General features: G+C 34.6%; 9 protein-coding genes across 13 annotated transcripts in view; 4 read left to right on the plus strand and 5 right to left on the minus strand.

The window, feature by feature from the left end:
- Window positions 1-2,234, minus strand: part of LOC128176310 (calpain-9-like) — a 12,849-nt gene extending 10,615 nt beyond the window's left edge. Inside the window, exon 1 of the mRNA XM_052842563.1 lies at window positions 1,754-2,234. Within this exon, the coding sequence (XP_052698523.1) occupies window positions 1,754-2,143 (390 nt within the window). The 5' untranslated portion in view covers window positions 2,144-2,234. The remainder of the gene's footprint in view (window positions 1-1,753) is intronic.
- Window positions 2,235-4,940: 2,706 nt separating this feature from the next.
- On the minus strand, window positions 4,941-6,436 carry LOC128177445 (transcription factor JunB-like). The gene is made up of 4 exons (XM_052844156.1): window positions 6,395-6,436; window positions 5,754-6,035; window positions 5,549-5,656; window positions 4,941-5,439 (listed from the first exon to the last, which is right to left on the minus strand). Exons 2-4 carry the CDS (start codon window positions 5,997-5,999, stop codon window positions 5,296-5,298), a joined length of 498 nt encoding a protein of 165 aa, XP_052700116.1. The 5' UTR covers window positions 6,000-6,035; window positions 6,395-6,436; the 3' UTR covers window positions 4,941-5,295.
- A 2,713-nt stretch (window positions 6,437-9,149) lies between these two features.
- LOC128178231 (GRIP and coiled-coil domain-containing protein 1-like) lies at window positions 9,150-15,414 on the minus strand. The gene is made up of 10 exons (XM_052845291.1): window positions 15,279-15,414; window positions 14,902-15,004; window positions 14,245-14,432; window positions 13,766-13,906; window positions 13,105-13,194; window positions 12,703-12,831; window positions 12,026-12,220; window positions 11,554-11,926; window positions 11,164-11,294; window positions 9,150-10,664 (listed from the first exon to the last, which is right to left on the minus strand). The coding sequence occupies exons 2-10, from the start codon at window positions 14,984-14,986 to the stop codon at window positions 9,861-9,863; spliced, it is 2,136 nt and encodes a 711-aa protein (XP_052701251.1). The 5' UTR covers window positions 14,987-15,004; window positions 15,279-15,414; the 3' UTR covers window positions 9,150-9,860.
- A 200-nt stretch (window positions 15,415-15,614) lies between these two features.
- On the plus strand, window positions 15,615-27,396 carry LOC128178173 (ESF1 homolog). 3 transcript variants are annotated; one of them, XM_052845213.1, is made up of 15 exons: window positions 15,615-15,701; window positions 16,049-16,609; window positions 16,840-16,978; window positions 17,426-17,524; window positions 17,764-17,933; window positions 18,239-18,374; window positions 18,544-18,703; window positions 20,000-20,111; window positions 20,710-20,857; window positions 21,150-21,314; window positions 22,879-23,009; window positions 23,299-23,431; window positions 23,770-23,840; window positions 24,417-24,548; window positions 24,980-27,396. In XM_052845213.1, the coding sequence occupies exons 2-15, from the start codon at window positions 16,055-16,057 to the stop codon at window positions 25,289-25,291; spliced, it is 2,463 nt and encodes an 820-aa protein (XP_052701173.1). In that variant the 5' UTR covers window positions 15,615-15,701; window positions 16,049-16,054; the 3' UTR covers window positions 25,292-27,396. The 3 variants fall into 3 exon arrangements, with proteins under 3 accessions (XP_052701173.1, XP_052701175.1, XP_052701174.1); XM_052845215.1 differs by having other exon boundaries at window positions 16,840-16,966; XM_052845214.1 differs by having other exon boundaries at window positions 15,691-15,711.
- Window positions 27,397-33,883: 6,487 nt separating this feature from the next.
- On the plus strand, window positions 33,884-62,465 carry LOC128176056 (hypoxia-inducible factor 1-alpha-like). Of its 3 annotated transcripts, none has more exons than XM_052842090.1 (15): window positions 33,885-34,041; window positions 42,316-42,515; window positions 43,645-43,775; window positions 48,403-48,597; window positions 50,081-50,271; window positions 50,775-50,881; window positions 53,209-53,356; window positions 53,882-54,048; window positions 54,463-54,543; window positions 55,090-55,205; window positions 55,368-55,493; window positions 57,328-57,443; window positions 57,754-57,980; window positions 59,052-59,146; window positions 60,486-62,465. In XM_052842090.1, the coding sequence occupies exons 1-15, from the start codon at window positions 34,019-34,021 to the stop codon at window positions 60,654-60,656; spliced, it is 2,094 nt and encodes a 697-aa protein (XP_052698050.1). In that variant the 5' UTR covers window positions 33,885-34,018; the 3' UTR covers window positions 60,657-62,465. The 3 variants fall into 3 exon arrangements, with proteins under 3 accessions (XP_052698052.1, XP_052698050.1, XP_052698051.1); XM_052842091.1 differs by lacking the exon at window positions 33,885-34,041 and adding an exon at window positions 38,786-38,933; XM_052842092.1 differs by lacking the exon at window positions 59,052-59,146 and having other exon boundaries at window positions 33,884-34,041.
- Window positions 62,466-65,210: 2,745 nt separating this feature from the next.
- On the plus strand, window positions 65,211-77,411 carry LOC128178196 (arginase, hepatic-like). Its single transcript, XM_052845246.1, has 8 exons — window positions 65,211-65,304; window positions 72,987-73,072; window positions 75,496-75,678; window positions 75,819-76,084; window positions 76,185-76,241; window positions 76,324-76,428; window positions 76,622-76,758; window positions 76,844-77,411. The coding sequence occupies exons 1-8, from the start codon at window positions 65,226-65,228 to the stop codon at window positions 77,035-77,037; spliced, it is 1,107 nt and encodes a 368-aa protein (XP_052701206.1). The 5' UTR covers window positions 65,211-65,225; the 3' UTR covers window positions 77,038-77,411.
- A 5,175-nt stretch (window positions 77,412-82,586) lies between these two features.
- On the minus strand, window positions 82,587-100,709 carry LOC128178837 (nuclear pore complex protein Nup133-like). Its single transcript, XM_052846208.1, has 34 exons — window positions 100,509-100,709; window positions 98,880-99,001; window positions 98,624-98,727; window positions 98,122-98,346; window positions 97,758-97,823; window positions 97,507-97,617; window positions 97,181-97,294; window positions 96,891-96,950; window positions 96,731-96,792; window positions 96,438-96,505; window positions 96,146-96,225; window positions 95,874-95,976; window positions 95,304-95,360; window positions 94,981-95,062; window positions 94,392-94,434; window positions 94,193-94,297; window positions 93,321-93,462; window positions 92,926-93,035; window positions 92,534-92,640; window positions 92,178-92,280; window positions 91,947-92,066; window positions 89,326-89,469; window positions 88,598-88,811; window positions 88,338-88,471; window positions 87,708-87,747; window positions 87,494-87,618; window positions 87,313-87,372; window positions 86,188-86,263; window positions 84,700-84,761; window positions 84,291-84,347; window positions 84,023-84,103; window positions 83,482-83,549; window positions 83,198-83,283; window positions 82,587-83,095 (listed from the first exon to the last, which is right to left on the minus strand). The coding sequence occupies exons 1-34, from the start codon at window positions 100,643-100,645 to the stop codon at window positions 82,962-82,964; spliced, it is 3,402 nt and encodes a 1,133-aa protein (XP_052702168.1). The 5' UTR covers window positions 100,646-100,709; the 3' UTR covers window positions 82,587-82,961.
- An 81-nt stretch (window positions 100,710-100,790) lies between these two features.
- LOC128178838 (two pore calcium channel protein 1-like) lies at window positions 100,791-118,465 on the plus strand. The gene is made up of 19 exons (XM_052846209.1): window positions 100,791-101,340; window positions 101,836-101,918; window positions 102,057-102,177; window positions 102,363-102,491; window positions 108,694-108,816; window positions 108,905-109,023; window positions 109,313-109,414; window positions 109,818-109,944; window positions 110,476-110,677; window positions 111,178-111,322; window positions 111,893-112,057; window positions 112,778-112,842; window positions 113,038-113,119; window positions 113,332-113,401; window positions 113,771-113,987; window positions 114,816-114,906; window positions 115,379-115,495; window positions 117,290-117,453; window positions 117,648-118,465. Exons 1-19 carry the CDS (start codon window positions 101,098-101,100, stop codon window positions 117,782-117,784), a joined length of 2,502 nt encoding a protein of 833 aa, XP_052702169.1. The 5' UTR covers window positions 100,791-101,097; the 3' UTR covers window positions 117,785-118,465.
- A 791-nt stretch (window positions 118,466-119,256) lies between these two features.
- Window positions 119,257-123,878, minus strand: LOC128178839 (uncharacterized). The gene is made up of 5 exons (XM_052846210.1): window positions 123,648-123,878; window positions 122,127-122,314; window positions 121,807-121,941; window positions 121,411-121,516; window positions 119,257-121,304 (listed from the first exon to the last, which is right to left on the minus strand). The coding sequence occupies exons 1-5, from the start codon at window positions 123,744-123,746 to the stop codon at window positions 121,170-121,172; spliced, it is 663 nt and encodes a 220-aa protein (XP_052702170.1). The 5' UTR covers window positions 123,747-123,878; the 3' UTR covers window positions 119,257-121,169.
- Window positions 123,879-128,480: the final 4,602 nt, after the last annotated feature.

Below are 128,480 nucleotides of genomic sequence, written 5' to 3' on the forward strand. Positions count from 1 at the left end.
ATATTGTGTTTATCAAATGATTCATATGTTAATAGAATAATATTTTCCCATCCTTTCTATCTCTTGATATCCCAATACTACAATCATCACACATTTTGGTTTCTCTTAAATAAATGACAGATAAATACTGTTAACTGTGAGGGTTGGTGCATTGCTATTTCTGTCAAATTACATCATATCCCACAACGTTTGCTGATTTTGCACAAAATGATTTAAACTCGAAAATGCTAACAGGCGTATGGACATATTGGTCAATGGAGAGAAGGATGCCATTCCATTATGTAACCCATCAAAGTGCTGGAAAACATACAATGATTCGATCTGTTAAATTATTTAAATATTGAGAATTTCAAGCTTTCTTGGTCCACTCCCCTTTTCTAAACCTTCTTGTAAAAGGTGTTAGAGTTGCCCCATATGGTTTATGTATACTGTCCATTCACTGTCAAAGACTCAGGTATACAGGTGAGGACAGGTGTACAGCTACAAACCTGATTACAATCAGTGCTGACAGGTAGAATGGCCTGAGAAAATACCTACACAACAACAGGTACAATATACAGGTAATACACAGGTAGGTGGTTGGTACAAAACACAGGTGATATCAGATTAGATCATCTTACATTTTGATGTACCTCTACAAAAAAAGACTTTCATTTGCATTGCCATGACTTCATCCATGTACTGAATTTTCCTGCTTGAAAATATAAGTACATGTACACTGAATAGTAGCTTTGCACTAAGTACTGTCACATGTTTGTGTGATCTTATGAGAAGCAGAGCTATTGGGCACCTCCATGCACCTCCATGCAATTACTTATTATGCAGTCTTTCAATCATAAAGCATATTTACAGAAAAAAAACTCACACCTTTTTTCCCTTAGAATAATTGATATGAGTTAAAGATTCAATGATGTATGCATGATATTTAAATAAGCAAAGCCTGAAATCTATTGCTCTTTGACCACTCACTAATGTCTGAGTTATTTTAACAGATTACATAAACTATGGTTAAAACCCGTTTTACCTGGGTATAGATTATATTGGATAATTTTAGATTCCAACTTTTTAAGAAGTATGTACATTTTTTTTATATTCCACTAGCATGTGTGCACTATGTTCAGAGTTGGAATACTACAATATATGGTTGTAATCGAAACTCACAGGAATGCAAGGGTTCCCTAAGCTCATTGACAGAAGCCCTGCATTCCTGGGTCGGTCTTTTGTTCAGTGACAGATCTTCTTTGAGTGATTATGTAAAGACTGCTGGTCTCTTTAATCTGATCAGAAAAATCTGGCCACGCTTCAGTTGATACATTTTTATACCTGAACGGTGGACAAAACACTAGTTTGGAAACATATCTATCACAATATACCCAAATATACCAAATCTTAATATAACACCATTAATTTGATAACTTTCAGCAGATGTAGACTTATTATGTTATTTACACACAACAAATTAAAGATGTTTTCATTCAAACTTTACAGAATTTAAATTGCTTTATGTGACTCATATCTAGTACATGCATGGTGTACTCTATTATTACTTTTTTTTTTTTAGATTATCACACAATACAAATACCAATTTTCTTTCAATTCCATTGAACTACAAATCTCTTTAAAGCTAGGCCTATGAATGAACTCAATAAACTATAGCCCCACCCAGTATGCTGCTCCCCTCCCTTAATTAATCCCCCCCCCCCTTCCGTCCCTTTGTGCATACTCGAGATAATTAAGATGACGACTGTCTCACCGTGGGTCTCTTCCACTCTATGCGGAAGGAGGGACTGCGGCTGTAGTAGACAGAACTCTCGTGGGCCAGGAACTCGGGGTCCTCGTACAAACGCCCGCGCCGCAGCCACTCCGAACGAATGTTGTCAAAGTGGCTCTTTCCTCGGTGATGGCGGCTATGGGAGTCCGCCTCACGCACGGTCAGGCGACTGGACACACCTGCATTGTGGAACTTCTCCAGGGACACCCCATTGTGGTACTGGTGGGGCAGAGCGTACGGGGGGTCGTTAGACTGAGAGGTCGATGTGTTGTTCTGTTGCAGAATGCTCGTGTTAGCGTACCCTGGGCCACTTGAAATGTCCATGTTTGTCACCCCTCGACTCATTCGAGTGTTTCCAGCTAGGTATGCCATTCCATGAAACCGTGGTTGTTTATTTACCTGATGCACACCTGTGTACCTTGTGTTTACATGGTTTACAATTCAGAAAACCGCTTCCTGTCAGAGGCCGTGCCTAGTTTTAAAAGGAGTAATTTGATTGGTTATTTCATCTTAGTCATTTATAGCTCGCCCGATAGACAGTGTAATTTCTGAATATTAAATATTTTGCATAAAATACATTATACTTGTGATTTTTGTGAAGTCACACGTGAAAGTATGTTGTGGGGGAGCTAAACTGGTTTAATTAGCGGAGCCATATCTAAAAATTAAAATTAGAAACACACACTATTGCTAAATAAAGAAAGACTGACATGAAAAAAAAAATCCTGAAAAGTCGGCAAAATGTGACACTTTAAAATCAAAAACGGAACAGGAGGGACATAAGCTTAAAGAAAAGATAGACGAGGGGGCAGAGGCGGTCCACCTTAATTGCAAAACAATAAAAGTAGGGGAAACTTTACAAACTTACTAACGAACAAACATATATCACATTTTAGGCACGTAGCATCGTTTTTGAAAGGGGGGGGGGGGGGTGGGGGCAGACTAATCCAAAAATCTTGATAAGCAAAAAATAAATAAATAAATTGAAAAAAGAGAAGTTTCCAAAATCTTCAAAATCCTAATCCGGGGGGGGGGGGGGGGGCATCTTAATTTCCTTACTTCATTCCAATTTTTTTAAACACCCCAAAAAAAGGGGGGGGGGGGGGGGCTCCATGATCATTCAATTTTTTATATGTAAATCAAAGAAATTTTTTTACTGCGAGAAAAAGTGGGGGAGCCACCCCCCCCCCCTCCCCCCCGATGCTACGTGCCTTCATTTTGCCGTTGTTTTTGGCGAGATGATCAATTAAATCCTGGGATTATTTTAAACAAAAAAGCTTGCCAAGTGAGTTAAAATAGAAATGAGGGGGTGTATTTTTAAATAAGACACAGATAAAAAGATGGCAATGAAAGTAGTCCCTTTTATTTATAACCATACATTTTTCCATTGTTGCATTTTTTTTTCACTTCTTGCATTTTCTATTTGAAAGAATTATGATAACAAAAATACACATTTTATTCAACAGAAATAAATCCTTTGTCCATAATGAAATCAATCAAATTCAAATTAAAGTTTTTGGCTATTGAAACAAAAATGTATGAGACTATTAATAAAACACTTAAACCTTCTTTTTTTAAATAACGTTACACGTCAAATAAGGTTGTGGTCATCAGTCAATTACATTGTATGTGTACTTAAAAGTAAACACAAAGAAAGATCTTTAATTATTACTAAATGCAACCAAAAATATTTTAAATAATGTAGCAGCTTATTCCAGGTACATTTCTGTACCCAACACCAAGATTATTAATATTTTGTTAATTTGAAGTATTTTTGATTAAGGGTATTTGCATGGAACCTCGTTTCAACATCATTATTTTTAAACCAGCAACATTGTCTGGAAAAGTTCCAATCATTTCCGAAATTGATTCGGGTTTGAATTCTAGGAAGAGAGGAAAGGAAACTGAAACTTGTGACATTTAACCTTCTTTCGCCCTTCCTTCGCTCTCTTTATCGATTATTTCAAGTTTTCAGTCGGGTCAGTTTCTAACTTCCTACAATAGTCTTGGAAAGACCAGGCAGTGTTTCTATTAGTAGGGGAACACAGTCAACGACCAATCAAATAATAACTTCGATGATGTACTTGTTAACTCTGTCATTCTTCGCTCCATAAAATTTACATCGTTTATATATAAATCCAGTCCCACACATTATATTTCTAAATACACACAATGTGTTATTTTATCAGATAAACCCATATATAATACTTAATGAATTGCGTATTGCGATAAAATAGTATATATAGATAAATTAAATAAATGTTCAACATACCTTAATAGAATTGCAACAATGATTAGACGCGAGTTAGCAAAAAAATGTTTCATAATAAAAATTACAATCGAAATTTATTTTTTCGAAACTATTATTGAAATGCAGTAAAATACTAGGCAATTTCATGTACATTTTTACAAAAATAAGCAATATAAAACCAGACTCTATATATTACCACTTTGTTGATAGCAGTATAGTAAATCTATTAGACTTTTACATACATTATTTCTCCTTTTTCATGACGAGTTTCAAAATCTAGGTAAAGATACAATGATGACAATTCGGGCAAAAGTCGCGGTGCCACATTTGACTGAAACCTTACTTTAAAAATTCATCTCCCTAAATCTATAAGATGAGGTGGACTATTAAATTGTCAGCACACGAGTTAAAATATTATATTTTCAACGGTCGTTAACATTTATTTATTTATTTATTTTTATTTATTTATTTATTTATTTATTTATTTATTTATTTATTTATTTATTTATTTATTTATTTATTTATTCGTTTATTCTTACTACATATCGGGTAAACATTTTTGTTCCGTTTGATTTTTTAAAAATTGTAATCACTAATAAAAGTATTATATTAACAACGTTAAATAATTTGACTTTCATTAGTTAAACAATTTAATTTCTTACTCTTCAGATATACTTTATTTCATCTGACAATTAAAATAAATAACAGGACATTTGATAAAATTAACTATAACGGAAAGGACACTTCACTCTTTTCCGAGTAGTTTACAGAACAATTAGTAAGAGCACTCAAGAAATATATACACTGTACCCATCAGATACTAGTACACTCAGCAGGGGTATTTATTAGTTAAAGCAACTATCTTTTATAATATTTAATCAGAAGTAAAGAAAAATGATTAGAAATAACACAAGAAAATAAGTGTTTGCAATATTTATTGTGAAATCATATGGTTACATTGCGTCACTGTTCTCGATGATTCGATACATGCTCACATGTTCATGACAAAAATCGACAGTGTATGATGTTTTACATCAAAGAGTTAAATAATCACATGTTTATGTTATTCCGTGAAACAATGAACTGATCCGTCTTGTTCTAAAACATGGCACAACTTGTACAGAATGAACACACCACACCTACATGTAGGTTATGTATTATGCTGATATACTCCACTACAGGGGAGGGAGGGGGTACTCAATATCGTTATTTTTTGTTCGTTTTCTTTTCTCCATATTTGGCGTATGAATGTGAACATTGGTTGATGGGTGGGTCAGGTGTTGACGACGTACAGGGACACCCCCGGGCAGACCTTCAGGTGTTCCGTCAGCCTCCGTCTCAGATCGTCTCTCTCCTCCCGTAAAAGCCTCAACTCTGCTCTAAGTCTTGTGTTGTCAGTCTCCAGACCTCGGACCTGCTGTAATTCAAACACAAAATAATTATGGCACTAAATAGGACATTCCTATGATGTAATTACGAAAAAAATACAAAATTTAAAGCCGATTAATAATATACATAGTTCTTACCTTTTGTACTCGATCCCCTAACGTTTTCTGTTTCTGACGGAACCGCTGGGCCGCCATTCTGTTCTGTTCACGCCGTCTGTCTACCTTAACCTTTTCTTCCTCTGTTAACTGAAATTAATTGAAATACAGTCAATAAAATGTGAACTTATTAACTCTGATTTTTGAAGAATATCTAAAACACACACAACACAGAATAAAATCTTACCTCTGACTGGGTAGGGGGTTCAAAGTTGACGCGTAGTTCTCCCTTCCCTGACGCCAGGCGGCGCGACTGTATGGTCAACTTCAGTTCTTCCTTCACCAGTGGGGTCATATCCCCCGTACCAAGGGCAGCAAGAGCAGCCTCCATGAGGCTGTCCTGTGAGGAGCTGATTTGTAAGTCGGTGTCTACGTCTTCCATTTTCTCAGTAAATGTATCAGTTGAATGTGACAATAAACCCCTGTTCAACATAATTTGTTGTCCAATATTGCTTTTTCCAGAAAATGTCTAGAAAAGAAAATACTATACATATATATGCAAGGCTGTTAGCTGGAATTATAAATTTGAATTTATGAAAATATTATATAGGACAGGTAATAAAAGAATAAATTACAGAAGACTTTCCTTTTTATTTCATATATCCCCACCACAATATAATAGAACAAAGGTTTCCTTAGGTAAAATCCTAAACACCAATATAACACTTTCTATACCCTCTTCCCCAATCATCCTGATTCCAAATTAATCAATCAAACCAGTGGTAAAAAAAATTTTTACGAATGCCCACTTGTACACTCTAGTAAAATTTTACTATTATTTCAACCTTTAATAGCTATATACAAAAATAACATGAGAAATTCACATACGACTATCTCTGTGCAGTTCACGTCGGATTATTTTCGGCCGTGGTGCAATCATGCTTTTTATACAGTCACGTTAACGTCATGTCTATATATAGATAAGCGGGGGGCATGGTTTGTCAATCGGCAATCCTCGGCTGATTCCGCTACGCATTCGGCACACCTCGGCAGATTCGTACCTCATCTAACCGGCCGAGGTGCGCCGAATGGGTTTGTAGTTGATTTCCGAGGCCTTCCGAGGTTTTTACTTCGGAAGACCTCGGGAGTCAGCCTAGATCGCGTGTTTGGGCGAACGGGGACTCCTTGATCGTCAGTTTGAAAAACCCCTTTTCTATTAATAGACTACGTACACGATGAAACTAAAACGCCTTGTTAAAAAATAAATAAATACAATAAAATAAAAACTCAGTTGACATGTTACTATAATTCTAAAATGTTTGACAATTCTAAAAATTGTTGGACCATTAATTCTATCATACATTTATATAGTTTTGTTTTCAGATAAGGAGATCTAGAGTCACTGATGTATACAAAAACATTTTTTTTTTTTGTAAATATGAAGAGATTATCTGGGCATCATTTAACACACACACACACACACACACACACACACACACACACACACAGATATACATATATATATATCCGTTTCTAAATATAACTGAAGTGCACTTCAAAGAGTATTTAGGTTGAACACGTATATATAGTTTGTTGAGTAATTTACAGCAAATTAACAGAAATTTTCTACGTACGTAGAATGAGTGTTATTATTATGATGTAGTTCTGCATGAATATATATTTTTTAATCAGTTAGATTTATATTTCAGTTAACTTGTTGTATCATATACGTTTTGTATTCTATAGATGTTGTATGAGTCACGATGTGAATATAAACTTTGCTAGTATCATTTTATTTATACTAGTATTACCACTGACAGCATGCATGCATCTTTCAAATGAAGATAATAAACATACCTAAATAAAAGAATAAATGCTTGATTTTTCCAATTTTTCTCATAAAATGGACATTGTCATAGTTTGAGGTAACAAAAAATATTTTTTTTAAATTTTCAATGCAAAGTTCCGAGCGATATACAGAACTCACAATTTTTGAAATTATTTCATTAATTAAAAACCATGTCTTTCTATTTATTGTTAACCTAAAAAATTGTTGATTTGAGAAAACCAATAGAAAAAAACAAAAATAGATGTGACTGTTTTAACTAAAAGATACATATGTATCACAGTAAGCTTTGTTGACCAGTACTGGGACAAACCAAAGAATATTGTACATCTTGTCTTTGACTTAATTCATGACACTGGTTGACTAGTGAAGCATATTGGAAAATAAAATCAAACAAGAGGCCCATGGGCCACATCGATCACCTGGGGAACAATAGGTATGATAAAATCAGCTTAATGGAGTCATAATACAAACTATCTGGACAATATACATTAATACATGTAGATCCTGTATAAATAAAATCCAATTTTCACCCTGGATATTCTTATCTTTATAATCATTAGTCCCTTTTCTAACAGGGTGATTTTATAGTCATATCACATGTTGAGTATTGCAGTTCTCAAAAAGATCCTTAACAATTGTTTATATATGGTATATAAAGCTACATCAAACTCTGAACCTTCTTGTGAGGCCAAAGAATTGTCCTGGAGCCAAAGTCTTAACAATTATAAAGAATCATCTGGCTGATTAGTTTCTGAGAAGAAGAATTTTAAAGATTTACTCTATATATTCCTAAGTAAAACTTTTAACACCCCCCCCCCCATTGTGACCTCACCCTACCCCCAGGGGTCATGATTTTCACAACTTTGAATCTACACTACCTGAGGATGCTTCCACACAAGTTTCAGCTTTCCTGGCTGATTAGTTTCTGAGAAGATGATTTTTAAAGATTTACTCTATATATTTCTATGTAAAACTTCGACCCTCCAATGTGGCCCCATCCTACACCTCGGGGTCATGATTTTCACAACTTTAAATCTACACCACCTGAAGATGCTTCCACACATGTTTCAGCTTTCCAGGCTTTATAGTTCTTGAGAAGAAGATTTTTGGAAAATTCTCAAAATTTTTCATTAATTTCTAATTATCTCCCCTTGAAAAAGGATGTGGCCCTTAATTTTCACAACTTTGAATCCCCTTCACCTAAGGAGGATTCGTGCTAAGTTTGGTTGAAATTAGCCAAGAAGTTCTTGAGAAGATGTTGAAAATGTGAAAAGTTTACGGACAGATGGACACACAGATGGACGACAGACAAAATGTGATCAGAAGGGCTCACTTGAGCTTTCAGCTCAGGTGAGCTAAGAATGTTCAGCTCAAAATGTGACCATACTTTTTTAAATGCAGGTTGATAATTTGTTTTACATGTTAGAAACCAGGAATACATGGCTGTCTAATGAGGGGTAGGGTTCCGGTACATAACGTGAGTCCATGAACCACATTGTTCAAATAAACAACACTATAATGCAGAGGGATAATTTTGTTTGCCAGATTGTCCAAGGCGTGAGATCTATTTTTCGTAATTACTAATTTTACAAGTTTGATGATGGTTACGGGCATGGATTCAGATGATGTAATTATGCTTCTCTGTTCAACAACATTATAACTTAGTCAAACTTGCCTTTTTTTAGGGAGGGATACTTATTCACCATACTTACATATAAATAACAGCTCTTAAAATCCTTATTCTTACAGGGGTTTTACTCCTTCAACTTATGGTACACAATTCTTAATTCTGTCAAGAGTAAAATTTGCTCTTTATTTCATTTAAATATTCATATGTTAAATAATGGAATATCATACATATACACAAATGTACATAAAAGGATCAGAAAAGCTTCCAATAAAACACTGAAGAGTGGCGTATAGCCAATATAATTTTGAAAATTAATTTGAAAGAAAGCATCCTAGCACCCTATTATAGTCCCATTACAGGGATGAAGTGACAAGATATAAATTATTAAGGGTTTGCACTATTCAGTGTTCATGATTTCTATTGAATTATAAAATATAGAAGCCTGGTGATTGGTCCTTGAAAATGCCAGACTTTGACAAATGTAATGTAGTAATTAAATAATAAAATGTAGTCTGTAAACCAATGGTGTCAAAAACTTTCCAGCAGATTTACCAAATTACTAGGTAATTATAATCATATTTCTGAATTGTATTATAGTTCATACAGATGTGAAATCTATGTAATGTTCCATGTACACTTAAATTTTAATACACCAACCTTACCATAGAATGTAAAATCACATTTCTTAGAACAACCAGAAAACTGGTACAAAATATAATACATGAACCGTGATAAAATGAAAGGAATTCAACAGCCATGACCACTGAGTCCCAACCCACAGCTAGCTGCTGATGGGTACTGATTGTTCAAACGTGTCCATTGCTGATTGCCACAGGGCCCTGCCCTCAAGTACCCACAATTCTATGACTTGTTGATCATAATGTCCCGGCCCACCAACTCTTCATTTGTGTGTGGACCACAGACTTTTCCTGAGGACTGAACTGTAGAATAGTGGTAATAGCATTCAGCATCTGTTGTTTGGCCTTCGGATCAAAACTAGTCAGAAACTTATATGTCACATTTTTCAGATACTCCAGATTGGCACCTTCCCTTGCTTTACACCTGTCACTTCTTTGGATTTCTTCCTTCAACATCTCCATTTGTTCAGCTAGAGACTCCTCTTTGGAATGACTGTTCAACTGGAGTTCTCTCAGGGCAGATTCCAGTTCATGTTTTTGTTTCCGCAGTGCGTTGATTTCGACCTCTTTGCGGGACACCTCCTGCCTGTAGAACAGATTGGAGTCCCCCTGACTGAGAGAGGACATGTTCAGCAGTCGTGACACCGCCCTCTCTTCCTCTGATTTACCTCCAGGCAGTTCTGCTGATGCCCCCGAGTCGGGGGGATTCTGTACAAAGAAACGCTCATCATAGATGGGCACAGACGCCTTTAACATTTCAATGTCACGATCTTTTTCCGCCAGAAGCGACACAGTTCTCTCACGCTGTTTACGAATTTCCACTTCCAGCTCACTCTTCTGATGCTGGTACTCGGCCTCTAGGTGGAGGATGTCTGCTTTATGTTTTTCCTGCACAGACACCAAGGTTTTGTGTGCAGTCTCTACTTTCTGTTTCTCTTTTTCTACCTGGGCCTCATGTTGCATGTGCAATGTTTTAATTCTTTCTCTTAGTTCATTCACTTGAGTTTTCAATGTCTCCACTTCTTTGCTGGTCCCTGAATCCTGATTCATAATGTATAAAAATAAATGATTACTGGATTATTTTTATCAAAATTTACCTCTTACTTATTTTTTTTTTTCCCCACATTTTTATTTTGGCCTTGACTTTGTACATTTTGAATTCTCTCAAAATTTACCTTGTAGTTTAACACACTTTGAATTTTGAGTTTATATATCTTATACCCCTCTCAAACTTGTCCTTTGAGTTTTTATTTTTGAACGCACTTTGAGCTTTAGGTCTATTTATCTTGAGTTCTTTTCACATTTTATCTTAGAGTTTTTAGTTTTGAGCTCACTCTGAGTCTATTTATCTTAAATTCTTTTCACATTCTACCTTCGAGTTTTTATTTTTGACTATTTACATTTAAGTTGTTTTTTTATGCTCTGAGTCTATTTATCTTGAATTCTTTTCACATTTTACCTTCAAGTTTTTATTTTTGTGTATTTACATTTAAGTTTTTTTTTTATTTTTGAGCTCACTCTGAGCTCTGAGTCTATTTACCTTTGAGTTTTTATTTTTGAGCACACTCTGAGCTCTGAGTTTGTATCTTTCAAACTCTTCCTTCACACTTTCCAGCTCCTCCAAGTGCTTGCTACATTTTGGACACCGTCCTTCCTCGTCCTGCAGCAAGTCTGAAACAAAATCAATACTAAGACTAATCAAAAGGATGAATGAATGAAAGATACCAGTATCCAATGTAGAACATTTTTCAACATTCCAAAAGCAAAATGCTCTTATCTAAGGGAGCACTATGCGTTTGAATTGTCAAATTTCTATCCCAGTACATGTATGTGTAAGTACCCTACAATCAACATAACAGGTAAGTATACAGATACATGTATGTTAAAAGAAGTTGCTTTTGCTGTCCTCATTTATAATTGTGAACTTTACCCTCAAGTAAGACGGGGGTTGCTGTTCTCTGATTTGCATCATGAAGATATCCCTGAAGTTTCACAATCAATTCTCCTAGTTGTGTTGCCTCTAAGTTCCTCCACTCCTCATCATAGTTTCCAACCTGTCCCACAGACTTTGTAAGAGCTGTGTTCTCCAGTTCTAGCTGTGACATGCGCTCCTTGAGTTTGTGTATTGTTTGCTGGTCCTGGACTTTCGACCTTTCATAATTCCCCACCATGTCTGACAATTCTGAGATTTTGGATTCCAGTTCCGATACGCGGTTCTCCTTTTCCTGACGGAATCTATCCAGTTTTACATCAGCCTCTGAGCTCCTCTTCTGTTCATTCAGTAATTGTAGCTGGTATTCTTTCTGAAATGAATTTAAAATTTATGTAATGATTTTATCGTAACATTCACTCTGTAAATATCGCATTATTTTTTACTTTGATACACGTATATACACATGTACCTTCATTGTAGACATTTCGTTCTGTAGTTGTTTCAGTCCCTCGGGGGGCCTCTCTGCTTTCTTTCTCTCCACCCCTAACTGCTCCTTTACATCCTTAAGTTGTGTTGTTAAGTCCGATATTTTTTTCTCATAAGATTGAGACATACTTGGTAATAACTGATTTTTCTCTGACAGTGCAAACTTGAGATCATCCACCTATAAAGATAAATAAATATGAACCAGAAAAGAACCACTGACAGCACAATGGCACAATGTAGACAAGGATAAATGATAAAGTAAACCACTGAGGATCATTTGTTAGAAAATTAATATGAATGTATTTCTGAAGTCAATTTCTAAATATGAATATTTCAGCTCTTGCATAAATTATTAATTTTTCAGTGGCAAAGAACACCCCTAATTTAAATGTTGTGAAGATTTCATTCACATTATAGTGCAACCTTTGTTTAATTGTTTTTTACAAGAACTTCATATTGGACAACAATTAAATGACAAGTATAGTATTTGAGTTAAGTCTTTTAATTACCAGAAAATTAAAAAAATCAATATAAAAGTTTGGCTTATGTATTGATAAACTAGACAGATATCTGGAAATTGAAAAATGGTTCACAGCTATAACGTAGATCAGTTGATTTGACTCATAATTTGACTACCACAAAGTCATACAATACACTGACCTGGTTTTCTAGTTGGTCTTTTGATGCCCGCTCTTGAGCCAGGAGCTTTTGAAGTTCCCGTAACATGAGTGCATGATCATTTTGTTCTTTTTCCCTTTCTGCTTGTTGCTCACGAATACGCATCTTCAGCTTTACAAAAATGTTGTAGAAATTAATTCAATTGATTGTAGGAATTGCAGCCTCATTACTCATTCATCAGTTGTATTACATGTATCATCACCATAATTCTCATGTAAAATTCCTATTCTAGTGCAATGATTTTACCAGTAAAATCCAGTGACAAATTTTTAATACATGGACTTTCTTCTTTGATCAATATAATCTAACACTGTTACATGTTCACAAACAGACTATGTGTGATTCTACTCTATCACCTCATAACTGGAAAAACTTGCCACTCACCTCATGTATTTGGGTTTCCAGTCGCTTGAATTCAGTGTTGGCTTTCTCTTTTTCTTCATTGATCTTCTTTACAAGATCCTCATTCTCTTGCTGGAAAAAAAATTCAGTCATTAAATATTCTAATCCAATAAGCTGCAAAACTGTAGTTTTGTGGTAAACACAATATTTGTTTGTCCCACTGAATCTATTTTATCTGAGAGCTGTACAGCTGTAGCTATTGAATTTTTTTCTAATCTAAAAAAATGAACAGATGTGATGGAAGAAAATTTCATCCATGAGCTAATCCTAGATATTAGATAGCCCTGGCATTGCCTTACAATTGAATGTAAGACCTCTTCAATTTAGTATTAAAACAGAACCAAACAATATGGTCTTTTATCACACAAAGTTCTGAATTAGAATCCACTCTCTCACTTGGGGGATGTCCCAGTGTGAGCAAAAATGTGACTGAAGGGGACAAGTCCCAATAATATATTCTGTGTCACCTTAAAAGGATTGACAATGTGTGATCGAATCAATGCTTTACCAGGCTGCCAGTAGTATACATGTGGATGTCAATTATGATAATGAGGCAAATTCAGATAGTTTGAAAATATTTGGATACACCAAATATTGACCACCATGCTTCCATGATGTAAAACTTTAAATGAAAGAAACTAACCAGTAATCGTTTTTTGTCTGCGAGGTATACACCCTCCAACTTCGACTTTTCCTGAGTCAGTGTAAACAGTGATTCTGAGAGGGTTTTAATTTGGTCCGACTCCCTGGAATCTGTGTCTGACTTTTCCTCTGTGTCACTCTCCTGTAAAAACAGTCACAAACTTACAATCGACAACGAACTGTAATAATAGGCAGATTACTAGCCTGAATAAAGGTCTCTTCACATAAATGTTACATCATACACAAACCAGTATAAGAGTGAAAAACTAAAGGTGTAAAATGTTTTATGAGCAACTTAGTTTTAAAATACATAATTATGCAGAAAAAAGTAACATTCATAACCAGCAATTATACACACAATAGAAGTTCTAGACACAAACTTCCAGTTCTCTGCATTACTGGTACAATAAACTATGTACATAGTACCATGATCAGCAGTCAGAATATCAAACGAACATAGATATGAGGCTTCATAATTACCTTGCTGGCTGATTGAAGTGGATCTGTAAACTGGTTCTGCTTCTCGCTTGACACGTTTTCATCTTCATTCTTATGATTTTGTTCAGATTGTGATGTCGCATTTTCTTTTTTCTTTTGAGACAGAACCTTAAAGCTGGCATCTAGTGCTTCTTTTTCTTTTGCCAGACCCTTGTAAGCCACAACCAGATCTGAATAATGATATTTTAAATTTCAAATACCGGGGTATATGTCAACAAACAACTACCGGTACTTTTCATTTGCCAATGAATGTTACAAATAAAAAGTTCTGGAATGTATTTATTGATTTCATTAAAATTATTCTTTCTAAAACATACATACATTGATTTTTTGGTGACTTCTTAAATGCATTTTATTTCAACCTTTTATTTTGAATCAATATCTTATCACAAAAAACCTGATATTAATAGACTTTAAAAGAGATTTTAATCAATGATGTTCACTTGCCAGATATAAACTTGCCCTGGTGGTAAACATATGATGCAGATTTTCCTCACAAAAAAATTAACAAAAATGACTCCCGCTTGGTAGGTTAAATAAGGATAGCGTTAAACATTTAAACACCAAAAGGGAGTCAAGTCAGCAAAAAGTGGCACACAATGGCCTGTGCCCAACTTGATTGAGATCTAGCTCTCAAACCTTTTAGTTTAGCCTCATATTTCGCCAACTTCTCTTGTTGTCCCTCAACTATCCTGAGGAGCTCATGGCGGGATGCTTTATCCATCTTATAAATACCTGAAGTCTGTTAAAGAAAAAAATGAAAGTACCTATTACTATTATGTAAGGTTATCTTACATGTGTAATAGAAGAAGAGAAAAGAGCTACACCCAAGCTGGAAATTGGGACCCTTCAGTAAAAACCAACGCTCTACCGACTGGACTAAAGGGTTAACCCACTAGCTAGTGCCAGTAGGAGCGTGGCAGTATTGAACCTATTCAGAGTATTACAATGTTCGTGGTGACATTGACAACAACATAAAATGTATTTTACTTCAGTAAAACGTTTCATACCATTACCTAGATTTCAGAAAACTCTGAGTTTAACCCTCATCTAGAAATTCGACAATAAACCCACTCGTCAAACCAGACATTCCAAAATATTTATTCGGCTTCAATGTTTACAACATTTTACATTTTACCGGAAGTGTAGAGGTGGCAAATTAGTTAATTGGTAAGTGGTACTGTGTTGATTCTCATAACTAGCTATATTTTATCCAGCTATCATCTTAACTTTTAGATAAAATATATAAAAAAAATATCACTCTTTGAAATGATTTAAAGACATATCGAATTTGAAATTGATATAATTTTATGATTGTTCACATTCGAGAAGTAACGTTATCATGGTTGTAGGGACGAGTTACTTGAAATTGTCAAAAACGTGTTGGGTTGAAAATATTGTCAATAACTCTGAATTAAAGGCCAAAAAATTATTAATTGGTAAGCCAAGGTAGTTAGTATTTCCTTAAGTCTACGATGATTATATGTATTTAATTTTGATGTGAAAAGTCCACAATTTTCATTGAATGACGATGATATTTCATCAGTACATGTATACTGTTCACACACTGGTTAAATCATATATCGAAAAATTCTACCCCTACTATATATAAATACACAAGGGTGTATTTATATATAGTAGGGGTAGAATTTTTTGATATATGACTTATTAAGCGACTGATTGATAAAAATTCAGGTGCCTGTGGTTAGAGCTTGAAATCCCCGTAAGTAAATTTGCCAAATTATGTTTATTGTCATTGTTTTAAAACTGCACATTTATTCCTTAGTTGACCATGGACGGAGTGGGTAAAGATTCTCGCTTCTCCCACATCACTAAAGATCCAAGGTTTCGACGGATGCCAAAACATGAGAAAAAAGTTAAAATTGACAAGCGCTTTAAAGACATGTTTACAGACAAGCGCTTTAAACTGAAGTATTCTGTGGATAAGAGAGGTAAACCTATGAACGTCACAACAAACGAAAATCTGAAGCAATATTATGAACTCTCAGATAGCAGTGATATTGAGGAAGAAGGGAGTGACAATGAAGAGGAAGCAAAGTCATCAAAAATCTCGCAGAACGTTAAAAAATCAAGCTCAAAAACTGACACTGAAAGGAAAGGTTCCAAATTTGTTTCACCCAATGAAGAAAATAGTGAAACTGTTGGAAAAAAGAAGTCTAAAAAGAACAAGAAAACAAAGACACAGATAGAAACCATAAAACCTGTAGGAAATAGTGATTCAGATGAAGACGAGGAGGTGATAGAAAGAAAGATGACCAAAGCAGGGAAAGTCTCAATATCAAAGGAAGCTCAGGGCAAAGCAACACAGAGGAAAAATAAAATGAAGGTAGGCCTGGAATAAATGAGACAAATTACTTGAGATCATATCCAATATGAATTGAATACATTGGCTCTATTGTTATTTATTGCTTTACCTACTCTCTCTAAAATGTAATTCAGTTGTTTCATTTTATACCACTGAATACTATGAGACCCTTTTATCTTTGTTGGAATTTATACTTTTTCTAAAAGGTTTGTTTAAAGTATGAAACGAACACATCATTGTTTTTTTTTTAGGGTAAAATATCTGTTGATCAGTCAGACACTGATGAAGAAGATGAAGATGAGAACAGCAGTGAAGAGAAAGATGAAGAAGAGAATAGCAATGAAGAGGAAGATGAGGAGGAAGAGGAAGATTCAGACAGTAATGACTCTGGTGTGCTTATCAATCTGAGACTTAGACTTCTCAAAAAGAAACAAAATAATTGGGCCAAACAAAATTATTCTTTTAATAAAAATTTTAATATTTGAAGCACTAACATATTATGGAAATACTCTGAATGTTGAAGTGAGTCAGACGCCCTAATCACTGTAAACTTTCATGTATACAGTATATGTATCATGTGAGCATCTCAATTTTTTATTAGCCCATCAAAATTGAAATATCAGGATTTATTTGTACATGAAGTACTTAAGAAATTTAGATGAACTATGATTTTTGGCCAAAACTGTCATTTAGTAAGGAAAATTCATTTATGTTTATATCTTTATATAGAGCTTTTCTTGGCAACAACCATCCTTACCGATCAATACACTTATTTAAGGTATACTTTAGATAAAAAATGGTTTTGCTTTTGTACAAGGACTAACTTTGTATTTTCAGGTCTCGGAGAGGGTCCTGACCTGGCCCGAGGAGAGGGCAATGTGGAGACCTCCTCATCCTCCGAGGACGAGGACAGTGAAGAGGAGGCGGGAGAGGAAGGTATGAATCGGCAAACTACCGTAAACAAAAGAGGCTTATCTCTGGCTGCACAGTTAAGATAAGTTTTTCAAAGAATTCCTTAATCTGAAACTAAGTTGTTTATATGAATTGTTACTGTAAAATACAGGAATGTGTTACGTTATTTGACAGAGGAGCTGGACAATGTTAGGGGAGGGGGCTTTGAAACTTATTAATTTGTTTATCATCTATAGGTAATGTATGTGCATTTTATTTGACAGAAGAGCTTGAACATGACTGGGGAGAGCTGGACAAGGATGTCCCCGCTGCTGAGGATTTGGGGCGCCGCCTGGCAGTGTGTAACATGGACTGGGACCGCATCAAAGCCCAGGATATCTTTGTCACGCTGAACTCATTTGTTCCAACAGGGGGAAGCATCCAATCTGTTAAGGTAAGATAATCACCAGCACCTGTGTCTTATATATTTTGTAATCCTACTTACTATAATAGAAATCTTTTTATCAGTAATCATAATTCAAGCATTACTTGGCCACTTAATTTCTCACCTACATATTCTGATACTGGTATATGTTTTCTCCTTCATTACTTTAAAGTAAGCAATGTTGAAAAAATGTATGTTAAATGTTGTTTCTAAAGTTGTCTAACATTTACATATGTAGTTTTGAAATCATAAAATGTCTTTAAGTATGGTTTCTTTTGTGGAATGTTATTTAGTGATTGTCTTTCCATCGGTAGGTGTTCCCTTCAGAGTTTGGACTCCAGAGGATGAAAGAGGAGGCTCTATCTGGGCCCACAGAGCTTGTCCAGATCAAGCTAGAAAAGGGGGCAGAGGAGGGGGAGGGGGAAGAGGAGGAATATGAAGAGGCCCAAGGTCAGCCATCTTATGTCATTTAAAGCTCTCTGAATGTCACTGCTCATGGAATTTAATATCATAATGAAGTATCTCTGAATGATACTGGAGATTTATCACATTATACAAACTGAGGGTTGGCCCATAGTTAAATGTTCCAGGATTTTTAGTGTGCTATATATTCCATCAGGTACTCGCTATCACAGAGAGAAGTTAAGGCAGTACCAGCTGAACAGACTGAAATATTTCTATGCTGTCGTGGAAACAGACTCCATAGAGACGGCGAGCAAGATTTATGAGGAGTGTGATGGCATGGAGTACGAGTCCAGCTCAACAAAACTCGATCTCAGGTAGCCCTAATGCTTTTAAAACTCTGTAGTTACTCAATTTATTCAGGTCAACAACAAAGACAAAACAAAACTGAGATGTACCGTATTTTTTGAAAATTAGGTCGATCCTGTTAATTGGTCGAAGGAGCTTGTTTTTAGCAAAAAAAATTTTAAAAAGTATAAATAGGTTGACTTCGAAGAATTGGTCGAAAAATTACTGCTAGTTCGAATGAATAAATGGTTTAAACCAATAACATTATTATATAGTAACCTTTAATCTTATTTCACAAACAAAAGGGAAATAAAATGCATTTCTTAAAAACATCGTAAGAAAATGTCTGAAATAGCATCAAAATTTTCAAACCAATTTATTCAGTACGGCTGGATTAATTTAAGATCGATTTTTATTACTTCCCTGCCATGTGTACAAACCGGTATTAACCGGGGGATAGTAACCTAGCCTGGAGGCATGACTACGGTAGCACATGCAACCCTGTGTCTCTGTGTGACTTTTTACTGTGTATATACACACGAGTCAGCCTCTGATCTTATCGAAGCCTGCGGGCATGAGTAGCACATGCCAAGAGTTTAACTGTGTATAAACAAAGTAGGCGCTACCCAGACTGATTTCAGAGACACCTGGCTTAGATTTCATCGAAAGTTTTATTTTGAATACACAGAAAAAAACTTGTACAAGTATTCTATTATAAAAACAAATCGGTCTTTTTTATTTCTGCCTGGTGATATTTTCCCCCCTTAATTACCCTTTGTACGGTTCTCATTTTACTTTTACCATGCGAAATGGATTTCCTGTTTATCGTAAGCACACGATCAAAATGCATGACAGCTACATTGTAATAATGATCGAAAGATGATTCAGTCAGCCTTCTAAGTAAGAAATTTAAGAAGAAATAAATTTATTCACATTTAATTTGTTTATATGATAAATTACTACAGTATATTGATTAAAATCCATACTATTTTTACACAGAAATTCAAGCAGTATTATAGTAAACACTCATGATTTTATTGGAGGTTTGCATAAATTTTTGCAAAATTTCATATCAAATTAAAAAAAAAAAACATAAATAGGGCAAAGCGATGAATAGGGCAAGGTCCATGTGCCAGGAAAAAAAAGTATCAACCTAGTTTCCGAAAAATACGGTAGTTATGGGGTCTTATAAAATCTTGCAGAATGTACAGCACTGAATGACATACTGATGTTTTAACTCCTGGATCTTTGTCAGATTAGAACCTTTGTACTATAATTTGTAACCTTACCTACATTACATAAAGGGTGTATTTGTTTGTTTTAAGGTTTATTCCTGATGATATGGAGTTCACAGAGGAGCCCCGGTCAGTGTGCCTGGAGATGCCAGCAGCCTACGACCCCACACTGTTTGTGTCCTCTGCCTTGGCTCAGTCAAAGGTCAGTCCTAAAGGTTAAAGTTCATAAACTAAAAGTTTATATGTATCACTGAACTTAAAAATTATTCGGTTATATGTAGTTAGGTATATTAGTAGTGAATACTGAATTGAGTATAGTCCACTTATGCATTTTCCGTAGGTGGTAATGTTAACATTAGGGTTCATATCTCCGGCCCTAATTTTCATTCAGCAATGATTCATTCATTCTTGAATAAATTCTCTTGAATAAAAGCTCATCAACTTTTCTCTCTCCTGTTAAAATTTTGTGGTGTGAAGTTAGATTCCTCTTCCGGCAGGTGCATCTGTTTTGAAAAACTCTGAAAATGAAAGTAAAAGTAGGGAATTTCACAGTTTTGGAAAGGGTGAACAACAAGCAATTTTAATTCTTTCCTTCAAATGGTAATTTAATTTTGACACTTGCTTTTATGTGTCAAGCATTCTGATTTAAAATGTTCCAATTAATGTCTATACACGCTGCAAGTATAAGAACTATTTTGCTTAAAGGCACTACTTTGTTGTCCTACCGATTCTAAGAAAAGTTAAAGGGATATACCCAATTAAAACATTTATGTAATCAAAAATCCCTTTTGAATAAACAGGTTAATTTAACTTGGGATGAAACAGACCAGGACCGAATCAAAGTGACCATGAGAAACCCGTCTCAAAGTGGAAAGAAGACAGATGATGTCAACGAAGAGGACTTCAAGGCATTCCTTGCATCTAGCTCTGAGGAAGAGGCAGACGATGGTACTGTTACCAACTTCTTCCTCACAGATTGTAGTGATTTACTGATAGATATGGAAAGGGAATCTTTGTAACACTTAGTAGTTTAATATCTTAATGTCATCACTAACTTAAACATTTGTGTCTGAAATGGATAAAAAAAATTTTTATCGGTACATGATTATGAAACATAAAATTTAATTTGCACTTGACCCAGGAAATCTATTTTTTGACCACCATGAAAGAAATCCTATTACATGTGTATAAAGGTGCTGCATTGTTTACCCAACTTAATTAATGAAATTATGTATTACAGATGATGGCAAGCCATTAGTTGGTGAAGACAACAATGAAGATGATGACGAAGATGACAATGAAGAGAACCAGATTCAGAAATACCGCAGTCTGCTTCAGTCATTGGATGATGACAAAACTAGAAAGAAGAAGAAAGAGGTGGAAATGGAAGTGACTTGGGAACCCGGTGAGTAGAGCTTCTTAAACTCATGTTGATGAAGCTGAACATGGTAGTTTTTGTGACCTTTTGCTTGTATACTGACATACCATAATGTGTCGTGTATAATACGCACTCGTGTATAATATGCACCCCCAAAGTTGACCAAAAATGGCGAAAAAACAGCAGGACCTATGTATAACACGCACCCAAAAAATGGTGAAATCAATGGCTGCCATTTCCACCCAAAATATCCATGTTTCATGAAAATTTTATAATCCATGTGCAATTTCTTTAATTTTGTGATCGGAACATAGCACAGACATTGAAAATCGACGGCCGCCATTTTCCCAAATAACTATTGATGTTTAATGATGATTTTATAACCCAAGCGTAATTACTGTAATTTTGTGATCGGAACATGGCCCAAGCGATCTTAGAGTCAAAGTTCTTACAATTTTACTTAAAAAGGACGACATGATTTACATGGGCGGTATCAAAAATCATTTGACACTTCGTAAAGAGTTTCTTACACAACTTCAGAGAAGTTGAAGATCATCATACGTAGAGAAGAACGACAAACGAGCTTCGTGCTTTAAAGTAATAATGTTTGCAGATATAAACCAAAACAACATCAAAAGAAATTATTAAATTGATTAATTATAGTCAAACCCTTTTGATTGTTGTTGAAATAAACATTGTGAAGAAACGTATGTATGTCGTATATCGTCATTATCAAGTCGTACAAATGATCGATGTATTTTTAGCAGTGTCTATGTAAAGCAATAACATTTAACTGCATAACTGGACACAAAGTAATTAAGTTTAACAAGCATTCTAAGAGGATTACATAAGCAATACACGAAAACAATGCACTGTTCTGCAGAATATCGAACCCGAACATTAAAAAATTGGAATATAAAAAATTTATTTTCTCGAAAATATGTCAACCAGACGCTACAAAAGTGTAAACTTGATCTGTAGTTTGACATTTTGAAGCTGTTCAGCAAATTTCATATTATTCCTTAAACGCATGAAGAAAAAAAGTGTGGAAAACTGAAGTGGGATAGACGGACGGACTGACGGAAGCAGAGGAAAGCTATAGTCCCCTCCGGTGAAATCCGGTAGGGGACTAATAAATCAGAATACATGTAATTGCTTATCTACATGCACTTGAAAACACCCTGTGAATTATGACACGAGACAGGTGCATGCTTCTGACACCGGAAATTGTTAAACAAACATTGACCACGCGCCAAGTCAACAGTAATGGCAAATACACAGGAGATATCTTAACTCTTTTGATGCAATAAATAGTGTTAAGAGAGGATAAATATTTCAATACATGGAAAAAAAACCCTAAGAATAAGGTATTTTTTATGCAGTAAATTTACTATGTATACACTCATACAACTTGCATAACGCGCTATATATCAGCAGTCACTACTCCCGTGGTATCAAGAATCCCGGCTTGAAAAAATGGGGTAAAATTTTTGTCCTATGTACAACACACACACCCCACTTTTGATCAAATTTTGACTGAAAAAAGTGAGCGTTATACACGCGACATTACCGTAGTTTATCTTTTTGACAGGGTTAAAAGAAACTACTGAAAAAATACTGAAAAAGAAGGAAAAAACTAAGGACCAAACACCATGGCAACAGTACCTGATGAAGAAGAAGGAGAAACGACAGAAGAAGAAAGAGGAGAGGATGAACAAGAAGGTAGCCACACTTTTAACAGTCAAACTCTATTAATTCAATTAAAGCCCGGCTAATGTAGAAAAATAGAAGAAAGTATGCCACGTTGATTTGTCTAAAGCTTTTCATCTCTAAAATCAATTAGCTTGTCAATTTTTTCTTTGTCTTTTTTCCCCTGTCCTCGAGAAGGAAATAAGTATTATTTTAGATTAAATATATCTTGATGTTAAGATCTGAGGCATATGTTTTTATTGTTAAAGAAGTAAAAAGTACATGTATATTGTTGAATGTATATTTGTGTGTGTGTGTGTAGGTGACCAGTGATCAGGCCCCTGAGGAAGAGCCCGCCGCATTCAGTGACGATGAGTTGCCTATCGACACGGCTGATGATCCATTCTTCAAACAAAATCTGGACAGTGACGAAGAGACGGAGAAGAAACCCAAAGGTGGGGAAATGTTTTTTATTTACATTTTACTCCATTTTGTGTAATGTTTTAATCATTCACTAGATGTTTGTCACTAGTGTAAACTGGGAAGTGCTAGTCAGCTTTAAAAATACTGTATTTAATGTTACATACAGATATTGTGTTTTATTAGTTAGTTAAAGACTGAAAGCATTGGTATGTTGCATACAACAAGTACCGGTATTGTGCTTTATTGCTTAGTTTAAGACTTTTAAAAGGAATTAATAAACATAGTAGTTGCTAATGAAAATATCTATTTAGTTGATTAAAGTTGGGTGTACTTTAAACATGGCCATCACCAATATTACCAATATTTACAGAGTCTAAAAAATCCAAGAAGAAAGAGAAGAAGAAGAAAAAGGATCAAAAACCCATCAACAAGGAGGCAGAGGTAATGGTATTTGGTGATCAGTCACTTGAACTATGAATATTTACTGTAGTTTCATCAATATTCGTTGAATACCAATTTTCGTGGATTTCATTGTTTAGTTGATGTTCATCGAAGTGCAATTTCTATTAACATTTGGTATTGATAGGGTCATTGGCCACGAATTTACCTATCATTGAAACAGTGAAATTCACTTCATCCACGAAAATTGATACCCTTGAATATTAATGAAACCACAGTAGTGATTTTCTGGGGGAGACAATGCTACATGTCTTAATCTTCCAATAAGAACCATTAGATAAACAATGTGAATTATGTAAATCAACCTGAATTAAAATCTGTAATGTGTTTGCAGTGTTATCTCTGTACCGTCTTCATTTGTACCATCCATATTTTTCTGTACCATTTGTACCATTATCATCTGTAGGTTTCAGTACCACTTTACCACTGTATTCTGTTCACCTAAATTTTTCTATACATGTTCTATTTTCACCAGAATTTCATGTACTGTAATTTGTCTGTACCCTTTTAAATCTGTTTTGATTCACTGAGAACGGAATGATCTATTGACTGTTGCAGGGTGAGCTAGAGCTCCTGATGATGGAGGAGGAAGCAGACGACAGAAAACATTTCAATCTCAAGGCAATCCTGAAAGAGTCCACCAAAAAGAAGAAGCCATCTCAGGACTCAAAAGGAGGGGACGACTTTCAGGTACCATAGTCCTCCTATTACTTGTACAGTGTTGTTATAGGTTGAATTGTAAATGAATCGTAGTAGTCTTTCTCAAATATCAGGTTACTTTTCATGGTGAGTACATATACAGGTACATGTCCAGTATGAGTTTGTTTTTTTCTGGAGATTTAAAACCTTACATGGTAAAGAAATTTTGTTTACCCATGCATTAAACTTTGGTTTTATATATTGAAAAAAAATTACCAGTCCCCTGAAAATAGAATAGAAGAAATCTGCTAAATGTTGATTTTTTTCTGAATCGTTAAAATTAAAATTTCCATTAACAAAAACTATAAGCATTGAAATAATTGGTATTCTTTGATCTGTTGATTATGTGATAGTAGATATCTGCCAGAATGACATAATATTTTGTCTGATGTTGCCTAAATTTGTTTAAATGTTTATTTCAGATCGATGTGAAGGATGACCGCTTTGGTGCCATTTATGATTCTTATCATTACAACATAGATCCTTCAGCACCCGAATATAAAAAAACCAAATCCATGGAAGCCATTATTGAAGAGAAGCTACATCGGAGGAAATCAGGAAAAACAGCAAAGGCAGGGGGTGCTAGTGGTCAGAAACGAAAGGCAGAAATGGACAAATATAGTGCTGGACAATCAGCAAAATTCAGCAAGTCAGATTCAGAGAGCATTTCATCTCTCATCAATTCTGTCAAGTCTAAAACACAAACTTTTCACAGCACCAAAAAGAAGAAATGATACTCGTTTTTCAGTTTGGATACCGGTTGTTTTATCTGTGTTTTGAAACATGGAAGCTTTGATGTAAAGATGATTATCATAATCTCTGTATATCTGATCACATTATTTGTGTGTGAAGAAATATCAGAATTTTTTTTGTATTTGTTCATTAACAGACTTCAATTCCTATCATTTGTCGTCTTCAAAAACAAATCCAGTCTTTATTCTGTTCATGACACAACAAAGTGCTGGGTCATTCAACCGCAAGACTCCTGTTAATCAAAGCCAGATGTTTATTTTTATAAATCTCCACTTGCATGATTAAGTACCAGGCATGGGGTAATCGTAATCGAGTAATCGTAATCGATTGTAATGATTACTCTTTTTCAAGTAATCGACAGTAATCTGTAATCGAAGATATTTTCGATTACTTGTAATCGTAATTTAATAGATTACAGCTAAAAAGGTCAGTGTAATTATAATTACTTTTTCGATTACTTTGGATTACTCTTTACATAAAAATATTGTGAAGCACTTATTGTATGAAAAAATACTCTTCAAGTGTTTATAATACAATTCATTGAATAAAATTGTTTATATTAATTTTTATAATTTTCCACTTTCACTTAAAATATAAATATTCGTTGACATGTCATTGACTACATAATCAGATAATCAGTAATCAGTTTACTCTGTGTTTCACACTTCTTTGCAGAATTTTTTAACATAGTGTGGCTCTGAAAAACCACTAAGCTACTGACAATTATCAGAGAGAGAGAGAGAGAGAGAGAGAGAGAGAGAGTTATATTTTGTGTCTATTTTGCCAGAGAAAGATACAAAAGGGTGTGTAATTGTCAGTAAGTGTGTTTGTTCTTGTCAGGTAAGGAATCCAGAAAGCAGTTAATGAGGTGTGACCTCCCTAATCATGTTTAGATAACAATTGAAATAGCCCCAACAAGGATCTATTTTAAAAATCAAAACAATTACAAGCTCCAAACACAATTCATTCAAATCATGAAGCAAGGCTGCATAAAAGTTCTTTACATATTTCCGATGATATTTTTAAAAATTATAAAATTTCAATAAAATTGAATTCTCGTATTACCAATAAAAACCAAATAATTATGATGGCTAAAGGTGCAAGGTCAAGATTTCATCTAAACTCGTTTACTCCCAAGAAAAAAAAACTTGTTTGTATGACAGAGCTTTATATAATTGCTTATAATTTGACATTTGAATAGGCAGTAGAAATTATAAAATGTTATTTTATGAAGATTGAAATATGAAGTCTCAAATTTTCATATCATTCATAATAAAAATACCCCCTTAACTCTAAAATCTAATTAACTTGAATAGCTTTTATATGATATGTACCATGCACATTTTAATGAAATTTTTCTAAAGTATTCGATTAATGATCGATTACATGTTATAAAGTAATCGATTACAATCGATTACTAGACAAAAATAAGTGTAATCGATTACACAAAATTCCCTTAAGTAATCGATTACATTTTTGAGTAATCGTGCCCATGCCTGTTAAGTACAAGATATTCATGTATATTTTCATGGATTGTAGTTTTACTGCTTAGGTATTTAGTTTCACAATTATCACAAGCAACTACCCAAATCTTTATTACTTTGAGTATTACAATAATATGGGATGAAAAAGTGGGTATGCGAGAAGTGTGAGAGTGATTATTATATACAGTAAAACTCGGTTATAGCGATGTACTAGGGACCAATGGAATTACTTCGTTTTATCCGTAATTCGTTATATCCGTATAATGAGTTCGTAATAATATCTATAGCGAATTCACTATATACATGTTTTCTTTCACCAGACTATATTTTTTGCTAATTAAGGATTAAAATAAATATTCATTACTTTGTTACCTTTAATATTGAAAAAATTATATGAAGATAAATTCATTAAAAATATTTCGATAAATGGTAGTTCAAACTTTTTTAAAATGTAAAGAAATTCATTATAAAGGTGTTAAATTTCATTATTATTCATCATATCCGAAAATTTGCTATATCCGTGTTCGTACTAAACAAGTTTTACTGTACTGTATACAGTACAACCCTTGTTCACAATACAAGATATTAAAGATTTAAATGATGCATTGTAAAAAGCAATCTTTCACAATTCATAAAGATATGTAAAGGCTTTTGGAGGTTCTGAAAAAGCTAAAAGGAAATTGACTTGATGCATTTATCACAAGGGTAAGAAAGACCCTGACCCAAACAGCTTTACAAATTAAAAAAAATAGTACTGGTGTAAATGTACTTTTAAAGAGATTTTTTTTTACTTTGATCAAATTTCATTTTAGAAAAATGTTGGTTCCCCCCAAGTGTAGATTCATTGCTCAAAACATGGTTCTCGTATTATGATGGGGCCATACTGGGGATCGCAATTCTTTGTCATGTAAACAAGGCTCGTGCCCTGTTTATGTTTACATAGGTTCAATATACCAGAAAAAATATGTTTCAAGATGATTTGTCTATATCCTTATTCATTTTAAGCATAAATAAACAATTCCTAAGGATTAACACATTCATTTTAGGTCTAAAACTGGAATTTTCACTTTAACGTTCAAAATGTAAACAAAAGCTTTGTTTATATGGCGAGGAATTGTAAGCTCTGTAACTCGCTTATAACTCAACAAATGGCATTTAAATTTTGGTTGCCTCTTTAAAATGCCTTACTGACGCATTTTAAACATTAAAATCGAAAAAATATTTTTTGACCAAAATCGTGACCATGCCCCTTTAAGAGTTGTTAATTATAGTTTCACAAATCGTGAAACTACATTTATCAGACAAATTCACAAAAATGAGCTCAACATAGTTTCACTATGTTTACTATAGTTTACGGATCGAAAACTATAGTTAACGACGTTAATCTATATTTCACGTCTGTAAACTATAGTTAACGCGATAGTCTATGTTTCACATCTGTAAACTATAGTTAAAACTGAAAACAATCATTTGCGATTGTTAAACATAGTTTATCTGATAAATATAGTTTCACAATTCTGAAACTATGATTAACAACTCAAAACTATAGTTCACGAATGCAAATTGTATTATTTAGACATTAAGGCGCCTAATTCACAAAAATGTGATAAACATAGTTCTACGTTTGTAAAGCATGGTATAAATGACAGTTAACTATAGTTTAGAACCGAAAACTATAATTAACGATTGTAAAACATAGTTTATATGATAAATATAGTTTCACAATCGTGAAACTATATTTATCAACTCTAAACTAAAGTTTACGAATGTAAGCTATAGTTTACAGATGTGAATCTATATTTATTAGCAAAATCTATTATTAACGTGTTTTTTTTAAGACAGAAAAAACATAGATTTGCAATCTTAAACTATAGTTTACAGATGTGAAATATAGATTAACGTCGGTAACTATAGTTTAGGATCCGTAAACTATAGTTTACAGATGTGAAATATAGATTAACGTCGGTAACTATAGTTTAGGATCCGTAAACTATAGTTAACAGCCGATAAACCTAGCTTATCGACTGTGAAACTATGTTTTGCTAATTTATGTGAATTTGGCGTGCTTTAGATTTGTAAACCGTAGTTTACTGATCATAAAACCCTATTTATCAGATAAACTATGTTTAACAGTCGCAAATGATTGTTTTCAGTGTTAACTATAGTTTACAGATGTGAAACATAGATTATCGCGTTAACTATAGTTTACAGATGTGAAATATAGATTAACGTCGGTAACTATAATTTACGATCCGTAAAACTATAGTTAACAGTCGATAAACCTAGTTTATCGACTGTGAAACTATGTTTAGCTCATTTTTGTGAATTTGGCGTGCCATATAAAATGGCCCATAACTCAACTTGATAATGAAACTCTATGGCTGTAAGAAATAACACCGATGTTTGCGTAAAACTGGAAGAAATAGCTAGCGCTGATCTGTTATTGCTTATTTCTAGAGTCAATAAATGTCACGTTCTAAAACTAACGTATTCGGTTAATCTCTAATTTGCTATGAAGTCCAATTCTACCAAAGCCAGGTAAGCTTTTCTGGAAATTTAATTTTTTGTTTAATTAATATATCTTAAAATTTTATTTTATTATATAACATGTATTTCAATTTTGCAAAAGCAAAAATTTTGAATTATAATGGCCAATATAAATATTTTGACAAACACGAAGAAAAAACATCAATTGCCCTTTATTATGCAGTGGCAATCTCTTAACCTAATAACCTCGGTCTTAGGTTAACAAATGGCTGGTACTCTAACCACTGAGCCATTTCAGTATAACAACAAAGTGTTTCATTTATATATAAATGCTATATACGGATTTGGCCATGAGTTTACTATTATTTCACTAAAACAGGGGATAGGTGACAAGAACTGAATCTGTTTTGACCGCCCTTGGAAGCTCTCTATACCCACAAGAATTGAGTGCAAAGGCGGACACCGCCTTGGTTGTGCAGGAAATGTTGATATACATGTATACAAAAAGCTCTTAATTAACTAATCAAAGAGCAAAGCAGTGCAAGCTTGATACAAAACTTTATATTCCAATTTTTATTTTCACAAAATATAGCTATCATAGCATTATACATAAAATTGTGATAAAATTAACTAAAACACATCATATCTCAATGATATCAGAAATAGGAAAAAGCTGTCTCTCACATAAATGCCTGTATTATCTTATTCAGTTTAACATTTTAACGAGATAACATTCTGTTATGGTAAGTTATAATTGATTTAATTGGTATATTATTATTTGAACAATAAATGCTTTCTTTTGGTGATTCAAGCGGGATATGAAGGTGGCGACATTGCAGAAAAAATACATAACCCACGTTAGCTGAAATAGCGTTAGCTGGGTTTTCTGCAATGATCGCTACACTCATATTAACCCACATGAATCATCTTTTTATCGCAGCAAACATTTTTCTTAAATTAAATTTAAATATTTAAAAATTGAATAAAGATTGAACTCAACCTCCCCTTCGGCCCACACTTTTCAGGGAGGATGTAAAGAAATGGAAGGGAAAAGGAAAGAAATTGATATTGAAAATTGAAGTTTAATTTATAGTAACCCCCCCCCCCCCCCCACCACCACCACTACACGTACACGGATTAGGATTTTCAGGATTTTTGAGAAGTTGTAAATTTCCTTCTTTTTTTTTCTCCTTGTCAAATTTTTTTGGATCAGTCTGCTCCCCCCCCCCCCTTTTGAAAAAACGATGCTACGTGCCTGAAAATTATAGTAAAAAGTAAGTTAAATTAACAAAATTACTGTTAATGTACATCAGTACGTTAGAGAAAGGAACTAGCCAAATCGTCTCTTATGGAAATTTGGGTCTGACATCATCATGATTTTTTCGTGCAGTCTGTGATTTTTCTTAGGTCGCTATAGCTAGATTTCGATGAACGAAGGGTGTAGATTTCAGTCTTGTCAATTTCCTGTCAGTTTCAGTCGCTGTGGATTTCGACCAGTCGATAAACGAGACATATTGATTCCAGTCCTGTCAGTTTCTATAGAGCTATGAATTAACAATAAGTTCCCGTAAGAAATAGAAGAATCATACTCGGCAAAGTAAATCTAACAAGATGGTTACAAGTAAAGCGATTTATAATTAGCATGTTACAACGTTAATCATTCCTTTATACACTCATGACTGTTTTTACATTTACCGAGTATGATTCCCTCTATTTGTAGTAGTTACCCCATATAATATTGTTGGTTATATTCTGAAAACTTATCTGTTTTTTTAAAGATCAAGTGATTCATCGTTTGTCGTCAATCGGTTGGATTACATCATAACATCAGATAAAGCATAGAGCTACTTTTGTGTTTGAAGCTATTGAATTATTAGAAATATGTTTACTGTTGAAATCAATTAACCTAATGTTGCCGGAACATTCGTGCATTTTCAAAATTTGTTTAATATATAGGCCTATACATGTTTGCAAATATATTCATGTATATATTCCATAAAACAACCTTTTAATTACGTTGCGTGTTTAGAAGAAAATTACTTCATACCAACATATATTAGCCTTTGAGTCAATAAAAATGCTGACGGGGAGAAGTCGGGCTGCCCCTCCCTTAATTTGCATTTAAAAAAACCTTTTGGGGATGTTCTGCCCCCTCCCTTAATTTGCATTTAAAAAAACTGTTGGGGTGTTCTGCCCCCTCTCTTTAATTTTTAATCGACTTTGCGCTGCCCCCCCCCCCCCCCCCCCTCTCCCCGGCTTACAATCATCAGTGCGTTGTGTAAACGTGACTGACTGTAAACACGAGAGGTTTGACTCGTGGAAACTTCTTCAACTTCCGCATGTCGCTCCGCTCCTTCGCCGTAAACGTGACTTAAAATTCGGTAATTGCGTTGTTACATTTTAGGTCCATCTGTAATGGAAAACTAAAAAGTATTTTAATATTTTCTTACTATTAAGCTTGTTAACAAAAAAGCAGAAGTATACTAGTATATATTTTACCCCGTCACCATAATTGAACTTTAACCTCTGATCACCAGCTCTGTGTAAGGTCATGTGCAGTAGACCGAGTCTGTTACTCTGTGGAGTGATAGCGGGATCTATGACGCAATAGCAAATCTAGAATTATCCATGGTACATAAAGCAAAAAATTTAAATTCAACAGGGAAAATTTACGCTATGTAATTACTGCTCATTGAATATTCTAAACAGTAAAAACTGGAAAATTATTATTTTACAAAGAATCTTGTTTAAATGTCTATGATATCTTTTATGATAAATGGTGATAAAAATGTAAGCCTTATACCAGCCTTACAACTGTTTAAAATTGGAAGTACATATGAATATATAATATTATCAATAAAATGTTTGAATTACTGAACAAACGTGTTTGTATTTATAATCAGTTCTATTTGAATTTGGTCAATGCAAAAATACACCTAAATTAGGAGAATCTACCACAATCTCTGATACATGTAAATCATTTAAACAGAAAAAAAAATATGTAAATATATAACATAAATGGATTATCCAGCAGGCATTACCTATGTAAGCCTTCTCCATAAAAAAAACAAGGTACACATAATTATTACATGTTATCTAAATCAATGCAGCTTTTGATTTCGTGCTTATCTAATAAATGGATTTATTAGATATCGTTTAGCGGGATTAAGTTGAAATATGAAATTGGCAAAAAAAAAAAAATTATTTTTAGATTAGAACTGAAATTATATAAATTATCTTTAAAACTTTCTCATCTCTAGTCCTATACTTTTTCTTGGTAACTTAAAAATATTTCGAAAAGATATGTTTAAAGTATACCGTCTAAAACACACATGTACACATAAGTATACTAATCCCATCTAATTTTCATATTTTGATGAAATGATGGCAAATTTTACTGTACATGTAATATCAAAAAATTAAATTTTGCAGTTAAATAAAACGTATGTTTATGTATTTTACTTCCTTTTTTCGTTGTTATGTATTACAGAAATATGTGGTTGTTTTTCTAAAAAAAAAAGATAAATAAAAAAAAAACAAAACAATGAAAAAGAAGAAAAAAAACCCCAAACAAACCGAAAACAAGAGGTTCATGGGCCACGTCGCTCACCTGAGGAACAATAGCCATAATAAAATCAGCTTTATGGAATCATGTACAAAATATCTGGAAACTGTAGTAAAACGATCCTGTATAAGAACATTTTCTTCAGAGTTCTCAAGAGATTTTAAACAGCTTTTCATATAAATATAGACCTGGATCAAACTTTGAACCCCCTTGTGTGGCCCAAGAATAATCATTGTCTAAAATAATTGTCTAAAAAATCTGAGAATCAACAAATGTCAATTAATATAATTAAATTTCAAATTCATTTCATATGTAAAGATTTGACCCCCTCTCCACCCCATTGTGACCTCGTCCTACCCCCGGGGGTCATGATTTGAACAAAATAAAATCTTCACTACATGAGGATGCTACCACACACTGAGTAACAGCGAACTTGTACATGTTTTTTTTTAAAGAAAATTTTAAAAGATTTTTCTCTCTATATCCCTCCCCCCTTTGTTGCCCTACTTGTTCCCCCCCCCCCCCCCAAAAAAAAAAAACAAATAAATAAATAAAACGAAAAAAAACCGGTTTTTAAAAAATTTATTCTTCATTATCTCCTCTTGAAAGGGAGCGTGACCCTTTATTTTAACAAAGTTGAATACCATTCACTCAATAATGTCTGGGCCAAACCTGACCCAATAATGTGTCAGGCTTGGTTAAATTGGCCCAGTGGTTTAGGTGATGAGTTAACAAACGGTCAGACAGACAGACGGAACGATACACAGACGGGCGTAGGAAAAAGGATTTCAGAAAGCTTTTAGAATAAAGCTAGATCATATGAGGTAAAAAGAAAAATTCCTCTCCGCAACTGAAAGTGAGAAAAAAAAATCTAAAGGAAAAAAAACCTTTATTTTTCATCATCATCATCATCATCATCATCATCACCTTTGAACGTGAATAAAATAAAATCTTTTATTTTATTTTTATCGCTCCAAATTATTCTTTTGACGCTTTCTTAAAGGTGAAGGTCATAAGATCTTTGGCCATTCAGAAAACTGAAAACACGAGTTACGGCGCTTGTGCTATATCCGGTTACAAATTCACAGGAAGTGGAAGAAAAAGTTACTGGAAAATATTTATCTGACATTTTCTTAAAATTTTCAACTAACGGAGAGGTTTATTTTGTTCAGATGAGCTCTAATACAAAAAGAAGGTAATTTTCACTTTTCTTTTGGTTCTTTATTTCCTCTTTTTGAAGATTAGATGGAGATGAATCAAAAAAATGGCGAATGTTATTTACATCAGATCTACCATGTGTCAAAATTTTTATTGATAAGGATATGATTACTGAGTAAAGTTTTTGTATGATGAAGATGAAAACTTTGAATATGTGTGAAGATATCTAAATGCAACAATGTCTTCTTGGGTAGAGTTGTTTGTGTATCATAGTAACATTTAGATAAGATCAGAAGATGACGACCCAAGTCATAGTAAAGTCAGACTCAGATGATCCCAGAAACGGGTAGATATTGTATCTCCATGGTATAAATCGCAGTTTGTGTTATATTTTGACTGATAATGGTGTTAAATGAACATTCTCAACTAACCCCAATACATGTGCCTGCATCTTGTGTCTTTTTTTGTACATCATAACATGTTCATCTGATGTAAAGTCAGGCAACCATGAAGCCTTTTATGAGATCTGCCTCTGTTTAATATACATATGGGCTTCTAGGATGCTTTTTTTGTTGTTGTTTTTTTTGGAGGGATAATTTTAATTCTTGAAGAAATAAATGATAAATAGCAAGTAATTAACAAGAGGAAATAGACCTTAATGGGTTAATTTTCTTCATAAATTTTAAAGTTTAACTATCCAGAATAAATATAACACCCACCATTAACTAATGAGTGTTAATATGACATTCATTTTCTTCAAAATCATTTTCTCAGCCAGTGGCTTTGAAATCAGGTCTATTCTACTTTTAGAATCTCAAATGTCACATATATGTTTGTCATCCCAAGATATAGAGCACTCAAATACAAAAGAAATGAAAAGGAAGTGAGACTAGTACTTTACCTTTTCCTAATATTTTGCCAAAGTATAATTGACGTGCTTGTTGTTTAAATTAAATTATGAATAAAATGATGGCATCTTAATCTGACATGCCATTTCTTTTTTTTTTACCAGAGGCCACCATTGACAGGGGTGATATATTTGTTTATGTTGAAAAGTTATGAAGGTCAAAATATCTGGGGTATGTTTTAAAAAAGAACTTATAACAAAGCCAAACATTTTCTCCTGGAATGAATTCTAACGTAAACCATTGATAAGAAACACTTCATTTAGAACTATATTGATTTTTAAAGTTTCGTTTTTTTTTACTGAAAGTAAATTGAAATTTAATTAATTTGGTTAAAGTTGTTATTATTTTGGTGAATTATGCCCAGGCCTCTTTGTTGATGTTGTAGTAACAGCAAAATCTGTTAGAAAATGAATCTCTATTGATAAGAGAACAATTTGGGCTTTATACCTTTATTTTAAAGGTTTCTTTCTGAAAGATAAAAGTTCTCAATCTTTCAATTGATCAATTTGTTTAACTTTTTCATTATTGATTTCTGAGATGCATTTATATGCAGACACCAATTAATGACTTGAAAGCTTCTAACGATGGCAACATTCTGTGAATATCTCCTTTATCTTTCCACCTGTGCGTCATCCTCTGTGATTGAGCGAGACTTGGGCTGAACTTCAGTGTATTTTGTCAGTAATGGTTGGCTTTTTCTCCTTAATGGGTCTTAAACACGAGGTATACCAGAGTGCGTAATTAAGGAAAATCTCAGCAAATTTATGTACACCACAAAGACCTAATTCAGAAGTTTTGGATTTTGTTGATAAAGGAATAGTTAGTGTTCTTTGTGTGATTGAGAGAAGCTCAATGTGACCCAACAACAGTTGTATTTGAGGCATGTGCCAAAGATACCAAGACTGCCCATTCATAATTAAAATAAAATCCCTTATTTAGTTGTTTTCAATTTGATCATAAGTGTATTCTAGTGTATTCTAGTATTAAATTGAATATATCAGTTATGTATCTTAGTCTGAAGGACTTCAACTTGGTGTTGCTGTGTACAGTTTAACTGAGTGTGTCTGATTGTGGAGGAAGTTAGAAAGTCTGGTCAGAGCCAACAAAGTCTGTATTGTTATGTAGTTACATCACAGATAATTATCAAATTGCAGTTTTAGCCATTTTAATCCTGATGCAAGGCCTGACTGGGAAGTGTAGATAGACGGGGGCCATGTTAGATCAAAACACAACTCTCCTCACATCGCACAAGTAGCCTAATTGTTGACATGTTGAGCTAGATTCTTACATAGAGGTACTACATGCCAAATGCTTCAGACAGAATTAGCAAATAAGTCAAAGACTAGATTAATTAATGTGCTACCTATTTAGATAAATGTGTTATAACATTTAGAAATATGTTGTAAATAACAAAATTAATAAATGATATTGACACATGCTTGGAAAATCTCTGTCCCCCCCCCCCCCTCCCCCCAAAGTTGATTTGGTCCACCTTTTCTGTTTTTTTTTTTAATAATGCTGACTTCCAGTGGCTGATAGTTGTTTGAAGTTTTACTGCTAGATCGGGATTCAACAAATTTTCAGAGAGTATAAGTCAATGATAGGTTTTTTCGCTAGATGAATTGTTACAACTTGCAGACATTCCTTGATGTGAGCAGACATTCCTTGATGTGATCAGACGCTGGATACAGACCTAGACAGAACCTCTCCTCAGCACACCTCTGTCCCTATCACACCACTGAATCAGTGTAATCATGCAGCCAATCACAGGGCTAGGGCCAATGGGAAAGTGGTTCACCTAATATAATTGTCCCTTTTAGGAGTAAAAATACTCCATTGTACTTTGTAAATGAGGGCATCTACTTAATTTATTTCTGGCATCCTCAAGAAAAATAGCCTTTTTGTAGATCAGTGGTGTAAACATCTATTGTCGTCTCCAAGGGATATATTTAAATTCATACGTCAAAAGTTTTAAAATAAATCCAGCCTTAATTTATTGTTTTTCACATTTTGATGACATTTTATGCATGACTGAATCACGGTCAAGAATGTTGTTTATTGCACATTGAAGTGCATATGTGTTTGTTTATGCGATGTTGGGGAAGTGGCTTATTTATGATGTTATAGATTTGTTTTCCATCTGTTTGAGATACGGCCTTGAAAATCTGTACAGTGTGCATGCATGTAAACACAATAGACTTGAATGAAAATGGTCACAGTCAGTGATCATGGACTACGAAATACAATCAGTACCTGTCTCAAATAGAAGCTTAAACACAAAACAAAACAGCGACCATGTGAGACTGGGCCAAAAAATCTCCCACGCCAGACAAAGGGGGGATTGGGGTGCACAAAAAACCCCCAAGGCTGGCAGCAGACATATCTGCTGATTTAGAGCTTGTTTTGGGTAATTAGCTCTCATAAAGTTTGATATCGATGATAGATAAAATTACAGTTGTCTTATTTTAGGGATATTCATGTTTGTGTGGATTTCTTCAAAGTACGATAGGTGACAGACAGTTCAAAGAACTATCCGTGGGCAAAATCAGTTTTAAATATCTACCTTGCTTGTGTTAATTTCAGAACTTGAAAATAAATAATAAATATTGTGTTCAATTAGAATCAAGAAAATATGTTGTGAAGCCATGCAAGGCTGATGTTATTATACATATTGTATGCTCATTGATTATAAAAACAGTTAGTCATTGATTTGTACTGATACTGTAAACTTTTAAAGCCTACTAATTTGTTTTACTACAGTCCAGTAATATATACTGATTTATTATCATCAATTGTTCTGTTATAGTCCAGTAAAATGTACATATACAGTGATAAACAATGTCCTCTGATGGTTCAGTAATAAATACTGATATATAAATAATGCCCACTTAGAATTCGCTGATATGTACCAGGGTACAGATACACTAATTTGTATTAGTATGCAGTCATAACTCGTGATCATTTGGTAACTAAGCTTTGTGATTTGATATTGGGCATTCTCATTTCCTTAGTTTTATTGAGATGTTTTAAAAGTTCATTTTCAAACTTGATGCTCTTTTCATAATTTTCTAGACCTATAAACCAAGAAGTTCTGGTTTTGTAGGACGAATGGAAAAATGTTGGCTTTATACTTTCCAGGCTATGATTTATAGAGAGGCAATCAGCCATGCACAGATTTGTGCCAGCATTGATGTGAATTAAGAATAATAGCTATGCACAATCCACGCTCCGTTATAGAGAATAATACATGCACAGTCAATGCATTGATTTTAGTTTAGAAAGTATCAGCCATGCATAGTCCATGTACTGATTTTGTTTTGAGAGAATCAACCATGCACAGTGAAAGAATTCCATGCAGGTAGCCATGATCATGCACAGTTCATGCACTGATGTGTTGAGACAGCCTTGCACAGTTCCTGCTCAGAAAGTAAATGCAAAACATGAATTTAGAGAAGAGTTCATGGGAGAAAAGGAAAGGCTAATTGTCGATAAAGAAAATATCTCCCAAAAGATAGCTACTTCAGTGGCCTCTGGGAACTGGTAGTTTTTGAGTAGTTGGAAAAGGCTTCCACTCCCTCCCCAAACAAAGCTAGATCCACCACATGCCTAGAACACCCCAGAGTGTACGACATGCTGTTGAGTAAAATACCTGTATCAATACCACAATATACTATTCATGTTGTTCAAGTCATCCCATCCCATGGAGGAAGATGAAATCATGAAACTACAAAGGCACCGGTTCCTATTAGGTTTGGGTATTTCCAAACAATCTTAAACACTAAGGCACTAAATATGCCCCATTTGTGTGTGGTATGAGCAGGTTGTATTAGCACCCATTAATTAGTGTATATTGAAGATCGAAGCACTGATAGCCAATGCCATTCTCCGTCTGTGAAGTCAGCTGATCAGTTGAGTGGAGGGTGTAAATTACTTCATATGTATAAAGTCTCTCTCAGAACCGACTGCAGTAGAAACTTAACTTCTTTGTTTTTGGGGACATAACAACTATTATGCCGTATAAGTGAGTACTGAAACACATTCTTTATAAAAAAAATTTAGGAAAATGGACAACTTTTAAAAAGACATTATGGGTTTTTTTTATCCTCAAAGATATTTCTGTATTAATTAATAAGTTTCATTAAAAAACTTTGTTAAATAACCATACTTTATTATTTTGTCAAAGATGTTTATGTTTACGTCAATATTTTTATTAAATTAAAGATTAAGGACAGATCTAGTATTTTACCAGTAAGTCCTTTCATATTTCTGCTGGGTAAAGGCATACAGAATTAGATGATTTAAATTGCAGCTTTTCAGAATCCATTTAGAATTGATTTTAGTAAGGGTAATCTTTTGACCATAATTTGGACGGGTTACATTAAGACAAGTGATGTAAGTTGTTACAATTCATTTTGATGCTCAAATTTCACTATTTATTACAAAGTACTAATCAAGACAGTTTTTATTTCACATGAAAAGAGAATCTTCTGTAATAGGATTTTAGTATGGTAAATAATAACAGTATTCACGATGTGTTTAATTTGAAAAACGGTAAATCTCAACTTGGTGAAAATCATTGTGTAAATTTCTCAATCTACAGTATTTTAAACTTCATCTTTATTGATGAATGACCGGTTGAGAACTGAAATGCTGAAATCAATTTCCATAGTTCAGAGGTCATTTAATTCATACTGGCTTGTGATGATAAATAGTTTCATTGTTGATATTTATCACATGCATATGATATTTGAGTTACAGTAATTAGAAGCATACTAATATACCAATTTTTTATTTAGTAATGATATATTTCATCTTTTATGGATTTGTTGTTATTATGATCTTATTAAATTAAATGGTTTATCTGTTTTGATTTTTTAACATTGTGAGCATCATTTTTTAAAATGAATTCCTTTGTCGATATTTTTTTGATTAATTAGAACTATTTCAAATTAAATTTTTCTTACAACTTTGAATACGAAAAATGCCCCTACCTACTAACCCATAGTTTAAACACCTAATTTGGAGAGGTGGACAAACAACTTATCGAAAGAAGTCCTTTTTTTGTAGTCTTTGAAATGTGAAAGATGAAATTATTTCAACAGATTTTGTTAAATTCATAAAACATAAAAAAAATTCCACCACCTACAATATGAATTTGATATCACCAAATGAGGGTGTATGTACAAAGATAGAAGTTTATTTTATTTTTGAACAGAGTATATATAGTTTTAATTGACCAAATCTTGTTACTTTGTACTAATTAGAAAATTCTCAAAACCCTTGTCATATGACTTTAATGCACTGCTAAAAAAATTTCTTTTAAATGACTCTCATATTTAAGTGGAAATTCAGATTTCCCCAATTTTTTGAAATTGATATAACCTTCAGCTTCAATGTATTGTTGTCTCTGAAGAAATGGGCTTCAAAGCTTGTCCAAAACCTTAGTCATAATGCACACCTAAGTAGAAAACTGTCTTTGGTAGAACATGTTTTTATTCCTCTCTTGATTTCACCATACACTCTTTTTTATGGTGAGAAGGGTTGTGAAAAGCATTGGATGGTGGGATAAAGTTATGTGTATGAATTTAGTAAAATGGGCTGAAATATTTAAGAAACATTTCTTTGTCTTTTCAAAGATTAGCAGCTCACAAACTTGTAAAAAACATCATTTAATTGTCTTGGTCCCACACAATGTTTGCAATATCTAGCTTCTTTCTTTAGTTATATAAGATATTATTTATATAAGATATTATTTCCATTAAAGCTCAATTTCTCTGAATGTCATATTTCCTTGTAATAGGTTAAAACTTGACTTGTTTTGATGTTAAGATAGAGATGTCATTAATTAGCACTAAGACTTATTAGCTAAAGGTGCTAATTAGTTTCCATGGGCTCCATTACAGTTTGTATGTCGACCTGATACAAACATTTGATTTCATAAAATAAATGGCAGCCAAGAAAATTCTAGAAGGCAAAAACTTTATACTGAAGCTTAAAAAAATTATTTCCTTGTAAAATCTTTATATCAAAATGTTAGACATGTATGGGTATATGATACCAATGATATATTAAGTACCAATACACATATTGCCTTTACTAAGAATGCAGTTGATAAAATAAGGAGGAAAAAGATGGAAAAACGTACTTGATTCAAAATACAATTTATCCTCAGAATTACAGTGCTGTGACTATTTAAATAGTTTTCGCAGTACTCTGTGTAATACACTTGATTTAGTTCTAATTTAATCTCAATTCTTTGCTCAATTCCGGCATCAGAGTGCATGGCGATTATATTTCGCCCATTTCCTCCTGCACTCACAGTGACGTTTAGATTTTACATCTCTTTCTTACATGATGTGATTAAAAGAATGTATTTTTATGAAAACAAAAACTGAAACTGAAAGATTCTTCACTGGGTGGCTCCTTTGTTGCCATGGTAAAGGATAAAACAAGGTTGAAAGCATGACTGCTTGGTGATCCGAGACCTGTAGAATCAGTGTTAGAGAGGGAAAGAGATAAAGCCAGAACAACCAGTTAAACGGGGATTCCATTACATAAGTAAATGACCTCTTTATTTGATGTGGTTTTGTATTGTCTGGGTTTGTGCTGCTATGATGAAGGGCTGCCTGCCTTTCAGGCTTCTGTTTGTCCTCAATATCTGTCGGCGAGGTCAGCTGTTAATAGAGCCGGGGTCAAGAGTCAAGATCCGGTCCCTAACCACAACAGCTTTAAACAGTCCCAAGTTCTGGCCTTAATGGGAATCTCTGCTATTTTGATATCCACTTTATTTAGAAGTGTGTTCATTTATTGTTACACTGGTTTAGAGTAGAATGAGTCAAATAGGAATCCATGGACAAAAGTGTTAACCAGCTCAAAATATTGAGCTCACAGGCCTACATGTATCATTTCACATCAGTTTTCATGAAATATCAGTGGTCTGAAGACAGAGGCCAGTAACTTTTGAGGTCAGGTCAGTGAAAATAAAAAATCAGGAAGTCTGATGGACTTGTAGATATTTTCACTTAATTCTACATATATAAGTGAGAAAGTGTGGTTTTTTACGCAACACGTTATATGATATGTGTGACATGAGCTAGAAAAGATGTTGGGGCCAGTAAATTTGTTTGGGGACCAGTGCCTTTAGAGAACACTAGTCCAGCTGGCCAGTCGTTTTCGTAAAGACTGTCACACATTTTGTTTTATATTCTTTGATCGGTCTGTTTTTTTTTGCACATTTCATATCATTGTTTTTCATTTCAAAAAAATTATCTGGAAATTAGGCTTTTGATTAAGATGAAAAGTGATCATGGTGATAACTAGAGGTTTTGAGGGGGAAGCATTTTTCAATCCGTGTTTTTGCAGAAAAAATGATAGCTACAGATATTTTAAAAATATATTTAAAGGAATTCGGAGAAGAGGAAGGAGAAGTCGCGTGATGCGGCCCGCTGTCGTCGTGGGCGAGAGACGGAGATTTTCTCGGAGCTGGCGGAGCAGATCCCTCAATACAGCGGCAGTAATGGTCAGCTGGACAAGGCATCCATCATGAGGCTGGCCATCAGTTACCTGAAGATAAGTCAGATCATGGAAACCCAGCGTAACAACAGTAAGTCCCTGATTGGTCACATCGTCAACACTGGTCAGACCCCAAAACATGCAGGTAGCATAAAACCTTCAGACTTGTGCAGTTCTGTAAACAGTAAATATTCACAAATGTATGGTGTACTAATAACTGTAAACCTACTTATACTGTAAAAAGGTTGTAATGGCAAATCTCCATGAACTGTAGATTAACAATTGAATTAATGGCAAACCCCCACATACTGTAAATTAACAATGGCAATAGCAAACCCCCACATACTGTAAATTAACAATGGCAATGGCAAACCTCCACATACTGTAAATAAGCATTGATACTGGCAAATCCCCAAGTACTGTAAATTAACAGTTGACACTGATTACTCTGTCCTCAATTTGTGAATTAATAATTACACTGTAGACCTCCACATTGACAGATTAACTAATTTACAGTGACTACTCTGTATACAATAAATTATTAAAATAAAAAATTGAAATATTTTACTCCTCATACCATACGTACTGTAGTTTCATTAATATTCAAGGGTATCAATTTTCGTGGATAAAGTGAAAATCACGGTTTCAAGGATATGTAAATTTGTGGCCAATGACCCTATCAATACAAAATGTTAATAGAAATTGCTCTTCAATGAAGACTTAATTTCATGGATCAGCTTCATAATGAAATCCACGAAAATTGGTATTCAACAAATATTGATGAAACCACAGTAGATTACACTAAACCAAATTCAATCAGATATAGCATTTATTACAACTTTCTCCAAAACTTGTAGTCAGACTTAGATAACAGGTGATTAAAAAGTTATTGATTGTAAAATAACAGTTATTGCTATAAATATCTTAACTATGAAATGGCAACAATCTTTGTAAACCTCTAAAGCATATAATGAAGTGATTTCAGTAAAATGTTATTTACCATTAAATAAAGTCATTTGCTATGAAAGCTATGAAAGAAAAATCTCTTAATAACCTCTAAAGCATATATTGGAGTTACAATTAATTCACATTGGGAGTGAATTTATACAACAAGGATATGTAATGTCTGACCATGAGCATGTTACTGATGTGTAAATACCATGTAAGCTGCCAGCCATTTGTTGCTACTTATTGAGTGCCTCTATTGGAATACCTTTCAGGACATGCCCCCTGTGAGGAATTTGACTCGCTGTACAGCAAAGCTCTGGATGGATTCGTAGTCATTCTCTCTAATGAAGGAGACCTCATCTACATCTCAGAAAGTGTCTCCAAGTACCTGGGAATTCAGCAGGTAACAGTCACTCCCTGATCACTCCCCAATCACTTCCCAAACACTCCCCAATCACTTCCCAATCATTCCTTCCCAAACACTCCCTAATCACTTCCCAAACACTCCTCAGTCACTTCGCAAACACTCCCCAATCATTTCCCAAACACTCCTTCCCAAACACTCCCCAATCACTTCCCTAACAATCTTTCCCAAACACTCCCCAATCACTTTCCAAACACTCCTTCCCAAACACTCCCCAATCACTTCCTAAACATTCCTTCCCAAACACTCCTCAATTATTTCCCAATTCCCAAACACTCCTTCCCAAACACCCCCAAATCACTTCCTAAACATTCCTTCCCAAAAACTCCTTCCTAAACACTCCTCAGTCACTTCGCAAACACTCCCCAATCATTTCCCAAACACTCCTTCCCAAACACTCCCCAATCACTTCCCTAACAATCTTTCCCAAATACTCCCCAATCACTTTCCAAACACTCCTTCTCAAACACTCCCCAATCACTTCCTAAACATTCCTTCCCAACCACTCCCCAATCACTTCCCAAACACTACTTCCCAAACACTCCCCAATCACTTCCTAAACATTCCTACCCAAACACTCCTCAATTATTTCCCAATTCCCAAACACTCCTTCCCAAACACTCCCAAATCACTTCCTAAACATTCCTTCCCAAACACTCCTTCCTAAACACTCCTCAATCTTTCCCAAACACTCCCCAATCATTTCCCAAACACTCCTTCCTAAACACTCCTCAATCACTTCCCAAACAGTCTTTCCCAAACACTCCCCAATCACTTTCCAAACACTCCTTCCCAAACACTTCCCAATCACTCCCCAAACATACTGATATTCCACCTGACCAGAAAGGTTACTTACAGCATTATTTCAGAAGCAGTAGGAATCAAGGACTAATTCTTTGGCAGTTAACAATTTAATTATTTTGCATAAGACTTAAACATTCAAACTGTTTTAGTGCATGTAATCTTTATAGCCTAGCTGAGAACCAGTCACTGCTATTGACCCAGTATGGTAACATTACAGGCTATGACGCAACAAATGATGCGTCCCTCTGACTGATTCATTTAAAAAACACCATTATATATTTAGGTCATTCTGTCAAGTGTTCCTTGGCATAAGCCAAAGCCAGATAGTTATACCATCACATGGTAAAAGATCTCAATGATGCAAATGCCCAGTGGCTCTTATTTCAAGAGACTTATTATCAGAATCATTTTGTGCATTGTACTTGAAGAAAATAAAGACCGGAATATATTGGATAACTTTTTTTGGCAAAATAACTTAATTATTTTTAGTTTTGTTGATATTTTTTACAAAAGATGAAAAGAATTACAGGTTTGAAGACTTTTATTATAAGTTTTAGCAACATAGATTGAAAAGTCCATGCTTCCTGCATAGAGAACGTTCACTGCCTTCCAATGGGCCCCAACATCTGAATAATTCTCACAACACTTTCAATATAGTAATCCAACAATTTGTTATTTATGATGGGTTTTTTTTTAAGTTCTTATACCCACACAATTTAGGAAATTGATTTTGATTAGGGCAGCCACTTTCTTTAGATTCAGCATGTGAATTATTATTTCAACAAACCATGTGCAGTGTATTACGTAAAGAAGTATAAATGTTTATGAACTTTCTATGTACTGTGAAGTCCAACAATTTCCAATTATATCAAATCATAAAATTTTTGTGGTCATTAGAGATCTTGGTAGAGGAAATAGGCCTTGTAAGGTATTCATTAGACATGAAAATGTGTCTACGGGTAACGCTCTGCTTGTCTTGTTTGAAATGATGTGTTAAATTGCAATTTAGATTCATATTGCTCCTGTCTTAAAATTTCAACTGCATCACGATAATTAAGCATTTGCTTTAATTTTGAACATACAAACATCAAATATTCACCAAACTTTTTGTAAAGTTTTAGTATGCTGGATATTTGCATTGAAAAACGTCCCCTCTGCTTACAGTATCATCGATTGTATTTAAGAATTTAACATATAGACAGGTCTTGTAAAATAACTTTGCAAACTGTTAAAAATTTCTCAAAGTCTACCATATGTGTCAAGGTCTTCAGTGCGTTCTGATATAAAAAATTGAAAAAAATTTATACTCAGGTGTTTCCAGACAAACAGGCGAATATTTATTTTTGGATGATATTCAGTTTTAATTTGATAAAAAATTTGAAGCGCCAAATCCGACAAACTATGTTACAAATTGCTACAGCCTTAGTATATAATTAAAATATCATTAAAATATAATAGTTGTAGAATTATCTACGGTAGGCATTGACTCGAGGACAGAAATTGAACAGTACATGGAGCAATGCGTTATCTAATTATCATAGTTATCCATATTTTAGGAACTGGTATCAAAAGTAACAGAGGGATAGTGGAAATGCTCTAACATGAAGTCCTCTGATTGACCTTCATCTTTCTGTCTATCCAGTAGTCTGCCTATCATGCTACATTTCAAGATGTAAACAGTTTCAAATGTGACTTGACATTTCAAACAGGAAATTATTTAGTTTAGTTAATTTTGGTCTTAATATGACTTACAAGCATAAAAGCCTCCTTACATGAGATTTCCTTGTTTTGAGTCAATAAAACTGGATCATTTATGTCAAATTATCCTTGGAGAGTTACCTGCAGACAGGTAAAATGATACTGCATGGTCAGCCTAGAATAGATTTGATGTTTACGGAAAAAATATTGCAAGTCATAATGAGCGAACAGAATATTGTGGAAGCAAGAGCAGTGACTGATCAGGTTAGCTGGTTCTCTTGTGTGGAACCAGCAACTACACTTGTGAGAGAATAAATACTTCAGTATTTTTTTCCTTCATTCAATTTTTCTAAAATCAACCTCTGATCAGATCCCAGCCTTTATGTCAAGATTGGTTTCATTATCTTGTTTTGGGATCTTTTGGAATTATTTCTTAATAATAATAAAAACAAAGTCATTTTATTTTATCTGATAAACAAAAGCTTAAATGACCAATAAAGCTAATCATGTATGTCGCCATAAATTCAGGTGTTATTTTTTATCCTGAAATAATTAAATCCCCTGGGGGGGGGGGGGGGGGGTTTCGGGGGCTTTGTCTATATTTTTTACTTGGAGACCACCAGAGACAATTTCAGTTGCTTACAGATGGTTTAGATGAATCTAAAGTTACATATATAAAAAAATCATTTAATATTAGCTCTGATGGTAAAATTCTGATAGTCCATTTGTTGCTATAGTATCAGCAATATCAGCAAACTGTAAATAGATGTACTGCTGAATCAGTTACGGCATGATCGTTAACTGCAGAAGGTTGTTGACATGTGGTAGAGCTGAGGCCAGCCTCTAGCTGATTAACCCCATTTCTGAGCTTCCTATTCAGCAGCCTCTTTAATGGTGATTAGCACTGATCTAAATTAATGAAAGCTGCCATATTGCTCTCCTCACAGAGGTGAAGAATGAACTTGAGCTCGCAACAGACATATTGTAAATTGTGCTTTGTTTTACTAGGGCTAATGTTGTAAATTGTACCATGTTTTTCTAGGGCTATTGTTGTAAATTGTGTCGTGTTTGACTAGGGCTATTGTAAATTGTACCGTGTTTGACTAGGGCTATTGCTGTAAATTGTGCCGTGTTTGACTAGGGCTATTGTTGTAAATTGTGCTGCGTTTTAGTAGGGTTATTGTTATAAATTGTGCCTCTTTGACTTTGACTATTGCTTTTAATTGTGGCGTGTTTTACCAGGGCTATTGTTGTGAGAGTTTTAGGCTGTTTTACTAGGGCTATTGTTGTGAGAGTTATAGGCTGTAGGAAGATTCTTTTATATGTTTATTGAGAAAAGTTGGTTATTGTACATGTAATCTGCAATATATATATACTTGATCACATCACCCAGTGAAGTGTATGGTACTTGACAGGGAACTTAAAATTGTCGTCCCAAGATGGGAAGGATTCTACTGTCTTTATTGGATGATGTCATTTGAAGAATTTTTGAACTTGCTTGGTTAAATTTTCTCAAATAGTTTAGTTCATTCTTCTAATGTCAAGAAAGAAATATCCATCATAAGTAAAGAAAACTTTAAACCATTCAGTGCAAAATTTACCACCGTATCCAAAGCTATTCTTAATATTTCAAGTACACATAGAAAACAGATATTTATAACCTTACTCAAATTTCTTTACTTTCAGAAGAGATTTATTTTATTTTCCTAGTAAAACATAATATTGGTTTATCAAATGTGGTCATTTTAGTGTATCTTTATTTCTTATGTTGTTTTTTAATTCAATCTCATAAATAGAAGAGATTTGAAGGAAATTCATGCATCTTTTGGTGTTTTAATAAATGTTAGAAAAATTCCTGAAATTTACTTAAAATTGAAATATTTGAACTTTTCTAAATCGTGACACTTTCATGTTAAGGAGTTTGAGTAAATTTAGATAGTCACAAAGGAGTTTTGAGTTAATTTCGATGGTCACTTAAGTACCGGTATTTTAGTAATTTTTTATGATCACTAAAGTATTTTAGTTATTTTAATGGTTTTAAAGTATTTGAGTTATTTTTGATGGTCACACACGGGAGATGTTTTATGATTGTTTCCTGTTTCAGGTTGATCTGGTGGGACAGTCTATCTACGAGTTTGTACACCCATGTGACCATGAGGACATCACGGACATATTCCACAGCAACGGCCGCGACAAGAAGAAGAAGTCAGAGGAGTTCCACCATACCTTCTTTGTCAGAATGAAGTGCACCCTGACCAACAAGGGGAAAAATGTCAACCTCAAGTCAGCAACATACAAGGTAATAAACCTCCAAACTCAATTCAGCAACTTATAAATTCAATATACCTCAAACCTCAAGTCAGCAACATATAGAAGTAATTTACCTCAAACTTCATGTCAGCAACACTTAAAAGTAATTTACCTCAAACAGCATGCTAGCAACATACAAGGTAATAAACCTCCAAATCAAGTCAGCAACATGTAAAAGTAATTTACCTCAAACCTCAAGTCAGCAACTTACAAGATAATAAACCCCCAAACTCAAGTCAGCAACATATAAATGTAACTTGCCTCAAACATCATGTCAGCAACGTTCAAGGTAATTCAGCTCAAAATTAACCTCTTAACTCAAGGCAGCAACATATAAAGTAATTAACCTTAAAATCTACCTCCAAACCCAAGTCAGCAACATTCGTGTATAAGGTAATTAACCTCAAACCTCAAGTCAGCAACATTCGTGTATAAGGTAATTAACCTCAAACCTCAAGTCAGCAACATTCAAGGTAATTCAGCTTAATATCACCCTCATATATCAAGTCGGCAACATATAAAATACTTTAACAACACCCACATTGATTTATAATCATCTTCGACAGTATCAAATCAACCAGATTTACCTTTTGTGAAAAATCTTCCAAGATGTATCTCATTTTATTCAGTGAGTTTAAGTAGGCTACTTGTATACCTTATGAATTGCTATTCCTTGATTTATCAAGCTCGACATATTTTACTATCGTAATGGTTCTCATAAAGGCGAAACAGCAAAGACTGGTAGGGACATCTTCCTAACGCTTGCCAATAAAATCTCAATATAAATGTTGCCACATTACCTTGCCTCTAGTCAACCTATGCTGTGCAGAATTTCTATTTACTGGATGAAAATAAAATGCTTGATATTGATTAATTAATTAATATGGAAGAGATGTTACAGAAAGGCTAGCTTGGATATTACAGAATGATATACCTTTATTACCTCTGTTGGATGAATTTGCTTTGAATGAGAAGTCCTGAAATTCATTGAATTTTCATCCTTTCTCTTAACTCAAATAACATTATTTTTGTTGTAACGACAGCACCTGTCATATATGTATAAAGATATCATTCTTTGTTCAATTCAAAATTTATTAAAATGAGTCCTCTAAAGTTGTTAATTTTTTATATGTATTGTGAATGCTGCAGGGGAAAACATGTCTCTAGAGACAATGATGTTATTGATAGCAATCATGTTTAAGTGGATATGTTAACTAAACACACCCAGAATCCAAAATCAATTTTTAAAATTTTCTGTCATTCAGTGAGTATTAATGCTTTTTGATTTCTCAGCCAATGGTCTTTAATGTACAATTGTATTTGACAAACTAATATTTATATCTTACCCAGGATAATGTACATGATTAATGGTTTGTTCCCAAAGGAACAAGAGTATTGGAGTAGTGCATAGATTGATATAATGGAGCATTATATGATCAATCATTGTAAAGAGTGCCTCTTCTTTTGGTCAGGTCATCAAGTTTTCTGGAAAACTGGTAAAGGACAAGATAAAGAAGGAGTGTGGGGGTGAGGGGAATGCACCGTACCTCCTGTTAATCGGGGAGCCCATCCCCCACCCCTCAAACATTGAGATCCCCCTGGATCAGATGACCTTTCTGAGCCGGCACAATATGGACATGAAGTTTACTTACTGTGATGACAGGTAGTCATGACTACATAGATTGTTATATAAGAATAAAAAAATAGTTCATTTCCTTGGGTTTTAGCCTGGCAACTTGTTAATTGTTTGGAGAAATTAAGGATTGATAAGTTTAAAATATTTAAAAGTGTTAATTGAGACAACTGAAAAAATCAATATAAATGAAAGAGAATATCGGCTTGTTGAATAGAGTGTAACAAGAAAGAACTTCAAAAATGGTAAAATGGCCTCCTGAATTGAATATTTTATTTACCAATTGTGAAAAAATTATGTAAATTTTTGAAAGACTTGCTTTATATTGATAAAGATGGTTTTGAAATCATCCAAGTTTAACAAAAGTACAAGATATGATTGAATTACCCCGTCCCATATTCCCGTGAACCATTTCAAATAGATGATTAATTCATATGAAAATGATGCCTCCAGTAAGTGTAGCCTTCATCAGAAGGGATGAATTGCTAATATGCTTGTATAATGAATACCCCTTGACAATGTTTTGATTTCAGGGTAAAAGATTTGCTGGGTTACAACTGTTCTGACCTAATGAACAAGTCTTTGTTCGATTACCACCATGCCATGGACAGTGAGGTCATAGACCAGGCCTACAAAAACTGTAAGTCATCAAGTCATAACTTAGATGTAAGTCAAATTACACCCAAATTACAAGTTACATGATAGACCAGGCCTACAAAAACTAGTCATAACTTAGATAAAAGTCACATTATGGCCAGGCCTTCAAAACATACAAGTCCTCAATTCATAACTCACATTATGCTGGTCTACAAAAACTGACTCATAACTTACTCATAAGTCACATTATGGCCAGGCCTTCAAAAACTACAAGTTCTCAAGTCATTACAAGTCACATTATGGCTGGATCTGCAAAAAGTCATATAACTTTGATATAAATAATGTAATGGTCAGGTTTACAAAATCTGTCATAGCATATATATATGTCACATTATTGCCTGGCCTACAAAAACTTGAAGTCATTAAGTTATAAATTAGATAATAGTCACATTATGGCAAGTAAAATGTCTTAACTTAGATTTAAGTTGTATGATGTTCAGGTTTACAAAAACTGTGAGTCATAACTCAGATATGTCACATTATGGCCATATAACTATAAGCAATCAAGTTATAACTGCGATATTAACCATATTATGGCCAGGCCTTTAAAACTGTAAGTCATCAAGTATATGTTGCATTTGATACAACTTATTTATCGTCAGGATGTTCCCATAAATCACATTATGACTTGAGTTATTCAGTCATAATGTTAGAAATAGTTTCAAATTGTGATCTGGCTGGTTGTTAAGTTTATTCATTTAATATCAGTCAACCATGTTATGGTATAAGCTATAGAAAACCATTGGGGGTGATTTAAAACAATACTCTAGCAATGACGCTCTAATGTCTACACCCTTTAGAACATAGTGTAAAAATATGATCAAAAGGTTTTTAATTTCTTTTGTGATTACGGAAACTGTTACATTGTTAATTACATTAGCTGTTGTTTTGATATCTGTAATTACAATCTTAAAGGTGATTTAAATAACTATTGCATTGGTAATCATTGTAACTGTTTTATACACTGATAATGACTAACTCAAAAGAAAACAAAATATATATGAGGCCATATAATTCACATCTAAAATTAACAACTATACAGTCTTAAAAACATTGAAACTTAATATTATTTTGCATCAATCTTTGACTTGTAATGATTTCAAATCCTTTTGGCTGATTTTTAAACATGGAGTGTGATTTTCAGATTTCCTGCACTTATCTTAAGTAATTAAACGAGCATTTAAGATGTTTGCACTTGAAAATGCTGCGCAATAGAGGGGAGTAAAAACTGGGGTTAACGCTTGTGTATTTTGATGTGAAATTTTCTTTGCTTTTTACTAGCAGGAGGGAAAATCTGTCATTTTGAGGTAGAAAGTGAAATTTTCATACAAAATTTTAAGATAATGGAAACTCCTTATTTTCCTGTCTTATCGACAGAATGAGAAATATGAAGAAATCTGTGATGTGGGGAGGCAGTTTTTGTGTACGTTTGACTGTAGGGTTAAGTGATAACATGTAAAGGAAGCCAGAGTGAGGGAAGCTTCAGAAGGGGAACTCCCTTGTGTAGATCATGCTGTCAAAGTGTGAGAGAGAGAGAGAGAGAGAGAGAGAGAGAGAGAGAGAGAGCTATCTTTCAGAGCTCATTATTGATATTTAATGCCTAGATAGTTTTTATCCCAAAAAATCATTCTAAGAATGTTATGGAATTTCTTTAAAATTGTTGGTACAGAACATTAAGTTACAGAGTGAATTGAGATAAAGATGGAACTCATTCTAGAACAAGATGGTGATTCATGAGCGTAGTCTCCTGCCTGTAGATAATTCTGACACGGCTCCTCTCACAAATCACGGGGTCACCCAGACTTGCCAGTCTTCACTCAATGTAAACTGTCAATGGTGCTCTCATTTAATCACTCTAACACATCTCCCTTCTCCAAGGATAAAAAGGGTTAAAAATTAGGTACACGATTTCAATATACTTGTATGTTATTGTATGATGTACAGATTCTGGAAAACTATCCGGATAATATATCACCAAGATTAAATAAAGGACTCAGATTCCTGATTAATTACCTTGAATTATTATGTGTACTAAGCTGGTATTATTAGGATATCCTGTTCAACTGTCTTGATGCTAGCAACAATGTCCAATGTCTGGTTCCTCATCACCCCACCACCCTACCACCCCTGTTGACTTATTCTTTATCATCTTAATACTGATAACGATTCTTTATCATCTCACTGATAATGCTGATTCTGAGTTATAATTAGAACTTAGAATACCTGATGTAAGAATGTTTGTTAAATAACAGATAACAGAAGACATTAATCAACTCTCTCAAATAACTTTGTATTTATATTTTGTTTTAGTGATTGCTAAGGGACAAGTGATGACAAGGCAGTATCGATTCCTGGCCAAGACAGGGGGACACGTTTGGATGATAACACAGGGGACTGTCATCTACAACAGCCGCACCCAGAAACCCCAGTGTATTGTGTGTGTCCACTACGTCCTCAGGTGAGATATCAGACATCCCAATGTATTGTGTGTGTCCTCTACGTCCTTAGGTGAGATATCAGATATCCCAGTGTATTGTGTGTGTCCTCTACGTCCTTAGGTGAGACATCAGATATCCCAGTGTATTGTGTGTGTCCTCTACATCCTTAGGTGAGATATCAGATATCCCAGTGTATTGTGTGTGTGTCCACTACATCCTTAGGTGAGATATAAGATATCCCTGTGCATTGTGTGTGTCCTCTACATCCTTAGGTGAGATATTAGATATCCCAATGTAATGTGTGGGTCCTCTACGTCCTTAGGTGAGATATCAGATATCCCAATGTAATGTGTGTGTCCAGTATGTCCTTAGGTGAGATATCAGACATCCTAGATCTCCAAATGTATCATGCATTATGTGTGTTCACTACATCTGTAGTTGAAATATCAGATATCCCAGTGTATTGTGTGTGTCCACTAGATTGAACACACCTAAAACAATATAAATACTAGTATGTATATAATTTAGTTGGGTTTTGTTTTCAGTGGAATTGAGAATCCAAGCCTGATTTTGTCGACGGCTCAGCAGGTGTTTAGCCAGCAAGTTCCCATGCTGCCCCTGGAGGTTAAACTTAGCACTGAGGACGTCTTTAAACCGAGGCCAGACAACGTCAAAGTGGACGAGTTCTACTTCCCACCGGGCGTCAAGATGCGTAAGTCTACACCTTTCTGCTGGTGGAATGGAAATGAATCTCCAGTTTTTGTTTTCTAGAAAACCTTGTTTATTTCAATTCTACTCTGGATTAATTAAATTTTAAATTGAAATTATTGAGAGAAAAAACCCAGTATGATATCTTGTGTAGTTTAGAAAACAATGAATTATATTCACTGAATGCATGCCCGTGTTATAAAACTAACGCAGGTGTTTATGTTGGTTTTGATGTCACAGTGCGAATCCTTGTTTCCATTGACTATGATGATTTAGATTATCAGTGTGTGAATATAAGTTGAGAAGTTTATTAGGTAGATTTTTTTATGCTTATGATCTATAATTATGCATTTAAACATGTAGATGATGATCAATCTTCTTTAAGGATTTGAATAATGAAGTTTGTTTTGTTTTCTAGCGTCAATGAAGATGGACGAGACCGTTGATCTGACCCACCTGGCTCCGACCTCGGGCGACACCTGTGTACCCCTGATTGGAGGTAAGACCCACTACAGTCCAGTCTGTTGAGATTGAGTTTAAAGTTCTCGTAAAATAAAAATTCCTTCCCTGTAAGCATCAATTCATCAAAAGCGTGATTGCTATAGCCATGTTTTACTGTATCATTCGAAAGATGGTATCTGCTGTTCATACCTTAAACATGCGTATATATTGAAAAATAGATAATTTTTATTATGGTATCCAGCCACAAACTCATCATCTATATTGTCAGTGTCTAAGACTCCAATGAGCCACGGACTTTGTTGAATATTGGTATCCAATACAGAATAATTCAAACTTTCCACACAAATCTCAAAATCTATGATGCAGACAAAAAATTTTCCGTTAATTAAGAGTTTTGATATTGCTTAGGATTTGAGATCATTATGGCTTTTGAATCTCTTCAGCTTTGAGTCTCATAAATATATATTGTGATTTTTTTAAATAAACCCCACAGAATTTATAAATGCATTTGTTTGCTTCTCAAGCCTGCAACAATGTATGGGTGAAATCAGAAGTAATGGATAAACTTGTTGATGTGTTTTAGATGACTGTGTCCAGTTCTCTCCAGACCAACCGATGCCAGCCCTGAAGGAAGAACCAGACATGTTCAGCGCCCGGATCTGCTCCCACGCCATCAAGTCCCCCCTCGCTACCCCACCGGTGAGTAAAGGCAGGCTACGCACCCGGGGGATCAGATGTTTAACACTCCTCTATGAAGTAGACTTATTTATCAAAAGACAGGCTACATGCCTTGGGTTCCTCTATGGTGTAGACTTATTTATCAAACATGTTTTTCTACCATGAGACCTTTGTTTGTTACAGTCGGTGAGCCCTGCACCCATCAGCCCCATGGACTACACCACCCCCCTCACTCCGAGTGTCGTGGACGCCATGGACAAATTCTTCTCAAATGTGGAAACCTACCAAAGAAATGATCAGGCCACTGCGGTATGTGTCGCCATGGTTACTATAATAAAATTGACATGAATAAAAGATGAAGTAGCAATGAGGTGGCTACTAAGAAGTGATAATGAGTTTGATGGGAAGGTTGGTAATTAACAGTTTGCAAGATCCTTTTTTTGAGGTGTGTTCATAAATGTCAAGATATGTCATGAATATACCGAAACCTCACCATTGTTTCTAAGAATCTGCATGTTTTTCCCTAGCTAGTACACTTGAAAATTAAATTGTTGGCCACTCCTGGGAACAACCAAGCAATGGCATACCCTGTATAAAGATCAAACCACAATCTGTTTCCTTTCTGTAAAGCAGTATTTTGATTTGTCAGTGAGCAGTAACAAACGGGAGAAGGATCTGATATGTGTAGGCAGACAATATGCCCACATCTTTAAATGATTTGAAAAAGCCACCCAACTACTATGGATTTGGTGATGCAGGCTAAATATATGATATACAAGTTTTGTGTGTGTGTAGGGTAGTCATGTGACATGGGTAAAGCAGTTGCGTTGTGGGAGTTTTTTGGTCTAAGGAGAGCAGTAGACTGGTGTATAGGCATCAGCCGTTTCATACAATCATCCAAAATTGTCTTAAAATTTTTTAAAGGAGAAGTTTAAAAAATCACAATCAGTGTTTTTAACGAATTGCTTTTATAAGTATTAATGGTATTTTTTTTTATTGGAAAGTTCTAAGGAAAAATGTATTAGCTGGCTGTAAATCACATGTAAAATGTATATATGTTTACAACCCTAAAACAATATTATTGAATTGTACCAATATTAAAAATTCATTATTATATTCAACTTAATGATATTTGAAAATAAAACATGAAGGAAAATGCAGAAAAACTGCTGTTTGAATATAAGGAGACGTAGTTTGTTTGTGAAACATACTAGTGTGTAAAAAGCTTATTACAAGTTAAAACCAACCTTTTGGTCACATCTTGTGTATTGTTTGTTGTTGATGGCAATACCAGGGCACTAGTTGTAATGCAGTAGTATTTGAGTATAAATAAATTGACAATTGATTTGTAGAAACATTTAGATAGACAAGTACATGTACCGGGTATATACAGAGTTTTAGTACTTAATAATTTCGTCAGATCTTGTTTGTAAAATATTTTACCCCATTATAAAACTTGTGGGTATGGGTATATATGCTTGAAGAGAGACGACTCTGTCTTTGAATTACCGTCAGTTCAAATTAACCCATTTACAAGGTTTGCCAGTTGAGTAATCATTTCTAAGTAAAGTGTGAATCAGAATCAATTAGATACTGCTATATATTACAAAATTGATTGTTCTTCAGAACAATGAGAAATCATGGTTTTATTTTAAAATTGTGGTCAGAAGTCAGACATGAAGGCCTACAAATGATTGAACACTGACTCAACTTTATATATTATCAAATCTTTATACATATATAGATAATCGGAATTAGTTTTGGAAGTCTAGTCGATATCATAAATCAGATAGATTATATGGATATCTTTTTTCACTTTATAATCAGTCTTCCAAAAGATGCAAGTTTGGCACAGACTGAAGACGGTAACTTAAATGATATTCTTTTAAACAACTTGTCAAAATTCTTCCCAGAATTCAAGTCTTTGTAAGCGTGTTCAAAGTTCCATCTTAACATAATCAGCTAGCCCTAGATAGTTAGCAAACCTTCAGGCTTACTAACAAAGAAAAGTTCACTTTATAAAGCAAGGGCAGATGCAAATAAGGAAAGGTGTGGCTATTGTATTACCTGTTCTATGACAAGCTCAGGTGAGCAGTGTGGCTTATGGACTTTATATTGATGATATTGGTATGGTGCATTACAGGACCTGGACATGGACATGAGGGCCCCTTATATCCCCATGAACAAGAAGGAGGACTTCAGCCTGCTTCCTCCGACAAGTGATGCATTGTTTACCATCAACAGCGACTTTAATCCAGGGTAAGCCTAGTCTACTCTCACTTTATGACATTTAATTTTTTATCAGAAGATTAGGTCTGGAATTAAGATCACATCAAAATTAACATTTGGGATTTTACTGGTGATTTTTCTTTTGACCAGTCATAGATTTCTTCACAGTTTTATTGACCAATCAAATTGTGCAGTGTAACTGTGTTAAACATTATTAACATATAAAAAACATATACAGCAGAAGTTGAGTAAAGGTTTGTGATAAATGAGTTAATTACCATGATACTATCAGAATAAGTGATTCACCAAGGTAATGTGAAATGCGCAACTCGTTTGACAGGTTGTTTGGTCGCACGGAGTCCGTCTTTGTTCCCAAGGACAAACTTTACCAGGACCCACCCAAGGAGCCGCGGATGAGTATTCGTGACATGTTGGTGGGCAGCACCGCCGTGGCCAGCATAGAGCAGCCTCCTGACACCTTCAACCTGCAGCTGAAGCGGCCCCTTGACATGAACAGTCTGGAAAAGGGACCTCCCAGCAAGAAACGATTCATTCAGGATTACCAGGGTAAGGAGCCTCCGGCACAATGTTGACAATACCCGGATATTAACTGTTGTTGATGTGTTGGGCGGATGTTGACAATACCCGGATATTAACTGTTGTTGATGGGTTGGGTGGATGTTGACAATACCCGGATCTTAACTGTTGTTAATGGGTTGGGCGGATGTCGACAATACCCGGATATTAACTGTTGTTGATGGGTTGGGCGGATGTTTATTGTGAACAAAACAGGAAAAGAGAGAATTGATTTAGTTTAATAACTTTTAATTTGATGTACTGAACTGTTAATTAAATAGTGAACACAGGAAGGGGTTGGGGTGAAAGGGAGAAAAATAAAATATCATTTGATGCCATTTTAATCCTGGAGATGAAAATGTTTATAGCATATGTGGGTTAAAATTAATTGATGTAGATCACCGTAATTTGTTGAATATAGTTGTGTATGATGCGTATCCCCCACTGTGGGCCTGAAAATATGTGAAAAAATCTAGTTTAGTTGTATAATATGCACTAAGACCCAGAATCGGGATCTATTGTAAAGATCTTTTAATTTAAAGTTATAACATCTGTAATGGCAGAGTACATGGAAATGGTGAATGCACAGCTTTGTTTGCTGAAAAAACAGTTTATATTAATTTTGAATAGTCATTTTAATGCAATTTATCGATCAAGGATTAAGGGCAAATGATTTGCTGCTAAATACACCCAAACAATAATTTCAGTAGTTTAAAAAATGCAGTAACCAAGCAGAAGTAGCACATCTGTATGGAGGCTATGTACTGAATTACGATAGCCAATGTTTTACCTGCTGAAAAAAGTGTTAAAATTCTATTGGGGTGTTTAATAAGCACCACTTTCTCAAAAAGAAATTTTCTTGTAAAAAGTGCATATTATATTTGACAAATTATGGTTTTTTGTGTTTTTCATTTCTTTAAGACATTAAGATACTATGTTCTATGATCCTTTACAAAATCGATATACCGGTACTTACGGTAATATTAAAGGAGACTGTATTGTGGAATATTGTAAGGTGACACTGTAAGACTGTTGTGTATGTTTCTATGTTGTGTTCTACAGAGCCGACTAAAAAGCACAGTGTTCTAATGAGTCTCCTGGTCAACGGGGAAGACCCACCCACAGGGTACTCCGTGAGGAAACCACAACAACATCAGGTGAGGTCCTGGGTCTCCCTCACCCTCCCCTACCCCTTCCAAAAAAAAGGAGAGAAAGACCTCGGACCATTTAAAGCACATTGTTTCACACAGTATGATTTGAAATGATTCGATATGTAACATCCTGGCTGTTTCCCAATTATTCACAGACCATGGACCAACAGAAGAAATGTTTCTATGTTGCACGAATAATTCATGTCTTATTCCCAATGGCTAATTTACACTTTCTGAAAGAAATGTTAATGCTGTTACATGCAAAAAAAAAGAAGAAGAGTTTAAAAAAAAACAAAATTATTTCTACTCTAAAAACTGAATCAGATGAATTTTGTTTTATCACTGGTTGAAAGAAATAGTGTGTACATTTCTTTATAAAACAAAAAATTCACCAAGTTTGAGTGTGGTTAGGTGAGGAGTTCACACTGGCATTGATTGTTTTAGATGTAGGAAAGTGTAATTCATGTAACTGATTGAAATTCTTGTGCAGACAAACTGAAATACATGTACAGTGTATTAGTTTTTCCAGATCATAAGCATCCCGAAAATACCATAAAGATACCATATATCAGGTTTTTTCCACATCATGTTATATTTCTCAAATTTGAACCCAAAACAATATATAAAATTTAGGCGAATCAAATTTTCACTATTTCATAGTCAAAGTGAATAATAATTCATGCAAGTAATTGAGGAAATAACATCTAAATTTTAATTCTTAATTTTTAATAAACATTTCAGACAACGAAACAGTTAACATAATTTCTGTAATATAGAATAATTACCTATAATTATTTTCTGACATGTAACAATCATAGATCAGTAGGTTGGGTATGATTAGACATTGGTGCTTGTCCTCTGATGCCATTATTTCTACCCCCGAACAAAACTAGCTGAACATAGTTCACGGTTCATTTACTTACCTGTTTGTTTGCCAAGAGAATACTTTATTCAAAGAAAAAAATTTGTATTAGATATAGGCTGATTTATTTTCCGCGAGTCGGAAATTGTCATGAACAAAGCGGAAATGAATTGCACACAGATAAAACCTGATATATGGTATCTTTTCATTGCTTTATTTGGGAGTATATATATGCAATTTGATATCAAAGAAAACCTAGTCCATCAAGTCTATTTAGTTGAACAGCTTTCACACTGTCAACTCCATTTTGTCTTAACTTTTCATGTTGTATGAAAAACTTGTTACGTAACTATGTTGATTACCGTATCTGAAATGTTGTCCACACAGAAAATGTTGAGATTATCTCCCTTTATCTCTGTTCGCTCTTCCTCCTTCACATTCTGTCAGTAACATCCATGTTACTTTGCTGTTTCCTTATTACAGGCCAAGCCATATTTTCCAGCCATGGGACACAGGGACAGCCTCTCTGGTGGTAAACGCTTGCCCACAATGCCACAGACACAGGAAGTCATCGAGACTCCGGACCTCTTGCTTCAAAATCCGGATCTATTGGCTGCTCTGGAGTTGTTTCTACCTGATTCAGAGCTGATGTGACATTTTGTTTTTGTATTGTATCTATGGTAACTGGTGTTGTTGTGGAAACAGTAAGGAAAATCAAACACACAGTGGTTGCCATGTAACCGTGATTAAGCTTTCATTTATTTACTACTTGCTTTGATTATTTTTTTGACGGAAGAAACTGTACATTTGGTTTTTTAAATGATTTGGAGGATCTATCTTTGTCGGGGATACTCTGCATTTTACATTGTTACTGTATGAAGTTTACTTGTAAAAGTAAACAGCTTTTATTATTAGAAATCAGACATTTCAAAGACTGTTAATGAGAATTCATTTGATGCATTAAAAAAAGATTTTCTTTTTGCAAATATAGGGCTAACATCATTTGAATATACCCATTATCATTATTTTTGATGTAGAATTTTTTTAGAACAACTGAAATGAAAAGAGCTTTGAAAATGTGACTAAATTTTGTCAGGAACTCATAGCATAGCTCCATCTCCATTATAATTGTAATCATCCATCACAGACAGGCGAAACCTGCTCATCCCCCCACACTACAAAATGTCAGCTCTGCAAACAAATATGAGACTGGAAGTATATTTTCTGAAGAACGTTATAGATCAAAATGTATGTATATTTTGTCAAAAGACAACAATTATGAAAAAAATTGTGTTAAAAAATTTTGAAAAAAAAATTAAAAAAGAAAGAAAAAATATTTTTAAAAAAATGTAGATTAGATTGAATTTCATAAATATATATGTGTACTTTAAAGTGTTATGTGATTTTGTTTTGTGAAGTGCTTGCATGTTTATCATGTACTCTTTTATATGTCACTGCTCTCAAATTCCTGCCATTTTGGTTATGTTTTAGCTACAAGTACAATGTATACGCTTTTTTGAAGTTGGACACGGTGGTATTCTAATTCTATTCTAGATTTTCCTGACTTTCAATTCAGACTATTTAGATCACAGAGTTTGATTTATCCAATCTGTCCAAAGATATTTGCCTTTTTATAACAAATAATTTTTTTATCACCAATATGCCTGGCTCTGGACATTTGCCATAGTTACTTTCGTTAAATTTTTGATAGACCATTTTCTGACAAAATTTCGTTTATTATTTGAGGTTTTGTTCAGTGTGGTCAAACTTACTGCTTGGTGAAGCAGAAGTAGAGTATGGAATGTCAGAGACAGGTCTTGTTATGATGGATACCACAGTACTTGGAATCTACCAAACGTCGAGTAACAGCGACCGTGATTGGTCATTTATGCAGATGTTACATCTGTATTGATTGGATTTCTATGGAATGTTATATACAACAGATCTTGTGATTGGTGATTTCATCAGGTTATCAGTTATTTGTGATTGATTGGTAAATTTATGAAGGGTTATTAGAAAACATTTATTTTTATCTGTATCCATGTCCTTCACACAAAGGCATTAAACTTCTTCAGTTCTTTGTTAAGATTTCAAAGATTTTGCAGAAGAAAAGAATTGTTTATCATTAAAATACTTCTCTTTGCATTAACTCTGCCTTAACAGTGCTTTTAAACACAATTAGGACCCCTCATATTGAGCAGGACTCAATCAAGGTTTGGTAGAAAAGAAATTTTTATTCAGAGGCTTGTTTTATTTCCCCACCAGTTAATTTGTGTTTGTTGACATTATTACTCTTTTGTCTATACACATATATACACTCACTATCTTGTTGTGTCAAATTCATTATTCTATCATACTCTTTTTTCAAGAGGAAATGTGTCATTGTTGTTTTAACCTATATCATCTGTATACAGTTCATTGTAATTAACTCACTGTAGTACAATAAAATACAAAATTACAAAACCTGCCTTGTATTGTTATATAATGGATAAATAACGAGATAGTTCAGAGAAAACATTCCCTCTGAGGGCCGAAGGCCCGAGAAAAGGATATTTTCTCTAAACTATTCAACACTATTGAGCTATTTATCTTACTAAAAAATCCCCCTATTGGATCTCAAAGAAGCATTGACCTATTCATGTATCCTACTGTGCTGTCATACAAAAGCATCTAGCTCATAATTCCAACAGTACCAGACAATATGTCCTAACCAAACACACCTTTTATTCATGGACCAGTGAACCTTTTTAAAACAGGTGCTCGTTTTATAGAAAACCATTTCGTTCTACTTAACAGTCATGGATTCAGATGATGAAAATTTTAATCCAAAGTAAATATATAGAAGCCCACACATGCGGGAAAGACATGGATGCCATTTGAATGATAATTTAGACTTGCAAGGAGAGGGGAAATCTGAATTTTGACGTAAATTATCTTAAGGTCAGACGACACGTTCCTCGAAAAATGAGAATTATTTTTCAAATTTTCAACAGGCCTGAAAATATACCAAATTAAATTAATATTATTTAGTATCATTTTTGAAACGAATGTAATTTTAAATAAAAGAATATATGACAAAAAATTTTATATCAGCAATTCGATTGTATTTTTAATATTATTATAACTCTAGTATCTTGCACACATGCCTCGTAATGTACTCTAATTTTTCGCAAGAAAGCTTTTCAAAGTAGTAGAATTCAATAACAAATTCCTGGAAAAGGTTAAATAAAATTGAGGAACGTGTCGCCTGACCTCAAGAAATTTGATAAGATTCTTATGGAGTCATAGTGCGACAATATTCCCTATATTGTTAAAACCAATAAAAAGGATTGATATTGTCCAAGATTCAAACAGGAAGTCTTAAAGTCTTTATGAAAGTGATTTATGTGATCCCAAACTTTCAAACTTAAGAAAATGAGATATTTCTGTTGAAATTTCATTCCTAAAGTGTTTATGGAAGTGATTTATGTGATCCCAAATCTATCAAAATTTAAAAAAATGAGATATCTTGAAATTTCATTCGTGGCTTTTCGGATATGTGTATGGAAGACAAGATTCTGTGTTATAGATTTGGATTTATGTTGATAATAAGCGTTTCAACCTGCTGTCATTATAGTTTGTTTTATGCACTGTTGGATATTTGAATATCCAACTGTAAGACAATACTGTTGGATATTCTTTGCATCCAACAACTACTGACTGAATAGTTAAAATAAACGTTGACTATATACAATGGGTGACATCATAGAAGTTTTTTAATTCATACTACAGAAGACCTTTATGGTGTATACAGAACTGAATTTATTAGTTATTGTTATATTTTTAAACTAAGACAGCAGAATGACAATTCCAAGTAAATATAATTCTATAGTTTTGATTTCTGTTAAGATTCCTTTCCAAATAACTTGCTATGCAACGTTGGTACAAGCTAGCCTATAAAATTGGCACCAATTGATCACCAACACCTACTCTAACAAAGACCTGACATTAGTTTTAAGTTCTGAGGGTCCTGTTCTATTAGTTCCACACACCACCGTGAGCCTTGCTCTACCCACACTGAATCAACTTGTCTCCTCTGTCCTTTGTCTGAGGTCCACAAACCACAATAAACCTTGCTCAACACCATTCTGACCCTAGCTCTAACATCACACTCGTTAAGATAATGAATGCATGTCCAATAACCACAGGAGTCATCCATTTTATAAAATGATTAATGTCTTTTCAAGAACTTATAAAATCTTTTTAGTTGTTTGCTAAATTTCAATTTCAAAATCAATGCTTTAAACTTACTCGTCTAAAAAATAAAATGTGTTAAATTATCAACAACAACCCACCACCGGTAAAGGAATTCGGCTCGATCCTGAAATCTTGGTTTATGGAATAAAACGCATGAACATCATTCATAGTACTGTTGCTTGCTTCTGTTCAACACTTAGTCTAGCTTGTGGCTCAGGTGAGCTAAAATATGCAAGGTTTTCTTTATAATCCACATTTTTGTTACTTAAGGTGGATTGAGACACCTATCGATATTAATGTGGATAACAGAACATTATAATCAAAATACTTTTATCTGTTTAAAATTTTTCAATATTTTTAATATTTGACCAAAAATATATATTTAAAAGTTGGAAATATAAAAACTGTACAATCCTGGGGAAAAAACACTTATGAAATTATTGTTTATTTTGATAGGAAATGCGTCAAAATATGGAGGTATCCCATACCACCTTAATTGGGCTTATTTTGTTTAATCTTTGATAAATTCAATGAAAAGGTTCGTAAAATTTTAAAATGCTGTTAATTGTTTTCCCAAGTCTTGCCCCCCCCCCCCCCACCCCCACCCCAAGGCAAATAAAAAACAAAACAAACTTTAAGACGTGAAAACAAACTGACGTTTTCCTGGCTTTTTGGACTATTTGGGGTATTTTTCTACCCAGGAAAGTAAAGTATCACAATCGTTAAAAAAGTCAGGAAAACGTCAGATTTCTTGAAATAATCTGAACATTACATAAATACACCAATACATTTGTAGATAAATGATTAAATAAATACTTAATATCAATTATGAACGAGTCCATAATTAACATACATTCTGGTTAATAGTAATGACTACACAGTAGTGGTACTGACTTCACTCAATACACATGCATCCGTGTACACATGCTCGAGCTTTGCTGTAACTGACGCTGACTGGGTTAGATAGTTGGTGTGTCTTGCCTTGTGATGAGGTCCACTGTTTTAGCGAGAAGATTACGTGTCCGTGATCTTCCTCCCACCCTGACGAGGGACATTGCCAGTAATGGTGAGTCCTATTCTACCACGCCACGGCGACAAGCCTATGGTTTATCTCTCGTATATAATAGGAAACAAGTATGTAAATGACTAATGAAATGACCTTTCTAATTACCTCATTCATTTACATATGAATATGGTTAACTGTTGACCTCTTTTTACCGTGGGGACTTTGTAAAATCATCAGTACACAATGATAGTACTAGTAATTTAACTGTTCAACATTATCGCTAAAAATAGACCATTTTACAACATACGCAATATTTTAGGAAGAGAATAGTTTTACTCATTGCATACGAAACGCCTTTCAATAAGCGCTCTGTGTCGTAGTTATTGTACGGTAGACTTAATTTGGCTGGATGGTGAACAAATATGGCATCAGATCTACCTTAGATACAAGTTTCTGTAAGGTATGAACTTATATCTAGTAAAGAATAAATAATACATTATCGCGTTCTTTATCGGTTTATCTCTTCTTAAAAATAGAAAATCAATATATAGAATAAAAATGGACACGATTTCATCCAGTTTTGAATCACATTACCTACAACTGCATATTCTCTATCATAGATTGTCTTAAAATATCATGACAATTATGAATGAAGTGTGCAAAACGTGTCCGTATGAGAAAAAAACCCCGCAGTGTATAATTTTGAAACGCTTTTGGGAAAGACCTCCACTTATCCTTTAGATCTATAGAAGGTCGACATAATACCCAAACATTGCCTCTTAGGCAATGTTGGGGTATCAAAATTACCCCCCCCCCCCACCAATATAAAAACTCATACCCGTTGAACGTTTAATTGTCATAATTCCAAGACAAAACCAAGTACAACATACTGCTTGAAATGTTCGTATACAATCGTACAAAACGAGAAAATTAAAAAAACATATATAGACGTTGTGACTTCTAACCTTTTTAGCTCACCTGAACAAAAGGCTCAAGTGAGATGGCTTGTAACATCCTTTCAAAGGGCTTTCAAATTTATATAAACAAAAGGCCAAGTTTCCTTTAAAAGAGAAATAAAACAAAATGAAAATAGGGTGGGGTGTTTTTAAAACTCTACGTCTATTCAAAAACCAGACATCATGCATTATCCAAACTTTGAACATTAGGTTCCTGATATAACTGGATTTGTTGACATCATGGTCACCAGGGGCAAATGACAGAATTATTAAAAAGAGCCCATTTTGAACTTGTGATAAGGAAATTAAAAAAATGTAAAGTAGAATATCAAATTAAAGGAAAACCACCAAAGTTGGTATTCAGGACGAAACATCGAATACCACCGGTTCCAATAATCATAAGTTTTTCAGAATCAAAATATGAGGGTTTATACATGTATGTCATCTTCTCTAAAACGAATGCGTCATTCCAAATATCAAGCCGAACCGAAACTCTGTCGATATTTAAACACTCCTTCCAAACGCAATTATTAAAGTTGTTCGTCTTGAACAACTGAGCAATTACAAACGAAGGCCATAAAAATAGCTCGGCTTTCAATACTTTCAGTACTTTGATTTTAGAATTGACCCGGTAACTTTTACCACATGTAACGTACATTCCGGCATAACTAATAAACGTGTTGTATACGCAGTGTTGATTTCAATAACATCCGTGTATATGATTATTTGTTATTGTTTGTCTAGGAAACCGTTTCGTTTATTAATAATGCTCAATGATAAGTTAAGTAATTGCTCCTCATGAAGATGTCATACCGGAATTTTATTTGTGATGTTATATCGAGTGTTGAGAAATGAAACATCGAGAGAAGTTTTTGTTTGTAAATGAAACTTGATATTTAATGTTCTAAGAGCTAAATTAAATTTTGTAATATATAAATAATTTTGATTTTTATCGAATGCCGTAAAATTTTGTTAATGGCATCTAATTTCGAAGGTATTTTAGATATTGTTATAAATAAAACTTGTATCAGTGGTTGTTATTGTTTGATGATGATATTACTGTAATAGTAGAAAGTTCTAGAAACATTAATATTAACTTTGAAGGGTAGCAATCATACACTGGGCATGTTCTCATAAATAATAAGATAGAGTATGTGAAGTTAAAATAAGTTATTGGAATCCAATATCAAGAGAAGTAAAGATTTTTGTTTATGATATCAAACATCGAATGTTGTAATAGGTTAGTATATTGACAATATCTTATATTGATGTTGTAATAGGTTAGTATATTGACAATATCTTATATTGATGTTGTAATAGGTTAGTATATTGACAATATCTTATATTGATGCTGTAATAGGTTAGTATATTGACAATATCTTATATTGTAATAGGTTAGTATATTGACAATATCTTATATTGTAATAGGTTAGTATATTGACAATATCTTATATTGTAATAGGTTAGTATATTGACAATATCTTATATTGTAATAGGTTAGTATATTGACAATATCTTATATTGATGTTGTAATAGGTTAGTATATTGACAATATCTTATATTGTAATAGGTTAGTATATTGACAATATCTTATATTGTAATAGGTTAGTATATTGACAATATCTTATATTGATGTTGTAATAGGTTAGTATATTGACAATATCTTATATTGAGCGTTGTAATAGGTTAGTTTATTGACAATATCTTATATTGATGTTGTAATAGGTTAGTATATTGACAATATCTTATATTGATGTTGTAATAGGTTAGTATATTGACAATATCTTATATTGATGTTGTAATAGGTTAGTATATTGACAATATCTTATATTGATGTTGTAATAAGTTAGTATATTGACAATATCTTATATTGATGTTGTAATAGGTTAGTATATTGACAATATCTTATATTGATGGTGTAATAGGTTAGTATATTGACAATATCTTATATTGTAATAGGTTAGTATATTGACAATATCTTATATTGTAATAGGTTAGTATATTGACAATATCTTATATTGATGTTGTAATAGGTTAGTTTATTGACAATATCTTATATTGAGCGTTGTTTAATGATATATATGATATTACTTATCCTTCGTTTATATTTTATTAGTTTATGATATAAAATATCGAGCGCTGTTCTTGTAATTGATTGATTACGAAAATTTTATAGTCAGTGTAGTTATCGTTTAAAAATGATATTTAATATTAAGGGAAGCAATTGTTTGTTAATGATATCTGATATTGAGAATAGTAATTGTTTGTTTATTATATCTCATATGAAGGACTGTGATTTATTGTTAATGATATCTCATATCGAGAAAAGTCACTGTTTGTTTACGATATCTGATATTGAGAATAGTAATTGTTTGTTTATTATATCTCATATGAAGGACTGTAATTTATTGTTAATGATATCTCATATCGAGAAAAGTCACTGTTTGTTTATGATATCTGATATTGAGAATAGTAATTGTTTGTTTAATAGCAATATGTTATTGATGATATTTGTTATCAATTGTTTGTTAATGATATTGCATATTGAGGATTGAAATTGTTTGTTAATGATATCTAATAATGATGATTGAAATTGTTTGTTAAAGATATCACATATTTGAGGATCGTAATTCTTTGTTAATGATATCGCATATTGAGGATCTCAATTCTTTGTTAATGGTATCGCATATTGAGGATCTCAATTCTTTGTTAATGATATCGCATATTGAGGATCTTAATTCTTTACAAATGATATCGCATATTGAGGATCTCAATTCTTTGTTAATGGTATCGCATATTGAGGATCTCAATTCTTTGTTAATGATATCGCATATTGAGGATCTTAATTCTTTACAAATGATATCGCATATTGAGGATCTTAATTCTTTGTTAATGATATCGCATATTGAGGATGGTAATTGTTTATTAGTACAAACATGGAGAGTAGTATTGTTTTTGAATGATATTGTATTGAGATGCATGTACGTAAAGTTTGATTAATGATATTTAATAATCACTTCAAGTGTACTGATATAATGTTCCATGAGTAGTTATTGTTCGAATATGATACCTTATATCGAGTGTAGTTATTGCGTGCAAATGATACATGTATATACTTATTGCGTGTAACTGATGTATAGTTATTGAGTGTAACTGTCATATCATATACTGATCAGGAGTAAATATTAGTTTTTTTTTTACACTGACTGTATATATTTATCGAGCTGTTTAAGGAAGATCACACATCAGATTGTACAGTGTAGGAAATGTATAAGAACACGTTAGTTAACTGCGCAGCTGACTTTCCGACCCGATTTTGACCCCTAGCTGGTCAGGGACCACAAGACTCTTTGTGACCACGCTGTTCCCTTACGCCGCATTACACCCGAACAGGCACCTGCCTCGGCTGTTTGGTGACAACTGCGCGGGTCAATTTACTTTCCATGGACAGGTACCAGCACAGAGTCAGAGCCCCGATTGTGTTCCTCTTCTAATTGATGTCCTGCTTAGCATTTTGTAACGCGTTGTTTTGTTTCCTTCCAAATTAAGTTTTTATCCGAATATAGAGGTCAAAACTTTATGACCAATCACTCTACGTCGAAAGAAGTGGGAAAATATTTTAATCGCCGGATTTTCTCGACAACCACGGCGTAAAATATGAATGATTTGTATGCACATTTCTATCTGCATGTTTTGTCTTATATTTATTTTTAGGTTTAGATATCTCTCTTAGAACATTGCCATTGACAATTGTGCCCCATGACTTTAAATGCTGTATCTATAAACAAGGCCTTAAAATTATAATCAAATAAATGTGTTTTTTTAAATATATGTACATGTGAAAATTAATTAACATGGACAAAATTTATTGTACAAATGTAACTAACAAGTGAGACAGTTCTTTTTCAAACCACATATATACCACTATACTATATACTACTGATTCATAACATATCCCGTTCCATTTCCGTGGGTAAAAATAAACATTTATTTCGCTAACAAAAACATCATTTATTATTCAGCAGAAAAATTCCAACAAACTTTGGAATGTAAAGAAATAAAATACTTGCGCGTGTTAAAAAATATGTACAGGTTGACATGTATTTAAATCAGCGTTTGTCCTTGAGTCCTTGTACAGAATCGGTGACACTAACTGTTGATAACCACAGGGACACTCAATGGATACACCCAGACGGTATAGTAGGAAGAACGCGAGATAGACAGATGGACGGGGTCACTATATGAATAGTAAGGATCTTCAATAAAAGAGAGACAGAAAGGAAGATTAATTCAAAGAAAAAAAAGGAAGAAAAAAAAGAAATATGGAAAAAGAATGACAAGAAAGAAAGAAAAATAAAGAAAGAAAGAAAAAGAAAGAAAGAAAAGAAAGAAAGAAAGAAAGAGAAAGGAGAGGATAAGGATTGTATGATAATGCGATGGCCGTTGACTCCGTCGAATGACGTGGACTTCTGGGTACATGTGTACGTCACTTATTGTTTTGATCTTTCGGACATTAGCATACGTACAGACTTCAATGAAAGCTTCTACAATATCTGTGTCGACGCGATACTGTTTGCATACCACATTCCTCCTGACGACGGAACATTTTTATTTCTTATATATAACAACGTTATCTCTGAAACCACCATCAGAGTTAGGCTAACCTAGATATGAATTCATTGACCAAGTTCCTAAATATCCCGCATCATTGTTTACATTCTACGTACAGATGCGCAATATGAATAGAACAAGTCAGATAAGCATAGACACGTGCATTTAGTCTATTGGTATTTCCCATGTCAAATGGGAGTAAAATAATCTAAAGGTATTGTAAAAACGGTTAAACAAACTACATAAAACCCTCCAAATTATTCAATAGTAAACCACCAAAAAGCTTCAACAAACAAATAAAATAATGAGTAAAATAACCAAAATAACAAACAAACAACCGAGCAACCCAGACACCAAAGGTTAAACTAAAAAGAGAAAATCTACCCCAAATTTACACGTTTTCGGTGTCTTTGCTAAAACCCTTCCTTCACGGCTGTGACAGTATTGGGACTATCTGATTCCAGAACACCCCGGATCTCTAGGAGGTCGCAGTCAGGTCGCCATAGTCTTATGACTCTGTGCGGGTCGCCCGTTCACCGATAATTCGATTCCATGTTAGGTTGTCGCTGCCGCGAATGTAGAAGGTGATTGAGGATAAAGAGCTTGTAGAGAAAAACAAGCACACAATTTATACTTCTTTTCTGAAATGTTTTCCCTAACTATTCTTTTCCTTTGAGACTGGATCACTTAATCCCACCACCAATAGATAGAAACACACAAGATCCATAAAACTCGAGTGTCAAGTTAACAAGTGTCCCCGAAGTTGATTTAAACCTACAAAAACTCATGGATTTGTAACACTCTACATCGTTAGAAAAACCATAACAAAAAAAACCCAAAACAAACTGTAACATGAATACATTATTTTAGTACTCGTGGACGCGCGATATATAAAGAGTGACACTGTACAGCAGCGGTCGAGTCAAGAGTCCATGTTTTAATTTCGGCTCTAAATAATCTTTAAATGTTGGTATATAATGACTCTAGATGGCCACACAACCAAAAAACAAGTTAATGAAAAAATATACATGTACATGTAATCATTGGATGAGACCACGAACAAACTCTTAATCTTTTTTGGGCAATCATCATTTCTTTTGGGGGATAAGGGGGGGGGGGGGGGGGGGGCTGGGGGCAGGTGACAAGTTCCTCATATCAAATATTGTTCCCAATGGTTATGCGTAATATTATTGCAACAAGACGTTGTATATCATTAATTACGTAGTAAAGAACTTTTGTCTATTGAAAACTAAACACGTTGTTTGCAAAGCTAGACAATTCTGGAACAATCCATGCAGCAAAGATAACTTTTTCGTAAACAAATGCGTTGTATAAAATGTAGATTAAAATAAAGTTAATATTTCTCCCTTACTGTCTAGACTTTGGTTGAAAAAAAAAGGGATAAAAAGATATGGATATGTAACATATTCAGACGAAAAGAGAAACCTATAAATAGCAAAAACCAAAAATATTAATGAATAATTCTCGCGGAATCCCAATTAATCCTGTTCCAAATGATATAATTCTTTTATTTTTGATGGTCGGTGATATTTGTGATTAACTCTTGAGGCTATAAATAAAATAAAATAAATGTTACTAAGTTAAGTTATTAAACCCTAAAATATATAAAAATAAAAAGTACTAGATGCTGAGGAAGTGGTTTCATCAAACTGATAGGGTACTGTCCTCTCTAAAATATGACACCCCCCCCTCCCCCAAAAAGTACAGGTAAGGTACTGACACAGTCCGGCCCTGGCCAGAAGACCCAGGTCATCGTCCATTCATCTTGACAGAGGTAGTGGCTGTGGGGTCAGGATGATCAGATGTTTGTAAAAGAATTTGTTTTCATCTCTGGTCGCGGGCTGTCTAAACTGGCCACAGTAAGTTTCCACGTAAAAACCCCATTCCTTATTATCCAAACAATTGGATAGCATCACGGCTTAGAATGGTCTTTATCCTCTTAGACATACCCCTGAGGAATCCTCACTAAATCCGCACTCTGATTGGTCAATGGTGACAACACCCCCTAATAAACGTGTAAACACAACCATGTCATGCGATAAAAAAAACTGACATGTGCTAGGAATCTAATTGGTCGAGAGGGACACACCTCCCTCCCAAGTCACATGGTTCATGAAAGCCATATAAAATGCATTGATTTATTTATTTTTTCAGAATTTTCATCATTTTTGAAACAGAAAATGCTGCATTTTGGTGACAGAAAAGTTGGCGTTGTTGGGTGTCCAGTACATCACGGACAGGTGAGAGATCTTATTTTTTAGCAATCAATAGGTTAATTATGTAATTGCAAATATTGCAAACTTTCTAAGTAGTTCATTTTATTGTTTTAAAAAGATAAGAAACTTCGTCATGTTCTGATTTTATAAAAATGCCTAACACTTGTTGAAAAATACGAAGAAACTGCCATGCATATGTAAAGGTTTGGAAGTAAGTTGCAATTCATTGGTTAAGCGGGACAGCGCCTACGATATAATTCGTTCTTATTCGCTGAATCAGACAGCGCCCAGAAAATTAGTTCATTGCAAACGCTGATAGTGTTTCCCATAGTGTGTTTATTTTTCTGTCGTCGCACAAAGTTTTCCATCAAATTGATAATTTTGGTCAAAATTTCCCCGTCACGCCCAGCTGATTACAGACGGGGACCGGTCACTTTGAAATGAAAATAAAAGCACGCAGCGTTTGTTAAAAGGAAAGGGCAACAAGAGAGTTTGCAAATGTCTTAAGCATCGGTCCGAATTCTTTGGTTCTCATTGTATGGTTTATTCCTTGAATAAATAGTTTCAGTTTAATTGAAATAAGGGATTAGCAATCTTAAGATAAACATCAGTGTCCTTGTAAGGGAACAATTGTGTACTTAACCCAAATGTGTTTTCTGTTTCCACATTAGTAATGGGACCGTGTTGTTTATGATAAAGACCATGTATCTTGGAATGCTCTTAGAACTAAGCTTCCTAAAATCCCGATACAAGTAGGTAGTTGGGTTTTTGTTCCCATTCCCCAATGTCACTTTATTTTGCCGATATATTGTCTTCAATCATATTCGTACCCAAAGCTGAAACCATATTGTAGGAAAAAGTAACTTTTGTCATAATTCTAGAAATTGCGCACCTTAAACTTAAAAAGGGAATCATTGTCATTCATTCAATATATTTTCTTATCAGTATTCACGACTATTCATTAGACAAAAACATGACCAAAAGTACTAGAAATATAACAGACAAGAAATACCAAAACTGCTAACCATCAGAGCTAGTGTCAGTAAGATTCAGATTAATGACTTGTCCGACAGAGAGCGCAGCAGGTATCCAAAGATAAAAAAAGAAGCAAGTGTATTATCAAAACTCTACAGGTAAATTTAATTAAAATATAAGATTTTCATCACCAGGTACCTTATCGGTGCCGTCCTATATAAATACAGGTCCCAGCTGATAGCGAGGCGCATAGCTGCTGACTTTATGCATCAGTCGTGTTCAAAGAATACATGTTTAAATTACTGATAGGATTAGCCGGGACCGTCTTACTTAGGAATAAAGTGTTTGTGAAATACAGGGAATTAGCTTAATAAGTATTGATTGGGATGATTGTAAAGAGATTTAACCCATGAACGGCAATAACAACAGCGATAGCGTGTAGTCTGGGTGATTAGCCTCCATATGGGCCGGTGACCACTTGGCCTGGGAGAGGAATGTTGTGTGTTAGTGTCCCTGCATCGCCATGTTAGTCACTGTGTGGATGTAACACAGCGCAACACAGCAATGACGGCAGGGGCAGCAACAAACGGACTGCAACATCACGCTGGTCTGTTTTCAAATCAAACTTTAAAAAAAAATTATAAAGAAAATTTGATACTTACTTTTAAATATTATGATAATAGTTTATCATTGAAATTTTAATCCACTGATAGAATAAATAAAGAACGCAGCGAAACATAATTCTTAAATTCAATTTTAAAAAAGTTTCCTGATTTATCATCGAAAATATTTAATTTTTTTAAATAATTAACATTGAAATTAAAACTACATTTGTTCAAAAATGAACTTTTTCGACAAGTGGTTTGTTAGCTTACCAATCGAAATCTAACAGGAAAGTCGATGTGGAAATTCCCTTTCATACAAGTAATTGTTTTGATTTTCTAGAAATAAAAACGCGTACTTGTCTAAATCCCATAAATATTCAACAAATGATATTCGTGCAAATATCCATTTAATTTTTGAGCAAAATTGCCGTTTTCAAAATATTTAAAATATCTTAGCATTAAAACATTGGAAATCTGGGGTATCGCAATACTTTCTCTCGCGATAGAATAATGATATCCCAGAGTAACTTAGATACCTGAATTGGCGACTAAGTGTGTAGACATCCAGATCAAGAGTGGGTTCTACTTCATTTAACGCCCGTACAGTATGTTTAAATTGCCATAAACGACACGAGACGTGTATTGTTTGTGAAGACCTTCGAGACTATCAGTTACTATATATATTTAAATCAAACCAACCATCTAAATAATTAAGCAATATAGAAATGTTCATATTTTTAACTTTGATATACGACAGAGAGCTGTAGCTGTATTTACCAGCATGGACATTACACGATGTATCTTCTAACAACAACACCAGTACATTTTGTATTTAACAGCATGTATATATTTTTTGTATTTTTTCAGGCGAAGCCCGGGACGGAGCACGGGCCTGACGCGCTGAGAGAGGGGGGCCTGATCAAGAAGTTGATGGGACTGGGGCTGGACGTGCACGACTATGGTGACGTGGGGACCCCCAGTCACGAAGACGACCATCATTTCGACCTGCCCGTCAAGAACCCCAAACACGTGGCCACCGCCTCGGAAAATGTAAGTCGTTTTTTTTAATGAATGCACAGAGCCCAGAGTTATGTAATCCTGTCAGAAATGTCTATCTGAATAAACAATGTACTTATTTGGCCCCTAAATTTTAAACGTCCTTGGTCTAATTGTGATATTCCCTTTGACAGATCGCTGCCGATGTGTATAACGTCATCAAGTCTGGGAGGACTTGTTTGGCCCTGGGAGGGGATCACAGCATGGCCATAGGCTCTATCTTCGGCCATTCCTTGGCAGAACCAGAGCACGTGGTTGTTTGGGTTGATGCGCACGCAGACATCAATACTCCTCTGACGTCATCATCTGGAAACATGCATGGAATGCCCTTGTCATTCCTGGTGAAGGAACTTCAGCCATACATCAGCAAGCTTCCTGGATTTGAATTCATCAAACCATGGTAATTTCCCAGGATACATTGCCGTAATGTGTAAAACAGCGTTCGAGTGGAATTCTTGTCGGTAATTTTATAACAAAGATATTTTTTCAATTATTTTCAGCTTGTCTGCGAAAAACATCGCGTACATTGGTCTCCGGGACGTGGACCCGGGAGAGAGGTAAGTACTATGACATATTCTGTTTGATTCTGTAGATTCCATATAAAGAATATTTGAATTCATTTGACTATAACTTTTGTAGATATATCATCGAGAAGCTTGGCATCCAGTCGTTCTCGATGTCCGAGGTGGACAGACACGGGATCAAGGATGTGGTGGAGAAGGCCATGCACTACCTTGACCCAGAGTAAGTACACTCCAGCCAAGACCCAGACTCGGCCTGGTTATATCCCAGGGGATTTGGATTTATTGTATTTGCTATCTCCATCTACGAGATCGATCAATAAGTTATGGGTCCCATAGGAAAAGTCTATAGTAGATCCTATTTACACTAAACAAAGAGAATTTATTCTATTATTAAAGCATTTTTTTCTCTCTAGGGGAGTGAAGCCGATTCATCTGAGTTTTGACATTGACGCTTTGGACCCCTCCCTGGCCCCGAGTACCGGGACACCTGTCCCTGGAGGTCTCTCTATCAGGGAGGGAAATTACATCTGCGAGGAACTTGCCGCTACAGGTAATAAAACTGTTCTGTTTACTGAGAGAGAATTCCGTCACAAAGTGAGAATTGCCAAACTTATACTTATTTTATTGTTTTGTAGGTCGATTGACATGCGTGGACATAGCAGAAGTAAATCCAAGTTTGGGAAACGAACGCGATAACCTGATCACGGTTAATTCGGCGCTTTCGATCATCACGCACTGCTTCGGCGGCCGACGCCAAGGAACCTACCCTAAAAATTACCAAATCCCAATCCCGACGCATACGAATCATGTGGCCCCACCTCCTTCATAGACAGTTGGGTGTTTGAGAGAGGAAACCGGCATAATATGATCATCAAGACTAATGATTTATTTGTTAACATAAATATTATTATTATGTATGTACTTTTCACAGTGTACAACGAGAGAGAGAGAGAGAGAGAGAGAGAGAGAGAGAGAGAGAGAGAGAGAGAGAGAGAGAGAGAGAGAGAGAGAGAGAGAGAGAGAGAGAGAGAGAGAGAGAACGAGAGAGAGAGAGTTGATGTATATAAACTCATTTTGTGTATAGTTCATTGGTATTCATTTTGTGTTTTTAAAACCATACCATTTTCAGTTGATTGATATTAATGATTTTTTTATTACTATATGTTTACTTGAATATGACAGCAATACAATAATTAAACATCATCTGGTATTTGATTGATTTCTTCGTAAGTGTGCAAAAAATGCCGACAAGATCAGTGGGCGGGTTTAATTGATATCAAAGAAAGTCTATATTGGAATAGGGTATAAATCCCAAGCGAAAAACACAAAGAGTATAGAAGTAAAGGTGACAGTGCCGTGGCTATGCTAACCAAACCAACCTCTAGCAAAGAGTTGCAATTCGTCCAAAAAAATTAGTTGAATATCAAAAGAAATAATGGATAATTCTTCTGTAATTCAAAGTGTGGTCTCTGTTGTAACTCACAGCCAATCTCACGTAATCTTGTTCAAATCAATATCCGTAAGGCGAGACTGACGGTAGATATATGTTTTTTATGTATGGTCGTGGATATCTGTATGTAGAACTGGCTGGAATATCTGTATGTAACAGAGGCCGTGGATATCTGTGTGTAAGACAAGCCATGGATATTTGTATGTGAGACAGCCAGTATGTGAGACAGGCCGTGAATATTTGTATGTAAATGAGACTGACTGCGTATCTTGCTTGCTGATATCCACGGCTAGTCTCACACATGGATATCTTCGGCCAGTCTTACATACGGATATCCAACATACGAATATCCACGACCAGTCTCACATTCAGATGGATATCTACGACATATCTCGTGTTTACCGCGTATTTTGCTTGCTGATATCTACGGCTAGTCTCCCACTTGGATATCCACGGCCAGTCTTACATACGGATATCAATGGCCAGTCTCAGTTTTGGATAACAATGGCCAGTCTCACGAACGAATACCAACGGCCAGTCTTACACACAAATATTTATGGCTTTCTCACATTCGGATATCCTCGGCCAGTCTCACTTTCGGATATTCCGGCAAACATCAGTAAGCGAGATATGCCGTCGATATCCGTTTGTAGGACGGGCCATGACTATCTGAATGTGAGACTGGTCGTGGATATTCGTGTGTAAGACTGTCATGGATATCAGCGAGCAAGATATGCCGGTGTAATGACGAAAAGTGACCCCTGTAGAATATTGACCCGGGGGTCAAATTTCTACGGAGGTAAACTGACCCAGGGTCGATCAGTATTCTGAGATATCTGTTTGTGGGATAGGCCATTGCAATCTAAATGTAAGACTGACCGTTCATATTTTTATGTAAGGCTGGTCGTTGATATTATTCGTATGTACGACTGGTCGTGGATACTCGTATATACGACTGGTCGTGGATATCCGTAAGCGAGATAGCTGTGACATTAACCTTAGTTATCCTTTAGGGAGATTGACCTTTGATATTCGTTAAGAGGATTGGCCGTGGGTATCCATGCGCGAATCCAGAAAAATTTTTCAGGGTGATTTTTTTTTTTGGGGAGGGGGGGGGGGGGGGGGTGGTCCAACGGTTATTTAAGTTTGACCTGGGGGGGGGGGGGGGGGGGTCGAGGCATATGCAATCAAACAATTTCTGTTAATTTGAGTTACTTTTTCTAGGTGTGTTATTCCATCTTTACCTTTTATATTATACATTTAGTTGTATGCGGTGCTACTGATTAATTGAAATGTCGGCAGCGGATAGCGCAACCTATACGAAAACGAAACCAAGTGAAGTTAACACAATATTTATTCAGCTCATTGATGCATTGATAACGACAGAGTGTACAAGCTGATCCGTTCCCTTGAATTTCACACTTAAAACTAAGCAGCACACACTTAAAACTAAGTTAAAATAGGGATGGTGTTACAGCGAATTACTAAATACATGTACCAGTCAAGTTTTCAATAGCTTGGCTTTGGCTGGTTTCTGCCCAAAGCTTAGCAAAACTGTTGCAAAATATAAAAAAAACCCAATACATATGAGGTTCTTTAAGTTGATGTAAATGCGAATTACATGTATGCATACAAGAATAAAGCTATGCCTTTTAATCACCCAGAAGAGATGTCGAAATGCGCAGCTGCAGACTTATTTTGAAAATTTAAATATCTGAAAAAATATCAAGAGGGTTCATTAATGTCCTATCTACAACCATTTGTTGAGAAAAAGTCTAAATCGCGCATTAATCGTGTCATTTTGCCTCAAAATAGGGTATTTTTGTGCCGTGACTGCTTAAGATTAGTTCAAACTATTATTGAAATAATATTATAGATTACATAGAAAAAAATATACCCAACCAAAAAAGCTCAAAAATAGCAAATTTTTACTAGATTTACAGATCGTTTAAAAGGGATAATACGTTTATCATTAACATCGTTTATCCTATCCTATCGTGTATCAATCCTGTCGTATCGTGCGTGTATACTGTGCGTAAATCCTATCCTATCGTGCGTGAATCCTATCCTACCGTTTATCTTGTAAAAAATAACGTAGCGGGTACTGCAACTCACTTTATTGAAGTCATACCTGAGTAAACACATAACCTAGATTTAAACCTGATGTGGTATCTTGCCGACCAAATTAATTGTATACTCTATTGAGCAATCTATTACAGCAAGCTATTAAAAACTCTACCGGAACTAGTATTCTGTAATTCGCTGTAAGGGATTGGCATGCAATGTAAATAGGAAGCTCTCTGTTTTTCGGCGAATTTATATAAAATAATTTCCTACTCTTGACTGACATATTATACAAGAGGTACGAGGACCCCGGATGAACTATTATGTAATAGCCACATCACAGTTTGATTGTTGACGAGGCCAGAAAGAGGAGTAAGGGCTCTCGATTCAAAATATTACGGGGAATGTGTGGCCACCTTGTACATTTGAGGAAAAGGGTGTAAACATTTCTTGAACTGGCTTGTATCTACCCAAAAACTGACTAAAACATTGTCAAAATGTAAAAAAAAACCCAATTAATAAGAGACTCTATACATGCTGTTTTGTATGCAAATTATGCATACAAAAGCGGAACAAAGCATTTCTTAATCATTTTAAACTGCGCAGCTGCAAAATTACATTCAAGATTTGAAAGTCTGAAAAATATAAGGTCATCAGTGTCCACTCTACAAGCATTTGTTGAGAAAAAGGTCTTTAACTTGCTTATTAAAGTTTTAACTTGTCTCAAAAGAGGGCACCATATTCACTCCTGCGAATGTTATAGAAACAAGAGATGTTTGTGAAACACTTATCCCCCCCCCCTCCCTTGGAAACATCCACAAAGAAAATGAAAGTAAACTGCAAATATTTGGAATTTTTCTAAGTCCAAGGGGCATAACTCTGTCAGAAATTGCTCTATCATACCCAAAATCAAACTTGACCTAGATATTATTTAGATAAACCTGCATACTAAATTTCATATTAATATGTGCACCCTCTGCGAAGAAAATGAGCGGAAACTGCAAATAACTCGAATTTTTCTAAGTCCAAACGCCATAACTCTGTCGAAAATTGCTCGATCGTACCTAATATCAAACTTGACCTAGATATTATCATGATAAACCTGCATACCAAATTTCATTTCAATATGTTTATCCTATGCGAAGAAAATGAGCGAAAACTGCAAATAACTCGAATTTTTCTAAGTCCAAGGGCCATAACTCTGTCGAAAATTGCTCGATCATATTATCACGATAAACCTGTATACCAATTTTCATTTCAATATGTCTATCCTGTGCAAAGAAAATGAACGGAAACTGTTGGTGGACCGACCGACAGACCGACAGACAGCAGCAAAGCAATATGCCCTCCCTTCTTCGAAGGAGGGCATAATGTGACAATACAAAATATAGTTTTTTTCTGCTGCTCTAACAATTAACATGCTTAGTAGAGATCCTGACCGAAGGGTTAATTTTCGATCCGCGCCTGACCTAGTAATAACATCAATATTGAAACAGACTATACTATTTTATGCAGAATGTTAATTGAAAATTATTAAGCAACCCAATGTTTATATTTTCAACCACTCTACACGTGGTTGAACACGAACGATAACGCTGTTCTGAATATCATCATTTAGTTTAAATAACCGCTAGATGGTGAAATAAAACATACATCTTAAAAGATTTTCATGTTTTTAACATAAATCAAAGTAGGATATGATATGAAAAACGACCGGAGAATATTATCCGAACACATTTACTTCCGCTCGAAATTTCACAGGAACTGAACAAATCTCATTGAAGTCTCGTGAACTTTTAATCGAGCACCTCTGGATTTATTACATACTTAGCAACGATAAAAAAAGCTTTCCGAACACATCGTCATAAAATGGCTGACCTCAGATCAAAACGACATTTTGCTTTATTAAAAGAATTTTATCGACTTCGTCATGTAACTTACTTCATAGCCGAGTGGATAAAGTGTCGGGCTTGTGATCCGTACATACCGAGTTCGATTCCCGCAGGGGTTTTGTTGTTAATTACTAAATTGATTTTTTAGATATTCATTTTTTATCCCAAAAATGCAAATTTTTCGCTTATTTGACATTTGTATAGTTTATTTATCATTATATCTTTCATAATCAAATAATTTACAGTTATATAATTTGTGACTTTTTCCAAGTGTGTTATTCCACCTTAAAAAGGCTCTTAAAACACATCCATTCGCACGAGATATATATGTCTGTGTGTATGGGAGTACATTGGAGTTGAATTTTCATTGAAAAATATATGCATTTTTTTTCAGTCAGATCGATTAATTTTTAGAACCCCTATCTTACTTTTAAAAGAATTAAATTAAATCTAATATACCGGTACTTACAGAACTGAAAGAAAACCTTGGTTCTGATGAAGAGATGACTGATACTACATACAGGGTTATTTTCGCCCTTTTACACTTGCAAGCGATTTCGCACTGTCTTGAATTCGCCCAGATGCAGTTGTGTTAACAGAAGTATTTAAGCAACATAGAATTGGCGCAGTCTTAAATTTGCCCTCTGACAACGAGGGCAAAAGGGGCGAAAATAAAATGGGGGCAAATATTTTCTTGTAAACAGTATTCCCATGTAAAAATTTCCCCTCCAGTTGCCGGCCAAAGGAGACATGGAGACGAACTGCTATTGAAGACCTGAAAAGCAGAGGCCTGACCATGGAGACGGCACCTCAAGCTGCAGACCGAGCCAGGGGAAATCCCTTGTAGCCACCTCAAGCACCTGAGGGTGTAGAGAGGAATGAGTGAGTGAATTACGTCTAAACAAGAATACACTTTTCTCCTTTGATGAAAACATATCAAACTTGTGTTAGCTTTCAATTCACTACTTAAGATTTGATCATATAACATTTTATTTCACAACATTTTATACAAAAAACAGGTATGATTTTTGTGTGGGTCATACTCCTTACATACTCGGAGACAACACTGATGATGTAGATGGCAATAAACTCTTTGATGAGATGGAGACAAGAGGTTCTCTTTCTTACGACAGACTCAGATCTGGAATACAATTAATTATCATCCAGCATTTCTTCTGATACATAATTCATAGCTACTGTCACTAACAACCAATCATGGCCTCTGTAACTGTCATTGAATCATAACTTCTATCACTGTCAACCAATCATAGCTACTGTCACTAACAACCAATCACAGCTTCTGTTACTCCAATCAAAACTTTCACTTTCAACCTTTCCTTGCACATTTCACAGCACCTGTCCTATGTGTTCATAACCAGCTTGGATCAAATACTGAAAACTGGCAGAATCTTTCAAGTCACCAAGTTCTTCACAATTCAATATGCTCTTTAGTCCTGGCATAAATGTCTTTACATCAACTCCTGAAAAAGAATCATTTTTAATTTATAATATATAATACAGAAATCAATCTCAATTCTTGCTACAAATTGTAACCACTCTCTATACACTGGGGGTGTCCTTACCTTCTTTGTAAGCTAGGTCCACTGTTTTGAAGAATACTGTGTTCATGATAGCTTCCATGACATCTACTGAATCATCCTGCTGCCAGCTAAAATAGATAACAGATAAAAAAGATGTTAGACTGTGCTGTGTACTGACCAAAAGCATTGTGTACTCTATCAATACAGCGTTTGTCAATTACAAATCAAGTATCAATAATAATCAAATTTTATTGGACTGTATGGATTGTTGTAACCCCTTCCCTCCATTACAAGTAGTATTTATTATTACCTGTTGACTAACCTACCTGTCTCTGAGTATGGACTGGGCCCAGATGTGCATCCTAAGACTCTCATAGTCCACTGTCTGGTCAGTCTTAAGAAAAGATATTGAAATATCTATCAACCATGTGAATCCATGCAACAATAAGAAAAGACAGAGACCAAGGGGACCAGGGGATATTGAAACATCTATCAACCAGGTGAAAATGTGTAACAGTAAGAAAAGAAAGAGATCAGTCACCAAGATATGACACAATGTAATCTGCTAAACCTTACGATTTTTGGATAAATTTATCCAATTTTCTATATCCTAAAAATTTAGAATAGTAAGATGGATTACAATTTTGGCGTTACGGTCCAGTCATAACTTTCATAATTACAGGTCTCCCTACCTGTTACAAATATGCACACAGTAATATTATTTTTTAACATGACATGAAGTTGAAATGTCTGCATCATTTCGAATAGTTCCATAATTTTGATTTTTCAATTAATGATGGACTAAAGATGATGATAGATGACAATGGAAAATTCTTGTGGCTTATAAACCAAGTCAGCTTTTATTACCTTGTCTATATACTGAAGGAGATCCAAAGCTTTCTTGAAATCATATTCTGTTGCATCTATGTTTGTTCCAGAGATGTACAACTGAAATTTTTCAATAAACAATAATTCAGAATCTTTATAAAGTAAAATAATCATAAAAATGAACAGTGACCAGTTTTTTTAATGTTAAAGTGCTTCTCCAAATTTGCATTACAAACAAATGTAGCTGAGGAAGGGGAGAGTTTTAAATGAAATCTACTAATGACAAAAAGAAGATATAGAGTCATACCTCAATCAACTGGACAGGGGAGAGAACTGCCATGTTGTCAGGTTCCATCTTCAGGTTCTACAAAATCAAGCTTGGTTATTTGGAAACCTTAAAATTTCTACAAACATTAATACTGTACAAAAGTGGTGTATATTAGAATATATAGCTTAACTTTATGACTGTGTTAGTATATTTTAACTGTATATGACATTAACACTAGCCATCTGCAACTTGTCAAGCCTTTCTGGCAGAGCTTGGAAAAACACCTCAAATGTATTACATAGATAGATCCTAAAATATACCACAGAAGTGACATACAAGGCTGTCTAGTGTCTAGCCAATACTTAAATTGATGAGAAGTGACTCCATTTTGTGTAAAATTATAACATCCAGTAACGTTAATACATTTGAGCTGTAACACTAGCCTCACCTCTATGACAAGGGCAGGTAACTGCTGCTGGTGGGCGATTAATTCCTGCTCTTCATTGATGTCTGTAAGATACAGAGAAAGGAAGTCAATTCAATAAAGCTAGATATTATAATTCAAACAAGGTGTAAAGATGACAGAAACACTCATCGAAGCAGAGGTGTTCATTATGTTGTAAAAACACAGTACAGATTAAAATCCAAATAAAAAAATATTCATTTTGAAATAAAATTTAATATTCCCAGCATCAGCTTCTCATCTCTTTACAGTAACAGATTGGTTAAATCAAAATTGCCCATATTAAAATAATCCTGAATTTAATACTCTAAATACCAATACCAAGATGTTTTTTTTAATGTTTATACAAGTTCTTCAAGACACTTATTTACATAATTGCTCAGTATTTATGGTCTGTCCAAGTTATTGTTTCCATCACTTTTTGATTGAAATAAACATACTTGTCAACAAAGTACAATTTAAATCAATAAAAGGGAAAAAACCCCAGATTTTTGCTATTGCTAAATCATCTGTATTCACCCGCAGAATTTCAATGGAACATAAACAACCATCGTACAGAGATTCAACAAAGGAAATGTTTACATCTTTTCTCCATTCTGAAGTACCGGTACTCGAGACACCTCGTACAAATTTTTTATGTTATCATCTGGGGTCCTTTAATGTCTTTTGCAAAGCAAAATCCCTGTAGACTTTCTATTTTTTGGTTGTGTATTGAAACCTGAAGCTGTAGAGGGGGCGTTTCAAAAAAGATAATCTGGACTTTTTAAAATGATTATCAATATATAAAACAAAAAGTGGTGGAACCAGAACCTTGGTACATAGTGAAGTAACAAAATTCATAAATCTTTTCCTCTCCCTACTTCATGTTACATGTACATGTCAGTCATGTAACCAAATTTGGTAAGGATTTGCTTGGTAGTTAGTAACAGCAGAAACTGTTAAAGTTCCTCACTACACCTTGAAATACTCTCTCAAATCGGCAGAAAATTACTTGATTATGATAGATAGCATGATGGATAAGAAGTATATATGTCAAATAGGCGAAAAAATGAGCAATTTTAGATAAAAAATAATATTTTCAAAAATTTCATTCAGTAAACATGAACAAAATCCCCAGGCGGATTCGAACTCATGACCTGCAATTCACAAGCCTTATACTTTAACCACTGAGCTATTACAATATACATCTGAATCGATTGATACAAACAGTTTAACAAAACATTTAAATCGCCATCTTGTGACGTAGTGTCTTAAAAAGTATAAGTCTCGGTGTAGTGAAGTACCTTAAAGACCAACGCAACAATATATTCACTTATATAGGAATGTATTTTTACTGGGTTTTATGGGTTCATAGAAAAGATACCAGTAAAGTGTAGGTGTGTTTACATAACATCAGCAATGTTTTCCCAGACATTCTATGGAGAAATAGATAATAATCCTGTCTGATAATACCCTACCACACAGTTTTCTTACCCAATATATTGCTGTCAATATCTCCATTATCAGGATCAGCTGCCAGCCCTGCCAATTTACTCAGACTTAACAGTGTCTACAAAACAAAATATTCACGTCATTTCCCACTCTTTAAACTTTGAAGAAAAAATGTGTGGGTGCCTGTCATTGTACAAATATGGAAAAGTAAGACATTTTAATGAAAAACAGAAGCTGCATAAACTATTACATACGCCCAACAGTTATTACAAAGTCTACAATCTATAATCAAGCTGTAAATTTCTGAGTAATGTGTCAGCTAACCCAACCGTCATCATTCAATCATATTAATTAACCAAAAATTACTACAGGTATGGGCATATTTTCATTCACGAGTTTCATTCTTTGATAAAAAGGTGTTGCTCATCATAACAATGTACTGATTTTGTCTGCTGAATGTCCAGGAGTCAGAAATATGGTCTAATTTCTGCCCCCTATTTTAATTTTTTTTTCTAAATCATCATATACAGATATTTTTAAAAACATAAAACTAAATATAAAGTTACATAAATCTTAATTTCTTACAATAATGTTTTTGAACTCTGTTTTTTTGGGTCATAAAACACTTTAACTGACACATACTGTAGTCCTTTAGTCAAGTTTCAGAGATGCTGAAAATGTCAATTTTTTCAAACGACACATGTCCAGAAATACACATATATACGCGTAGGTAAAGGTCAGCTGAGTAAGGCAGGTGACTTAAAAATACAGGTAAAATACAGGTAGACAGAACACTGTTAGTATAGTTCTTGTTCTGTACGTAATTATTTATTCTGTTCAAATCAGGAACATGTCATCAAGATAATGTCCTCTTTATTTTTCAAAACTAAAAATGTATACATGTACATATACACCTACATAATCATATCTACTTTAACATGATATGTACATACCTATACTTTCTTTAACATATGACATGCACATATGCCTACTTCCACATTTGGTTATATCTTTTGCAATTAAAAAAGTTATCTTATAGAAATAATTTCTGTGTATTCAATAATTTGCAATGTAAAAGTGATCACAAGAAAAGTAAAAATTAGATCATCGCTAAAACTTAAGTATATGATGCATGTATTGTTATAAACAAATAATGAGTACATGTACCTTCTTTTTGGATAGAGAGCCTTGCTCCATTCTGGCCAGCTCCAACAGAGTCAGATGCGCCTGGAAACAAACACAATGTGATCACATCTACATATAGAGAATTTACTGCTGTAATTTAATCTAATTCTCTATACACCTGTCTATCGTTATACACCTGTATATACAGGTAGATGTGTGTTACCTTAGAGAAGTTGTCTGTCTGTATGTTGTGGAGCCAACTCAGGGTTTTGATATCTTCTTTCTGTAGAAACTTCCCTAGCTCCCTCTGTTGACTTATTGGTAGAGCAAGCAGCTTTCCTCTTTTTCCTGTGTGTCAAAATGAAACAAGTTATGCTTTACAGGATAACTGGAAACTGGTGAAAAAGATAAAATCAAAATATAGTTCATTTACTTACCTTCCTTCATATACCAGGTGTAGAGATAGTTGGCAAAACCCTGGAAAACAACCACAGATATTCTGTAACTCACACTGTCATATATATACATGTTTACATCTCTACATAATGCTCAACACTAGCAAAAGATCTTTTTAAAAACAAAATTGTCTCTATATTCTACAAACAACACTCCTCCTAAATCTAAATTCATGTCTGCTGATGCAATGTTGAAGGCAGTGTCTGCAGTTTGTGATATCTGGGCTGCTCTCTTTCTTATGGCTTTTGTGAAATTTAATTCTAATCGTAACTAGCTGACTCTAGTAATGTTTCCCAGTGAAATAATATGTATTATATTCCCTCAGACAACATACAGAACAATATCAATGTGATACTGTAAACATATTATATTTGGTGTGTACAATGTTTAACAGAAATCGGTTTTTAAACAATTTAGCGTGGATTTGAAATTAGTGTATTTCTGGATGCACTTATTCTCATACATATATGAATGACATTAAGGGATGTGCTTGATTTAGTGGCAGCCGCTTTCAGCCAAAAAAGAATATACAGCCTAATGTTTTATGTTTATAAAACATAACTCCAAAAATTTTACCAACAATCCCAAAACCCAAAACCAGCCAGACTTACTTTGTCCGAGAACTGTCTCAGGTATTTCTCTATCCTGTCTGTGTTGTCCGACACCTCACACAGCTGGATCAGAATCTCAAAGTCGTAGTACTTCTCCGCCAGAGATGCAGCCAATTCATACTGTTTTCCCTCCACTAAAACAAAAGGAGTTGAAGTTTTATACAGAGGATCCGATCCTAAGAGCTTCAATTAGTAATGACATTCAAGAAAAAATAAAATATCTGCATGATAATGACAGCCTTGCAGGTTCTAGAACTCACTGAGGGGCATGATGAGTTGCTGCCTGTCCTGTTCGTAGCGCCGCTGTAGTTCGTTGTAGTGCTGCTGTCGGTTGGCCTTGACCTTCAGCGACTCCAACTGACCTACATAGCCATCCAGAATGATGTCAGCGATGGAGGCGAGCTGTCTGTAGATCTTTTCTAGGCCCTCTGTGTCGCGGACTTCGGGAAGGACCATCTCCATAGTCGTATTGAACTAAAACAGGTCATGACCTTCTATATATATAGTTCCGTATCTTATCTCAATAGCGTATTACAGAACCTTTAATGTAGTATTGTTCAGTGTCTTAACAAACTACAACTGGACATAACCCTATATGTAACATCTCCACACCCTCCCTGTCAAGGATCTCGGGAAACAAAACAGAAAAACAGATTTTTTTTAAGGTTTTACATGCTAATGAAAAAATAAACAAATATCAACTTTTTTCTTCGGGCTGGTTGAATTTTAACAGGGCTGACAACTTACACCTGGCGTCAGCACTGGGTGTCTAGTTAATTTTTTGATGAGTTTAAAACACTGCCAAGATAAAATATTCCGGGTTTTCCCCCTTGAAAGTTATGTAAAATATGTGTTTCCCTTTTTATATTGTTTCTTGTGTGAATCAGCAGATTTCAGAGCATGAGGATCAAATTATCACATTTAATAAGATAAATAAGATGATAATTACATGTACTTTTAAAAATGTCGAACATATTGCAAAGCTTACCTGCTTCAGTAGGAGTGTTCTGACCCCTCGGTCGCCTCCTGTTGAGGTCCAGGGAATGTACTCTGGGTTTTCTTCCTCCGGTGCCTCACAATCATACATGGCAGACTTGGTCTGATGATACTGTAAAGCTTTGTGTAGCATTTCCTGTTTTAATCAAATTACAGTTATTAATTGTTCAATACATTTAATATACAGGTGACACTCGATGGCTCGAACTTCGATCTCTCAAAGTTCTTGATCTCTCGAGGTGAAATCACAGTCCCAATTTTTTCTCTACATAACTAAACAAATTTACTCTTGATCTCTCAAACTCAGATCTCTCGGAGTTCTTCATCTCTTGAAGTAAATCTTGGGTCCCATTATACAGATTTCATTGTTTTTCACTCTTGATAACTCGAAGTGGTTGCCATGTACAAAGGCGGCCAATCAAGTGTATAATTATAGCTCCGCGTGGACCATACCTGGAAGGTCGAGTGAACGCCTGGGGGCTAGCGTGGTAGTGTTAATTGGTTGATTACGTAAGGGACCTTACTCCTTGCTTCCTTCAAAGGGTAGTTAGGTAATTTGTAACTGATCTATTTGTTTCAACAACTTGTGAAAAATACAGTATATTAAACCTCTCATTACTTAAAGTATTATGTGATAAAGAAATCGTAATATACTTTGAAGTTTTTTAATGTGAAAAATCCCCCACTTAATAACAACACAACTAAGTTCTGAATTGTTTAATTGAAGTAATGTAGCAGAAAATACGAATGGAATCATGTAAGACTATCCTTCCGCGTTATAAATACAAACTTCTGGGTACTATAATTTTAGCACTAAAATGACCGGAACAAATATTTCCAGATTTTTTCAACTTTCGATCTCTTGAACTCTTGATCTCTCGAAGTTTAATCATAGTCCCCTGAAGTTCGAGTTATCGAGATTCACTTGTACATGTATGTACCGTTCATGTACTGTCAATTTGATAGATAATGTATCCATTCTCTATATATTATTAAAAATCAATTTATCGGAAACATCAACGTATCTTCTGCATATATACATTTACATACATGTTGTCAACAAAGGTAGGTAAATAGGTTTCCTAGGGGGTTTTTCCCAGTAAAGAGATTTATGGGTAGGGATTTTTCTGCTATTTTTAGGTGGTATAAGGGAAAATCAAATCTTTTTTATTCTCAATTGCATAGAATAGAGTTTTATCTTTAGAATACATGAAAAATATATGCAGAAATGTTTTTAAATTTAATTTTCTGATATAGAAGTGGTTAACTCCATAAACATCCATACTTGCCAACTGACCCGATTTCGTCGGGTCACACCCGATTTTTCAACCCTTCACCCGATTATTTTTTATGACCCGGCGGGTCATGCTTTTCACCCGATTTTTGTCGAACAACCCGAAAATCTCCCGATTTCCGGATTTGGTTCGTAAATTACGTTGCGCGGTTGACTTCCAGTTATGAATACGTAACCCGTAAACAATGCCGATGGCTATAACAGACACATTAAGTGTACTTATTATCGTGAGTTGTTTTGACTAAGCGAAGGTGTAAATCATTAATTGGATGGCTTCCAATAAGAAAAGGTCTTCATCGGGGCCAGCGGAATCAAAACCAACAAAAAGAAAACGATATTTTTGTACCTAACAACATATCTTAGAAAATGAATTCCCATAGGTAAAACAAAGTAATCGAGTACAAAACGAGGCTTTTGTTTTCTATGTAACGCACATTTGAATATTGGATTTTGTGCCCAAAATGATCTGACTAAACATTCAAAAACGCTAAGTCATGTACGTATATATAGAATGCTTTTAAATACACAAAAGTCACTTATAACTTTCATGCCATCATTTACGGAGTTCAAAAGCAAGTTTAATGTAGCAGAAATTCTTTTTGCATTTTTTTTTAGTTGAACACAACCTACCATTTTCTGTGTCAGATCACTTTACAAAATTCAAAATCAGCAACTGTTAGTTAAAATGCTTCTTTGCAATAAAGTATTACACATAAGTTTTAACACATATTTCTATTGTATATACCCATGAAACGCATGGTAAATATGTCGTGAATGTCGTTACACGCTATGACCAGATTTTTTACTTTCAAAATCTGGTCATGACCAGATTTTCACATGTTGGAGGTTGGCAAGTATGAACATCTGATTTCATATGTGCAGAATTTCATGACTTGAGTAGCAGGTAATAGAGCACTTTAAAAAGCTGAAAAATGTACCCTAAAAGACAGTAACACTTGCTCTGTGAAATGCATGTAGAACTTGAAATGGCTGATTTGTTTGCAGTTTGCTGGTTGGGGGAGCTAAAAATGCTTGGGTGTAGTGCAATGAGGCTTGATCTCCTATATTTACCCAATATTTTCAGTGTCTAATAAACTCTATTATTAATTGATAAATGTTTTATCTTTTAATATTAACAAAATTCATCATTTTATCATTGATATATATAGAAATATATGTAACAAATTTTTACATTTCTTTATAGGAGTCAGGTTTGCTTGCCCCGTATCTGATAATGTCCCAATAATGTCATACATAAAACTGTGTTTTGCACCCAAATGCATATTTGATGACACACTTCTATCTGCAGTACGACGTACCTCTACAATGGTGTTGATCGATATGATGACGGTCAGGATTTCTGTTACCGTGACATCAGCCAACAGGACTTCCTCCTGGTACTCCAACAAACATTCCATCACTTCCTGTATCCGGGACACCTGCCACAGGTAACACAGGTAACAATCACACATGGCCATGGATTCACACATTAAACATTAACAATGGTGGACATTAAGTCGACCTTCACCAGTAACAAGTGGTGGACTTACCTCCCGGTAAAACACGTCCTGTGGGGTCAGGTTGTGGGAGACATTGACGTCCTGTCTCTGCTCTAGCACCTTCTTAATGGCAGCATCTACAATCCCGCTGAACCTACGGTATTTAGTAGATTCATGCAGTCAAACAGACAGAGTGAAATCTTCTGTCATAATGACAGTGAAGGGGTGCATTTATACATATTCACAAAATCTTCTTTACTAAAGTTTTGAATCATGTGTCAATTAACTACATATGCATGTATATAATCATGAACTGTTTTTTGTTCTGATCATTGAACTTCATTCTACAAATGACAACAATGAACGTATTTTGTGCTATGAATGTAGCAATCTTGAGCGATACTCACTCCCCATGTAACTGTCGCAGGGCTATGGCTGCCTGTAGTTTCTCTGCGTGTTCACACATCACATGTCTTGTTAGCATCCTCGTGCCTCGTACCGTCACTTGCTTAAGCTAAAAATAACATTTATCAAATGGTCAGCTTTCTCTGTTCATAATTTGCAAATTTTCAAAGTTTACACTGAAAAAAGTTAAGCTCTTGTATAAGAGTAAAGCCTCACCAAATGCATGAACACATACTATAACCATTATGATTATTTCGAGCGAAAACTTGATTAATGACCTGGGATAATACCAGTCTCTAAGACCAATTATTAAGAGGTCTCTATTTTGTATAGTTCAAAAAAATAGCCGTAAGGTAATTACTAACATCGGAATTCCCTTGATACTTTAACTGACCTGCTCCCAGAGATTCATCTTCTTCAGAAAGTTGATGACATACTCATGAGCTCGGAGTTTGTCATTGAGTTGGTTGATGATGATGAGAGAGGTGGTACTACTTGTGGCATCTGACAAACAATTTTATAATCAGATTTACAGAATAAACCTATTCAAAGCATTCACAATAAATACATAGACAGATATGTTTATGTGATACTGATACTGATGTTTACAAATCAGCATCAGAAAGCATAAAACATGGATAGCCTGCAGCACTCCAAGGAAATCATATACCACAATCAGGAATTTTACCATGAACTTTACAAGAAATCACTAGAACTTCTTTTGTTTAATTCAATTTTAATCAACATTCTCCTTGATTTAAGGCAGGTAAATCTCAGTCTGAATCTCACCTTGCCTAGACTCGGCCCAGCGGGGATCAGAAGCCGGGAAATCATCCACCAGATCCTTATCAAGGGAGACAACTGTCTGATCCAAGTCTGTGGATACTTCATCCAGGGGAAATAACTCCTCAATAGTGGCTTGGGCAGCAGCCTGCAAACACACAGTAACACTTAAATGCATGAAAATAATGATGTTGAGGGAGAACCAACTTACATTATTATACTTTCATGTTAAATACTGAAATCTGATTGGTTTAGACACAGTTGATAATCCGTTCTATTACCTTCAGCGTTAGCAACACACTTAGCAACGGGTAACACAACGAATTGTTACATGCACGTAAATTATGCGCGTACGGTTCCCTGTTGAATTCCCGTCATTTCTATATAAAAGCAGTAAAAAATTCTCCAATATTAAGACATTCAGTATAATAGTTTAAATAGTGCCAGTTTGGGAAGATAATAGTTGAAATTGACACCCCTCAAACACCATTGTCAACCTCCGCTTCGCGTCGGTTGACAATCTTATGGTTTCCTCGGGGTGTCAATTTCAACTGTTACCCTCCCAAACAGGCACTATTTATATAATGTCATCCTATACTTAGATGATGTGTATTGAACATGGTAATGCCCTTCATTTGGATTACTTTTATTATTAATATCCGATTTACAATATTGTCTTGCAATGGGACATAAAATCTAAGGCAATATTGATTTATAATACTGCCACACATTAAGATTTATAATTATGACTTATGAGATCAGAATTACTATATTGTTCAACCATTGGACACTTAGTACTAGCGAAAGATGATCTGCACTAATGCTCCATATTTTGATTAATGTCCATCATTGTGGTGATGCAAAATGAGTGGACTTACAATATTGCCTCGCATTGTGGCGATGAATGCTGACTTCAGACGAGCTGTTCTGTCTTCACTCATCGACAGTTCCTGCATTTTGGCATGACTGGCTGTCAGAACTGACTACAAACAGAAATGGTGTAGGTTATTGAGAGTCTTACAGCCCAGCAGTACAATGTCACAATACCAATCATCGTGGGGAGATGGTACACCTTACCATGTCTGCCGTCGTCATATCCTGTACGGGCTCCTCCATTATACTACAACAAGACAACTTAGAGAGTTTATACAGGAAACAACAGTTCTAAACGAAATCAACCTGTAGTCCTTTAAATATTGTAGAAAATTTTTCTCAGGTTTCACAAAAACTTTGTTTGTCATCGCATATACACTGTACATGTCTTTTTACCACAAACCAATCCTATAATGTCTTTTGTATTAGTTTAAGATTATCTACAAGGGATCTGTGGTGAAAATTAGGTGCCAAGAATCTCTTTATCACTTATAAATATCAAAATAAAGTTGTGATAAGAATAACAGTCAGTTTAGTTTACTTCCGATAAAATGTCTAAACTAGTATAATTCAGAAACCAACATTACTAAACTGAATCCTGCTGGTTTTGGAAGCTACCGATTTTTGCATCTGCATTAATAACTACAACTACAGCTGTCCCAAAAAAGAACCCCACCCCCAACTACGGCACTACCAGGCCAAACATTTGGTTGATCTTTGCCAAGTTAAAAAATATAACTAAATCGTATGAAAAGAAAGCCTGGTTTAAATACTTGAGGTGAAGGATCCTGACCTGATTTCCTGGCGCTGTGGGGTGCTGATGGAGAAGAGTCCCATACTGCCAGAAAAGAACACCCCTACCCCGTCACTGGTTCCTGCGAAATACAGTTCTCACCATGTATTCTTTGTACATGTATCAAGACAACTACATGTAACTCTTGTAGAGAATTCATCAATTTAACAGTAATTCTTGAATCTAGAAAGTATTTCACACACTTGCTATCTTTCAACTAAGCCTTGAACAAAAAAATGCTCCATATTTAATACTATACCCATTCTTTTGGCATTTCAGAGTAATAAAATGAATCTAGCTATGAATCTTCAGTATGAACTTACCTGCCCCAAGGATATGACCCCCAGGCTGTTGTAAGTTGATCACTTCTGTAGATGGACCTATAAAAACGAGTCAAAGAATTGAAATTTTTACATGGCATAGACAATAGACATATGTCTTTCCAGAGTGGCATAGACCTGTAGCATTTGGTGTAGATCAGACAAAAAGGTGGTAGATGGAATACAACCCGTGGTAAATCCCTTGACTGAACCTGAATAGCAAATTTATTTCCAATGTTAACCCAATAAATCTGTTTCCCATGTAAAATCAAGAGAGTATTTTACTTTCAAGATAAACCATGTATGCATCTAATGCATTGTGATGTCATTTATACTTTGTGGCATTTCATTATTTACCTACAGCTCAAGTTGGGTGTACGGAAATTTACACCTGGCTTATTAGCCAATTAAATCACATAACAAACTACAAAAGAAAGAATATGTTGAATTTGAAGATTGTGCTTTATGTTTAGGTTATACCTGGGACAAACCTGTTGTATATGCAGACTGTATTGTTTATGTAGATTGTATTGTATTTGAAGGTTGTGTTGTATATGTAGGCTATTATTTTACCTGGGACAAATAGTACATGTTCCCTGTCGTATATGTAGGCTGTGGTTGACCTAGGATCGGCCAGTAACAGCCTGTGCTTCTGAAGGCTGTACTCAAAGTCCTCCTGCCAAACAACCCACAGAGAGCTCATCATTATTTTTGAAAACCTGATCTTATTTGAACACATATAAGTATCTTTCCCTTTGTCTTGTAAAAGATTATTTACAGAAACATGCCTGAATATTGTTTATTGTTATTCAGTAATAGATGTTGAAATAATACAGGCAATTTACCGAATACACATCCTGATGCTCCAGAATCATAAGACTTTCCAACTCATTAGGCGTTCCATTGATATCAGTATCTAGGAAAGCTGCAACAAAAGATAAACCGTTATCTAAAATTGTATTCTTTGAGGAAACATAACAACTGATATAACACACTGAACATTTGCAACTCTCTAGAACAGCTTATGTACATGGAAATGTAAACCTTAGCACAACTGTAAATCAAACGTGAATCTTTCAAAATGATATGTAATGATTTTTTACCAAAACCTACATTTTTCACACTTTAGTAATTTACCTAGTCCAAAATGTACAGTCAAATCAACATCCATATTGACTCCAGCACCAAGAAAGACAACTCCATGTCTGTAAAGAAAATTTGATGAAAATGTTATCAGCCCTAAATCTTATTGTTCATATAAGATGGAATGTGAAAATTTATTACAAATATTCCTACTTTCCCCAGAAGACCTGTTTGAGGACATCTTATTACAAAATTTCAAGCATCCCCATGATAAATTCATGTATACATGTATTACTGTAAGTAATTGCTGTGAGAGGTGTACATGAACCTTATCCCTGAGAACTTACTGTGTGGGCTGCATGTCTAACAGCCAGGTCTTTAACTGGGTCAGCTGCCGCGAGTCCTGGTTCTTTAAGAGAGAAAATTTTGACATTAATTTCACACCCAATGGAATCTGTATGGGCTCAATGATTGTAGGGTCAGTAATATAGATACACAATGACTCACCCAAACCTTCTTGGAAAGAAATTCCCTGAACATTCTCTCGACATCGATCTGATAGAAAAGCTGAAGGAAGAGACAGATTAATTTAATAAATTACACGATGCACATTTTGTGTAAAATGATGATGAGCAAACCCAATGAATCTTGGACTAAACCATAATGGAGGTTGCACAATAATAACAAATCAAAGTTACAACAATTTTTATTCTCATTCTGAAATTCCATCAAAAAGAATACATAAAAACATATTAAATTTTTTGAACTTTGAGGTGAGGTGTCTTGTTGAAACAAACCTTTTCTGTAATGGGCTGAGATATATTCCACTTCTGGAACTGCGTCCCTGACAACACAAAGAACGACCTCTCATCCTCATCTTCACACTTCCCACAGACGATGGCTTGTAATGGCTACAAACAGAGAAAACATTCCAACAAGGTCAGTATTTAGTACCGAGAACAAACTCTAAGCAAAACTCTTACAACCTAAAGCTACTTTATTTTGAGTTAGTAGCCTGATTTACTTTCTTTTTGATTTAAACCTCTGTGACAGTTAATATATTAAATTAAATCTTCAGAATTGTGTTGCGCAATAGTAAACGTTAAAAAGACAACACACTTACAGCCCCTGATGGTTGAAGAGTTGAAGCCCCAAATATAAAAGAAGACATTCTCCTCCCAATTCCCGAGAACATTCCTTGTGATCCTTTCAGGGGATGGCATGTCAGTGTATTCTGAAAACAAAAAAACAAAACACTTCTTAATGTCTTAAAACAGTGTTGACTGACTAAATGAATGAGTGTTTTTTATGAGTCAGGCGATGTAAAGGCATGGTTTCTCTGTCAATGTAGGAAATGAACAAAGGTAAACTTACCTGTCCTGACATAGGTAACAGGAGAACTAGGGAACTTGTTGTGGTGGCCAGCAGACACCCAAAAGGCTGAAAATGGAGATAATTAGTAAGACTTATTGTACACAAATGTTATCTGTTATAGTATTGCAACAAAAACACTCATGAGCTGGGAAGCAGACTAGAATTCTCAAGTTCCTGAAGAAACATTACTGCAAAAGTGGTTGTTTACATGTGGAGGAAATTTACACTAGTTACATTGCAAGCTAAAAAACTTAAAAACCCACGCTAATAAGGTACAAAAAATAAAAACTTTAGAGTGGTAAATAATGCAAATGCGTATTAAAGCCCATGCAAATTGTTTGATTACAGAAAATGCATTCAGTACCTCAAAGTTAACCACACTTGCACATTCATCTCCTCGCAGCTCAGCGCTGATTTCTGTGGATGAACCTTCATAGGCGATGTTCGGCCAGTATCTAACGATGCCCTCTGGTGACACAGCAATACAGGAAGCAGACTGATTGTCAGTGACACTCGGGATGACACAGACTCGGTCAGCATTGTGAGCCAGATCACTCGGTGGAAGCGTTAGTTCTTTACAAAAGACAGTCTGGAAAACAGTACAATGCACTTCCATACGGTATATGCCTACAACCACCTGGTGCACAATACTAGGCTGAGGGAGAAATGATTTCACTTCCCTCTTTTAATAATTAGAGCTATTTTTGGGGGAGTGATAATGTCAGGAAAACTAAAGCAATTTACAACTTGGCATATACTAAGTTAAAAGTTATAAATAGGGTGATTCCAGAGACATTGTTGACTGTCAACTAAGAAATTGTGGAAATACCGAAATAAACTTAACCAAACTGAGGTAAGACTGTTACCCGAGTACTTTGTCCTCCTTTGTACCTCCAGACAAACAGCTTCCTTCCTCCAACCAGCCACGCCCACCCAGACTGGTCAATCTTCACAGTTATCTCTGTGTGTTCTAAATTAGAAGATAGCGTATCTATTTAAATAACCATCAATAGCAATTCATATCAGAAATGATATTTAGAAAAAAAACTCATGAGGCATGGAAATATATTTTATTTTCGATTTTTATGAAAAGAAAAAATATTATTATGACTTTTAACTCACTGTCTGCTAAGGCCAGTGCCTCTGTGATAAGAACAGGGAGTGGGGTCCCAAAACCTTCGATGCGATATCCTTCTGTTTCCTCGATAAGCTGAGATGTTTGTAATGACCTGTTGGGAATGCCCCTGTATAATAAAGAATGTACCGGTACATGCTAAAAATAAAGGAAGAGTGATCAGTACTGGCAAGAAGACAAATAGAGTATGTACAAATCAGTTTAAGCCCATCATGAAAATGCTTTACCAGTATGTCATACCTTTAAACTATTTTCCTGGCGTTCTTTAATTCATAGCTTTTTCATTCATTAAAAACAATGGTATGGCATTTTCTCATTTCACTTTAAAAATGTAAGCACCAGTTACACAATCATATGTAATTTAACCAAATTCAAAGCATGAAAAGTTATGTATTTTGTTGCTTTAACCATGGCATAGTGTCACATTTATGGCATTGTAGGTGATAAAATTATATTCCATTCATCCAGTAAATTGCTTATAGGAATATATTACAACTCCAGAGTGCATATGACAAAACAATCTAAGAAATCTTGGTAAATTACATTAAAATCAATGCTAATTTTGAAAAGTGTCGGATATAGCTCAGTTGGTAGAGCAACTAGAGATTCGCACATCGAGGTCTAGATTTGAATCCCAGTATGGTTGGTCATCATGTCTCCATTCCATTTTATTTTACATTTGCTGCCACAACCAATCCCTGAAACCCCTAGATCAAATTAGGGGAAAGAATTTTCAAAACAGCTAGAATGGTTTAATAGCTGGTGCTAGAAATCTCAGTTGGTAGATATTCAGGAGGGGTATCAGGTTCGTTTTTCCTATCTACCTGTTCACTTGAGTCCGTTCGCTCTAATTGGTGTTTGCCCTAATTATCATTTGCCCTAAACCTTGTTCACTCCTTGTTGTTAATAAATCATTTTAAGTTAATTCACTTTATTTCATTTAATTTCAACTTTTTAAACAATAGAATATTTTTGTCATACATTTTATTACTTCAGAAAATGTAATTGGTCTAATTGTTTGATTTTGTTATCATTATGTAAAGGTGCTGATAAATGTGTTGTTTTCTGATCATTTAAAAAATATGAAGAGATATATTATTACACAAATATAAAAATAAACCACTACATTAATCCTGTATTAAAATAAGGTAAACGGATCTTGGGCGAATGGAATCAAGGGCGAATGGACTTACGGCGAACAGAAACTTGGGTGAACGGCATCAAAGGAAAACGCGATTTAGGGCAAACGAACATACATTCTTCAGGAGGCTTGGATTCAACTTCTGTTCTGCTTCATCATTATTTCTGTTGTTAATGTGAGGTGGTGATTAATGAACTCATAAGTCATCATCCTATATCAGTGTTTGATGAACAGATGAAGACTGAAATAATATTCCTGTGCCGCTGGCGGTCAACAAAGGCTGTTGACGAGCCCAACCAAATTATCAAATAAGGAAAGAAGAAATCAAGCTCTTACAGTTCATAGCAACAAAATGATTTAGTTTACAAGACAATCATCACTCGCATTGTATACTAAGTTGTGGAAGGAAATGGTGAAGAGAAATGAAAATAACATGGATGATACTAGAGACATAAATTTCTTTGATGAGACTCACTTTTGTGTGAGCGATGATTGCCTTCCTTTGGGAGTGAAAATATTTGATACTCGTCTGTTCTGGGCACGCGGGGTTACTCCAGATGGCGTATATGGTGACGACCTGGCCCGAGTAGACGGAGTTCTTGGACTAAACATTTTTATTTCGGTTTCGAAAATTACGGCGCGGCGCGAGATGGTCCAATATTGTTAAGGCGTACAAAAAAGCATTCCGACTTTAGATGAACCTTGGATGATTGAGATTTTCTTTTGTTGAAAATTGTAAATAATATTTCCAACTGATATAACTATAAATTTATGAGCAATTAGATCTTATGATATTTATCAGTGTGGTTTCTTTCAATGTACAAGTTATCTTGCTTTCGATTCAACTTAGTTGCAAATACGTTTCTTATGAAGCTGTTACACAGATTGTCCGTTGAAGCACCAGATTGACGTTGATGGTCGGTAAAATTGGAACGCCCCTACCAAATTAAAACATATGATTGTGATGACAGACACTTTCATTTAAATCTCTCTTTTTCTTGTGACAGTTATTTAGGTTGCCATGAATAAGAAAACAGGCTAGTTATTATTGTCAGGTGTAAAAAATGACCGAATCTCCCCAGCCGTTGAAAGAAGATCTTGCCATTGAAATAGAGCAAAATGTTACAGTCAGTAAAAATCACATTGTGGATGCTGACATGCCATCGGAGCCTGAAGGTAATGGGGCGAAAAATCCGAACATTAACATTGATACTTCAGTGAGTGATCATGGACCAAATCATACCACTTCAGATGGATCCCCACCCAAGTGGGGTATTCATGAAGATCTTAAGCATCTACAGGAAGATGTAAGTAACCATTGTAACGTCATATTGTATTGGATCGAACTGTAACAGATAAGAACAGTGACACAGCTAGGCTTGAAATCGAGACCCATTAGTTTAAAAGCCAACGTTCGCCAAGTGATTTAAATAGTAATCCACTTGCTTGTGCTATAGTAAAGAAACATAAAAATTGGCAGTTGACTGCAGAACCTATATATACAGTCACTAACACAATTTTTCCCATAAAATTGAAACATACACAGATAATAATTAAGAGTTTGTATACTCTCCATTTTTGTAAAGATGTAATGTTCACCTGATATTAACATAATTATTACCAAGCACAATTTTTCTTCATTTTGCAGTATTTTTTTAATAAATTAACATTATGAATCGAGAGTAAATAATGACTTCGTTAGTATCTCACAAAGATTAATGCATATTTAACAGGGAATTTATGGCATATTGTCTGTGTTTTCTTTATTCAGTCTTCCTTGATTTGGATAATATTGTTTACAGGACATGATTTTAGCTGCCACCCTTGTAATTGATGCCAAAGAAGGCAGAAATTTTACATTTAAAACAGATCCAACTTATGTACGGTGAGGATTTTAAAATTATTTAACAATTCAGCTTGTTGTGTGTATGACAGATTTTATGCAAAGGATTGGGTGCAATTACATGCTAGCATTTTAATGAATAATACTGAATTTTGATATTTGATAATTTATATTTTACAGGTCCTACAATCTCTATCACAAGTTTTATTTACGATATTTGCTGTACTTCATGATTCTGTTTAACCTCTCTTTGGCTCTTTTTGAGAGGCCAGCTAAATCAGGCTGGGAAATTCCTTACTGGGTGAGTTATAAGAAACATCAAAATATGAAGAAATCCTTTTAATACCTTTGATGAAAAATGCCTCCAGAATTTTTTTTTACCAGAAATTTATGTAGTGGGGAATCATATTAGAATTTGATTTAAAATTGATCTATGTGTTTTTAATTAAACCAGCCTCCAGTATTTGTTATTTCTTTGGATTTCAGGCTTCCATGCTGCTAGAGACGATGTGTTTGGCATTTTTTATCTACCGCTTCTTGCACTCGGCTTACTTTAGCCAGAGAGAAGTATTCTTCAGAGACACCAAAAACTGGTTAATCCTTGTGGTCATTGTGGTAAGAGGCCCTATATATGATCATTATGAAAAGCAAATGAATATTCAACATTGTAAAAATTATGAAAACATTTTTTTTAAAGATTGAATTAAATTGAAGATATTACAACTAGTTCAGTCATAAGATAAATATAAAGTGTATGTGGACAGAGGCATAACAGAGATTGGCAACTGATCAAAATCTTGCGGTCCCGATTGTAAAGTGTTCCCAGTTTAAATCAGTATATCTTTCTAATAAACAATTATATCGAAATATATAAAAACTAAAACCTATTACCAAAACATTCAAATTATAATATTTTCATGAGTTTCTGTCTTATAAAGAGGAGTTTTAGGAGGCAGTTGGCTACCCGTTGTCCGAGATTTCGCAGATGTTTTATAGCTGGCCAATATTTTTTCTATATATTAATCTTATTTTTTCAATTTTTTATTTCAAAAATGTCTAAAACACATCCACATTTTTCATAAAAACAATATACTTTTGGTTTAAGATCATAATCTCAGTTTATCAATATGAAGTTCTCAAAGTAAGGTTGGTCCTGAAACATTTTTCAACAACAAAACATGCTAATGGCAGAGCTTGTTGCCAATCTCTGTTATTTATGTCTGTGATGTGGAGATGAATAAACCCTTTGATTAAGATGAAATTCAACAGTCAAGAACAAGGAAAAAACCTACTGACCAGTATACTAGTACAAGTGTAATTGATTTTAATTTACAAATTGTGACTGACTATGATTCCATTTCAAGCTGGTTATTGGGAGAGGTAGGTAGGACTTATATGGTGTGTTTTTTGTTGTGAAACTTAACTATTCTTCGTTTTTCTGATGTAACAACTACTATTAATGCTATATACTGTCCTTGCAAATGGTTTGAATGTCCTCTTAAAGCCTGCACACTTTTGTTAAAATATTAGTTGATCTTCTATGCACTTTTACATTATTTCATGCAAACTTAAAATACTTTTAGTCTTTACTAAATATATGTTGATGATTTTGGAAAATCTATAAAACATAGATTTTTATGTGTTAGTAGATACAGCCACTTTTATTCATCACACTGAGTTAGCTTGTTTTGTACACATAGTTTTTAGTTCACTAGAGTGAATAGCTCAGAAGAGCTAGCTTTTCAAATCAGTCTGGCATTCATATGTATGTCTGTCCGTATATATTTGTCTGTAAACTTTTAACATTGTCAACTTATAAACATTTACAGTAATCGCTGGAGACCCACAGTTGATTATGTTTTGTTCCTCTGTCCCTCAGCTGGTAATGCATAATCAACGATGGAGAGATGTAAAAATTGATATAATCAACCATGGGTCTCTGATATTTATCTATGGTGTACAAAGATTTGAATGAAAATTTGCCTACGATTAATTTTATATTGATTTAAGTGGTGTAAAGAACTTTCAAGTTTTTTCATATATTTATTCATATGGATCAAAAGGGAACAATTTTTCTTAAAAAGGGAGGGGTCATAATAGGGTAAAAATTTATATATTGAAATTCATAAAAAAATTATTATTTTCTGTAGAATATGTCATCTCTATTTCATCTTATCAGCATGAAATATTGTACACATTAATGAGTTATAAACATTGTATTTTTTATCTTAAAGCTTAGTTACATTAGGTAGATTAGAGCATATTGTTGCTCCGATGAGTGATGTAGCCTGATGGCCTCTTGTTTTCTGCCCATATCCATGGACTAGACATTACCTGCATTACATATTTTTGTTTTCACTTGATTTATCCTATATGTAGTTTATTTTAAATTAGCTGTTAGTAAATTTATAATCATACACACTTTAAAGTCACCGGGTATGGGACACCTCCATATTGAGATGTACTTAAAAATTCCTATCGAAATAAACAATATTAAATCAAGTATGATTTTATATATATTTTCTTTCCCAAAATTGTTATCTAACAGCGTAGCGCAATGGGTTAGAGTGTTCACCATGAATGAAATTCTAAACTTATGAAAGTACATTTATTTTGATTTATATGTAGCCAGTGTCAGTAGAAATAACTCAGACAACTTGATTTGGTCTAAGGTTCACTTCATTCAGTATAATTATAAGTTATACAAAAACCTGTAATAATTCATTATTATATTTAAACACATAATTATATCACATAAAGCAACTACACAATTTCATTTATTAAAATATCTTACTGGAACAGCTTCCCCAAAGACAGATATTATATATTTCATTATTTGTGCAGTATATTGGCGGGAACATGCAGGTAAAACAGGTTTTAGATATCATGTGACATTTATTTATAGATGTAGTCTGTCGTCGCTGGGCTGAAAATATACACTCACACGCACACGATCACTCTCAAAACAAATGCAAAAGCACAAATACATATTTAGATATATTATCCTGGTTACAATTATAATGTACTTTTATAACCACATCTATAATATCGACAGGTGTCCCATAGCACAATAACATAATATCATCTATAATATCGACAGGTGTCCCATACCACATTAACATAATATCATCTATAATATCGACAGGTGTCCCATACCACATTAACATAATATCATCTATAATATCGACAGGTGTCCCATACCACATTAACATAATATCATCTATAATATCGACAGGTGTCCCATACCACATTAACATAATATCATCTATAATATCGACAGGTGTCCCATACCACATTAACATAATATTGTAACGATTTTATGTTATGTAATGTTGAATCATGCGTACGGCACATGATAGCTGTGTTTGCATTGTCGCCTAGCAACCAGCGGAGATTGTCACGTGACCCACAGAGGGTATATAAACGAGCGCGTCGCAGCCGCAGCGTTCTCTTCCCTAGCAGAGTTCCAACGGAGAGGAATTGCGAGACTAAATTACGATTTGGTAGGTGGGTTGCCTTGAGAGAGAGGCTTACCACATTGATTATTATAGGACCAATCGTGTTTAACCACTAGTTGGTTATTATAGAGGCTGTCCTCTTGGAGGTTAGCCTAGTTAGTCGTCGCTGATACTCTACTAGTAGTATTAGGGAAGGGGTACGCCTTTAGTTAGTGGTTGTACACTGTTCGTCCTGCATAAGGCGTTAACACAGTGACTGCCCCTGCTGAAGGGTTACCTCTTCGGTAGGTAATCCAGCTAGGTCGTGCCGCGGGTATTCACTACCGCCTGAATAAGGCATATAATAGTGTTTACCTCGTGGTGTTAATAAAGTTTTAATCCCGACCGACCAGATTCATTTGTGATTTTACCCTAAGTAAGGGAAGGCCATTTTGTAAATATTTGTAGGCCAATTGTAATCACTAATCATTTTAGAGAGGAAAATTATTATTGTTCGATATTTTTTTATATTCAACCCCCAGACCCTAGAATTGACTAGATACGGACCCCTCGACACGTTACAAAAATAAATGGTGGCAGCGCGGTCGGATCTGGGTAACTGTTGAATTATTAGCTGATTACTTTATGTGAATTTTGGTCGGAATAAATTCTTTTGATTGTATTGTGTTTAATTTTAAATTATGATGAGCGCATTAGAAAAAGAATTGCGGCAGTTGCATGACGGGTTGCCTAAGACAGCTGAGAAATCGCATGCCAGAGATTCAGGCATACCTGACAGCAGGCACACCACATTACTGGGTGAAAAGTCATATAAGAGTTCTGGTGCGAAACCTAAGCAATTAAAGAAGACAACCAGTTTTCTTGGAGATGACGAGCCTAGTTTTGTGGAAAACTTCAATGAGCTGACAAACCGCAAGCAACGTGTATCAAGTACACCATATATCGACTCTGCAGCCATTGATGACCCAGATGACTCAAGGCCTTACAAGGACAATGTAACACGCAGGCGTCAGAAAAAGGATGACAATGAGCCCGTCCGTTCAGGAGTTAAGGCAGACAAGTTTGATGGTAGTTCATCCTGGGTTGATTTCAAATCACATTTTGAAATTTGCGCCGCCCTTAACAAATGGTCTGTTTCAGACAAGGGGATGCATTTGGCGGTATCATTGAGGGGTCAAGCCCAGGGTGTATTAGGAAACCTACCAGAGGGTGAAAAGTGCAACTACAGACTGTTGTGTAAGGCGCTTGAAGAGAGGTTCTCCCCGACAAATCAGACAGAACTCTATAGAGCTCAACTGCGTGAGAGGCGACAGAAAGCCTCAGATTCATTGCCTGAATTAGGTCAGGATATAAGGAGGCTTACCAATCTTGCCTACCCAACAGCACCAGTTGAGGTAAAAGAGACGCTTTCCAAAGAGCAGTTTATAGACGCCCTGAGAGATAGAGACATGCGTCTAAGGGTTCGACAAGCAAGGCCCATTGATCTCAATGATGCCGTGAGACATGCTGTTGAGTTGGATGCTTTTCAGGCGGCAGACCATCGAATGCACGACAGTCCAACCTATGCAAGGTCTACACAGAGTGATGAAGAAAAGTTAGACCCTATTTCAGTGTTGAAAAAGGAGGATCAAGCCGTGCAGACTTCATTTAGTCGTGAAAACTTTTGAAACTCGTTTGGAAGCAGGAGGGACTGCGGAACTCAAACGGATCCTTTGAAAAGAATCCTGACAACGAAAACTGTCAAGAAGTTCAGAGATGGAAATGTTGACACTAACATCGTTTCTAAAGAAAAAGTTGTGTTTGATATGTGAATCATTTGAAATGCATTTTTAAGGAAAATTGTTTATTTCTGCAAAGTTAAGAAACTTTGTAGTTTGAGTACTGATGTTAAATAAATATAACTTGGTAGTTTTAACATTTCTTTACATGCGGGTCGCATGTCATCGAAGGCGTGGGTAGTGTAACGATTTTATGTTATGTAATGTTGAATCATGCGTACGGCACATGATAGCTGTGTTTGCATTGTCGCCTAGCAACCAGCGGAGATTGTCACGTGACCCACAGAGGGTATATAAACGAGCGCGTCGCAGCCGCAGCGTTCTCTTCCCTAGCAGAGTTCCAACGGAGAGGAATTGCGAGACTAAATTACGATTTGGTAGGTGGGTTGCCTTGAGAGAGAGGCTTACCACATTGATTATTATAGGACCAATCGTGTTTAACCACTAGTTGGTTATTATAGAGGCTGTCCTCTTGGAGTTTAGCCTAGTTAGTCGTCGCTGATACTCTACTAGTAGTATTAGGGAAGGGGTACGCCTTTAGTTAGTGGTTGTACACTGTTCGTCCTGCATAAGGCGTTAACACAGTGACTGCCCCTGCTGAAGGGTTACCTCTTCGGTAGGTAATCCAGCTAGGTCGTGCCGCGGGTATTCACTACCGCCTGAATAAGGCATATAATAGTGTTTACCTCGTGGTGTTAATAAAGTTTCAATCCCGACCGACCAGATTCATTTGTGATTTTACCCTAAGTAAGGGAAGGCCATTCTGTAAATATTTGTAGGCCAATTGTAATCACTAATCATTTTAGAGAGGAAAATTATTATTGTTCGATATTTTTTTATATTCAACCCCCAGACCCTAGAATTGACTAGGTACGGACCCCTCGACACGTTACAATATCATCTATAATATCGACAGGTGTCCCATACCACATTAACATAATATCATCTATAATATCGACAGGTGTCCCATACCACATTAACATAATATCATCTATAATATCGACAGGTGTCCCATACCACATTAACATAATATCATCTATAATATCGACAGGTGTCCCATACCACATTAACATAATATCATCTATAATATCGACAGGTGTCCCATACCACATTAACATTATATCATCGGCATCTACTACAAAACTGGCAATATTAAAAGAAGTTAAAGCTCTTGAAGAAAATAAAACAAAGCCAACCTAAAACTATGAATATCAATTAAGTTTAATTGTTAAAATTTGGGTGTAATCACAAAAGCTCAAATATGATTGTAGAAAACAGTCATGGGAGAAATATTTTCATGTTATTAAACGTACACTGGAAACATTATAACTTAGTTGAATGGTTTTAATATTTTTTGCATTTTGGCTGCTCTTTGTCCATTTATTAAAATACTTGGTATAACAATATGATAAAAGATTGTTGCAGCTTATTTTGGCTTCAAAGCACTGAATTAATTATGATTACACTAATTAGTAATATTATGGGGAAGATAACACTAAATTTGGACTGGGTTAAATTATATTTGTATACAGATTGAACATTTGTGTTTTCTAATATTCTGCCTGTTTTTTTTTACGACAGCTAACATTTATTGATATGATATGTTACGTAATCTGGGACAATGTTACACATTCGACGCGACCTATCAGGTGGTCTCGGCCATTACGACCTCTATTCCTCATTAACTTTCCAGATGGGAAACAGGTAGGATTGAGTCTTAACATTTCAGTATGTATCATGAAGATTTCAAATGTAAGGAAGAATACTTTTTTTGTTAAATGTTTCTTTCCAGATTCGGCGAGCTTTTCGGAACATTCGACGTACTGTGCCAGAGATTATGAATGTCCTCATTCTGTTTCTCCTCAGTGTTCTGTTGTTTGCACTGTTGGCTCTAAAGCTGTTTAGTCGGAGGTGAGAATCATTTTCAATTAGTTCAATAAAACTTTGGAAGGTAAAATAAAAAGCTTCACCTCAAATTAAGATTTACTTTATATGTGGATATCTGAATCTAACCAAAGTTACCTTTGAGAGTTATCCATAAACGTGAAATAAAATGACATTCATGTAAATCGATATGAATTGGAAAGAAAAAACAAAACACAAATCTTCTCATTCAGTCTTTTAAGTCAATTCTTGGTATCTTACAAAACACATATTATTTGTGATATTTTATAGACAATGAAGCATACTTTTTATTCAGGGATTTAGTGTATGCTAATGGAGATCCATACTTTGAGACCTACTTGGACAGTATATGGGATCTCTATGTCTTAGTTACCACAGCAAACAGCCCTGATGTAATGTAAGTACCAGTACTGGTTACCATGGCAACTAAAGTGTCATATGTAGGGACTTTGAAATATCAAATTGTTTGAAACTTGAAAAAAATTGTCAGAAAAGTAATTACTAGCTAATTTAATCTGCCACTGATCATATTTTTGTAAACCCCTTCCTCCGATGGATTTCAACTTTACATCATTGAAACAGAACATCATCATCATCATTTTCAAATTTCCTATAATTATCAGTTTAAATTTTTGTAAATCCTCAGTGATTTTTAAATAGTTAAATGGTATTTCTTGGATCCTTTACTGTGCTATATATAATACTCAGGTGACCATTAGGACCCATGTGCCTTGCAGTCAGCTTGGAGAATTTTTGGTAGAATACAGTACACTTTAATTATTTCTCCATTGTTTCTGCAGGATGCCAGCCTATGACAGCAGTAACTGGTTTGCCTTGTTCTTCATCTTCTACATTGTGATTTGTTGGTTGATTTTCATGAGCATCGTTTTGGCTGCCATCTATTACAGCTACAGGAAAAACCTCAAGGTAATTTGCATGTAAAATAAGAAAGTTTCTCCCTAGAGTGTCCTCACAGAGCAAGAAATTAACATACTCCACAAAAAATCTCCACTATGAAAAGAAATAAAAATACCCCTTAGTCTCCAAACCAAAAGAAATTGAAACATCTTACACAGAATTAATTAACTAAATTATCCCCTCGCAACATCTAGCAACTTTGATGCAGCAATAATATGATGAAAAAAAGTTGGATAAAACACTTACCTGGCTGCTGCTTAAGAATGTAGCAAGACAGGCACCCCTTTAAATAATCATTCTGAAAAATATTTAATAGTGTCTTAAAGTAAGGAGGATCAAGGATCTTTTAGTTATCAAGTAAAAAACTAGCAGTACATAATACATATTATGTTGAGACTGAGTCTGGTTTGTGAGGAGACTTCAGTGTACAGCAGGTCTGTGTAATTTTCAATTATCATGGTTAACTGATAACAAGAACAATTAAGGTCTCTACATTTATCAGGAATCTTACATATCGAATGAAAATGGTGTTTTTGTCAGAATGAAATCAAAGCTGCTGTATATGGGAAGAGAAGAAAGTTAGCCCAGGCGTTTGACATTCTGAAAGTTCCGCATGGAGGCCGCCAGGTGGTGACGTATACTGTTTGGTGTGAGTTAATGAAGCGTGTCATTCCCAACCGCAGTCGCAGCCATATTGACCTACTTATCCGAGTTCTGGATATCGATGGATCCAACATGATCAGTGAGTATGGCAGCCGAATTTTCCTTATTTTACATGAGTAATTAATCCTTAAGTTGATTCAACTGTTTTGAATCAAATTGCGAGAATATAAAATTACAAATGCCAAATTTTTGTTCATAGTTTCATTAAATTTACATGTTTCCAAAATATACAAACAAGATTTTAAAATAAGTGAGATGTGCTTCCTGTGACTTTACGCAAATACATGTGTATATATTCCTTGCTTTGAATTAGGAATCTACAGTATATAATGCCTTGCAAATATTTTTTAAAGTACATGTACATATACTTTTTTAAATACAGGCACGTCATGTTAAACAAGACATTTACATTCTTTTTTTTGTACTGTGCTGTGGATTAATGGATGAAATTCAGTGTTTGTCAAAAGAATTCAGCATACAATTAAAAGCATCCTAAATTGCATGTCTTGTTCTTTATTAAGAGTGCCCCTACCCCCACACTCACTGATGCATGATTCTTTGATCATTAATTATTGACAGGAAAACAACAGTTCCTGAAGCTTGCTGACCTTTTAGAACTACAGCTCTCAGAGGTCAAAGACAGGCAGACATTTCTGGAACAAAAATTCCCTGTTATATATAACTCATTTATCAGCAGAATTGTGAAACTGGTGGTCAGACACAAGTAAGAGTCAAAGGTTACTACCGGTACATGTATGTTACAAAGACAAAAAAACTTTATCCGTATCTACTTTTTCAGTGAACATAAAGGGTCAAAGGTTATCAACAAATGAACAAATTGTTTTTAGATATTTTAAGAATATTTTACTGAAAGTATTAATGAAGCTCTTTCTAAAGTAGTCTTCACTTAATTAATAGAGCTTTGTCTAAAGTCTTCTTCACTTGATTAATAGAGCTCAGTCTAAATTAAGTCTTCTTCATTTGATTAATAAAAGCTATCACTAAAGTCTTCTTCATTTGATTAATAGAGCCCTGCCTAAAGTCTTCTTCACTTGAATAATAAAGCTCTACCTAAAGTCTTCTTCATTTGATTTATAAAAGCTCTGTCTAAAGTCTTCTTCACTTGATTAATAAATCTCTGTCTAAAGTCTTCTTCACTTGATTAATAAAGCTCTGTCTAAAGTCTTCTTCACTTGATGAATAAAGCTCTGTCTAAAGTCTTCTTCACTTGATTAATAAAGCTCTGTCTAAAGTCTTCTTCATTTGATTAATAAAAGCTCTGTCTTGATTTCAGAGCCTTCCGCTACTTCTTTGACTTTATGATATTTGTGAATGCCTGGTTCATTGGTTTTGATCTTGATGAAGCCGACTGGTTCTTTCTTGGAATTTTCATGCTGGAAATTGTTTTGAAATTATATACATTTGGACCTCGAGAGTTCTTCAGAGTGTTTTGGAATGTGTAAGTTGATTATTAAATTGATCATTTTTATAATTTGTTAATTTGACAATTTATCCAAGAAATGTACTGGATCACCACAGGGCAGTATAGGATAGTGTATGTTTTGTAAACTGCAAAGCGGATTATGGAGATATACATGTACATTTATTCGTAAACTGCCCAGCAGTTTACAAAAAGGCCTAAACTGTTTCAACCCACTCTATATTCTATGAATTTGGTAGCTTTTATGGTTTCATTAATAATTCATGAATTCATGAATAGTAATTTTTTTTGGATTTCAAGTTGATCCATAAAATTAAATGTTCATTGATTTGCGTATCTAACAACATATTATATTGGTAGGATAATTGGCCATAATTTTTACATTGTATTGTATTGTTTATTAGTCAACAGCTGTACAGCTCATAGACATATACAATTAATATACACATGTTATAAAACATATAATTTTTACATACATCTATCCTTGAAACTGCGATCATTACTAAATTCATGAAAATTGATACCCATGCACAAATGATTAATAATGTGACCACATTATTGTATTTATTCTAAATAGTTCAATTACTGAAATTAAAAAGAAATGTGTACATGATAACTTGATATTGTAGATTGATTCACATGTCACCGTGACCGAGGTAAAAAAGTCTATATTTCTCTCAGCCAATGCAATATCATGTTGCTTACAAATATTGAACAATAATGCAACATTTGTTGTAGATTCGACTTTGTTGTGATAGGAGCTGCTGTGATTGCATCTGCCATTGAAACAATTGAAGATTCTAGTGAGTATGAACTCTTCAACTTAATGAGAGAAATTCTCTCATAATTATTCAACATTCAATGAAGTATTTTTTGAATTGTTTGCCAACTTTTGCCTACTTTCACGATATATGGAGCAGATGTTGTAAATGCAAGTACATTTTTCATTATTCAAGTCTAAACATTTTTAAGAACAAGATATTTGTATATATTTACAGCATACGAGGAGTTTCAGCTGTTGGACTACCTCCTCGTTTTAAGAGTTTTGAGGCTATTCAAAATTTTTGGAAGCATAAAACGGTAAGAAAGTTTGCTCTTGATTTATTAAGTTCTTGTTCTTAAATTTTTCCTATGAGTGTGCAAATTCAAATCAGTTTGATTTTTTTATCATCAGATAAAAGAGCCAAAAAAAAGCAAATGTTTTGAAAAAGTTTTCTTCAGGAAGAGCTTTATATATATTTATTTTGTTTTGAAATCTAATTAGTTAAATCGTTTATTTGATGTTTCTGCAGCTTTAAAGTAATTCTCCAGACAATTATCAACATTGGACCATCTATCATAACCTATGGAGGGGTGATTTTGGTGAGGAACTTCTTAAATATATTTTTATATCTCTATAATATCTGGAGAGGTTAACCAATCAATACTCAGAAAAGCAGACAAAATGATATATAATACATAGAGTATTTATAATTGTTGATCATTGAGACTTGTGTAAAAGAGAGATTTGTGTTGGAACATCAAACTGTCAAAGCAGTGAATCACTCACATGGTTATAGAACTCATATTGCAGTTTTGAAAGAGACCAAAAAACTCCACATTCAACAGGTGTCTGTTCAATAATGTGTCTCAGTTTTAAAGATTTTTAAAAGTTGTTATGAAGTGATCAAAGTAAGTCTGAGCTCTAAGCCACACTCCATTGAGTAATTTCCTCTCCTTTATGACATGCAGGTATTTTACTACATCTTCGCCATCATCGGTATGGAGATCTTCCAAAACCTGATTCATTACTATGACTACTACAAAGAGGACTCCCCACCGTTCTGTGGCAACTCCGCCCTGAACGGGACTCAGTTCTACAAGTTCCACTACTGTAACAACAACTTTAATGACCTGCTCCGCTCCCTCGTGGTTCTGGTGGAGCTGACTGTGGTCAACCAGTGGCATGATATCCTTTTATTTCTGAGCAAACTCTATAATAGACTTTGTGGCTATGTTATGAAGGGAGATAACCCAATGATATTTTCTCTCTCTAGATTTTGTAGCTTTGTTTATATTAATAATAAGATTTATTATGAAGGGAGATAATCCAATGATATCCTTTTAGGGATTTCTTCTCCAACTCTCTAGATTCTCTAGCTTTTTGTAGTATTATTAAGATTTATTATGAAGGGAGATAATCCAAGAACTTTTTTTTCTAATTCACGAGAGATTTGTTTAGTTTTGTTAAGATTGATTAGATAGGGGTACAGTCAAATGGTATCTTCTTTAAATCTTCAGATTTGGCAGCTCTGTTATTTTTAAAAAGATTTTTAAGAGATTTTTTATATTGGGAGATAATCCCATGAAAGCATTTTTTATTTCAATAGATTTTTATTTAGCTTTGTTGAGATTGATAAGATAGGGAAACAAACCAATAATATCCTGTTATCCTACCTTACTCTAGATTATGTGGTTTTGTCCATATTGATTTAAATTTATAATAAAGGTGCATAATGATATTCTCTGTGACACAGAATATATTATGAAGGACAATTCCATGTCATCCTTTCAAATACTCAATTTTAGATTTTTCAGCCTTATCAAGATCATAAGGGGGACAACTTCATAATTTTCTCTCTGATTCTTTATTTTGTAGCGTTGTTAGATTTTATGCTTTTATATTCATTCTCACCTTACAACTCTACTTATGTTTATTGAAATATCAATCTAGTTTTATGTCCATCATAGCAGGATCTTTTTAAAGTAATCTCGTTTATTCCCTTGACTAACTCACTGTTAGCTTCGGGTTTTGTGGCGGTAACCAGTAAAGTGGCTCGCCTTTATTTCTTCTGTTTCCACATGTGCTGTGTCATCATTGTCTTGAAGTAAGTAAACTGTTGACAACTTGAATGTACAAGTATGCGACATACATACCTATGGGGTGTTTACATGTCACTATTTAATATGCAGTTACTAACAACTGTAGATTAAATGCATTAATTTTTGAAATCATATAATTTTCATGTATCTCTGTGAGCAAAAATTTACAGTAAGGTCTCCAAATATACTTGCTTATAGAGGCTGATTTGACTGTGTCATTTTATAGTACATGTATTATCTACCCACAAACCAAAACACAGATTGATAAAATTAAACAAATTATACATATGATGGGAATCTAAAAGCTAAAATGCCAGTGAATTTTACTGTGCAAAAGAGTCAGTTGTAACTAATGTCAGTTGAGAATTTGTGAGTTAATCTGAGGAAAATATTAATTTAACTATATAATTCCTGATCACTAAGACTTCTTACTTATAATTTTATATTTCTTTTTAATCATTTGGTATTTATTTTCAGCATATTTATTGCATTTATCCTAGAGGCTTTTATTTTGGAATACACCATACAAAAAGTAGGGAAACTTGAGTCATATGTGGAACAGAAAATTCGAGATTTGGGATTGGGAATAGGACAGTAAGTTGATTTCAATTATTTTAAATTCAGACACACTTTGATGAGTGAGTTCAGAATTCTTTAAGTGAGTCAAAACAGCATATATTACATGTAAGTGAGTTCAGACATTCAATGAGTAAGTCCAAGCATTCTGTTACCTAGGTCAGCCATTCTGTAACTAATCCAGACATTCTTTGAGTCCAGTTGTAGGGTGAATGAGTTTAGATATTCTGTGGGTGAGTTCAGACATTCGGTGTGATCAACATTCTGTGAGTGAGTATAGACACTGTGTGAGTGACTCCAAATATCATACAAGTAATTCCAGACAATCTTTGTGCGAGTCCATACACTGTGAGAGAGTCGAAACATTGTATTAGTGAGTCAAGACATTCTATGAATGAGTGAGTGTGGACACTCTTTGAGTAAGCCCAAACATTCTGTGAGTTAAAACAGTCTATATGTAAATTCAGACACTGACTGTGTCCACTCACTCTTTGAGAGAGTGCAGACATTCTGAAAGTCAAAACATTTTTTGAAAGATTCAAGAAATTCTATGTATGAGACAAGACATTCTATGAGTGAGTCAAGACATTCTGTGAGTGAGTCAAGACATTCTATGTGTGAGTCAAGACATTCTATGAGTGAGTCAAGACTTTCTGTGTGTGAGTCAAGACATTCTATGAATGAGACAAGACATTCTGTGAGTGAGTCAAGACATTCTATGTGTAAGTCAAAACATTCTGTGAGTGAGTCAAGACATTCTATGAGTGAGACAAGACATTCTATGAGTGAGTCAAGACATTCTGTGTGTGAGTCAAGACATTCTGTGAGTAAGTGAAGACATTCTGTGAGTGAGTCAAGATATTCTTTGAGTGAGTCAAGACATTCTGTGAGTGAGTCATGACATTCTATGAATGAGTCAAGATATTCTGTGAGTGAATGAAGACATTCTGTGAGTGAGTCAAGATATTCTTTGATTGAGTCAAGACTTTCTGTGAGTGAGTCAAGACATTCTATGAATGAGTTTAGATATTCTGTGATTGAGTCAAGATATTCTTTGAGTGAGTCAAGACATTCTGAGCGTGAGTCAAGACATTCTATGAGTGAGTCAAGACATTCTGTGAGTGAGTCAAGACATTCTGTGAGTGAGTCAAGACATTATATGAACGAGTCATGACATTCTGTGAGTGAGTCAAGACATTATATGAACGAGTCATGACATTCTATGAGTGATTTTGACACTCTGTGAGTGAGTTCAGACATTCTGTGAATTTAAGCAGTCTATATGTGAATCCAGACACTCTGTGTGTGTGTCCAAACATTCTATGAGTATTTCCAGACATTCTGTGATTGAGTCCAGATTATCTGTAAGTCTATACATTCTATAAGCCAGGCCAGATACCCTGTTAGTGAGCATGAAACAATCTCTTAGGAATTATTATTATCAGACTATTTGTTAGTAGGTCCAAGCATTTTTGAAGAGTCTGGACTCTTTGTGAGTGAATATACTCATTTTAGACACTTTATTTGTGTTCTGGGATATTATTTGAAAGAGTTCATGGTATGAACACCTTATAAAGATGTAATTACTGTGTATTGGCATATACTGGATCCAAGGTTAACAGAGTACTGTACATTATCTCTTGTTGTTTTCCAAGGGATCCAAATCTGAGGTTTACGGTGAAATATTTTTATGTACTCAAAACATTTGGTAATAAAATGCAGAGTGATAGAAATGCCCATGTGATAGTGGTATTGTGTTATAAAATAATCTCACCACAAGGACATCAATGGTGATCTTTATCCTTGTTTCAGGACAGGGCCAAGGCAGAGACAGCTATCTGCAGCTAATGACAATTCTGAACTTGTTCCCAATGAAGAGCTCAACATCGTGGAACAGCCAGACTCGGATTCTGACACAGAGAGTATTCCTGATTTGTCTGTAGAAAAGGGGTTACGATTCCACCTCAAGAAGAAAAGTAAGCTTAGTCAATTTGAATTCATTTTATAAGCCTCAACTGTTATTTAAGGAAAACAATGAGATTATTTCTAGCCTTAATAAGATATGAGTAAAAGATTTTTCCATCTGCCTATTTTGTTATATAAATGCATTTATACTATTAAAATAATGAAGATTTTTTTGTTTTGTAAATTTTAAACTGTTCTCTCACAGGTCGTAAGAAAGTGGAGGTGCTCTTGCAGCAGATGTTTGAGGGAGAAATAGACCCGGAAGATGAGGGACCAGAGAATGAGACCGAGATTTATGTGGATAAAGGCCCCCGGCGCCTCACCCTCGACACTGTGGCCTAGCCGCGCCCTGCTAGAGTTCCCGTACCCCCTCAGGTATCCCTGTCAAGACAAAATGAACTGTTCCCTGGACTAGCAAAGATGGACACAGTCTCTTTTTTCTTCAATGAAATACTCGGCATCATATGAAAGATAGTTTGTGAAAGAGTTCATATTTACCATAGTCATATGGGTTATCGTTTATTTGAAAATGTAAACCACAGAAGGCAATTCTTTCACTAATCTTGAATTTTTTCCTAGCATTTACAAAGAATGGCACAAAACATTTCAAAAGTATTGTATTTTACACTTATTGTATTTAGGAAATAAGTCTGCCAATCATGCGATTACTTGTGTGTTTATTTATACAATGGTCGAGATTATGATGTCACAAATACTCAGTATAGTTTCTGGTTATACAATGTTTATGTTTTGTGTTTTAATTCATGGGTGTTTGAGAAAAACTAATCATTGAATAAGTGCTATATACATATTTATTTATTCCACGTGTATATTGTAAAAGTCACAAAAATGATAAAAACATTTTTAGCTTATTCAAATTCAGGTATATAGATTTGTAAAGCAGACAATTTTTTCCATGCAGGATACTGTAAACCAACTTTTATTTGTGTGCGAGAAAATTTTGCGAGGTTAGCGAGAGCCTTGTCGTCTCGAATATTTCTCGACGCGAACCAATCCTTTGTCTATAGTAGGTCTAGATAAGGCTTGGTCACGAACATTAATCGTCGTGAACTAGTTTATTGACAGTTAATCGCGAAATAAAGTTGCTGCGAATAAAAATTAGTACAGTATACACGAATAATATACATAATTTTCTTATGCTTATATTTTTCTAATTTATTTTTCATTTGTAAAATGACAAATCTGTATTTTCACATTCTGAATGTGCAATAACTTAATTTCTTTATTGATCAACAAAATGGTTGATCAAGATGTTAGTCAGTGATGACCATTAGTGGAACATCATACAGCAGTGTAAATGACAGCAGTGACATGGATGTACATGTACCGGTACACTGGATCTAGAGACAGTGGGATGTTTCTTGTTTATTTGAAGCATAAATACAAATTTTGTTTAAGTGCCAATTTATAAATATCTTAATATTGTATGAAATACACATTCATTCAACTATAGTTTTACATAACTTTGTTTCACAACGAATTTCAATTAATAAAATAATATCTATATATCATATTGTATTAATTTATATAAATGTGTTTCATATTTTATTCCTTTTGCCACACTATAGTTCTTTTATCTTGTTTCAATAATGGAACAAATGTCTTGACTCATTTGATTGTCGTAAGAGGGTATACATTTCAAACTTGGATCTTCAACCTCTATAATGGTTTTGCAAATACTGATTTCCCCTCACTTTCGGAGTTTCCCCCATACTAAAATGAAACCAGTCTGCTTTATCGACAGTTCCTTAGGCCACCAGTTGAAGTTTTATTCATCAAAATGCAAAGAGAAATGAGATGCTCATTAGTTTATTCAACAAACAACTGAGAGGCTATTCTGTGATAACAAAAGGTAAACAGGTAAACATGCATTAGATTATGTTTACATGTAATAGGTTGTATTTATATGTAATAGGTGGTCCAATTCTAAGAACAGCTGCTTCTTCAAAATCGATCATTATTTATTTGTTTCATTAATTGTCAAAATCTGAATTGTCATAATTATTCCTTATCTTGTCTTCATGACTGATTAACTCAATTAAGGCATGACTGAATCAGAATTATTTCGAAAAATCAAAGATTTCACAATAGTTGCCAAAAAGTACAAAAGTAAAAAAAAAAATACAATCGGATGAAATAAAAAGTAATAAAAACCACATCTTTGGTTACACATTCACATATTCATGGCTTTGCTGTATTGTATAGGGATACACTTACTTTATGACAGTGTAAAGTAATCGCATGTTTACATGATGTCAATGTTACCTGTAAACTGACAAACATTTCCTGTTTTTAAATAATGATACAATGTCGCCTTGTAATATAACAGAACATGTACAATTCCATCTTACAGGATGATTACACAGACTACTGTAAATCTGTGCACATTTTCATAATTACAATGTGGAATTCACATGTTCATTACCAAATCCATCACAATGATAATTACATGCATATTACCTTTGACTGTAACACAGTTGAGTTTTATACAGTACAGCACTGCTACTTATTTGATGTATTTACATTGTATGAAGCAAGTTTCTTAATGCAGAACAGCAACCATGATACAGGGAAAGAAAAGGAACCCTTCAGACCAATAAAGAAATGAAAACTTGATGGCTACATAACCTTATAAATCACATGAATTCTCAACAAAATAACACTTCAAAAACAGGTAACTGCAAATTGTCATAAAGTGAAATCAGTCATTGTAGATACTGAGATTTATAAACTGTATAAATATTTTTTTTAAACAGATCTTAATACTGAAATAATTGCACATTACTGCTTTAAAAACTATCTCTCTCAGAGCAAAAACCAATCTTTAATACAAAGAACAATTCTCTCCACTAAGTATTACTTCCAACAGATGTTGTATGAATTGTACAAGTATTTTACTCACATACTTCAGAAGAGATTCACCAACAATATTTTTTTTGGTTTTTGGATTTTTTGGTTTCCCTGCAATCACTGTTAACATATATTCAATACTTGAGTACAGTATTTTTAATTTGCAAATGAAATATAATGACAAAGAAAGATCTCATCATTATCAACATGTAGTAAAATTCACAACTAAAAATCAGTAACATGACTGAATCACAAACCTGTTTAAAGTTACAATGTGTTTAAATGCTCAATAAAGCAAACTCATGCATGGGCCTTAAAGGTATTCAATAAACCAACAATAAAATAATTGAATGGATGAGATAAGCTATGTAATACCGTGCAAGAATATACATGTATATAAAAATAGTTTTATTATTATAACAAAGTCAGATGAATTACCAGTATATAAAAAAAAACATAGTTGGCAGATCTGAATTCAGTAATAACATTCAAAATATATCTGACCTTGGTCACGTTCAGAGTTTCTAAGGCTACCATTGTCATACGCAATGTTAAAATATCATCAAATGGTTAGCACTACCAGGTAATGACATCACGTAACAATTGTAATAAAGCACACACAAGCAAGTCAAACTAATACCCAAAAAATTGCAATGAGTAATCTTTTTTCTCTTGTTGATAAAAAAAAATCTACTACATGTATTTATATGAGTGGTGTGGTTTTTTATTCATCAAAGTTCACTTATCTTGTATCTGATTGGTAAAACATCAGACTCCTACAGGGGGAAAACCCAAAACAAACTAGAAATAACATTAGTAGATAAAGGTGGAAAATACTGATTTGATCCTTTACTATTTAGGCAGTGGGATCAGCCTCAGCAAAGTTTGCTTTGTCTGCTTTTCCAGTGCGGAGTCGACGATTCCGAACGGCTCGGATAATTCCAGAAATGACAAGGGCAATCCAAATCAACCAACACATCCAGGCGGCCACCTGAAAGCCACAAACAGGTAATGACACATGAATAAAAACTGCTAATGAAACACACAATAAGCTATAAAACCTCAACAGAACTTGCAAATCAACAACATATGTGTACCTCTGCAACATGAAAAAGCTTGTAAAAATTCCCTGAATCGTAATCTTTCTCTTCCTCTGGTCCATTGCATGCTGATCTAACGTGCTTGTTTTCAGCCAAGGCACAACTAGAAAAAAACATAATCAGAATGCCATTCATAACAGGTAAAGAATGACATAATAATGATTTTGTTCTTCGTAAAAATACACCCTTTTTTATTGAATTTTGGTAGAAAAGAATGTGTAGCTAATTCTACATGAGACTCTTTGGTATATTACTCTAAGTTAGAATAATAATGTTAGAATTTCTAACATTAATGATAAGCTGGATAGTTCATAATTAGGACACTTTGGTTGAGAGTAGTGTCAGGATCAAATGTAGCTTCACTGCACAAATCAGTTAATGTAACAAAATTACCTGTCCTTTTTGGTGATGTCTTCAAACGATTGACAAGTGTTGTCAAAGCCCACACTGATCATACAGGCCACCACGGTCATCACTGCAGCCACCAGAGAGTTCAGCAAGATGAATGGCATCACCCACATCTGAGAGCTGAAGGGAAAATGGACAATGAAAATATTCATTTATTCACATTATTTTACACACCATAAGACTTTTCTAATTTCTGAAAGGAATGTCCACTTCACAGTTAATAAATGATATAAACAAGATCTACATTTGAGAGTCTCAAATGGAAATGGCTAGCCAAACTTCTAATGCAGTGAATATAAACTTACCCGACAGTTGGATCTTTCGTGGACTTGTATACAGCATATGCATTATAACAGGTTTGGGCCAGGCCATAAAATATACAGGCAAACACCGAGAAATAGATGGGAAAGTTACAGTTCAGCGAACCACTGTATTGTACACATTCCTCCTTGTCATACTTTGCATACAAGAAACAGTTTCCTCCATTATTGATCTACAAAGAAAAGACAACTAATACACTTAATTCAAAGAAAAAAACCTCAGCAGAGCTCCATCCAACTGGCTTTCATCGGCAGTTGAGTTATCAGTCATTATACATGCGCAAATCTAGAGTGAGGTCAGGGTGGGGGGGGGGATGTTCCCCATTGCAAAATTCAAACAACTTATTATGAAAATACATGTGGTCTTGGACCCTCTTAGAATACACTTTATCCCTACCCTCCCCAATTATTCTGGATCTGCGCATGCTGTACCTATGGTCAAAGGTCCTAAAACCAACAGGGTCCAAATTTTGTTGGTGTTTTTTTATGTTTACATCTAGTTCATTCTTGCAGGAACATTCAAACAAAATTAAAATAAGTCTCGGACTCCCCTTGGCAAACACGATTATCTCCACCACACATCCCCCACCCTTCTTTTTTCTGGATGCACACATGCTATGCCTATGCGGATTATAAAAGGTCCTAAAATCAAAGGTCCAAATTTCGATGGTGTTTGTTTTTTATTTACATCTTGTTTATACTCGAAAAATTTCACATAAACAAAAACATGCATCATACAGAGATTCAAAAGAGGAAATGTTTACATCTTTCCTCATTTGGAAATACTTGGGACACCTTGCACAATTTTTATTGTAATCATCCGATGTAAGTATATTTTAAATTGTACATATTATTGTTTTCAATGCAATATCCATGTGAACTTTCTATTTTTAGTTGTGTATAAATGAAACCTGAATCGGTAGAGTGGCATTTTAATAACAGATAACCTGGACTTTTTTTCCTTCTAACATTAGTGGATGGCTGTAGTTTATGCACTACATGCACAAGTTATTTATGATTATCGAGATATTACACAATAACTGTTGGAAGCAGAAAGAGCAGAGTTTAGTTAAATCTTCAGATCTTACCATGCTTACTAGGACCTAGTACTGGTGGTAACTGTTATTCCGTTATGAATTTATACTTTGTAAATATAAGTTTAATACGAAATGTTAAAGGATTAATCACCTTATGTTAAAACACAAGCTATGATTGATATTCATGATAAAAGTCTTAGATCTAAAAATTATTGCTCATTTAATTTGTAAAAAAGACCTATTAGCTATAGATTAAGACTGTTAAAATATGGACAGACAAGGACATATTATTTCGTGTAAATGATTTCTTTACTTTCGTAGATTAGGCTAGAGACTGCGCCCTATTGTATCTGACATAATAACTGATTAAGGAAGTTGTTATTGCGACTGAATGTCACAGTTTGTTTACGCTATGAAGAAATAGATCCTCAACCAAATTATTTTTAAATAATTAATTTGATCATCTTACGTTGACAACACCAACTGGTATTGATATCACAAAGCCACTGACAAATATTGCAATGTAAAAGACAGTGTTGACAAGAAGTTGAATATCTGCAGCCGCCATTTTTTCGTTGTCAAGTCGTACTTAACAAATTCGCACTGTCCGGAGTCCGAGAGTGGCGCGGGGGTGCACTACCAAATTTCCCGTCTCCTGCTCTGTCGGTAAGGGACTGGGGCAAAACTGTGATTTAATCTAGGGTCCATGGACCAATTTAAAACCTTGAACAAATTTTTCACATATGTGAATTTTGCTTTTTAAGTACATGTACTTTGTAAAGCGTAATTTACTTCCCTAACCCAATTTATGCTCGTACAATTAAATTTGCAAGCCATTGAATTCAATTCCTTAATTAATAATAGAAACACTGTTGGGCTGTGCCAATATACTTATTGAAAATAATCATTGCATAAGTTTGATGTTAACAGTCAATTATGTATACTTTTTGCAATATTGTAAAAGATACTAGCTTATGATAATAAATGAACTTGATTAGAGAATGTAGAGTGCATATACCTAAACTTCCAGGGGTAGGGCCACTTATATAAATGTTCGTTTGCCCTCTGACGACTAACTATATCAAAGTACTGAAAGTACTGATAGACGTAGGCATCATTTCGGAGGAGATTAAACTAATAAAATATTGAGGTGTTGAAGTACTAACGGGAGTTGACTTTTAAATCGATTATTATTTAATATGTTTTACGGTGCGACCGTTGGGGCGAGCACAGCATGTGATCAATTAATGATTTATAATAAATCAATAAAGATAAAATTAACAAGGTAAAATTTGAATGCAAAAAAATAAAACATACCTATTTTTCAGTAAATTTTCATTATTCACAGTTTATAAGATTTGTTATAATTTATTTATTTATAAGTGGAACATTAGTTTAATCTCAGATACAATGTTGTTGAATAATAAAGATTTTAAAATATAAATATTCATTGCACTGTATCTCCTCTTTTAAAGTGATTGTAACGTCAGTTCGTCCCCCCCCCCCCTTTTTTTGCAGTAGACATTTTTTCTTAAACCTACATAAAAAAATTGACTCATCATAGAGCTCCCCCCATGTTAAAAGAATAATTTTTTTTTTAATTAATGTTTAATATTTTTTTTTACGCTTAAAAATATTTGCTTATCATATAAAAAGAACATGGTGCCCCCCCCCCCCCCCCCCAACCGCATGTAATACCGAGCACAGCGAGAGGCGGGCGAAGCCCTCCTCGCGAAGCGAGGATTAATGGTAACACGTATATATAAGAAAATCAGTGAAAAATGAAAGTTGAATCAGGGGTACTAAGGCCCAAAAAAATTTCTTCCAGCCCTGGGCGCCGCCATATTGCCAACCATTTTGTTTTTAAAAAGTTAGTTCGATCATTGATTGACTGGTACTTATCGATGTTTATTGCCCCTAAACTCGATTAAATAAGTTCCAGTGTTTGAACAGAAGGTAATTTTAATTAAAAGAAATAAAAGAGGACACCAGATAAGTTCCAATAGTGCTTTAATCAAGAAACACGACTAGTTCTATGTATGTCTTATCAAATTATCAGATGGAAAATAAAAACATTTATGTCAAGGAACTGATTTTTTAGATACTGAAAAAAGTATGCAATTTTATTACAGCGGTATTCATATGCATTAAATTGATGAACAATAAAAGAAGAAATAAAAAAAATTGGGAACTCTACGTAACTCTCTTCGGCTATTTCCGAAGACAAAACTTGAACGTTTTACGTCTGAAATATGCCGGCGAGCGAAGCGAGCTCTAAGAACCAGTGTGTGTGGGAAAAAGAACGAGCTAAACCTACAGTTCATCAAACAAATTTTTTTGTCTACGTCCCATAATGCTCTCTAATGTTTTCACCCGTCGTGCTATGCCAAAAATGGCCGACTTTTAATTCGTAATTTACGGTGTCTTAAAGTTTGAAAACATGTTTTGAGTACCGCATATGCTTTGGCGAGACTCAAAAGATTAGTTACATGCTTCGTATTGAGTCAAGAAACGTAAACAAAGACGAAAAATGTCACGGATGACGTCACAGTGCTCTCACGCTATATTTCCCGCGATAAATTTAGAGGTGGAACAAACATCTGTAATGAATGTACTAGCTATTTCAGTATAGACTGCAATACCTGCCTCATTGACATATGATTTGTTTTTATTTTTTGTTATATAGAGATTATATAAATATATACTAGCAAGAGCCATACTTTACTGTCATATCAATCCATTTTTAAGCTAATTGTGCATAGTTACATGTACAGTAGGCAGGTAAGAATATGAGTAGGAAGGAAATAAACAATAGGACATTTTGAACTAGATAAAAAGGAATAAAATGAAAAAAATAAACAGTTAAAAAAATTATGTAGATATTGCATATAGTCAGACCATTAAATTTAAAAGTGGGAAATTACACACCTACAAACAAAGACCGGGGTAGGGGGTTGCGCTGTATGTATCATAACCTCTTAACCATTAGAATTAGTACCTTTGGCATACAAACTATTGTAGAGCAATACTCTCTCAAAAATTCTTTGACGTTCGTTGATACCTAAATAACACTAGGTAGACAATGATGCAAGGTATGTGTAATTCTTGCTGCGCTCGCCAGAACGGTAGCACCGTAAAACATATTATTGTCTTGCTGATTCTCGTGAGAGTGTGAAGTGATAAAAATTGCCATGATTACAGGGAACTACTGGGACGATTAAAACAATGCATTACTGGTCCGATTTACTGACGCCAAAAAAATCCGTTGAATGAATGTGCAACTAGTCCGAATTTTCTATTCACAAATGCCTTGCCGGTAGAGCTCGCTATAATCAACGATATGTAATTTCGCATGTAAAGTAGTTTCTTATCCGTATCATTTCTATAATATGAATTTTCCGGATTTTCCGACAATTTCAAGAATTCCGGGAAAACTAGATATGAATTATGTCGTGTAATATTTAAAGATAGAATTAATTCCATCAAACTATGTACCAGTAATAACTTATTTAACCAGACCTCAGTTGTCTCCGTTAATCTCTGACAAGCAAGAGAGACTCGATCTCTGCTAGTCGGAGATGTACGGAGACAGCCGATCGTCTGGTTGAACGAGACTATTCGTGTACAACTACAAAAATTACCTAAATTGTTCGTACCATTTAAATCTGACTATTTTCAAAATACTTAATTATATATATTATTATAGTATCCACAGCGTTTGAACAAGTTGTTTTCCATTTGACTGCGTTCACACAGCGACCCCAAAGAGCTGTTGCTGCGTTCATCGCGCTCTCGTGACGTTTCTTCTGCGTTTATACCGCGCTCCCACGGCGTTTCTAGTGCGCGGTCATCAAGACCACGAAAACTCGAAAAATGACTGTTGTACAATAGCAAGCGATGTAATAATTATCAAACTGGATGTAGATGACTATGTAAAAAGTAGCATTTGCTAATATTCCAAGACCAATCAATGAACGTAGATGGAATTCATGCCATTTGGTTCTGATGTTTTCACATCTTTTCTATGTTTTCTAACAACTAATAACGGATCTTTTTTGTAGACCTGACTACTAAGAGTTTAATCCTAGTCCTTCACAAATTGTTTAGAAATAACTATATTTTAACTACAAGCCCAACCCTTTTATCAACAGCTTAGCGAATCGATTGTAAACATTTCAGCGTATCTTTTTTTTTTTTTGGGGGGGGGGGGGTTGGGGTGAAAAGATTACGAATTTCTACAGATTTAACATGTAGTGTTAATAAAGTTTAAAAGATATACATTAAAATCTTAAACTCGCAATTGCGAGCTTATTATTGCAGAAAAAAGATTCAATCTTTCAGTACATTCACGACTTTTATTCTTTTATCTAACAGTGTTTAAACAGGGAAACAAGCAACAGGAAGAGAATTAGATTTAGTCTTTTTAAAGCCAATTTTAAAAACAATACACCGGCAGATCTTGTAATACCCCAGTAATTCACTTTTAAAACCTATGCACCCACTGACTGTGAAGATTTTCTGCGTTAAAGGGTGAAATCTGGATGTTTAATTTATCTGTTTCATTAACCTTATAGTAGGTTTTGTATGCATGCCAAAAGCTTTTCTGATTTTCTGATTAAGTCCAAATTAACGAAAGTAATCGTAAAAATTAAGTAAAGTAAAACTAAACGAAAATATACCATACTACGATCACGATTGAATGTACTTATTTGGGAGAATATTCAAGCTTCACATAGCAGTGGTTCAATTTGTTGAATAATCATGTTACCGTGGGGGGGGGGGGGGGGGTTATTTAAGAAATATATTTCTATAATAATATTGAAATAAGAATCCTAAACGAATGTTGCAAATTTTGCTGCTAGGTGGTGTCCGTCGAATCCAGCAAGTTCATTATCGACGTCACATGCAAGCTGACCGGTAGCAATGAAGGAGGCTCATAGAGCCTCCGTCTAAAAATCAACAAAGTTTACAATAAATAATAAATCCAAAGAATATCACATTGTAGTCCAACCGGAGTCAAAAACGCACCGCACTGTATTAAATTCTCTCTCTCTCTCTCTCTCTCTCTCTCTCTCTCTCTCTCTCTCTTAAATTGTCATCACTCCTAGCTAATGAGTGATCGGGTATAAACAATGGGGCATCACTCCTTATGAAGTGACAGGGTATAACCAATTCTAAAAATAGCACATGTGACTGAAATTAAGGAAAACGATAGCTAAACTAATTTAATAATAAATAATTGAATAAAATACATAAGTCTGGAATTTTTAAAGTGTTATAGAAACACTGTAGGGTTGTGCCA

The sequence above is a fragment of the Crassostrea angulata genome, chromosome 3, assembly GCF_025612915.1.
Source record: "Crassostrea angulata isolate pt1a10 chromosome 3, ASM2561291v2, whole genome shotgun sequence".
Classification (NCBI taxonomy): Eukaryota; Metazoa; Mollusca; class Bivalvia; order Ostreida; family Ostreidae; genus Magallana; species Magallana angulata.

Bases quoted from the DNA above. Each gene is read 5' to 3' on its own strand.
- LOC128177445 (XM_052844156.1), bottom strand. From the start codon at position 5,999: ATGTTGAACAGGGGTTTATTGTCACATTCAACTGATACATTTACTGAG. The intron at 5,657-5,753 runs GTAAGATTTTAT...AATTAATTTCAG, and splicing joins AACCCCCTACCCAGTCAGAG to TTAACAGAGGAAGAAAAGGT. The intron at 5,440-5,548 runs GTAAGAACTATG...TTTGAATTACAG, and splicing joins TAGGGGATCGAGTACAAAAG to CAGGTCCGAGGTCTGGAGAC.
- LOC128178231 (XM_052845291.1), bottom strand. From the start codon at position 14,986: ATGGATAAAGCATCCCGCCATGAGCTCCTCAGGATAGTTGAGGGACAA. The intron at 13,195-13,765 runs GTTAGTTTCTTT...TTTTTTTTCCAG, and splicing joins CAGACAAAAAACGATTACTG to CAAGAGAATGAGGATCTTGT. The intron at 12,221-12,702 runs GTCAGTGTATTG...TTATCTTTATAG, and splicing joins AAGACCAACTAGAAAACCAG to GTGGATGATCTCAAGTTTGC.
- LOC128178173 (XM_052845213.1), top strand. From the start codon at position 16,055: ATGGACGGAGTGGGTAAAGATTCTCGCTTCTCCCACATCACTAAAGAT. The intron at 16,610-16,839 runs GTAGGCCTGGAA...TTTTTTTTTTAG, and splicing joins AGAGGAAAAATAAAATGAAG to GGTAAAATATCTGTTGATCA. The intron at 24,549-24,979 runs GTACCATAGTCC...TGTTTATTTCAG, and splicing joins AAGGAGGGGACGACTTTCAG to ATCGATGTGAAGGATGACCG.
- LOC128176056 (XM_052842090.1), top strand. From the start codon at position 34,019: ATGAGCTCTAATACAAAAAGAAG. The intron at 42,516-43,644 runs GTAAGTCCCTGA...AATACCTTTCAG, and splicing joins GGAAACCCAGCGTAACAACA to GACATGCCCCCTGTGAGGAA. The intron at 50,272-50,774 runs GTAGTCATGACT...TTTTGATTTCAG, and splicing joins TTTACTTACTGTGATGACAG to GGTAAAAGATTTGCTGGGTT.
- LOC128178196 (XM_052845246.1), top strand. From the start codon at position 65,226: ATGAGGTCCACTGTTTTAGCGAGAAGATTACGTGTCCGTGATCTTCCT. The intron at 65,305-72,986 runs GTGAGTCCTATT...TTATTTTTTCAG, and splicing joins GAGGGACATTGCCAGTAATG to AATTTTCATCATTTTTGAAA. The intron at 76,759-76,843 runs GTAATAAAACTG...ATTGTTTTGTAG, and splicing joins CGAGGAACTTGCCGCTACAG to GTCGATTGACATGCGTGGAC.
- LOC128178837 (XM_052846208.1), bottom strand. From the start codon at position 100,645: ATGTTTAGTCCAAGAACTCCGTCTACTCGGGCCAGGTCGTCACCATAT. The intron at 95,977-96,145 runs GTAAATTGCCTG...GTTGTTTGGCAG, and splicing joins AGCATCAGGATGTGTATTCG to GAGGACTTTGAGTACAGCCT. The intron at 88,472-88,597 runs GTGAGTTCTAGA...CTTTTGTTTTAG, and splicing joins GCAACTCATCATGCCCCTCA to TGGAGGGAAAACAGTATGAA.
- LOC128178838 (XM_052846209.1), top strand. From the start codon at position 101,098: ATGACCGAATCTCCCCAGCCGTTGAAAGAAGATCTTGCCATTGAAATA. The intron at 102,178-102,362 runs GTGAGTTATAAG...TTTGGATTTCAG, and splicing joins GCTGGGAAATTCCTTACTGG to GCTTCCATGCTGCTAGAGAC. The intron at 114,907-115,378 runs GTAAGTAAACTG...ATTTATTTTCAG, and splicing joins TGTGTCATCATTGTCTTGAA to CATATTTATTGCATTTATCC.
- LOC128178839 (XM_052846210.1), bottom strand. From the start codon at position 123,746: ATGGCGGCTGCAGATATTCAACTTCTTGTCAACACTGTCTTTTACATT. The intron at 121,942-122,126 runs GTAAGTTTATAT...TTTTCCCTTCAG, and splicing joins ACGAAAGATCCAACTGTCGG to CTCTCAGATGTGGGTGATGC. The intron at 121,305-121,410 runs GTACACATATGT...TGTGGCTTTCAG, and splicing joins AGCTTTTTCATGTTGCAGAG to GTGGCCGCCTGGATGTGTTG.